This window comes from Heterocephalus glaber, unplaced genomic scaffold, assembly GCF_053883595.1.
Source record: "Heterocephalus glaber isolate CG9 unplaced genomic scaffold, H.glaber_assembly_v1.0 deba00001457, whole genome shotgun sequence".
In the NCBI taxonomy this organism is placed as follows: Eukaryota; Metazoa; Chordata; class Mammalia; order Rodentia; family Bathyergidae; genus Heterocephalus; species Heterocephalus glaber.
In genome coordinates, this window is record NW_028258305.1 from 31,022,032 (window position 1) to 31,147,067 (window position 125,036).

At 38.8% G+C, this 125,036-nt stretch overlaps 1 protein-coding gene and 1 pseudogene across 2 annotated transcripts; one reads left to right on the plus strand and one right to left on the minus strand.

Annotated features, from left to right (window-relative positions):
- Positions 1-60,063: 60,063 nt before the first annotated feature.
- Positions 60,064-60,802, plus strand: LOC101698164 (rRNA-processing protein FCF1 homolog pseudogene; annotated as a pseudogene).
- A 15,031-nt stretch (positions 60,803-75,833) lies between these two features.
- Positions 75,834-118,524, minus strand: Qpct (glutaminyl-peptide cyclotransferase). Of its 2 annotated transcripts, none has more exons than XM_004839459.3 (7): positions 118,109-118,524; positions 102,429-102,575; positions 96,243-96,521; positions 89,022-89,198; positions 87,000-87,099; positions 83,216-83,332; positions 75,834-81,028 (listed from the first exon to the last, which is right to left on the minus strand). In XM_004839459.3, exons 1-7 carry the CDS (start codon positions 118,208-118,210, stop codon positions 80,883-80,885), a joined length of 1,068 nt encoding a protein of 355 aa, XP_004839516.2. In that variant the 5' UTR covers positions 118,211-118,524; the 3' UTR covers positions 75,834-80,882. The 2 variants fall into 2 exon arrangements, with proteins under 2 accessions (XP_004839516.2, XP_087072605.1); XM_087216479.1 differs by lacking the exon at positions 118,109-118,524 and adding an exon at positions 104,204-104,223.
- Positions 118,525-125,036: the final 6,512 nt, after the last annotated feature.

A 125,036-nucleotide genomic window follows, 5' to 3' on the forward strand; every position in this document is an offset into this window, starting at 1 on the left:
AAATGAAATCAGAAATAATTTCTTGCATGACAGCAAAGATTGTGCCCATAGTGCAAGATATGATTAATAAATCTAGAGAGACACAGATAAAAAAAAATAGAGGAGCTGAGGAACATGATAGAATGCCAACATAGGAAACAAATGGAATCCATAAAACAAATGCAAACAGATTTCCAGAAGATTAAAAACTCCATTGAAAGTCTATGCAGCAGAATGAGCAAATGTGAAGACAGAATTTCAGATACAGAAGATAAGATTGCAATTAGTGACCAGGAAAAGAAAAAAATTCTTTAAAATTGTAAGGGACCACAAAAAATCAATCCAGCAGCTGCTAGACGATGCAAAGAAAAATAACATAAGACTGATTGGAGTCAATGAAGAAACAGGAGAGAGTGCAGATGACATAAAAAAACCTCTTCATAGAAGTAATGGCAGAAAACTGCCCAAGCAGGGGGAAAGAATTTGACATACAGATAAGTGAGGCTTATAGGACTCCAACTAGTCTTGATCAAAAAAAAAATCTACACATAGGCATATAATTGCTAAGATTCCAGAAACTCAACAGAAGAACAAAATTCTACAATTTGTTAGAGAAAAGAAACAAATCACATACAAAGGAAAGCCCATCAGAATCACAACAGACTTCTCAGTGCAAACCCTCAAGGCAAGAAGAGCTTGGAGTGATGTGTTTCAAGCCCTAAAGAAAAACAACTTCCAATCCAGATTGATGTACCCTGCAAAACTGTCTTTCAAAATCGATGGAGAAATAAGATACTTTCATGACAAAGAGCACCTCGGAAACTTCATGAATATCAAACCAGTACTCCAAAAAAATTTAGACAAAATCCTAGGAAAAGACAATGAGGATCACAACCCCAGGAAGCCCAGCAGAATGAATCCACCAGGCACGACAAGAAATTGAAAGCAAAGAGGGAGAATCAAACAAAAATAAAAAGTCATGACAATGATAACTCAATACCTATCAGTTATAATCATCAATGTTAATGGTCTCAATTCACCAATCAAAAGAAATAGACTAGCAGAATGGGTCAAGAAGCAAAATCCAACAATATGCGGCATACAAGAAACACACTTAATTCAAAAAGAAACTAATAGATTGAAAGTTAACGGGTGGAAATAAACACTCAATGCAAGAGGAACCCCAAAAAAAGCAGGAGGAGCTCTCCTCTTTGCAGACCAAGTGTATTTCAAACCCACACTGATTAAGAGAGACAAAGAAGGATACTATATCCTTGTAAATGAAACAATCTAAGAGGAAGAGATGACAATCATAAATATCTATGCACCAAACACTAGTGCACCCAACTATATAAAACAAATACTAATGGACATGAAAAACCATATAAACACTACTACAATAGTAGTGGGGGACCTCAACACCCCAGTCTCACAAATAGATAGATCAACTAGACAAAAAACAAGCAATGAAATACTAGAACTCAATCAAACTATTGAAAATATGAACCTAACAGATGTTTACAGAGTGCTTAAACCCACAAAATCAAAATACACATTCTTTTTGACTGCACATGTGTCATTCTCCAAAATAGACCACATACTTGCTCATAGAAAATATTTAGGTAAGTGCAAAGAAATTGAAGTTATCCCCTGTATATTATAAGACCATAGTGTGATGAAATTGGAGATCAACAGCAAAAGAAACTGCAAAAACTTCATAAACACATGGAAATTGAACAACACACTTCTGAATAACCAATGAGTCACAGAGGAAATTAAAGAAGAAATCAGACAGTTCCTTCAAATAAATGACAATGACAATACAACATATCAGAATCTATGGAACACTATGAAAGCAGTATTATGAGGGAAATTTATGGCAGTGAATAATCATATTAGGAAAACAGAGCATGCCCAATTAAACAACCTGATGCTGAATCTCAAGCTTCTAGAACAAGAAGAGAAGGAGAAACTGAAAGCTCATACAGGGGACGAAATTATAAAGATCAGGGCAGAAATCAATGCAATGGAGACTAAGAGAATGATACAAAAAAAACAATGAAGCCAAGAGTTGCTTCTTCAAAAGAATAAACAAAATTGACAAACCCTTAGCCAACCTTATCAAAAAAAGGAAAGAAAAGTCCCAAATCCATGCAGTCAGGAATCCATGCAGTTAGGTGAAATTACAACAGACCCAGCAGAAATCCAGAGAATCATCATTACCTACTTCCAGAACCTATACACCAAAAACATGGACAACACAGAAGAAATGGACAGATTCCTAGATACATATGAATTACCAAAGTTGTATGAAGAAGACCTAAAAATTCTAAAGAACCCAATATCAATCAATGAAATTGAAAACGTAATTTAAAACTTACCAAACAAGAAAAGCCGAGCTCCTGATGGCTTCACCACAGAATTCTATAAGACATTTAGAGAGGAACTACTGCCATTACTGTTTAAACTCTTCAAAGAAATTGAAAGGGAAGCAATACTCCCAAAATCATTCCTGGAAGCAAACATCACATTGATCGCCAAACCAGAGAAAGACTCAACTGAAAAAGAGAACTATAGGCCTATCTCACTAATGAACATAGATGCAAAAATCCTCAATAAGGTACTGGCAAACAGAATGCAGAAGATCATCAAGAAGATCATACACCCTGACCAAGTGGGATTCATGCCAGGGATGCCAGGATGGTTCAACATATGCAAATCAATCAATGTAATACACTATATTAATAGAGCCAAGGACGAAAACCATATGATCATCTCCATAGATGCAGAAAAAGCATTTGACAAAATCCAACACCCATTTATGATAAAAACCCTACAAAAAATTGGAATAGATCTGATAAAAGCCATCTATGAAAAACCAACAGCCAATATCATACTAAATGGTCAAAAACTGAAATCCTTCACACTCAAATCAGGAACAAGACAAGAATGTCCACTATCACCACTCTTGTTCATTATAGCTTTGGAAACATTAGCCACAGCAATTAGACAAGAGAAAGAAATTAAAGGAATAAAGATAGGAAATGAAGAAGTCAAATTGTCATTATTTGCAGATGACATGATACTCTATACACAAGACCCCAAGAACTCCACCAAAAGTCTTCTAGACTTAATAACCAAATTCAGTCAAGTAGCTGGATACAAGGTCAATGCACAAAAATCAATAGCTTTCCTCTACACCAATGACAGACTCACTGAGAGAGAAATAGGGCAAATAATTCCTTTCACAATAGCATCCAAAAAACTGAAATACCTAGGAATCAACCTAACAAAAGAAATCAAAGACCTCTTCTCTGAAAATTATAGCACTTTGAAAAAAGATATTGAAGGGAATATCAGAAAATGGAAAGACATCCCTTGCTCCTGGGTAGGAAGGATCAATATAGTGAAAATAGCCATACTACCAAAATTGCTATATAGATTCAGTGCAATCCCAATTGAAATCCCAGCAGCATAATTCATGGACCTTGAGAAAACAATCCAAAAATTCATTTGGAACAAGAATAGACCCAGAATAGCAAAAGAAATTCTAGGTAACAAAGACATGGCAGGGGGTATTACAACCCCCAACTTGAAACTATAATACAAAGCTACTGTGATAAAAACAGCATGGTACTGGCAAAGAAACAGACCTGTGGACCAGTGGAACAGATTAAAAGATGCAGAAACAATGCCAGACACACTCAGCCACCTCATCTTTGACAAAGAAGCCAAACACCTGCTCTGTAAAAAAGATAGTCTCTTTATCAAATGGTGCTGGAGAAATTGGGTTTCAACTTGGCAAAGACTAAAACTAGACCTATATCTCTCACTATGCACTAATCTAAAATCGAAATGGATTAAAGATCTAAATATAAAAACAGAAACACTGAACAGGCTGGAACAGAGGTTAGGTAGAACTCTTCAAGACATTGGGGTAGGAAAAGACTTTATGAAAAAAACTCAGTTGCCCATGAACTAGCAAAAACAACAAGTGGGATCTCTTTTTACTAAAAAGCTTCTGCACAGCAAGAGAAACCACCAGCAGTGTGAAGAGACAACCCACAATGTGGGAAAAAATTTTCACCAGCAGTCCCTCAGACAAAGGTCTACTATCTAGAATCTATAAAGAACTTTAAAAAATCAGACCTCCCAAATTTAAAGACCCAATCCAAAAATGAGCATCTGAAATGAACAGACATTTCTCACACAAAGAAGTAGACATGGCAAATAAACATATGAAAAAATGTTCAACATCACTGGTCATTCAAGAGATACAAATGAAAACAATGCTGAGATTCCACCTCACTCCAGAAAGAATGGCTGCCATCATGAAATCAACCAACAACAAATGCTGGTGGGGCTGTGGGGAAAGAAGGAGCCTGCTCCACTGCTGGTGGGAGTGTAGACTGGTGCAAGCACTGTGGAAATCAGTATGGAGTTACCTCAAACAACTAGGACTGGAAGTCCCATTTGACCCAGCTATTCCCCTGCTGGGTATCTTCCCCAAAGAATTAAAAGAATCATACTACAGTGATATATGTGTACCCATGTTCATAGCAGTGCCGTTTGTGATAGCTAAAACTTGGAAACAGCCCAAATGCCCATAAATGGAGACTGGATAAAGAAGATATGGGGGTTTTTTATAAAACGGAGTACTACTCAGCCATCAAAAACAAGAAATTAGAGACATTTATTGCTAAATGGATGCACATTGAGGCATACTCTTAAGTGAAATAAATAGGACACACGTGTGTAAATACCGAATAGTTTCTCTAGTGTGAGAAACTCAAAGTGCAAATAAGGACTAAAAGATATAATAGATAATGTCAAATAGAAGAAAAGGGGCAAAGGGGAGTGGGAAGTGGGAGGGATAGGGGAAAGGAAAGAAGAGAATGGAATTAATGTGAGAAAATGAAAAAATGGAAACAAAGTCTGTGTAAATAGGGAGGGATGGAAGGTTTGAAGTGAGGGCAGGGGAAGGGGGAAAAAATAAGAACCAAGAGAGATTATGTAAAGGTGCAAATTTCCAATGATGAATGTCATTATATTGTACACCTAAAATGTACCAATAAAAAAAATAAAAAATAAAAAAGTGAATTGATGGCTAACATAAGAATGATTTTTTAAAACATGGTTTTAATCATTTCTGATTCTCAGTAAAAAAAAAAAATCTACCTATCTTGGAAGATCCCAGCTAAGAGTCATGACTTTCCTGAACCTTCCAGATCATTCTAGCCCACAACCATCTCCTCTTTTACTGAATTTTTATGCCTTTTTTTGTCTTTTATTTTTTACTCCTGCATATTAGTAATACAGAATGAGATTCATTTCAGTATATTGATATATGCATAAAACATTTTGATTATTTTTATCCTCCTTATTCTGTCTCTTCCCCTTCCCCATAATCCCCTTCCACATCTCTAAAAGTCTACCTGCTAGTCTCCTGTCAGCTCTTTCTTTCTTTTTCTTTCTTCCTTCCTTTCTTTCTTTCTTGTTTCTTTCTTTATCTATAACTTGCTGATATAAGAGAAAATATGTGGTATTTAACTTTCTGTGACTGGCTTATTTCGCTTAACATGACGGTCTCTAGATCCATCCATTTTCCTGCAGATGACACGATTCTATTTGTTTTTATGGCTGAATAATATTCCACTGTGTATATAGGCCACATTTTCTTCCTCTGTTCATCTTTTGATGGACATCTAGGCTGTCTCCACAGCTTAGCTATGGTGAATTGTGCCACTATAAATACAAGTATGCATGTGTCACTATAGTATGATGTTTTAAATTCTTTCAGGAGTGTATCAAGGAATAGTATAGTTGGATTGAATGGTATATTCAATTTTCATTTACATATCCATTTTTAGTTTTTTGAGGACTCTCCATACTGATTTCCATAGTGATTTTACTAGTTTACATTCCCACCAATTAAGTGATTTTCCTCGTTTACATGTCCCAACAGTATACTGCAATGATACAAGCACAAACTTGTTAAGGTGGTATAGCCTGACAGTCCATTAACAAATTCAAAACTCTTTACTGTCCTTCCATGTCTCCACTTTCAGATGTGTAATGTGGGCTTCTGAGTGAATCTTCCCACAAAGATTGCCTACCTTTCCATGGCTACAATCTTCTCACAGCCAGGTGCACCTTTCTTGTCTCCTCCTCTGGTGCACCTCTGGATTCAGCCTCATTTCATAGTTGAAAAACAGACATGGCTATGGCCACGACCATATTCAGGAGCCTGGTTTAAGGTGTCCTCTGGATTGATACAATTTAAACAGCCACTGTGCCCATGCAGAATGGATAACACCCTGAGCACCTCCATGGTATAGAGTCGTCTTGCTGCTACTTGCAGCCTAACCCTGCATCACCTGCCCTCAACAGCTGGCTGGGCTTTCAGCCCTAATGAGGTGCCTGAAGGGAGCTTGGAGTCCTCCCTAGTGCCCAAGATCAGGAGAGATACTCAGAATATTCAACCGGTACAGCATGGGCTTCAATCAGATCCTTCAGGTGTCAGCCCTCAAGTACAGTGAGTCTGTGCTAGTGCCCACCAGCATCCTGGCAGCTAGAACTTTATTAATTTGCACATTGATTGATAACACATAATGCACCAGGCACAGTGCTATGTCTTTTGAATATATTATTTCATGTAATCTTTCTTTTTTTTGATTAAATTCTTTTATTGGTACATTTTAGGTATACAACACAATTACATTTCTCATTGGGAATTGTACCTTTACATAATGCAGCTTGGTTCTTATTTTTTCCCCATTCCTAGCCCTCCCTTCACACCCTCCACCCTTCCCTATTTACAAAGACTTTATTTCCATTTTTTCCATTTCTCAGCATTTTTCCTTTCCCTTCTTTCCTTTCTCCTGCCCCTCCCACTACCCCTACCCCTTTGGAACTTTTCTCCATATTTTACATTATTGATTATTCATTCTAATCATTGGTACATTTTAGGTATACAATATAATGACATTCATCATTGGAAATTTGCACCTTTACATAGTCTCCCTTGGTTCTTATTTTTCACCCTTGCCCAGCCCTCCCTTCAACCCCTCCAGTCCTCCCTATTTACAAAGATTTTGTTCCTATTTTTCCATTTTCTCCTATGAATCCCATTCCCTTCTATCCCTTCCCCTAGCCCTCCCACTTCCTTCCCCTTTGCCCCTTCTCTTCCTATTTCACATTACCTATTATACATTTCGTCCTTATTTACACTTTCAGTTTCTCACACCAGAGAAACTATTCGGTATTTACACATGTGTGTCCTATTTATTTCACTTAAGAGAATTGCTTCAATGTGCATCCACTTAGCTATAAATGTCTCTAATTTCTCATTTTTTATGGCTGAGTAGTACTCCATTTTATTAAAAAACCACATTTTCTTTATCCAGTCTCCAGTTGATGGGCATTTGGGCTGTTTCCAAGTTTTAGCTATCACAAACTGCGCTGCTATGAATGTGGGTGCACATATATCACTGTGGTATGATTCTTTTAATTCTTTGGGGAAGATCCCCAGCAGTGGAATAGCGGAGTCAAATGGGATTTCCAGTCCTAGTTCTTTGAGGTATCTCCATACTGATTTCCACAGTGCTTGCACCAGTCTACACTCCCACCAGCAGTGGAGCAGGGTTCCTCTTTCCCCACAGCCCCACCAGCATTTGTTATTGGTTGATTTCATGATAGCAGCCATTGTTTCTGGAGTGAAGTGGAATCTCAGCATTGTTTTCATTTGCATCTCTTGAATGACCAGGGATGTTGAACATTTTTTCATGTATTTATTTGCTATTTCTACTTGTCTGAGAACTGTCTGTTCATTTCAGATGCCCATTTTTGGACTGGGTCTTTAAATTTGGGAGGTCTGATCTTTTTAAGTTCTTTATAGATTTGAGATAGTAGACCTTTGTCTGAGGAAGAGCAGGTGAAGATTTTTTCCCACATTGTGGGTTGTCTCTTCACACTGCTGGTGGTTTCTCTTGCTGTGCAGAAGCCTTTTAATAAGAAGACATCCCATTTGTTGATTGTTTGTGTCAGTTCACGGGCAACTGAGGTTTTGTTCATAAAATCTTTTCCTACACCGATGTCTTCAAGGGTTCTACCTAACCTCTGTTCCAACTGGTTCAGAGTTTCTATTTTAATATTTAGATCTTTAATCCATTTTGATTTTAGTTTAGTGCATGGTGAGAGATATAGGTCTAGTTTTAATCTTTGGCAAGTTGAAGCCCAATTTTTCCAGCACCATTTATTAAAGAGGCTATCTTTCCTCCAGTGAGGGTGTTTGGCTCCTTTGTCAAAGATGAGATGGCTGAGTGTGTCTGGCGTTGTCTCTGCATCTTCTAATCTGTTCCACTGGTCCTCAAGTCTGTTTCTTTGCCAGTACCATGCTGTTTTTATCACAGTAGCTTTGTAGTAGAATTGCAGGTTGGCCATTGTGATACCCCCTGCCATGTCTCTGTTACCTAGAATTGCTTTTGCTATTCTGGGTCTCTTCTTGTTCCAAATGAATTTTGGGATTGTTTTCTCCAGGTCTGTGAAGTATGCCGCTGGGATCTCAATTAGAATTGCATTGAATCTATAGAGCAGTTTTGGAAGTATGACCATTTTCACTATATTAATCCTTCCTACCCAGGAGCAGGGGATGTCTGTCCATTTTCTGATATCATCTTCAATCTCTCTTTTCAGAGTGTCATAGTTTTCAGAAAAGAGGTCTTTGATTTCTATCGTTAGGATGATTCCTAGCTATTTCAGTTTTTTGGATGCTATTGTGAAAGGAATTATTTGCCCTCTTTCTCTCTCAGTGAGTCTGTCATTCGTGTAGAGGAAAGCTATTGATTTTTGTGTGTTGACCTTGTAACCAGCTACTTGACTGAATTTGGTTATTAAGTCTAGAAGACTTTTGGTGGAGTTCTTGGGGTCTTGTGTATAGAGTATCATGTCATCTGCAAATAATGACAATTTGACTTCTTCATTACCTATCTTTATTCCTTTTATTTCTTTCTCTTGTCTAATTTCCCAGGCTAAAGTTTCCAGAATTATATTGAACAAGAGTGGTGATAGTGGACATCCTTGTCTTGTTCCTGATTTTAGTGTGAAGGATTTCAGTTTTTGACCATTTAGTATGATATTGGCTGTTGGTTTTTCATAGATGGCTTTTATCAGATTGAGGTAGAGACCATCTATTCCAATTTTTTGTAGGATTTTTATCATAAGTGCATGTTGGATTTTGTCAAATGCTTTTTCTGCATCTATGGAGATAATCATATGGTTTTTGTCCTTGGCTCTATTGATATAGTGTATTACATTGATTGATTTTCGTGTATTGAACCATCCCTGCATCCCTGGGATGAATCCCACTTGATCAGGGTGTATGCTCTTCTTGATGATCTTCTGCATTCTATTTGCCAGTATCTTAATAAGGATTTTGGCATCTATGTTCATTAATGAGATTGGCCTATAGTTCTCTTTTTCAGTTGGGTCTTTCTCTGCTTTGGGAATCAAGGTAATACTTGCTTCCAGGAATGAATTTGGAGGCATTCTTCCCTTTCAATTTCATTGAAGGGTTTAAACAGTAGTGGCAGTAGTTCCTCTCTAAATGTCTTGTAGAATTCAGCAGTGAAGCCATCAGGGCCTGGGCTTTTCTTAGTTGATAAGTTTTTAATTACATTTTCAATTTCATTGGTTGATATTGGGTTGTTCAGAATTTTTAGGTCTTCTTCGTTCAACTTTGGTAATTCATATGTATCTAGGAATCTGTCCATTTCTTCTGTGTTGTCCATCTTATTGGTGTACAGGTTCTGGAAGTAGGTATTGATGATCCTCTGGATTTCTGCTGGGTCTGTTGTCATTTCACCCTTTTCATTCCTAATTGCATGGATTTGGGCCTTTTCTTTCCTTTGTCTGACAAGATTGACTAAAGGTTTGTTGATTTTGTTGATTCTTTCAAAGAACCAACTCTTGGCTTCATTGATTTTTTTTGTATCATTCTCTTGGTCTCCATTGCATTCATTGATTTCTCCTCTGATCTTTATAATTTCCTCCCTTGTATGAGCTTTGGGGTTGTCCTGCTCTTCTTTTTCTAGAAGCTGGAGGTGCAGCATCAGGTTGTTTAATTGGGCTTGTTCTGTTTTCCTAATATGCATATTCACTGCTATGAATTTCCCTCATAAGACTGCTTTCATTGTGTCCCATAGATTCCGATATGTTGTATTGTCATTGTCATTTAATTGAAGGAACTGTCTGATTTCTTCTTTAATTTCCTCTGTGACCTATTGGTTATTCAGAAGTGTGTTGTTCAATTTCCACGTGTTTATGAAATTTTTTGAGTTTCTTTTGCTATGGATCTCCAATTTCATCGCACTATGGCCTGATAATATACAGGGGATAACTTCAATTCCTTTGCACTTACTTAAACATGTTCTATGTGTGAGTATGTGGTCTATTTTGGAGAATGACCCATGTGCAGCTGAGAAGAATGTGTATTCTGATTTTGTGGGGTGGGAGACTCTGTAAACATCTGTTAAGTTCATTTGTTCAAGAGTTCGATTGAGTTCCAGTATTTCATTACTTATTTTTAGTCTAGTTGATCTATCTATTTGTGACAGTGGGCTGTTGAGGTCCCCCACTACTATTGTAGTAGTGCATATATGACTTTTCATGTCCGTTAGTATTTTTTTATATAGTTGGGTACACTAGTGTTTGGTGCATAGATATTTATGATTGTCATCTCTTCCTCTTGGATTCTTCCCCTTGCAAGGATGTAGTGTCCTTCTTCGTCTCTCTTAATCACTGTTGGTTTGAAATCTACTTGATCTGCAAAGAGGATAGCTACGCCTGCTTTTTTTCAGGTTCCTGTCACATGCAGTATTGTTTTCCACCCTTTACCTTTCAGTCTATGAGTTTCCTTTTGAATGAAGTGTGTTTCTTGTATGCAGAATATTGTTGGATTTTGCTTCTTGACCCATTCTGCCAGTCTATTTCTTTTGGTTGGTGAATTGAGACCATTAACGTTGATGGGTATAACTGAAACATATTGACTTGTCATTGCCCTGACTTTTTCTTTTTGTTGGGTTCTCCCCCTTTCCATTTAATTTCTTGTCATGCCAGATGGGTTCATTCTGCTTTGCTTCCTGGGGTTGTGATCCTCAATGTCTGTTCCTAGGATATTGTGTAAAATTCTTTGGAGGGCTTGTTTGGTATTCATGAAGTTCCTAAGGTGCTCTTTGTCATGAAAGTGTCTTATTTCTCCATCAATTTTGAAAGATAGTTTTGCAGGGTACATCAATCTGGGTTGGAGGCTGTTTTCTTTTAGGGCTTGGAATATGTCACTCCAAGCTCTTCTTGCCTTGATGGTTTGTGTTGAGAAGTCTGCTCTGATTCTGTTGGGCTTTCCTTTGTATGTGATTTGTTTCTTTTCTCTGACTGCTTGGAGAACTTTGTTCTTCTGTTGTGTTTCTGGAATCTTAACAATTATATGCCTATGTGTAGATTTTTTTTGATCAAGGCTATTTGGAGTCCTCACTTATCTGTATGTCAAGCTCTTTTCCCCTGCTTGGGAAGGTTTCTGCCATTATTTCTGTGAAGAGTTTTTTTAATGTCATTTGCACTCTCTCCTGTTTCTTCATTGACTCCAATCAGTCTTATGTTATTCTTCTTTGCATCATCTAGCAGCTGCTGGATTAATTTCTCATGTTCCCTTATAATTTTGAAGCAATTTTTCTTTTCCTGGTCACTAATTGCAATCTTATCTTCTATATCTGAAATTCTGTCCTCACATTGGCTCATTCTGCTGTGTAGACTTTCAGTGGAGTGTTTCATCTCCTGGAAATCTATTTGCATCTGTTTTATGGATTCCGTTTGTTTCCTATGTTGGGATTCCATCATGCTCCTGAGCTCCTCTCTAGATTTATTAATCATGTCTTGCACTAAGGGCACAATTTCTCCTGTTATCTGAGAAATTATTTCTGATTTCACTTTTTCCAGATCCCCTTTTGTTGCCAGTTCAGTGGGTCCAGGTGGTTGAGTATCAGAGTGTTCCATCTCATTTCCCTTTGGGGTTGCTGTAGGTGATCTGGAAGTCTGGTTTTGAGACTTATTTATGTGTTTTCTCATTTTGACTGGGGTGGGGGTGCTGTTGGTGCCTGCATGGGTTACCTCCTCTGAGCTGGGAGAGGTGGGACAGGGGCCAGGAGCAGCGGTAGGGATGGTGGCCCAAAAGCCCTTTCCTGTGGGCTGGGAGCAGCGGGAGGGATGGTGGCCAGGAAGCCCCTTCCTCTGGACCAGGAGCAGTGGGACAGTGGCTCAGAAGCCCCTGCCTCTGGGCCAGGAGCGGCAGGACAGAAGGTGGCCCAAAAGTCCTTTCCTCTGGGCTGGGAGCAGAGGGAGGGATGGTGGCCAGGAAGCCCCTACCTCTGGGCGGGGAGCGGCAGGACTCAGTACTCTGGACTCTGGTGATCTGGTGTCCTCTGCGTCTTTGTAGTGTGGAACCAGGTGGCTGCCTGTCTGCAGCAGCTCATGTAATCTTTCTTGCAACTCTGATAGTTTATATTCAGATGACCCCCAAGAGCCTTATGCACCCATAGGTGGGGCTTTGGGAAGGTGATTGGGTTATGGGGGCTTCGAGCTGACTTGCTGTTAGGAAGTGGGGTCTGGTTGGAAGAGGTGGGTCATGAGGGCATGGTCTGGAAGGGTCTCTCTCCCTCCCCAGCTCCTCCCTTTGCCCCCTCTTCTTCCTCAAGGCCATGACATGAGAACCTATTCCTCTGCTATGCCCCTCTGCCATGCTGTTCTTCCTTGGAGCCAGCAGTCTCCAAGCTGAAACCTCTACACACTGTGAGCCAAAATAAACCTCTCCTTCTTTAAGTTGTAGGTGTTGAGTATTGTGTCTCAGCAATGAGAAAGTGACCAAGACACCAACCCTTCCTGAGAAACTCAGCCTCAAGGTTATACAATGTGCCCAAGTTCTCACAGCTAATAAATGACACAGTCAGGATTTAAAATCAGCTATTCACTTCCAATCCCCATGCTCTTAATCTCCATGGCAAGTTATAATTTAATCTCTTAAAAAATGTTTTAGTGGTCATAGAGACCAAAGTTCATGACCTGAATTTTTTCCCCTCTTGGTTACTTTTCCTCTGGTTTTCTCTGAACCTTAATTTCTCCATCTGTACAATGAAGATAATGGCACCTTTCCTGTCAAATGTTATAAAGTTTAAATTACTTAATAAAAGTCAAAAACCCACAATTTTGATCACAAAAATTGTTGTTTTACTGCTTGATGCAGGTTCCTACTTTCCATTCCTGACTGCCCAGAATCTCTGTAGTGTGGTTCATGATGTGTGCCTAAGAAGACCCCACCGTTCTCACACATGCATGCCTGCTGTGACCCCAGGCGAGTCTGGAAGAAAGCCCAGGACTGCTTTCTCTCCATCTACCAACCCCACTCATGTGCCAGTGCTTTCCATTCCACAGCGAAACGTACAGGGCCTCACACATAAATACCCCTGGAGAATTAGCATGGAAAATACAATAATCCTACCCTTGAGATTTAAGATATCAAATCTAATCTCTGACGGGAACTTGTCATAGAATTTAAGAGTGCTACCAAGTCAAAGAAAGGAGAAGGGATGGAAACAAATTTTAAAGTTGGGTCCCATCTCAGCTCCATGCCTCACTTCTGTTTTCAGATTGTATGGCTCTAGATGGAGGGGGCTATGTCTGAGAGAAGGCAGAGACATTTGTTGGCTTAATACATTGGAGATGGCCCTCCACATACAAGAGGCCCCTCCATCCCTTCCATAATCTACACACGCGCATGCGCATACACACACACACATAAATACAAGCTCCACAATGGCTTAAATGTTTACTCATTGCTATATCACCAGCACCTAGATTTATGCCTGACATATAGCAAGTACCTAATATTTGCCAAATGAATGAACCAATAGACTACTTGAGGTGGGTACCATACTTCCAAATTGTAGGTAAACATTTGGGAAGAGTTAGTAACCACCTCCAGGTCTGATCAATATGCATGTCCAATGTTCACCTCCAGCATGTTCTTGCTGGCACACCCCTAACACTGGCAGCTGGGGGCATTTTATATACCTCCAAGGTTGTGATCTCAATGAACTCTTGAGGAAAGATTACATTTATACTGCCAAAGCCTGTGAGATACACTATGCCTCAGTCACCACAGGTCTATGGTAGTGCATTTGGGCCTCTGCAGAAGGCATGGTGAATATGCTAACCCCATTTGGGAATGTCACAGTTAGGTGAGCCTAGTCCTGTCAGATCCTCAGTAACCAAGCCTGTCACTGTCATATCTTGCACATCAGTAATGAGTATCTTCTTTCTCTATGTCTCACCAAGACCAGAAAGAAGAAGAGAAGACTGTGCCTTGAGCTTTGTGTGATGCTGGGACTGCGTGGGGTTTGGTTTCACATGCAGGTTTGATGTCCCCATCTTCACACAGTGTACAAACACTAGGGTGATACTGGTAAGAGTGAAGACTCAGCTGCTGAGATTCAGTATTACACTGTCTTCTAGAAGTGGTGTTACCTCCAACCTTAGAAGTCCTCTGCAGTCAGAATTGATGAGATCTTCAGGGGATATGTGTGTTAAACAGAGTTTCACATTCACTTGTCACACAAAGCAGACCTATTTGTTTTTATATATGTCATGGTCATGACCTCCTTGACAACAATTATGTCCGCTTTATCTCTTCTTCCCATGAACCTGGTCCAGTGCTTTGCTCACAAACCTGTTGCACTACACTCAACTGCAGATAGCTCTCAGAAGGAGTCCTGTCCCCTTTTATAAATTAGAAATAATAATCATGTGATATTCTTTGGGCTTATCATTTCTAAATAAGTTACAATAAACAGGGATGATTTTGTATCAAGGAAGAAAAAAGTCACAGCCTTTTTCTTCCACAAGGTCTCCTCTGACAACATGAATCAACCTCTGGTTTTCTTCCTGGTGCAAGAAACAAATGTCATCAGGAATTCAAATTATTTTCTACAGCAAAGGGGCATGTAGTATAGTGGAAGCTAATTACAAAAACAAAATACTAAAATCACAATTTCCTGATAGCTATCTTAACTAAGAGGTTTAAAGTAAGGCTATTCAGAGTGCCTCTCAGGGAATTGTGTGTAATGGCCAAGAGTCAGTCTGGTACTAGCCATCTTGGCTCCAGATTCTGGTCCTGACACTTGTGAGATGAGTTCACTGCATGCATTACTTAACTCCCCGAATCTTGGCTTCTTCATCCCACAAAGGGAGATAACAATGATACCCACCATAGTGGCTGTTATGAAAAGGAAATAAAGTAGTCTCTGTAAAGGACTTACACCAGGCCTGTATCTTATTGGTTTCATTCTTATGTTAATCAGGTCTTCCCACATCCATCCTTCAGTCTTGCCTACATGCCTAGCTCCCATCTGATAATGGAGTGTTACAGTCCTTTATGCCACATCCCAGTTAGAACACTAACATTGCTGCCCTTGTCCCTTCCTTGATCCTGAGGACATACTGGAATGTTACATTTTCTCTCCTGACTTTAAGGGTGACTTCTCCCCTCTTCTTTCTACCTTCAACTCGACTGTAGGTTAATTTATTAGCTCCAGTACAATAGCCCTTGGCTTAGCTTTACCACATTTTTCTTCTCACCTCTTTCTTTTAACTTTATTTATTAGAATGTCATGAGGGAATTTTAAGTTTGTAGAAAATTTAAGCAAGAAGTACAGATAATTTGCATATATCCACTGAACCCCTCTTCCCAGCTTCCCCTATTATTAACCTCTTACATTAGTTTAGTACATCAGCTGTAACTGATGAGCCAGTTTTCATACATTATTATTAACTAAAGCCAGGGTTTCATTAGGGTTCAGTCTTTGTATTGTACATTCTTCTCTCACCTCTTTCTTGTCCATTCTTTCCATGAATCTCCCTACTTCCGGTCCTAGCCCCCCTTTTATTGGAAGGTCCTTCCCTGCTCTACTATTTGCCAAAGCTACATTCAATTCATTAATGCCTTTGGGTAATCCCTTCTCTAGCTTCCATATGTGAACTGTTTTCAAAGCTATTTCCAAATTTTAAATAGCTGAGCCTTCAAGAGTGCATTTAACACAAAATTCTCCTGGCTGGACCTGTACAACCTTCCTTCTTGTAGTGATCCTTCTCTCTGCAGAGCCCCTAGGATTCTAGATTCACAGCCCATGTGTGCTTTTGCACATGTCTAACATAGAGGAGAGTCCAAGGGAGAACAAGACACTGCATGTCTCATCCTTCCCTCTCTACTTATTCCCAGTCACTTCTTTCCTCATCAAACCAAAAGAAACAGAAAATAAGAGTCTGTGACCCCACGTTTTCCTCCCTCCCTCTGTTCCTTCCTTCTCAGAGCCTTCTTGATTAGCTTAACTAAGTAGTTAAAGACAGAACATCTGCAAAACACCCTAAACCTGGAAATAAAGACCCACTGGTGCAAGATGACAGGGTGGTAGTCTTCTTCTCAGAAGGTGACTTTCCTGGTCTTCTCTATTTCCCTGTTATCCATGCCTTTCACATCCCAAGCTCAGAGATGTCCTCTTAGCAACCAACACCCCCTTGGCAACAACACCTTGACTTGGATTAGTTAACAATTCCAACAAAACTAGAAACCTAGTACCCTCCGAGGTCATAATGCTAGGAAGCTGATATCTGAGGATCTCATTTTGCTTTATTAAAGTCTTTCACATCCAATTTGCTGACTATGAGTTTCAGGCCAATGGCACATTTAGGCTACATCAATATAAATCAGTTTGACTGGATTCAGTAAAATGTATATGTATATAATTCAATCAGACAGCTGCATTTTCTTTACTTATGTGATACTAGTGATGAATTTTTCAGTCTTCAGTTGTTGCTTTGGTATAAGTATAGTCCTACATCAAACTACCATTTTGTTTTCTTTCTTCATAGGAGCTGGGCTTAAAAAAATCTTTTGGCACAATTTTTAAATAGTATTTTCAAATCACAGAGGGGATTTACTATTTCCTCATGGGTTAAAATGCCTTTAGGATGTACGTTTAACTGCATTCTCACCCCATCATGGGCTGCACAAAACTTATAAGCCCCAGTGGAGAACTTGGGGCCAATTTTAACATTAAATAAACTCTGGAATGCCCCAGGCAAGGTCATTAACTTGTCTCCCCTACAGACTACCCGTCCAAATAGCCACCTCCCTTCTGTGGGCTCCCACAGGGCTCTGGGTGTGCTCTGTGGCTTGCTCCCTGGCATAAGGGACAATTGAACCATTATATTTGCACCAAGAACAAACAGTCAGCTCAGTTCAGCTCTGTACACAAAGATGAAAAAAGTGGGCACCAAATATAGACCACTGGGACAATTTATTTGTCTTGAGAGTGTTTAAGACACACTAGCAAGCCCCGTCAAGCTATAAATGGTCAGCTTTGTGCAATTACCGCACAAGTCTAAAGAATATTCTATGTGAATAACATGTGGTTACACCATGTAGGGGGCCTAGCGAGAGTCTCTTCACGTCTTGACAATCCACCCCAACGTCTTTCTCTACATTGTGTTTTATATCATGATCTTATTCAAAACATTGATTTGAATTTCCCATTTTTCCTGAAAAATAAAATATTAAAATCAATTTTAAAAATTAATAAGAGTCTTAAAACTTCAAAGTTCTTCTTGTCCAAAGCTCTGATTTTTAGGCTACAAAGGTTTATACACCAGTTAAGCCACAGTTTATTCTAATTCTAGCTGTACTATCAACACACAGTCCAATGTTTTCATCAAAACTGAACTGCAACTGAAACATTACCTGGGTGTCCACAAGCCCATGAGAGAGGGAGGGAGGGAGGAAGGGAGGGAGGGAGGGAGGGAGGGAGGGAGGGAGAGAGGAAGAAGAAGAAGAAGAAGAAGAAGAAGAAGAAGAAGAAGAAGAAGAAGAAGAAGAAGAAGAAGAAGAGGAGGAGGAGGAGGAGGAGGAGGAGGAGGAGGAGGAACAAGAACAAGAAGGAGGAGGAGGAGGGAGGAGGAGGAAGAGGAGGAGGAAGAGGAAAAGATGAAGAGGAGGAAGAAGGGGGGTGGGCACTCTTCGTCAAGACAATGAGGCAAGAGGATTACCACAAATTTGAAGCCATCCTGGGCTACATAGTGAGTTCAAGATCAGCCTGAACAGCATAGTGAGACCTTATTGCAAAAAGAAAGAAGGAAAAAAACAAAGAAGAAAAAGAAGGAAGAGGAGGGGAAGAGGAAGAGGAGAGAGGAGAGGAGAGGAGAGGAGAGAAGAGAAGAGGTAGGGGAGGGAGGGAAGGATAGAATGCAGAGCCTGATTTTCTCATTCACCATTTGTAGTATGCCTTTCTGATAGAAATGCTGGGAAGGATCCCCACCCCCACCCCACCCCCAGAACCCGGTCCTCCATCAGAGAATATCCAGCCATAATTCCTGAGAATTTCAACTACCCCTCACCCTTTCTGGAGAGGTAAATGTGGCACCCCTGCCTGTGATTCATCACTTTGTAATACAGAAGGGGAATCTTAAGGATAAGTCTTAGCCCACAGCAGCGGGAGGTCTCCACTGCTGTTCCAAGCTTTGAAGCCCTGGGTCACTGTGAATGTGAAGTCACCAAGTCAATGCAGCTGCCACAAAGACAGGGAGAGATGGAGTGTGGATAGCATAAAGCCTGCTTGAGTGGCATGTGTGAGCCTCTCTTGAAGACACGCAGTAAATGAATAGAAGGTTAGAAAGAGCAAACAAACACAAACCATCTGAGCACAGGAATGGGATTGTAAAATTAGTCAACTTTGTGTTCCAGTGCTACTATGGATAAAATTAAGTAAGAATGACAGAAAGAAGCTCAAAGAACCTGTGCCCTCCAGGAAGAAGTTGCTGCTACCCACTGACCCAGCAGTTCCAAAGCCAGGATGACTCAAGAGTGTATGGGTCCAAGTGGTCCCATCTGTCTCAGTTGCCTGGACCTAGCCCCAGGATATAGACAATCTTCAGGCAGCCCCACAACCCAAGCTGCTATCAAGGTGGCTGCAGCCTCCAAGGGCCCATGGAGCAGGGTCTGCCACCCAGCAGCCTTCCACTGTTCACTCTATTGATCTCCCCCACCGGTGAGCGCTCCCTCCTCTTTCTCCTCCTCCTTCTGCTACCCTGCGGCCTTCTGTGGATGCTATACCTGCAAGATACAGACAGAAACACTGGACCAGGAAAAGGAACTCCTACCTTAGGCTTCTTCCCTAACCAGCTGAGACACAGGACAAGTCTTTGAACTGTTCTGACCTCTTTGGATGGATCTTTATCTGTCAAGTTGGGATAATAACCAGGAAGCAGAATGGTTACCAGGCTACGTGGCTATCTGTGGGGTCAGAGGCCTTCAGCTTAGGTGGCAGTTCAGCCACCTAGTAGGTGAGTCACAGGATAATGTCCTGGACTTCTCTGTGCTTCAAACTCTGCAAAATGGGGGGAACAGTACGATTGTGTCAGTGAATTGAGAAAATGGTGCATGGTGATTAAATGTTATAAGGTTCAAAGTAAAACATGAGAAAGGTGAACCAGCAGCATTGCCATCATCACATCACCATTCTTACCAATGGATGAGGCATGTTGACATCTCCACGAAAAGAATCATGTGCTATATGGATTATTGTTCTTATCACAGGGAATCTGGTTTGTCGTATCCTTCAGCCTCTGTCACTAGACAAAAAGACAAAGCCATACTTTTTTTCATTTTGAGGAAGCTCCTGGGATCTGACAGACATTTTGCCTTCAATTCTCAATGGATGTAGAACAAAGGAAACCTACAAAGCTGAGTTAAACATGGACCTAAATTCACCAAGTGCTGTTCATAACTTCCTTGAATCTTGTGCGTCTCCTAGTGGTGATCTTCCAAAATGACTGAAATCACATTCATTGGAGTAAAAGAGAAACTGTCATTTACACATTTAGGATAGTCTGGGGCCAACACTTCAAGACACTTCCCTGTTAGAGGGACAGATAGTAAGTTCAATTCTCCCTCAAGAGGCATCAGGGAAATTCAGAGCCAGTGAATTCTCACCCCCAGCCTTCTGACTACAAGAGCCACAAGATGCATTGTTTTGTGTGACCCTGCATTAGTTAGCTTTCCATTACTATAACAAAATACCTCAGCTACTTATAAAGAGGAAAAGTTTATTTTGTCTCACAGTTGTGGAGGCTGTTGGCCCCATAGCAGCACAGTGTACCATAGTAGGAACACACGATAGAGGAAGCCTCTTCCAGGCCATGCCCCCAGTAATCCACCTTCTCCAACTAGGATTCGCCTCCCAGCATCACAGTTAGCTATACACCCATCAGTGGACTAATCCACAGATGTGTATCACACAACTGTGATCAAATCACCTCCCCAAAGCTCCACCTATGAGCACATCAGGCTTTGGGGGTACATTTAGATATAAACCATAACAATTTTCCACAACCCTTTTATAGCACCACTCTGGGGACAAGCCTTTACCGACGGGCCTTTAGTGAACATTCCAGATCCAAACTATAGCTGGCCCCATGCAAAACTGTAAGAAAATGTCATCAACTAGCAATAGTCTCCAGCTGTTGTCCATGCCCTAATCCACCTCCTCCCCAAACCCCAGAAGAGGAAGCAGAAAGCAGGGCTGTATCGATCTTCTACCTTTCAGAATACCAGGACTCCTTGGCCTTTTAAGTGTGTCCCACAGGCATAAAGGTAATAGAACAAAATGAATGTCATGCAAAGAACCTGGACTTTAGAATCAGCCAGACCCCTGTGTGATTCCAGACTCTGCCACTCATTGACTGCTATCTCAAGAAGGTTGTTTAATACAGGTTGAACATCACTAATCCAAAAGTCCACAATCCCAAATGCACACCTGACCTTTTGTGATGGGTCACAGTTAAAACACAGAAACACTAAAAATATTGTACAGAATTACCTTCAGGCTATGTGAATAAGGTATATATGAAACATAAATGAATTTCATGCTTCAATTTGGTTCTCATTCCCAAGATACCTCATTATGCACATGAAAATATTCCAAAAGCTGGAAAAAAAAAAACCCTTAAAACCTTCTGGTCCTAAATATTTAAATTAAGGAATAGTAAGTCTGTATTTCTAAGCCTCAAACCCCTCATCCAAAATGGAGATACTACCCACTTTGTAAAGTGCCTAAGGAATGCACAAGAAAGGTCACGTAAGTACCTAGCCCCATGTCAGGCATACAACAGGCTCTCAGTTAACAGATTCCTTGCCTACTTCCCTTCCCACAAATGATCAGACCCTGCTGAAACATTAACTCTAAAGAACTAAGAGAAACTAGCTTCAACATGAGGGATCCTTGTGAGTGGTATATCCTAGAGGGCACTGTCTCTAGACACAGATGCTTATAGTTCCTTCAAGCTCCATTAACTATCCTGTCCACACTGCACAAGAAGACCTTGTCAGTGTCAACAACTTCATTTGGTTGCAATAGGTTAGTGGTCATGTAAATATGATGGAATACTATCCAGTCATTGAAATTTTTATTTTAATACTTCTTATAACATGGAAAGTATTTATGCTATAACAGAGTTTCAAAAGTTGGGAGGAAAACTTGCATATACAGTACAATCACAACTACGCTAATTCTACAAAGAAAAGAGTCTGTTTGGCAAGAAATGTAAGTTGTGAGCTGTGATCCCCCCCCACCCCGCCCCGGTTAGAAATACTTAGAATAGTTTTTCTTTATGTATTTTCAATTTAAAAATTTTCCCTAATTTCAATATGGTAACTTTATATTAGAAAATGTCAAAGTAAAATTTGTTGGGTTTTAAACCCCTTGCTGAATTAGCAAGACTAATGATTTGGAGGAAAAGGAAGTGGACAGACTTAGTAAACCTTCAGTGGCTATTTGAATGGAAAGAATTCATGCCAATGCCCTACTGAAGAATGCTGTGTGCCCAAGGAGCAGAAGCAGGCAAAGACTGACAGCTGTGCAAGGAACTCAAAGAACCTTCCCTGTTGTGCCAAGTGGTAGAAACCAGGTCTTGGTCAACTTTCACTTTTTCTCTTGGATTTTGTCTAAAGTCCAGATTTAAGTCATGTCAAAGCAGTGTTTCTAAGTAGAAGAAGGTCCACTGGGGAGGCAAGGACAGGGCAGGAACCTGCTCTCAGCTGGCCTCATTCTGGAGTCTCCAAAGCATTGTCATGCTGTCCAGCCTGAGACACCACTGTGGCTGCTTCTCGCAACTGCAAGTCTTCCTGTGCTTCATAGATCTCTCTCTCTCTCTCTCTCTCTCTCTCTCTCTCTCTCTCTCTCTCTCTCCCCTTAAGATTTGTACTCAGTGATTTCTACAAGCATAAAATTTGTTCTCCATTCACTACGTTCAATCACGTTCTACTGAATCCCCCTTCCCTAGATGGCATCTTGACATCCTTTAGCTCTCCAGTTTCTTTGAGATAGTAAAGTTTAGTCCAGTGCTGTTCAGTGGAAAACTTCAACACTCATATCCCATTCAAGGCCTTTCCCTCTCTCCAGCACAGGCCTAACCCTTGGCCAAGGAGTGCTTATTTCAGGGAATTTAAGGAGAGAGCATCATCACAATCCTTTCCTCCATGTGCCTGCTTCTGCCTCTCCACTCTGGGGAGAGAGGAGACAGGCAGCTATATTCTACTTGCCTCTCCTGGAAGCTTTGGCTGGTTGTGCTGTCCCTGACGTCCTTGAGGTACAGATTCCTACTGTGTAAGATGCTCCCCAGCACAGCATCTCTTGGACCCAAGCCCTAGAACCCTCTGGCCTGCATCAGTCCCTCTTGAGTGTGTAATTCATATAAGCTCAAGCTTAGCATCTATTTAGTCTGCAGGAGATTCAAGAAACCTTGATTCAGCAGAGAGTAGTGTATTAGTTATTTTCCAGTCACTGGGACAAAATACCCAACACCTAAAACTTAAAGGTGGTGAGGTTTAGGCTGGGGATTTAGCTCGGTCCCAGCGCCTGCCTTGCATGCGCAAGGTCCTGAGTTTGATCCCCAGTACCAAAAAAAGAAAAAAAAGTAGCAAGGTTTATTTTGGCTCTCAGTTTTAGTGGATTTAACCCATGTTTGGCTTGCTCCAAGGCAAACAGGGTATGGTGGAAGGGCCTGGAAGAAGAAAGTGGCTTGACACATGAAGGTCAGGACACTGAGAGAAAGAGGAGGAGCCGTGGAGAATGAGAAGAAAGATGGAGGAGCCATCTTTCCACATCACACCCACAGTGACTCACCTCCTCAGACCAGGGCCACCTCAGAGTACATGGGACTCTGGTTCTAAACTGTAACAAGTAGGTACTCAGGCTACTCTGCTATAGTTCATCTCTCTTCATCCTACAGTCTCTTCAATTCATCCTCTTTCAGCTCAAAGAGCAGCCAGGTGAAGTGCACCAACACCCTGCCTAAGAGAAATTCACCTTGGAATGCAGTATCAGTCTTGCTTTCTGGAGTGTCTCTCTTAGGGTCACATAGCTTGGGGCTGGGAGGACAAGAAATATGAGAGGAGGAGAAAAAAGTCATGGAGCACTCATTAGGACTACAACCCTCTCTCCAACAAACTCTCCTACTCCACAAACATTTCTTTGAATTTCTAGTCTACACTTTATAACGGCTGCTCGTAAGTGATGGCAAGACCTCAAATCAGGGTTTGCCTACTCATAGAATGTTTTGTGGAGTTAGGTCTAATGGCTTTTTTCCTTTATTACTTATGTTTCCATCTTATGAACTTAACCAAAATGTCATCTAAAAATTCTGTTTTTCCATGAAAAGAGAAGAAACTTAGTTCATGTTAGTCAAGTTCAGATAGTTTTATAGATCACTCTTAGACCACCATCCTCCCATCCCAGCTGCAAGCCCCACTTTTCCAGTCCATCATCTCTCCTATTACTTCTAGTGCTCTTCTAGATGCACATAAAATATTTGTCTGCAGTTGCCCCTTTCTAGACTACAAGAAATGAAAGCTGACTCAAGCCCCCTCTGCTAGACTCCAGAACCAGTTCCACTACAGCTGCATGTGGGAAACTGGCACCTTGTCACCAATCTGTTTTCCCTAAGGATAAGGATATGCATCCCCTTCTGTCTTAGCTCCACTAAATCCATCTGAAGTTCTATTTTTCCCACTTCCAGAATTACACAGCATCTGATATTCTTATTCTTCCAATTTTCATCTCTTTCCCTTAGCTTGGGAAATCCTCATTTAGTTGATAAAATGGGTGGGAATTGAATAAAAATTAAGAAAAACTAGCTCTGATAGAGCACTTTTCCCCCAATCTATCATTTAAGTCCCAACTCCTCAGTTTTTGAAACTGAAAGCTAATAACTGAAGTCCACCTTGTCCACTGCCATCCCTCCCTGGAAGCAATGGTTGTCATCCAATAAATAGAAAAGGATCTGAGATATAGAAGAAGATACACAAAACAAAAAAATCACACTAGATAACAAGTTTCAATACACACTGAGATGGGTCCTAAAACTGTTGGGTCAAGGACTTGGCTACATATTGAGAAGCTGGCAGACTACACTATTTTCAATCTCTTTTGAAACACCAACTTCAACTTATAGCCCATAAGATAATGTCCAAACAATTTACCAAGATGTGTAAGATCTTTCTAAACCTACCCCATTTCCCATCCTGTCTAGCTTCATCTCCTATCAATACTTTTACCATTCCTGGCCATAAATCCAAGTGTCAGAAGCACTGAAACAACCCACATGCCAACCGTTTGTATTAGGCTATAAACATTTATATTTGTACACAATCAAACAGGATTCTCTATCTCCTTAAGTAGCTACTATGGTTTAGATCTAAAGTGTCCCTAAAAGTCTCATGAGATAAGGCTTTTGGAAGGTGATTGGATTTTGGGGACACCATATTCATCAGTGGATTGATCCATTGATGAGTTCATAGTTAAACATGCTGTTAGAAAGTGAGGCCTGGTAGAAGTGTTATGTTACCGAGGATGTGCCTTTGGAAGCTTTTTCCCTGGCTTTTCCCTTTTATCTCTGCTTTCTGGTTGCCTTAGATTGAGCAGTATTCCTCTGCCATACCCTCTGCCATGGACTGAATCCCCCAAAACTGTGAGCCAAATTAAACCTCTCCTCCCATAAGTTGTGAATGTTGAGTATTTTGTCACAGCGTTGGGAAAATTGACTAATATAGATTTTGGTACTAGAGAAATGGGGTTATTTCTATGAATATACCTGACCATGTGGTTTAGAAGCCTTTAGAACTGGTTTGCAGGGGGAGTTTGGAAAGGTTTAGAGATGCCAGCTAATGAAACCTGAGAATGCTGTGAGCAGATTGAAAACAGATTCTGGTCAGAGCTCAAAAGGCCAGAATGCTGATAGGAATGCAGACAGTAAAGGCCAGCCTTGTGAGGTTTCATTTGAGAATGAAGACTCTATTGGAAGCTGGCTTAGAAGCCATGAGTGTTGCATTCTGGTAAAGAATTTGTCTTCACTTTGCCTATCCTCTAAGACTGTGGAAGGCTGAATTTAAAGGTGGTGAACTAATTAACCTGCTGGAGGAAATTTCAAGGCAACTCAACATGCAGGCTGTGGCATGGGTATTTTTACCTTTTACTAGATCTGTAGTGAGAATCAGGAGCAAAAAGCAGAACTGAAAGATGTGACAATTTGCAGTTTTATCACAAAAGAAGCACCTGTAAATTTGGGACAAAAGAGCATGGTTGCTGAAAAAGATTAGCATTTTTGAAAGGAGCCAAGTATTTTGTATCAGCACAATAAAAAATATGCCTTGAAGGCATCTTAGGAAATTACCAGACCCCACCTATTTCAGGTTCAATGGTGTAAAATGGTAAACTCCTTTAAAAGACTTTGCTTTCAGAAGTGAGCCTCAGGATACCCTACTTATTCAGAGCCATTTAGGAAAGTGTTTCCCTGAGTTCAGCCATTGAGGCACACTCAGAGGTCCTGAAGCCATGATCCAAGAGGGTCAGGCTAAAGCTTGACCTGGTGGCAGGCCTTGTGTCATCCTTTTTGAAGGAATCTGACCACCACCATCCTAGTCTAAGCAGAGACCACTTTACATCCTTTCCCCCTGTTATGCTTCTACATGTGCTGTGGCTATATAGTCATGGATCAATAAGACTCAGTAATCAGAGTGTAAGCCCAGCTATACCCTATGATTCCCAATCATTGTTCAGTCCTACTCTTGACAAACAACACACAACTCCTTGTATGTCCTCAAATCCGGTCCCAGGTGGATAGTCACAACTCCTAGTATTGAACTCTCCCCTGAAAAGTTCCACTGTGGTTTTTCCCATCCACAGCCCTCCTTTTTTATGCTCATTACCCTAAAAAGACCTTGTAGCCTATATGAGAGTTATTGGTCTGGTCTCTAGTGCCAGAGCAGTTCCTCTCAGGTTTGTTCTGAAATAAACCTGTCCTGTTTAGCTCATACCCCTGCTTCTTTTTCTTTTTTGTCCTAATACATTTGTTTTTGGTTTTTTTAGGCATGCAGAACACAAGAGTTTGGGATCTGATTTAGTTATTTTTCTCATCACTGAGATCCAGTACCTGGTGCTTCAAAGTTAAAAGAAGAAAGGTTTACTCCAGCTCACATTTTGTAGAGGTTTCAGACCACAGTTGGCTCCAAGGCAGGACAGAATGGTAGAGGGGCCTAGCAGAGGAGAAACAGCCCATGGCAGTGTAGACAGGAGGCATAAGAGCAATGACCACCAAGCCTGCCTTCCTTCTTTTCCCCTATATTCCATCCAGGCTATAGCTCTATTGATTGGTGCCACCCACACCCAGGATGGAGCTTCCCATTATCCACACCCAGACCTATGCTAAACCAATCAGTGGACTAATTTAGTTATCACACATTTTGGTCCATATTGACATGCCCTAGATCCAAGCACCTCAAAAGCCTCATCTATGAGCACATAAGCCTTTGGGGGAACATCTAGATACAACCTACAATAGGGTGACAGAGGCTCCCACTGAGGTTTCAGAAGAACATCTAGAAGGCCAGGGGGAAAAAATGTGTGACAGGGTCACAACCCTGAAAGGAACCCCTAAGAGAGTGATACCTCAAGTTGTGAGAGCAAAGCCAAAGGTTCAGTGGAGAGCCCAGGAAGTTGGAGATGCCAGGAATGTGGGACATCTGCTGAAGAAAACCACAGGCAGTGAGTGGAGCCAGCCCAAGAGAGGCCATGTGTGCTATAATTAACAAGATAACAGGGGCAGGACTGCCTAAGTTATTTGGAGTTCATATCTTACTACAACCTACCCTGAGTGCTGCACCTGGAGCTACAGGATTTAATGTTTGCTCTGCTGGCTTTCAGTTTTGCTTTAGTCAAATTTCTCTCTATTCCCCTATTCCTCTCTTTTGGAATGAAAATATTTGTCCTGTGTCATTGTATTTTGGGATTATGTAACTTTAGGTGTTCACAGTTAAAAGTCTACCTTGAGTCTTGAAGAAAATTTTGGACTTAGATCTAAAATATTCCCCAAAGGAGCCAGGGATTTAGCTGAGTGGTGCTGTTGCCTGCCTTAAAAGTGCAAGATCCTGAGTTCAATCCCTGGTATAAATAAATAAATACATACATACATACATACATACATACATACATACATGCATGCATACATATGCCCCAAATGTCTCAGGAGGTGAAGCTTTTGGAAAATGATTGGGTTGTGGGAGATTTATACTCATCAGTGGCTTGATCCATTGATGAACTCATACCTGTTAGGAGGCAGGGCCTGGTATTCCTGGGGTTGTACTTCTGGAGGGTGTATCTCCCTTCCTATCTCATCCCTTGTCTATGTGCTGCCTGGCTTCCATGGGTTGAACAGCTTTCCTCCACCATTCTCTTTTGCCATGTCATTTCTGCCTTGGAGCCAACTAACCACAGAATGAATCCACCAAAATTGTGAACTAAATTAATCCTTTTCTCCTTTAAATTGTGGGGGTTGACCAAGTTGGATTTATCCCAGGGATGCAAGGATGGTTCAACATTTGTAAATCAATAAATGTAATACACCATATTAACAGAGTCAAGGACAAAAACCATATGATCATCTCAATAGATGCAGAAAAAGCATTCAACAAAATCCAGCACCCATTCATGATAAAAACCCTACAGAAAATTGGAATAGAAGGTCTTTATCTTAACCTGATTAAGGCTATCTATGAAAAACCAACAGCCAAAATCATCCTAAATGGTCAAAAACTGAAAACTTTCATGCTAAAATCAGGAACAAGACAAGGATGCCCACTATCACCACTCCTGTTCAATATTATTCTGGAAACATTAGCCATAGCAATTAGACAAGAGAAAGAAATAAAAGGAATAAAGATAGGAAAGGAAGAAGTGAAACTGTCATTATTTGCTGATGATATGATACTTTACATAGAAGACCCAAAAAACTCAGTCAAAAGTCTTCTAGGCCTAATTGACAGATTCAGTAGAGTAGCTGGATATAAGGTCAACGCTCAAAAAAGAATAGCCTTCTTATAAGCAAGTAGCAGAGCCATTGAGAGAGAAATTTGGGAAATAATTCCTTTTACAATAGCATCTAAAAAAATGAAATATCTAGGAATCAACCTAACAAAGGTAGCAAAAGACCTCTACACTGAAAACTACAGCACTCTGAAGAAGGAGATCAAAGAGGATATAAGAAAATGGAAAGATATCCCTTGTTCCTGGTTAGGAAGAATCAATATAGTGAAAATGACCATACTTCCAAAACTACTATATAGATTTAATACTACTATAAACTACTATAAACTACTATATAAATTACTATACTATTACTAAACTACTATTACTAAACTACTATTAAACTACTATATAGATTTAATGCAATACCGATTGAAATTCCAACAATATACTTCACAGAACTAGAGAAAACAATCCAAAAATTCGTTTGGAAGCAGAAGAAACCTAGAATAGCAAAAGCAATTCTAGGCAACAGAGACATGGCTGGGGGTATCACAATCCTCAACTTGAAACTATACTACAAAACTACTGTGATTAAAACCGCATGGTACTGGCAAAGAAACAGACCCAAGGATCAGTGGAATAGATTAGAAGATGCAGAAACAACTTCAGACATTCTCAGCCACCTCATCTTTGACAAAGGATCCAATCGCCCTCATTGGAGAAAAGATAGCCTGTTCAATAAATGGTGTTGGAAAAACTGGATTTCAACCTGCTAAAGATTAAAACTAGACCCATACCTATCACTGTGCACTAAAGTAAGATCGAAGTGGATTAAAGAGCTAAATATCAAGACAGAAACAGTAAACTTGCTGGAAGATAAGTTAGGTAGACCTTTCAATCACATTGGCATAGAAAAAGACTTTATGAACAAAACTTCAGTAGCATGGGAGCTAACACAAAGAACAAACAACTGGGATCTCATCTTATTAAAAAGCTTCTGCACTGCAAGAGAAACTACCAACAGAGCTAAGAGGACAACCTACAATATGGGAAGAAATTTTTAGCAGCTGTACCTCAGATAAAGGTCTACTATCTAGAATATATGAAGAACTGAAAAAAATCAGACCCCCCAAATTCAAAGACCCAATTCAAAAATGGGCATCTGAAATGAACAGACATTTCTCAGACAAAGAAGTAAAAGCAGCAAATAAATATATGAAAAAATGTTCAACATCACTGGTCATTTGAGAAATGAGGATGAAAACAACACTGAGATTCCACCTCACCCCACAAAGGATGGCTACTATCAAGAAATCAACAAATAACAAATGCTAGCGGGGGTGTGGGGAGAAAGGAACCCTTCTCCATTGTTGGTGGGAATGTAGACTGGTGCAACCACTGTGGAAATCAGTACGGAGATACCTCAAAGAACTACAACTAGAGGTCCCATTTGACCCAGTTATTCCCCTACTGGGTATCTTCCCCAAAGAATTAAAAGAATCATACCACAGCGATATATGTGCACCTATGTTTATAGCGGCACAGTTTGTAATAGCTAAGGTTTGGAAACAGCCCAAGTGCCCATCAACTGGAAACTGGATAAAGAAGATGTGGGTTTTTTATAAAATGGAGTACTACTCAGCCATAAAGAAAGAGAAACTAGAGTCATTTATAGCTAAATAGATGCATATTGAGGCCTTACTCTTAAGTGAAATAAATAGGACACACATGTGTAAATACCAAATAGTATCTCTAGTGTGAGAAACTGAAAGTGTAAATAAAGATGAAAATGATTAAAAGGAATAATTGACAATTTGAAATAGGAAAAGGTCCAAAGGGGTAGGGGTGGCGGGAGGGGAAGGGGAAAGGGAAGAAGGGAAAGGAAAAATTATGAGAAAGAAAAAAAATGGAAACAAAGTCTATGTAAATAGGGAAGGGTGGTAGGGGTGAAGGGTGCATAGGTAATGGGGGAAAAAATAAGAACTAAGATACATCATGTTCAGGTACAAGCACCCAATGATAAATGTAAACGTATTGTATACCTAAAATGTACCAATCAATATATAAATATAAATAAATAAATAAATAAATAAATAAATAAATAAATAAATCATAGCAACATCCTTCCTAAGGAAAAAAAAAAATTGTGGGGGTTGGGTACTTTATCCCAGCTGACCAATAGAAAAGCTGACTAATACAGTGGCCTACTGCCCCTTCACCACTTTTATTTCTGCATCTACTTGGAATACTATTTCTCTCTTCCTAATGCAAGATAAACGTCATCTGTTTTATATCTTCTTGGATTCCTGTAGGCAGCATTAGTCACCACATTTATGGCCCCCATTTGCCTGTGAGCTTTGCAAGGAAAAAGACAATATCTGATCCTTCTTATCCCTGGTATTTAGCAACTAAACTGTAAGAATGGTTAAGAATTTCAGAAGTTTTCATCAAAGGAGAATCCAGACCTCACCAATACCCCAATCTCAGAAGCCTTAGATATCCAGTCTCTCATTCAGATTGATGTATATCACAGTCCTTATCAAATTCAATGTTCTGTGCTATAATAAGGACAGGGGCATTCAACAATATTAATATGCCTTCATGATAGCAGTTGTTTAATTTAGGTCATTGCATTAGGCTTAAGATGCCTGTAAAATACAAGTGCCTTATTAACAATTCTAACATCTCTGGCTCTCACTCTTACTCTTTTACAGGTGTAATTTTAAAATAATTTATATGAACACAGAAGCACAAAGATCTTAGATAAAATTATAATGATAAAAAAATTAAAGCAAGTCAATGAATTTGTATTGCCATTAGAAACTAGGTTAGTTGGCTGCTAACAGATAGGAAAAATAAATGAGAAAATCAAGAATGGCCCATGTTACTTGCCTCTGGCAATGGTATGTATGTTTCTGCCCAAGTACCGGGATGAAACAGCTACATCTTTGTCTGCCAGATGGCCAGGATGGATTGCAAACCAAGAAAATATCCATGAGTTATGGCACTCATCCCAGCTCTCCTGATCCAAAGCTTAGAGGACCCTTGTGAAAAAGAGCAGGCCCAGAATACAATTTCCCAGTAAGAGTACTTAGCTCCATTCCAAGGTGAACTCAACACAAATGTGTCTGGTCCCAAATTTTGCCCATAGCCAAATTCTCTTGACCCCTCCTGTCAAACAGATCATATCTAGATTTAAAACAAATAATGTACAATAAAATACATTTTCTTAATTTTGCTCTCCCCTTGAACTACTTTTATTTCCTTTTACCACCAAAGTTTTCAAAAGTTTGTCTATTTCAGAAGCCATCTTGAATTCTCTCACATATATCAGCTTCATTTAGAGAGAGAAAGGCAAAGTTGAACCTCAGTTATGCTTTTTCTTTCATGGAAGATTTCCCCTCAATCCTAATTTTTGCCTTTTCTCTCCACAGGATGTCACTCACCCCCAGACTCCCTTGGGTTCTTACTTCCCCATGTAACAGCTGCCTGTGATCGCCTTCTTTGTATTTTGAGAACCAAGGTAGTCTTAAAAGTGAAAGTCTATTTCTGAATTAGAAGACACATTTGAAAGTTCTATTCAAACCTCTTAGAAACACATGCCATCCCATATTGGGATACTTATTTGAGGGACCACATCTTAACAAGCCAAATGCTGTGATTCTGCCTGTAATTCTAACACTGACTAATGTTTCTGAAGAGATTTAATCCTATCTCATTTCTACTCATGTTTTATTCAGCATTTCCAGGATACAATTTGGACATATTCTAGTCATGATTTTACAAAATGCAAAACTAAAATATTTAAATAGTAGACATTCACCTATTGTTGGATATAAGTGATACATAAACTTTGGAAAACTTTATTACTAAGGATTAGTTTGTGCATTTATTAACAATATATAAAGCTAGGAGTATTTAAATCTGCAAATCCTTCTGCCAGGGATCTCCAAATTATTTTATTTGCCCATCAGCAAAAAAGTGCATGTTCTTACAGTATATTTATAAAATGTATGTATGCACATTATACATTAAAATACACTAGACTTAGAATTGTAATGATTGAAATTAAAATGTAAGTACTATAATAGTTATTTTGTTTTCACACAGACCACTTTAAGAGCTTCACTTTAGAGACCATAAACCTATGTAATAGTGAATGTAATATAGGTAAAGAGTTAAATCCTGAGTTAGCTTGGAGTTATTTTAAAAGTATCATAAATCTGGGCCATCAGGAATAATTTTCAGGCCCTCTTCCTCTTCTCTCACTTATGCAAAATCACTCCTGCCCCATTGCACACATTAGCACATTTCCAAACTATAGAAATAGACAAAATAGAGCTCTCACCAATAGACCATAAATAGTTTCAACCAGTTAGTGGCTTTTCAACAATCTTAGTTACTCCATTAAATCTTTCTTATTTGGCAAATCAGATAAAGGGGGAAAAGCACTAAACAGTGAGTTGTTCCATTCCTGCTCCTTTGTTCTAATAGCCTCATTATTGGTGTTTGAATGGACTAGATACTGTAAGTCACACTGACTAGGAATGTAGTGAGAGAGACAAAGGAGTAAAGCAAATGGAGAGCACATTAGCATCTCTATTAATAAATGCTATGTTGAATAGTGACAATTTTCCCCCAAAAGGCTCTAAAATGGACCTTAAGAGTTCATCAATTAAATTTATCCCAACAACACTCTTCAACCCCTACCTATTCTATTTTCCTATTCAAATTCACTACTTGTTCCATTTTTTCACTAAAAGTGAGTCAATTCACATTACCCAAAAAATCAACAGTTCTGGAAAAATAACATCACAAAAACATTCCAGTGATAACACATTATATATTCTATGTATATATTTAAGCCTACTCACTATGAGGTCTCTAGAGAGAAGTTAAAGTCCTCTTATAAATTTGTCTTAACAAAAGAAAATCCCAAAGCGATTCAAGTCTACAATCAAATTCCTTTTCCTTTACATGTTAAAAATTGTTTTAAAACTCCCCAAAACTTTTCTTTATGGCAATATAACCACCTAAGCATTACAGAAACCTTATCTCATAAAGGATACTTAATAATGTTTAGCAGCTGAGCTGGCAAGAGAATAACAAAAATCATTCACGATAAAAATTATTTAAAATAAAAATCCAGCAAGGTAACTAAACACTATCATTGACAGCTGCCCCCAGGGACAAATTGATCTCTGGTAGCCAGAACTTGGGTTTCAATGAGTCATGAGCAACAAAGTTGATGTCCTGAGGAGGGCGAGATGCCAGATGAGGACTCCTGATAAGGCCTGGACCCCAAAAGAAAATATCCACAAAGAAAGAAAAAGTAATAGCTCCACAGAGATGAACAGTAAAGAAACTTGACTCTTAGTTATGAATTAAGAAGAAAAAAAGCATATCCTCTGAGAATTTATGACCAATTGAGTCTGGTTCTGGAATTTATAGTATACATATGGCTAGGGAAAAAAAAAACTCCATGTTGAAAATTCGGTTTAAAGTAGTCTCAGGTGGGTAATGCCATGTATCACATAGAAGAATTAAATATAAATTCACTCTGGAAGAATGCAATGTGATCTAGTCTTCAAAGAATTTCCAGGGGAGCATGAGCTCACACTTGAAAACAATTTAAAAATATGATTAAAATGAAATGAAGAAAACAATATGATGAAAAGTCAATATGACTGAGAATTAATAAAACTATAAAACTTTAATCATATCTAGAATTGATATAGGTATTGGAATTATCAGATATGAAATATAAATTGAAAATGTTTCAGGAATATATAAGTTTGAAATTATGATAAAGTAAAAAATAGTTCAGGCAGGCTTAAAAATCAAAATTTCAATTTTTACAAATTAAAAATATAATCCAAATTGGAGATTCATAATTAAACATGAGCTTAACATGTTAAACATAAGCTCGTGATTAACATGAGCTAAACATGATTAAACAGGATTAAACATAAGCTAAAGAGAGAAGTCATGTACTAAAATATCTAAAAGAATGTATAGATAATGAATCACAGAAAAAAAAGAGACATAAAATATAAAAGGTTAAGAAATATGGAGGTTAGCATAAAAAGATCTAAAAGTGCTTGTCAATATTTAATGTTCATAGAATCTCCTGGAGGTCTTGTTTAAGTGAAGATACTGATTTAGTAGTCTAGGATAGGATCTGAGATTCTGTATTTCTAACAAACTGTAAATAAAGTAAATTGTTGCTAGTTCACAGACCACACTTTGAATAGCAGGGTGAAAAAGAAAGGAGGGAAACACAGAATTCATTTAAAAATTCATAAAATATTAACTGAGACATTTTCAAGCTTGACTAAAATTAAAAAGCTTTAGAATGAATGAGGTCAATGCTTAGCAAATAAGAAATCATTAAAACTAAATGCATTAGTATTATTTAAATTCATTAAAGAAAAATCTATACTTAGGTATATTGTAATGAAAAAATAGAAAATCAAAGAAAAAAAAAGATTTTGTTTGTCTGTCTTTGATTTTACTGCGTAGTCCAGGCCCTGAACTCACTAGGTAGCCCAGGCTGACCTGGGACTCAAATCATCCACTCAGCCTCATTGCTCAGATAACAGGCATGCAGCACTGAGCTTAGCTGAGATCTTGAAATCAGACACATTTCTGACAAAGAAATGACTGGGCTTCTCAAGGGAATCTGTGACAATAGAAGCTGAAAGACAATAGAACATATTTTCAAAAGCTGAAAGAACCTAAGTATTTATATCCAGAAAAACTGAATAGAAACATTTTAAAGCAAATGAGTTTTCTACCAACAAATCTAAAGAAATTTCTGAAGGATATACTTCTAAGGAAGGAAAATAATTCCAGGAAGCCAGAGATACAAGAAAAAGTATAGCGAAGAAATTTTTATATAAATAACAAAATCTAAAACTGATTTAATGGGATGCCAAAAATAGCACTCTATTTAGTTTTTTTAAAACTAAGGAGAACTAAAATAGTGAATAAAAATAGCATGTAAGTAAAAATGTGCAAATTAAAAATTCTTTAGCAATTAATAAAATGTTAGAAATAGTCAATAATTTTCTAACATAGGAGAAAGGATCAAAATGGGAATACTTGATTCAAAACAAGAAGACGAGGAAGAGAAATGAATAGCAGAGAAATAGAAGGCGCAAAATTAGATGCTAGAAATAAATTCAAACAGTGAAGTAATCACAGTTTTTTTTTGAAGTTATCACAATTAATGCAAATATCCCACTTAAAAGACAAAGATCATCAGATTGTCAGCAAAAACAAAAGCTCTTTCTTTATATGCTTTTCACTGAAAGCATAGCTCAAAAATGAAGAGGAAAAGAAACTACTGAAAAATTAAAAGTAAATAGGAAACATGAAATAAAAATTGATGAAAGTGAAAAGAAAAGTTAATTCACAGTACTGTGGACAATTTTAGTACACGTCTCTTAGTAATTAATAAGTATACAGATACAAAAGCAGTAGGGTTATAGAAAATCAAGAGCAAAATAAGAGTGATAAAAGGAAACAGGATGATAGATCTTTTACAAATGAAAAGGGACCCAGAGACCGAGATTGGGGGGAGGGGAGGAGGGGAAGATGGAAGGGGATAAGGGTCATGTACATGTACAAATGACCCACAGTGAATGTAATCATTATATGTCACCAACATAAAAAGTATAATGCTAATAGTGAAAATGGGGAAAGGGGATATAGAGATGTAGGAACATGGATAGGAAGGGGAAGAGGAATAAAAAGAATCAAGATATGTTAAGTACATGTACCTCCTCCATCAGATGAATGTAAATATCACGTACTGCAAACATGTACTAATAAAACGACAAAAAAGAAAATTTGAAATGGACAATAGGCAAGCTTGACATAAACAATACACATGATTGAACATCCCTAATCCAAACATCCACAATCTGAAATGCTCCAAAATCTGAAACATGATGCCACAGTGGAAAATTACACACCATGAAACTTCGTTTCATATACAAAATTATTTAAAACATTAAAAAATTACCATCGGTTTGTGTGTAAGAGTTTTATATGGAACATAGATGAAATTCATATTTAGAATTGGATCCCACCCCAAAGATACCTCAAGACAAATATGCAAATATTAAAAAATCCAAAAATACATATGGTACCAAGCATTTCAAATAAAGGATATTCAACTCATATAAAACTTTTCCACCAATAAGCAAAGAATACGTATACAAAAGCATTGCTGAAAATTGATCACATATCATATAAAGCAGGCCTAAACAAATTTCAAAGATTCAGCACATACTCTGTGATTTCAGTATATCAAAATACAATATCATTTTCAAAAAATTTAAAAATATGCTCAGAAAATATAGAATGAACATGTGCTGAAAAGACGGTTTGTAAAATGATGAAGTTAGTTCTAAAAGCATTGGAGAAACTAGGTATTACAAAGTTTTTAAAAGAATGTTACAAGAAAATTGCTAGATTCGATACAAACTCATTAATGACCTACAGGACAATAAAACTATAACTTTATGGGTTTTCTTTCTTCTCTCCACTGGGTAAAAACCTAAAACTAACATGTCATTTCACAAAATCTGTGGTTTGGATCAAGTGGAGAGCAAATTAAATGAAAGTGCATAGTTGTTCCAATGTGATATCAAAAGAATATGCTGCCTTCCCTTTCCCTTATTTCCAAGTTTCAGATAATTTTTCTTAACATGTGTTAGCCTCGTTGGCTTATGTGGGAGTTCTTCTAGGGAAGAGGACTCACAATAGAGGCAGTAAAATTATAACCTTCAGTAAAAAAAAAAAAAAAAAAATCCCTCAGCTCTGTTGTGGTATTGACAGGGCTATATTTTAAGACATTTTCAAACAAACTCCTTTTGAGGATCCTGTCTGCTGAGAAATATACCCCAGGCTTCTGTGACTCTTGATTCATGGAAAGTTATACTATCACTCAAGCCTCTCACCATTACTGCACCCTCAGCCCCACTGACCCAAGTTCTACTTACATCTGGAGCCAGCCCCACTTTAACTAAAGGGTTGCCAGTATTTCCATCCCTTTTTATCATACATTTTTATATCTCCTACAGCACCCCACCTGGGCAGACCAGGTTATCCTCTTGATGCCAGTTATTGTTTTTATGGATGTACTGCTTTACAAGTTGCCTAAGTGTTGAGGGCTATGCTTCAAACCTGTCTTTCCCAAAAGCTAGATTCTTTTAGTGTGCAACTGATGGTATGCAAGGCTTTCAGGAACCTATGTAGCACATTATAGCAGAAATTTTTTAATTTCATAAGGTGCTGGAATTAATAGCATTTTTTAGATTGTGGCATAATTGTGGCCGATGAGGAATACACTTTACAGATTAATTGATACATAATTGTAAATAATTTGTTTACTATTACAAAAAATAAAATTATGTTACTGGTAAGATTATAATATGCAAAGATTGTTTAAAAATATAACTTGGAATGGATTTTCAAACTTTTTATTTGAGTCCATTAGAGTTTAATTTTCAAACTGTGTATAAACATCTCTCTGAAGGAGCCACTGCTAAGAGACAGCAACCTTATTTTTCATATCCTTGTTTTAACATTATTTTGATTTGATGTTATCTTATTCATAAATGCTTCAGTTGCCAAAAACTGAACCCTGATATTCATAAGCATCAATAGTTGCCATTAAATTGTAAATATTATTGAATCCAGGGTATTAAACTCACATTTCCAAAAAAGGTTGTACATCAGGAAGTGCAATCTACTCGTATCTAGTAATCGTTCCTTCAGGAGTGATTGTTGCCATGGGGACATATATTAACATGTTGCTGTTCACTTAAAAATGAAAACAAACTTTCCTGTAAGAAAATAAATTTGTTTGATCAATTTTACACTTATGGCTAGCTTTGCTGCTTAAGTTACATGGCAGGCATTTTCCAAATGTTGAGTGAATTCTGTATGCAGTGCCATGACCTTGACAAAAAAATATTTAAAACATTTTATCAAATTTTTTTACTGGCAAAAGTGTGCTGATACTAGCAATTTTTATATTTTCCCAACCATTTATAAGGGTTTGGGTTAAATAGAGTGAAATATTATAATTTAAAGTCATTTGATAAATCTTGGAAAAGATTTTTTATTACTTCACAGAAATTTAGAAAGTGAATGATCTAAAGATTGGAGATCCATTTGTAAGTCACATAATTTCCAAATTTTTGCTTTCAAAAAAATCAAAAACATTCGGGCTGGGGATGCAGCTCAGTGGTAAAGCAATTGTCTAGCATATACAGAGCCCTAGATTCAGTCCAGAAACCAAAACTTATTAATATTTAACAATATGAAACCCCATATAATTATCTCAATAAATTCAAAAAAAAGCATTTCATAAAATATACTTTCCCATGATTTTTAAAATATTTCATAAACTAGGACTAGAAAATAACTTTCTCAGTCTGATAAAAAGCATATGTGAAAAATCCATAGCCAAATATTTACTTAACAGTGTAACACTGAGTGCTTTTCCCCTAATATTAGTGGAAAAAATAATGTCTGCACTCAAGACTTCTATTCAGCATTGTGCTGAAGATTACAGCCAGGACAATTAGACCAAAAAATAAATCTATATTGCTAAAGAAGAAGTAAAACTATATATTGAAAATCCTGAAGGATCCTTTTTTGGGTTTTTTTTGGTTTTTTTGGTACCAGGGATCAAACTCGGACCTTGCGCTTGCAAGGTAGGCAGCAGAATCACTGGGCTAAATCCCCAGCCCTGGATCCACTTTTAAAATACATCTCATGAACAAGTTCATCGAAGTTGCAAGATACAAGATCAGTATACAAAAATCAGTTGTATACGCTAGCAGTAAATAATGCAAAAATGAAATTAAGAAAAAATTTCATTTCAAATAGCATCAAAAAAGAATAAAATATTCAGGGATAAATTTAGCAACATTGAAAATTAAAAAACATTCCTCAAAAAAATTCAGAAGTCCTAACAAATAGAAAGACATTTCATACTTATGGATTGGAAGACTTAGCATTGTAAAATTACAATAGTCTCCCTAATTGCAGTACAATTTCAACATACTCAAATCAAAATTTCATCAGGCTCTTTCATAGAAAGTTGCAATCTGATCCTAAAATTCATATGGAAATCTTAGGGAACCAGAACAGCCAAAAAATTTTTTTAAAAGAACAAAGTCAGATCACATACATCCTGATTTCAAAATTTACTACAAAGGTACAACAAACAAGCCAGTATAGTACTAGCATAAGGAGAGACATAAGGTCAGTGGAACAGAATTAAAAGTCCAGAAATAAACCCTCATATCATGGTCAATTGATTTTCCACATGGATTCCCAGACAATTCAATAGGGAAAGTCTTTTTTCAAAAAATGGTACTGTACAACTGAATATCCACATTAAAAAAGTGAAGCTAACCCCCTCAACTTTACACCATAGGCAAAAATTAATTCATTAAAAACTTAATTGTAAGAGCTAAAATAATGAAACTCTTAGAAGTAAAGAGGAGTAAATTTTCACGACTTTTGATTTGGCAATTGCTTCTTAGCTATAATACCAAAATTATAAACAACAAAAACAGTAGATAAAATGAACTCCATTTTAGAAACTTTTTTATTTGAAAGGATACTATGAATAAAATGAAATGACAATTGATGGGTCTCACCCAGATCATGCAGGCTGCCACGAGGGGATCCAGATGCAAGTCGCAGAGGTGCCTGGGGCCAGAAAGGCCATCATTATAAGGTCAAGAAGATAGTGCAGTGGTGAGCAGCACAGAGAGGGCCCGAGGCTTGTTGTTGAAAGTTGAAGCCCACAGGGAGAGTGAAGAGAGTCACTGTAATAAAGCTGCAGTGGTCTATAGCAGTTGGAGTTGGTGGAATCAGCACCTTCTACTGGAACCCAGACTCACTGCAGGGGAAGGGTGGCTTGAACCTGCAGTAGAACCATGCAGAGTTCAAACACGCAGGAGGTCAGGGAGCTCAATTCCAGCATCAAAGCCAGAAACCAGCCTGAATCTCAGTAGACTATGGCTGGCTTGCTGAGATTAATCAAACTGGATCTGCACACTGCTGCTCATGTTGTCTATGGGTGACAGCAGAGGCATGCCTTGAAGGGGACCATTTTTTTTCTTCTCTCTTCTTCTTCTCCTCCTCCTCCTCTTCCTCCTCCTCCTCCTTCTTCATTTCTGTCCTTTCTTTTTCCTATTTTTCTTTGTCTCAATTGTTCTTATTTTTATAGGAGAGTTTCTAGCTTTCCTGTTGCTGTTAGGTTGTTCTGTTCTTGTTTTTGTTCCTTCTTTTGCTCTTTTCCTCCTATCTTCCCAGTTTCCCAAAGTTTGCATGATCTTCCTGTGTTCTCTAGCCCTATATCTAACCTCTCCCTCTCCTTCTATCTCTCTATTCAACCCCCACCCAACTCCTTCTAAGTCTTCTTCCCATAGGGTAAATATTCTATACTGAAGGGTTTATTTACTGTAAACATATTTCTGGTTGGTCCTTGATTTTGATATATAACCACAAATCTAGTTCATGCACTTAAAGGTGTCAGATTAATAGTTACTACAATTTATCATTTTCTAAGCTCTGATTAATGTTATTGTTGCTGCTTGATTGTATTACTCTGGCCAAGGTGATATGATTGTTCTAGTCAGTTGTCCTTCCTGCTATACAAAGACTGAGATTGCCTAAGGGCCATCACAGACTCAAAACCCAAAGGTCAACTATACCTGAAAGACATCTGAGAAGTAGCCATTCCCTAAGGGTTCTAAATACTAGCAATAAAGATACTCACAATAAGCAATATACAAACAGCAACCCAGGGATTAAAACAAAAACATCAACAACCAAAGAAAATAGAAATGAGAAGACACCTAAACAAGATGCAAACCCAGACTTCTAGATCACTAAAGGCAAATCCAGGGGCCAATGAGATGGAACAATCTGAAACTCAACTACCTGGCTCCCTGAATTGGTTAGAAGGGAAGTAACAAAACACATGAACAAGGCTCTGGAAAGAATGAAATCAGAAATAATTTCTCAGATAACAACAGAGATGGTGACCACAATGAAAGACATGATTAATAACTCTAGAACAGACACAGATAAAAAAATAGAAGAGCTCGGGAATATGATGGAAACCACGAACACCCAGTATAGCAAAGAAATGGAATCCATGAAACAGATTCAAACAGATATCCAGGAGATTAAAAATTCCATTGAAAGTCTATGCAGCAGAATGAGCCAGTATGAAGACAGAGTATCAGATATAAAAGACAGGATTGTGGTTAGTGACCATGAAAAAAAAGATTTCTTAAAAATAGCAAGGGACCACAAGAAATCAATCCAGCAGCAAAGAATAACATAAGACTGACTGAAGTTTATGAAAAAGTAAGAGATAGTGCAAATGACAAAAAAGAAACTTCACAGGAGTAATGGCAGAAAAAATCCAAAGCAGGGGAAAATAATTTGACATACCAAAACGTAAAACATATAGGACTCCAACTACACATGATCAAAAAAAATCTGCATCTAGGCATATAATAGGATTCCAGAAACCCAACAGAACAAAATATTAAAAGCAGTTAAATAAAAGAAACAAATCACATAAAAAGGAAAGATCATCAGAATCACAGCAGACTTCTCAACACAAACCTCCAAGTCAAAGAGAGCCTGGAGTGAGGTATTTCAAGGCCTAAAAGAAAACAACCTTCAGTCCAGATTGATGTAACCTGTAAAACTATCTTTCAGAATCAGTGGAGAAATAAGATACTTTCACAACAAAGAACACCTGACAAACTTCATGAATACCAAACCAGCACTCCAAAAAATTCTAAACAATATCCTAGAAAAAGAAAATGAGGGTGACAACTCCATGAAGCCCAACAGAATGAAGTCATCAAGCAAGGCAAGAAATTAAATGGAAAGGGGGAAAAATTAAAAATAGAAGAACCAACAATAGGAAAATACCATGACAAGGACAAATCAATGCATACCAGCTATAACCATCAATGTCAGTGTCCTCAATTCATCAATCAAATGAAAAAAACTGAAAGAATGGATCAAGAAGCCAGATCCTACAATATGCAGGATCCAAGAAACACACTTATTCAAAAAGAAATCCACAGACTGAAAATCAAAGAATGGAAAGCAATACTCCATGTGACAGGAACCCAGAAAAAAAGCAGCAGTAGCTGTCCTATTTGCAGACAACTGGATTTCAAACCAAAACTAATTAAGAGATACTAAGAAGACCACTACATCCTTGTAAAGAGAACAATCTAAAAATAAAAGAACAATCTAAGAGGAAGAAATGATAATCATAAATACATATGTACCAAATACAAATTTTGTATATAAAACAAATATTAACAGACATGAAAAATCAAATAAGCACTAATACAATAGTAGTGGGGGACCTCAATACCCCACTATCACAGATAGACAGATCAACTAGACAAAAAAATCAATTGAACCAAACTTTGAATAAATGTAGTTAATAGATGTCTACAGAGTGTTCAACCCCACAACATCAGAATACACATTCTTCTCAGCTGCATAAAGGTTATTCTCCAGAATAGATCACATGATAGCTCATAGAACATGCTTCAGTAAATGCAAATTTACTTAAATGGAAATTGTCAGGCCATAGCACAATGAAATTGGAGATCAATAGCAAAACAAACCACAAGAACTTCACAAACACATGCAAATTGAATAACATCCTCCTGAACAACCAATGGGTCACAAAGAAAATTAAAGAAGAAATTAGACAGTTTCTACAATTAAATGATAATGCCAATACAAAATACTGGAATACATGAGACACAATGAAAGCAGTCCTACAAGGAAAATTCATAGCAGTAAATGCCCATATTAGGAAAACAGAATGAGCTCAAATAAGCAACCTAATGCTTAATCTCAACCTCTTAGAAAAAAGAGAGCAAGAAAAACCCAAAGCTTGTACAAGGGAGGAAATTATAAAGGTCAGAGCAGAAATCAATGCAATGGAGACTAAGAGAATGATACAAAAAATCGAATTGAAGAATTGGTTCTTCAAAAGAATAAATGAAATTGACAAACTCTTAACCAACCTTATCAAAAGAAAGGAAATGAAAAGCTCAAATCTGTGAAATTAGGCATGAAAAGGGTGAAATTATACCAGACCCAGCAGAAATCCAGAGGATCGGAGGAGCTGCACAGGCACGTGGGCTCCTGCCGGAGGCCTGCCATTCCATTGGTGGGTGTGTGCAGATCGCGGGGAGCAGCAGTGTGGCCAGACTAGTGTGGCTGCAGGAGGATCCCAGCCAGGGGTCCACCCTAACACCAGAGGCTCAGGAACAACCCCCCCCTCCCCAGGCCAGGAGCCTGCCCAGGGAGGAGCTGCATGGGCACAGGGGCTCCTCCTGAGGCCCGCTATTCCATCCCTATGTGCAGGGAGATCCCAGGGAGCAGATGTGTGGCCCAGATCAGCACAGCTGTGGGTGGGTCCCAGCTGGGGGCCTGCCCCAAACCCAGAGGCTCTGGCACACATGTCCAAGTCAAAGGCCTGCCCAGAAAGAGGCTGCACAGGCTCACAGGCTTCAGCCAGAGGCTCACCATACCATCAGCCACAGCCAGGGACCCACCTGGAGAAGAGCTGTACAGGAACACAAGCAATACCCAGAGGCTTGCCCCGATACCATTGATAAGTGCTATGAGACCCTAGCCAAAGCCTGTGCAGACAACAGAAACTGGGGTGCACAGCCTCCAGCTAAAGGCTCTCCCAGACAATAGCTACATAGGGGCCCCAATGAGAGGTACAGCTAGATACCACACCAAGTTTGCTCAGACCCTAGCCAGAAGCCCTCCCAGGCCTCCCAGGTCAGCTCAGGGATCTAGAAGGCCACCACTCTGAACCCAGGAGTTGGTGTACTGGTGAGCATCAGAGTAAAGCCTCCTCGGTGGCTTGCTGAGAATTCAAGACCACTGGGTGAGCAAAAAGTTGCCTCAAAAAAGATACCGCAGACTCCATCTGTTGAAATGAGAAGACACATAAATAAGTCCCAAAACCAGACTTCGAGATCATCTAAGGGAACCCCAAAGGGCAATGAGATGGAACAACCTGATACTCAACTGCCTGGACTCCCTGAACTGGCAAAAAAAGGGGACATGGAAAAAATGAAAATAGAAATAATTTCTCAGATAACAGCAAAGATTGTGTCAATAGTACAAGACATGATTAATAAATCTAGAGCAGACACAGATTTAAAAAAAATAAAGGAGCTGAGGATTATGAAAACATAGAAAACCCTAAGAACTCCACCAAAAGTCTTCTAGACTTAATAACCAAATTCAATAAAGTAGCTGGATACAAAGTCAATACACAAAAATCAATAGCTTTTATGTACACAAAAAACAGACCTGGGCCAGGGATTTAGCTCAGTGGTCCTGCCACCTGACTTTCAAGCGCAAGTCCCAAATTCAATCCCCAGTACCAAAAAAAAAAAAAAGACCCACTGAGAGAGGAATGGGGCAATCGATTCCTTTCACAATACCATCAAAAAATTTAAATACCTAGGAATCAACCTAACAAAAGAAATCAAAGACCTCTTCTCTGAAAACTATAGCACTCTGAAAAAACAGATTGAAGAGGATATCAGAAAATGGAAAGACATCCCTTGCTCCTGGGTAGGAAGGATCAATATAGTGAAAATGGTCATACTTCCAAAACTGCTATATAGATTCAGTGCAATTCCAATTGAAATCCCAGCAGCATACTTCACAGACCTGGAGAAAACAATCCAAAAATTCATTTGGAACAAGAAGAGACCCAGAATAGCAAAAGCAATTCTAGGTAACAGAGACATGGCAGGGGGTATTACAACCCCCAACTTGAAACTATAATACAAAGCTACTGTGATAACAACAGCATGGTACTGGCAAAGAAACAGACCTGTGGACCAGTGGAACAGATTAGAAGATGCAGAAACAATGCCAGACACACTCAGCCACCTCATCTTTGACAAAGGAGCCAAACACCTGCTCGGTAGAAAAGATAGTCTCTTTAATAAATGGTGCTGGAGAAATTGGGTTTCAACTTGGCAAAGACTAAAACTAGACCTATATCTCTCACCATGCACTAATCTAAAATCGAAATGGATTAAAGATCTAAATATAAAAACAGAAACACTGAACAGGCTGGAACAGAGGTTAGGTAGAACTCTTCAAGACATTGGGGTAGGAAAAGACTTTATGAACAAAACCTCAGTTGCCCATGAACTAGCACAAACAATCAACAAGTGGGACCTCTTCTTACTAAAAAGCTTCTGCACAGCAAGAGAAATCACCAACAGTGTGAAGAGACAACCCACAATGTGGGAAAAAATTTTCACCTGCTCTCCCTCAGACAAAGGTCTACTATCTAGAATCTATAAAGAACTTAAAAGAATCAGGCCTCTCAAATTTAAACACACAATCCAAAAATGGGCATCTGAAATGAACACACATTTCTCAGAGGAAGAAGTAGAAATAGCAAATCAACATGTGAGAAAATGTTCAACATCACTGGTCATTCTAGAGATGCAAATAAAAACAACACTGAGATTCCACCTCACCCCAGAAGGAATGGCTGCCATCATGAAATCAACCAATAACAAATGTTGGCAGGGCTATGGGGAAAGAGGAAGCCTGCTCCACTGCTGGTGGGAGTGTAGACTGGTGCAATCACTGTGGAAATCAGTATGGAGATACCTCAAAGAACTAGGACTGCAAGTCTCATTTGACCCAGCTATTTCTCTGCTGGGTATCTTCCCCAAAGAATTAAAAGAATCATACCACATGATATATGAGCACCCATGTTCATAGCAGCAAAACTCATGATAGATAAAACTTGGAAACAACCCAATTGACCATCAACTGGAGATTGGATAAAGAAAATGTGGTTTTTATATAAAATGGAGTATTACTCACCAATAAAGAAAGACAAACTAGAGACATTTATAGCTAAATGGATGCACATTGAGGTGATACTCCTAAGTGAAATAAATAGGACACACATGTGTAAGTACCAAATAGTTCCCCTAGTGTGAGAATCTGAAAGTGTAAATAAGGACTAAAAGGTGTAATAGATAATGTGAAATAGGAGGAAAAGGTGCAAAGGGGAAGGGGAAATGGGAGGGGTAGGGGAAAGGAAAGAAGGGAATAGAATTAATATGAGAAAAAGAAAAAATGGAAACAAAGTCTTTATAGATAGGGAAGGGTGAAGGTGTTGAAGGAAGGGCAGGGGAATGGGGAAAAAGTAAGAACAAAGATGCATTATGTAAAGGTGCAAATTTCTAATGATGAATGTCATTATATTGTATACCTTAAATGTACCAATAAAATTAATTAAAAAATAAAAAGAAACACAGAGGATCATTAATACCTACTTTGAGAACCTGTATTCCAATAAGATGGAACACACAGAAGAAATGGACAGATTCCTAGGTACATATTAATTACCTAAGTTGAACCAAGAAGATATAAAAATTCTAAAAACCCTGATATCAATCAATGAAATCAAACACATAATTAAAAACTCACCAACAAAGAAAAGCACAGGTCTTGGTGGTTTCAATGCTGAATTTTACAAGAAATTTAGAAAAGAGCTAATGCCTCTACTTCTCAAACTCTTTAATGAAATTGAATGGGAAGCAACACTTCCAAATTCATTCCTGGAAGCAAGCATTACCTTGATTCTGAAAGCAGAGAAGGTCCCAACCAAAAAAGAGAACTATAGGCCAATCTCCCTAATGAATATAGATGCAAAAATAATCAATAAGATACTGACAAACAGAATACAGAAGATCATCAAGAAGATCATACACCCAGACCAAGTGGGAATCATCCCAGGATACAAGAATGGTTCAACATGCATAAATCAATAAATGTAATGCACTATATTAACAAAGTCAAGGACAAAAATCATATGATCATCTCAATTCAGATAAAAACATTTGAAAAAATCTAACACCCATTCATGATAAAAACCCTACAGAAAATTGCAATAGATGGTCTTTATCTCAACCTGATAAAAGCTATCTATGAAAAACCAGCAACCAACATCACACTAGAAGCCCTAAACTGAAATCTTCATGATAAAATCAAGAACAAGACAAGGATATCCACTATCACCACTCCTGTGCAATATAGTTTTGGAAACATTAGCCACATCAAATAGACAAGATGAAAAAAATAAAAGAAATAAAGATAGGAAAGGAAGAAGTTAAACTTTCAGTATTTGTGGAAGATATGATATTCTATACAGAAAACCCCAAAAACTTCACCAAAAGACTTCTATACTTAATAACCAAATGCAGTAGGGTAGCTGGATACAAGACAACACTCAAAAATCAATAGCCTTATTATACATGGATAACAGACTCATTGAGGGAGAAATTGGGGAAACAATTCCTTTAACAATAGCATCCAAAAAAAATGAAATATCTAGGAATCAATCTAACAAAGGAAGTAAAAGACCTCCTCTTTGAAAACTACAACACTTTGAAAAGAAAGAGGTCAAACAGGATATTATACGCACTGCCTAAGTGAGCACAGGTTGAAGAGGATATTAAAAAAAATGGAACAACAACCCATGTTCTTGAGTAGGAAGAACCAATATAGGGAAAATGGCCATAATTCCAAAACTGCTATACAGAGTCAATGCAATCCCAATTGAAATCCCAACAGCATATTTGACAGAACTAGAGAAAACAATCCAAAAATTCTTTGGATCCAGAAGAGACCTCGAACAACAACAGCAATTCTAGGCAACAAAGACAAGGCAGGGGCTATTACAATCACCAATTTGAAACTATACTACAAAGACCACTCCCAGCCCAGAGGAAGGGACTTCCTGGCCACCATTCCATCACTCCCAGCCCAAATGTAGGGGCTTCCAGGCTGCCATTCCACCTCTCCCAGCATAGAGGAGGTGAGCTGTGCAAGAGTCAATAGCACCACCACCACCACCACCCCCCGCATTGAAATGAGAAGACAAGTAAACAAGTCTCAAAACCAGACTTCCAGATCACCTAAACCAACCCCAACGGGAAACGAGATGGAACACTCTGATACTCAACACCCTGGACTCCCTGAACTGGCAACAAAAGAGGATCTGGAAAAAATAAAATCAGAAATAATTGCTCAGGAATCTGGACTAGATAAACTTGTTATGGTTTATATCTAGATGTCCTCCCAAAGCCTCATGCACTCATAGGTGGGGCTTTTGGGGATGACTGGATTATGGGGATGTGATACACAGCAACAGGTTAGTTTACTGATGAGTTTGTAGCTAAACATGATTTGAGAGATGGCATCTTGTTGAAGGAGGTGGGCCATAGGGGAAGTGTCCTGGAAGGGTCTCTCTCTTTCTTCCTTTGATCCCTTTCTCTGCTTGTATGCTATAAGCAAACCTCCACTGACACTCTGTCATGCTGCTCTGCCTAGGAGCCCATGGACTATGTCTGAAGCCTCCAAAAAATGTGAACCAGAATAAACCTTACCTCCTTGAAAAAAAATTGCTCAGATAACAGCAGAGACTGTGCCCATAGTGCAATACATGATTAATAAATCTAGAGAGGACATAGATTAAAAAAATAGAGGAGCTGAGGAACATGATGGAATCCCAACACAGGAAACAAATGGAATCCATAAAACAGATGCAAAAAGATTTCCAGGAGGTTAAAAACTCCATTGAAAGTTTATGCAGCAGAATGAGCCAATGAGAGGATAGAATATCTGTTTTTTTTGTTTTGTTTTGTTTTTGGTACCGGGGATCAAACTCAGGTCCGCAGCAAGTGGCAAAACCACTGAGCTAAATCCCCAGCCCCAAGAGGATAGAATTTCACATAAAGAAGATAGGATTGCAATTAGTGACCAAGAAAAAAAAAATTTCTTTAAAATACTAATGGACCATGAGAACTAAATCCAGCAGCTGCTAGAAAATCCAAAGCAGAATACCATCAGAATGATTGGACTCAAGGAAGAAACAGGAGAGAGTGCAGATGACATAAAAAAATCTGTTCATAGAAGTACTGGCAGAAAACTTCCTAAGCAAGGGAAAAGAACTTGACATAGAGATAAGTGAGGCATATAGGACTCCAACTAGTTGTGATCAAAACAAACTACATACAGGCATATAATAGTTAAGATTCCAGAAACCCAACAGAAGAACAAAATTCCACAAGTAGTTAGAGAAAAGAAACAAATCACATAATGGTGGAAAATAAATCAGAATCACAGCAGATTTCTCAACACAAACCCACAAGGCAAGATGAGCATGCAACAACATATTTCAAGCCCTAAAGGAAAACAGCCTCCAACCCAGATTGATGTACCCTGCAAAACTATCTTTCAAAACTGATGGAGAAATAAGATACATTCATAACAAAGAGCACCTTAGAAACTTCATGAATACCAAACCAGCACTCGAAAAAATTTTAAACAGTATCTTAGGAAAAGACAATAAAGATCACAAACCCAAGAAGCCCTGCAGAATGAACCCAGAGGGCATGACAAGAAATTAAAGGCAAAGGGGGGAGAATCCAACAAAAGGAAAATGTCATAACAAGGATAAGTCAATACATATCAATTATAACAATCAATTTTAATGGTCTCAACTCACCAATCAAAAGAAATAGACTGGCAGAATGGGTCAAGAAGCAAAATCCAACAATATGCTGCATACAAGAAACACATTTAATTCAAAAACAAACTCATAGATTGAAAGTTAAAGGGTGGAAAACAATACTCCATGTGACAGGAACCCGAAAAAAAACAGGAGTAGCTACCCTCTTTGCAGATCAAGTAGATTTCAAACCAACACTGATTAAGAGAGACAAAGAAGGACACTTCATCTTTGTAAAGGGAACAATCCAACAGGAAGAGATGACAATCATTAATATATATGCACCAAACACTGGTGCACCCAACTATATAAAACAAATACTAACAGACATCAAAAATCATATAAGCACTAATACAATAGTAGTGGGGGACCTCAACACCCCACTGTCACAAATAGATCAATCAACTAGACAAAAAACAATCAACAAAATACTAGAACTCAATCAAACTCTTGAACAAATGAACTTAACAGATGTTTACACGGTGCTTCAACCCACAAAATCAGAATAAACATTGTTTTCAGATGCACATGGGACCTTCTCTTAAAAAGACAACATACTCATTCATAGACCATGTTAAAGTAAGTGCAAAGGAATTGAAGATATTCCCTGTAGCTTGTAAGACCATACTGTGATGAAATTAGAGATCAATAGCAAAAGAAACCACAAGAATTTCATAAACACATGGAAACTGCACAACACACTTTTGAATAACCAATGGGTCACAAAGGAAATTAAAAAAGAAATCAGTCAGTTCCTAAAACTAAATGACAATGCCAATACAACATATCAGAATCTATGGGACACAATGAAAGCAGTCTTATGAGGGAAATTCATAGCAGTGAATACTCATGTTAGGAAAACAGAGAGAGCTCAATTACACAACCTGATGCTGAACCTCAAGCTTCTAGAAAAAGAAGAAGAAGACAAACCCAAAGCCCATAGAAGGGAGGAAATTATAAAGATCAGGGCAGAAATCAATGCAATGAAGACTAAGAGAACAATACAAAAAGTCAATGAAGCCAGGAGTTGGTTCTTTGAAAGAATAAACAAAATTGACAAACCCTTAGCCAACTTTATCAAAAAAAGGAAAAAGAAGTCCCAAATCCATGCAATTAGGAATGAAAAGGATGAAATTACAATGGACCCAGCAGAAATCCAGAGGATCATCAATACGTACTGTGAGAACTGATATGCCAATAAGATGGAAAATACAGAAGAAATGGACAGATTCCTAGATACATGTAAATTACCCAAGTAGAACGAAGATTACCTAAAAATTCTAAATGACCAAATATCAATCAATTAAATTGAAAATACAATTTAAAACTTACCAACTAAGAAAAGCCCAGGTCCTCATGGCTTCACTGCCAAATTCTACCAGACATTTAGAGAGGAACTACTGCCACTACTGTTTAAACCCTTCAAAGAAATTGAAAGGGAAGAATGCCTCCAAATTCATTCCTGGAAGCAAGTATTGCCTTGATTCCCAAAGCAGAGAAAGACCCAACTGAAAAAGAGAACTATAGGCAAATCTCACTAATGAACATAAATGCAAAAATCCTTAATAAGATAATGGCAAATAGAATGCAGAAGATCATCAAGGAGATCATACACCCTGATCAAGTGGGATTCAGCCCAGGGATGCAGGGATGGTTCAACATATGCAAATCCATCAATGTAATACACTATATTAATAGAGCCAAGGACAAAAACCATATGATCATCTCCATAGATGCAGAAAAAGCATTTGACAAAATCCAACATGCATTTATGATAAAAACCCTACAAAAAATTGGAATAGATAGTCTCTATCTCAAACTGATAGAAGCCATCTAGGAAAAACCAACAGCCAATATCATACTAAATGGTCAAAAACTGAAATCCTTCACACTAAAATCAGGAACAAGACAAGGATGTCCACTATCATCACTCTTGTTCAATATAGTTCTGGAAACATTAGCCATGGCAATTAGACAAGAGAAAGAAATAAAAGGAATAAAGATAGGTAATGAAGAAGTCAAATTGTCATTATTTGCAGATGACATGATACTCTATATAGAAGACCCCAAGAACTCCACCAAAAGTCTTCCAGACTTAATAACCAAATTCAGTCAAGTAGCTGGTTACAAGGTCAACACACAAAAATCAATAGCTTTCCTCTACATGAATGACAGACTCACTGAGAGAGAAATAGTGCAAATAATTCCTTTCACAATAGCATCCAAAAAACTGAAATACCTAGGAATCAACCTAACAAAAGAAATCAAAGACCTCTTCTCTGAAAACTATGGCACTCAGAAAAGAGAGATTGAATATGATTATCAGAAAATGGACAGACATCCCCTGCTCCTGGGTAGGAAGGATTAATATAGTGAAAATGGTCATACTTCCAAAACTGCTATATAGATTCAATGCAATTCTAATTGAGATCCCAGTGGCATACTTCACAGACCTCGAGAAAACAATCCAAAAATTCATTTGGAACAAGAAGAGACCCAGAATAGCAAAAGCAATTCTAGGTAACAGAGACATGGCAGGGGGTATCACCATCCCTACAAACTCTACTACAAAGCTACTGTGATAACAACAGCATGGCACTGGCAAAGAAACAGACCTGAAGACCAGTGGAACAGATTAGAAGATGGAGAAACAATGCCAGACACACTCGGCCATCTCATCTTCAATAAAGGAGCCAAACACCCTCACTGGAGGAAAGATAGCCTCTTTAATAAATGGTGCTGGAAAAATTGGGTTTCAACTTGTCAGAGATTAAAACTAGACCTATATCTCTCACCATACACTAAACTAAAATCAAAATGGATTAAAGATCTAAGTATTAAAATAGAAACACTGAACCAGTTGGAACAGAGGTTAGGTAGAACACTTGAAGACATTGGTGTAGGAAAAGATTTTATGAACAAAACCTCAGGTGCCCGTGAACTAGCACAAACAATCAACAAGGGGGATCTCTTCTTATTAAAAAGCTTCTGCATAGCAAGAGAAACCACCAGCAGTGTGAAGAGACAACCCACAATGTGGGAAAAAATCTTCACCTACTCTTCCTCAGACAAAGGTCTACTATCTCGAATCTATAAAGAACTTAAAAGGATCAGACCTCCCAAATTTAAAGACCCAATCCGAAAATGGGCATCTGAAATGGACAGACATTACTCAGACAAAGAAGTAGAAATAGCAAATAAATACATGAAAAAATGTTCAACATCACTGGTCATTCCAGAGATGCAAATGAAAACAACACTGAGATTCCGCCTCACCCCAGAAAGAATGGCTGCTATCACAAAATCAACCAATAACAAATGCTGGTGGGGCTGTGGGGAAAGAAGAACCCTTCTCCACTGCTGGTGGGAATGTAGACTGGTCCAACCACTGTTGAAATCAATATGGGGATACCTCAAAGAATTAGGACTGGAAGTCCCATTTGACCCTGCTATTCCACTGTTGGGTATCTTCCCCAAAGAATTAAAAGAATCATACCACAGTGATATATGTGCGCTCATGTTCATTGAAGCACAGTTTGTGATAGCTAAAACTTGGAAACAGCCCAAATGCCCATCAACTGGAGACTGGATAAAGAAAATGTGGCTTTTTTTATAAAATGGAGTACTACTCAGCCATAAAAAATGAGAAATTAGAGACATTTATAGCTAAGTGGATGCACATTGAGGCCATACTCTTAAGTGAAATAAATAGGACACACATGTATAAATACCAAATAGTTTCTCTGGTGTGAGAAACTGAAAGTGTAAATAAAGACTAAAATGTATAATAGGTAATGTGAAATAGGAAGAAAAGGGGCAAAAGGGAAGGAAGTGGGAGGGGTAGGGGAAAGGAAAGAAGGGTATGGAATTAATATGAGAAAATGGAAAAATAGGAACAAAATCTTTGTAAATAGGGAGGAATGGAGGGGTTGAAGGGAGGGCTGGGCAAAGGTGAAAAATAAGAACCAAGAGAGATTATGGATAGGTGCAAATTTCCAATGATAAATGTCATTATATTGTTTACCTAAAATGTACCGATGATTACAATGAATAATCGATAATGCAAAATAGAAAGAAAAGGTCCAAAGGGGTAGGGATAGTGGGAGGGGCAGGGGAAAAGAAAGAAGAGAAAGGAAAAATTCTGAGAAATGGAAAAAATGGAAATAAAGTCTTTGTAAATAAGGAAGGGTGGAGGGGGTGAAGGGAGGGCTAGGAATGGGGAAACAATAAGAACCAAGATGCATCATGTAAAGGTACAAGTTCCCAATGAGAAATGTAATTGTGTTGTATACCTAAAATGTACCAATAAAAGAATTTCACAAAGAACTTAAAAAAAATCAGACCTCCCAAATTTAAAGACCCAATCCAAAAATTGGCATCTGAAATGAACAGACATTTCTCAGAGAAAGAAGTAGAAATAAGAAATCAACATGTGAAAAAGTGTTCAACAAAACTGGTCTTTCAAGAGATGCAAACGAAAACAACACTGAGATTCCACCTCACTCCAGAAAGAATGGCTGCCACCATGAAATCAACCAATAACAAATGCTGGTGGGGCTGTGGGGAAAGAGGAGCCCTGCTCCACTGCTGGTGGGAGTGTAGACTGGTGCAAGCACTGTGGAAATCAGTATGGAGATACCTCAAACAACTAGGACTGGAAGTCCCATTTGATCCTGCTATTCCACTGCTGGGGATCTTTCCCAAAGAATTAAAAGAATCATACCACAATGATATATGTGCACCCATGTTCATAACAGCATAGTTTGTGATAGCTAAAACTTGGAAACAGCTCAAATGCCCATCAACTGGAGACTGGATAAAGAAAATGTGGCTTTTTTTATAAAATGGAGTACTACTCAGCCATAAAAAATGAGAAATTAGAGACATTTATAGCTAAGTGGATGCATATTTGCCATACTCTTAAGTGAAATAAATAGGACACACATGTAAATACTAGATAGTTTCTCTAGTGTGAGAAAATGAAACTGTAAATAAGGACTAAATGGTATAATAGATAATGTGAAATAGAGAGAAAAAGGGCAAAGGGGAAGGGGAAGTGGGAGGGCTAGGGGAAAGGAAAGAAGGGAATGGAATTAATATGAGAAAATGAAAAAAGGAAACAAAGTCTTTGTAAATAGAGAGGGATGGAGGGGGTTGAAGGGAGGGCAGGGGAAGGGGGAAAAATAAGGTGCAAATTTCCAATGATGAATGTCATTATATTGTACACCTAAATTGTACCAATAAAATAAAAATTTTTTAAAAGAAACCATACTACAAAGCTACTATGATAAAAAGAGCATGGCATTAGCAAAGAAACAGGTCTGATGATCAATGGAACAGATTACAAGATCTACAAACAACTCCTGACATACTCAGTCACCTCATCTTTGACAAAGGAGCCAGACAACCTCATGGGAGGAAAGATAGCTTCTTTAATAAGTGGTGCTGGAAAAACTGGGTTTCAACTTGCCAAAGATTATAACTAGACCCATATCTTTCACCATGCACTAAACTAAAATTGAAATAGATTAAAATCTAAATATTGTGGGCCAGGGATTTAGCTCAGTGGTTCCAGTTCCTACCTCACAAGTGCAAGGTGTCAAGTTCGATCCCCCGTACCAAAAACAAAAAAAGATATAAATATTAAAACAGAAACACTAAACCTGCTGGAAGATAAATTAAGTAGAACTCTTGAAGACATTGACATAGGAAAAGACTTTATGAACAAAACCTCAGTAGCACAGGAACGAGCACAAAGAATCAACACCTGGGATCTCATCCTATTGAAAATCTTCTGCACAGCAAAAGAAACCACCAAGAGAAACAAACAGAGCTAAGAGACAACCTACAATATAGGAAAAAAATTTTACCAGCTATTCTTCAAAGGACTATTATCTAGAATATATAAAGAATTTTTATATTAAAAAATGTTTAAAAATCAGACCCTCCAAATTTAAAGACCCAATCCAAAAATGGACATCTGAAATGAATAGACATTCTTAGATGAAGAAGTAGAAGCAGCAGATAAACATATGAAAAAATGTTCATCACTGATCATTTGAGAGATTCAGATGTAAATAATACTGAGATTCTATCTCACCCCAGAAAGAATGGCTGCTATAAGAAATCAACCAATAACAAATGCTGGCAGCGCTGTGGGGAGAAAGGAACCCTTCTCCACTGTTGGTGGGAGTGTAGACTGGTGGAACCACTGTGGAAATCAGTGCAGAGATTTCTCAAAATACTAGGATTAGCTGTCTCATTTTACCCAGCTATTCCCCCACTTCTTCCCCAAAGAATTGAAAACATCATACCACAGAAATAATGCATACCCATGTTTATAATGGCACAATTTGTAATAGCTAAAGCTTGGAAACAGCCCAAATGTCCATCAACTGGTGATTGGATAAAGATGTGGGGTTTTTTTTTATAAAATGGAGTACTGCTCAGCCATAAAGAAAGACAAACTAGAGACATTTATATCTAAATGGATGCACCTTGAGCCCATACTCTTAAGTGAAATAAATAGGACATACATGTGTAAATACTGAGTTGTTTCTCTGGTGTGAGAAACTGAAAGTGAAAATGAAGCTGGGCATGGTGGCACACACCTGTAATCCCAGCACTCAGGAGGCTGAGGCAGAAGGATCACCATGAGTTCAAGACCAGCCTGGGCTACATAGTGAGACCCTGGCTCAAAAAAAAAAGAGTGAAAGTAAGTACCAAAATGCATAATAGATATTGTGAAATAGGAAGAAAATCTTCATAATGGAAGGGGAACTCAGGAGAGGGTATGGGGGAAAGGACAGGGAAAAGAAAAACAGGGAAGAAAAGGAAAAATGGAAACAAGGCATATGTAAATGGAAGGAATGGAGTTGTTGAAGGAAGGGCAGGGGAATGGGAAAAAAAATACGAACCAAGATATGTCATATACAGGTACAAATTCCCAATGATGAATGCAATCATAATGTATAACTAAACTATACCAATTAACTCAATAAAAAAGAAATGACAACTGAGGAATGGAAGGAAATATTCACAAATAATTTATCAGTTTAAAATATATACTCAGAATAATAAGGAACTTGTAAACCTCAATAATAAATAGAAACATACCATAATTAAAAAGTGGGAAAAAGAGCTGAATAAACATTTTTCAAAGAAAAATCACATGAAGATGCTCAACACTATTAGTCAATAGTAAAATTTCAGTGAAAAATCACAATGAGATCCTATTTCTCACCTACAAAATGGCTATCATCAAAAAGGCAGATTATAATAAATCTAATACAAATGCTGATCAGTTGGAACCCTCATATACCTCTGGTGGGAATTTAAAATGATGCAGCTACTTTGAAAAACAGTTTGGTAGTTTATTTTAAATTACATGTATATACTATACCACTCAGTAATTCTTCTAGGTATATACCCAAGAGAACTGAAAACACATGCCCACACAGAAACTTGGCCTGAATTTTCATAACAGCATGGTTTATAACAGACAAAAACTAGAAACAATCCAATGTTCATGAACTCATGGACAGATAAACAAAGGTGCTATACCCATACAGTGGAATATTATTCAGCAACAAAAAGGAAAGAACTACTGTTACATGCTACAATATCATGAGCCTCAAAAACACTGTTTAGTAAAGAAGCCAGCCATTAAAAATTGCATGTTTTATTATCCCACTTATATGACATGTACAGAAATGGAACATCTAGAGAGATCAAAAACAGAGCCATGGATTTCCAGGTGGGAGTATACGATGGCTGACTGAAAATAGGCAGAAGAAACCCTTTGAGGTAAAGACAATGTACTAAAACTGGATGGAGTCAGTGGTTGTGCAACTCAATAGACATGCTAAAGATCACTCATCTGTATACTTGCAATGGATGGACTTCACAGTTTTATGTCTCTAGACTTCAATAAAGCAGTTTTTAAATAGCTAGGAAGAAAGATATTTAGAAGGCTTAAAATAACATTTCCCCTGTTCTTTAACCAAATAGTTATTTTTTTCTGTAATTTCCTAAATGCCTACTTCAGACAGGTACTTTTGCTGCTAGTATCTTACATATTCACCCTATCCCAGTGAAGTAGATGTAGTTGCACCCATTTTTCAGAGGCAGATACTGAGACAGAACATAAGCAGTCAGGACCAGAGAGATGGCAGGTAGCCGAGCTGGAGTTCAACTCTAAGTAAAGCACAGGCCTGAGCTCTAAACCACACTGCTACTCGGCTAAAGAATGAAAAGAGTTTCATGAGATATTTCTCCAGCAAAAGAAAGGAGAGTAATTGCCCAGCAACAAAGCTTTCAATTTCAAAACATATCACATGCTGTCTGCAAAGCCAATCCTCAAATATTTCAAGAGTTTGTTGCTGACACAAAATGGAGACAGGACTTGAAAACAGACCCCCAACATCCACCCAGACTCTCTAATCTTGACTTCTCATTGGTTGTCGCAGAACTGACAAAACTGGGGTGTGCATTTAGTGTACACACACACACACACACACACGCACGCACGCATACACACACATCTCCCTAATGGGTGTTGTAAATACAAATTTTAAGACCCTGTGCCCAAAGGTTCAATAGACCCAGGGCAGGCCCTTAAAATTTACATTTTGAATGAATAGGAAAATTGTTAAAACCACAGGTTTCAAAGATAAATACACCTGAGTCCAGATACTATGTTCAGGCATTAACTACATGTAGCACCTTGGCAAGGTAGCATCTCTGAGCCTGTTTCCTTATTTAGAAAAGAGTGCTGATGATAACTATCTCTTGAAATGGTTATGAAGCCAGATGTCGTGACAGACGCCTACAATCCCAGCCCTTGAGAGGCTAAAGCAGAAGGAGCACAAATTCAAGTGGACTATACAATGAGACCTTGTCTCAAAAAAGAGTTATAAATTTTTAGTTACTAGATGCTTTTTAAAAAGCACTCAATAATCAGGAGTTTTCTTTACATGTGTGTTTTTCCTAGAGAGTCTGAAAGGATGGAGTCTTGCCAGAGCCTAGATTGACCACTTTTTCTTAGAAATAAGGTCAGCAGGACACATGCTTCTGAGTTCAACAAAATCCTCCTAAGAGAGAAAGCAAAATAACCAGAAAGATAACTGCTGATTTGTGTTGCTTATAAGAGACTTTAATATTTGGAGCTGAACTCTATTGACTCACAAATTTATTCTATTTCCAGCCTTCAAAATGATCTTGAGAAAAACAGGTAAGAAACCATGAGGAGTAAACCATGAGGCAAACATGACACCTACTGGCAGCCTGAGGCCCCTTGCAAAAGGCGTCCCTCCCATTGCTTAGTTTCCTCAACCTGGATTAACCTTTGAGAAGCACCATCTGGTTGCCTCTTACATATGAAATGCTGTTTACGAGGAAATAATCAAAGACGTGGGAAAAAGTTTATATGCAAAATTTTCAAGTATTATTTATAAAAGTCAAATATTGGGAAGGGTAGTCAACTGAAAAATGGGTTTAAATTTTGATACATTCACACAATGGGCTATCAAGCAGCCAATAAAAGCTATGTTTTGTGGGAGCATAAGGGAGGAAGGTGGAGGGATGGATATGATCAAAATATGTTATGTGCATGTATAAAATGCCATAATGAAACTCAGTATTTCATTAAATTAATACGCACTAAAATATATTTTAAAAGCAGTATTTTCAAATCATTTTAATAACCTGAAGAAATACTCATACTAAAATAAATAGAAAAGACAGGTTATATGACAAAACGTAAATAGGATAACCACTAAGTAAAAAATGATATATGTGCATGCTCATAGAAAGAAGTCTAAAATGAAATATAGAAAGTGTTAATAATGGTCATCTCTAAGAGTAATGTTTTCTTCCTTATATATTTCTATACTTTTCAACTTTTCTCCAATAAGCAATAGAAAGTAAAGGAATAAATATTAAATTCTGAAAGAAAAAAAAAAAGAAAGAAGAAATAGGAGTGTGGTGTGAACATGGGGAAACAAAAGAAAGCAAGGAAGTATGCGACCATGAAGCGAATGCTTAGTCTCAGAGATGAGAGGCTCAAAGAAAAGGATAGATTAAAGCCTAAAAAGAAAGAAAAGAAAGATCCTAGTGCTCTGAAGGAAAGAGAAGTCCCCCAACATCCTACTGGCTTATTCTTCCACTATAATACACAGCTGGGCCCACCTTAGCACATCCTGGTTGACATCAATTTTATCAACTTTTCCATCAAAGCCAAATTGGACTTAGTACAGTAGATGATGGACTGTCTGTATGCCAAGTATGTCCTGTATAACTGATTGCGTAACAGCTGAAATTGAGAAATTGGGTCAAAAGTATCATGTGGCTCCAAAGATTGCCAAGGATCCAGGATCTGAATGATTTACCTTGCACACATAAAGGGACCTCCACAGATGACTGCTTACTCCAGAGAGTAACTCAGCACAAGGGTTACACAGTGGGATCTTAAATGCAGAATACAGAAATCCCTGGAGTTCCTATCATGTACATTTCTAACCACAGATACAACATTGAGTGGATGCCAGATGATTATGGAGCCCCTCGGTTCTAATTATTACAAGACAAAGTTCCTCTGCCTCCTCCGATCAATGTTCTGTTTTCAGTTCATTGAACATGCTATCGCATGAATTATTATTCACTCATTTGCTCTATTATCAGCTGAATATGGCTAAACACATTCACTTTTGATGCTTTTTGAAAATGGTAATTTGTGTAGTTTAAAACTGTTGCATATTTTTATAAATCAGATGTTCCAGTGGTTGTTTACATAATTTGATTTGCTCAACAAACATCTATTAAGTTTGTGCTAGGTATTTATTAAGGTATGTTCCTGTCCTCAAGACACTTATATAGAAGATCAAAACATATAAATGAATAAATACCATAAAATAAGCCAGGAGTGGTAGTGCACACCTGTAATGCCAGCAATTGGGAGGATCACCACAAGATCTAGGCCAGCCTGGGCTACAGAGTGAGGTCAAGGCCAGCCTGAATTACATAGTGAGACTCTGTCTCAAAAAAAAAAAAAGATAAAGATGTGGCCTTTCCTTTACAGGGATAACCCAGAAGGATGTGTGGATCATTTTCACTCTTAGCCCATTGGCTATAATTTCTAGCTGCAAGAGAGGTTGGGAAAGTCTCTAGTCCAAGGGCTCAGCTAGAAACATGGATGTTCTATTACTGTAGAAAAGGGAGGCGAGGCATGAATGCTCCAGGGTGTTTGTTTGCATGGAGACATAAAGTCACATGGCGTGAATGTACTTGACCTGTTCATGTGACTGCCAGGACATTTTTATGACTAGAACATAGGAGAACTCATGGGAGATAGGGCCTCTACCCACATCTGAGAGAGGGCCTCATAGGGCATTTCAAAGGATTTGGACTTGATCCTGAGTATTCTAAAAATAACAGGCAGAGTATAAATACTATAAAAAGATTGATAAGTTTGAATGTATTAAAATTATAGATTTCTGTGCAAGTTACTTTTCTCCCTCAAATGATAAGCAATTGATCAGAAGATTTTTCAGCACATGCATTCAAGTGTGTGGGGAAATGGGTACTCGTGGGGTTTTAAAAATTTTTTAACTTATTTTTTAATTAATTGTTTTTTGGGGGGTACCGGGGGATCGAACTTGAGACCTTGCGCTTGTGAGGCAGGCACTGAACCATTGAGCTAAATCCCCAGCCCTAAGGCGCTAATTAATACATATTTGTCATACATATTGATCACATTCATCATAGGGAATTTGGTTTTTTTAACATAATATATCTTAATTCTTCTTTCCTTTTCCTATTCCCCTCGCCTCCCTTCAGCCCTTCTTCCCCTGCCCATTTACACAAGCTTTGTTTCCATTTTTTTCCTTCCATTTTCTGTGGGTACTCATGTTGACAATGAGTGCAAACAGGCATAACTATTTTAGACTGCTGTTTGACCAGACCCATTAAAATAAAAACTTCTGCTATCCTGTGAAAAAAAGAATTTCAGTGACATTTTAAAAGGGAACAGGAGCCATAAAACAAATAGTGATAGCATAGTGAAAGTCAGAGGTGGGCAGATCTAAGAAGCATGATTGGAGAGGGTGATGGAGGGTCTGAGCCTCACGCAGGCATTAGCAGCATCAGATCAGACTTCATATAGCAGGACACTGAGAATAAATAAAAGAGGCTAAGTCATTTCTAAGGAGAAAGTGTTTTACTTGGCCTGGCAAATTCATCAGATGTTTACAACTACCTGTCCTATTGTATTATCTCAGAGAATTTTCTTATATAAATAATCATGATTAAAAAGTCTGCACCCCAGGACTTCAGCCGCGAGGAGCTGGGGCTGCTGCCCCCCCACCCCACCCCTCAGAGCAACTAGCGGAGCCTAGCAGGCGCCTCAGCACCCAGCCCCCCACCCCCACCCCTGCCTCTGGCCTTCTGGCTGTGCCTGTACCTGGTTCCACATTGCAGAGGCACAGGGGGACATAAAGGCCATTGTCCTGAGCTCCAGAAAATAGAGCAGAAGTAAAAAACAGAAAGAGGGCCTCTCTCAGGCTCCTTGAAAATTGAAGCCCTCTGGAAAAGCGAAGAGAGTCTCTGCAATAAAGGCACACCAGACCACCATAGTTGGTAACTTGGAGGGATCATCACCTCCCATCGGAACCTGGACTATCTTCAGGGGTAGGGCAGCTGGAACCCGCAGTAGAACCTTGCAGAGTTCAACCCTGCAGGAGGGCAGGGAGCTCAACTTGGGCCTTGCAGCCAGAAATCAGCCCAAATCTCACGTGTCTGCTACTGGCTTGCTGAGACTAATTGATTTATACCTGCATACTGATGTCCACATTGTCTATTGTGACAGCAGAGACATACCCTGAAGGAGGCCCTTCATCTTTACTCTTTATTTGTTATTCTCAAAATTATTATTTTCTCTTATTTTTAATTTTTTTCTCACTCTTTTCAATTTTTTCTTTTTTTCTCTTTCTTTTTTCTTTTTTCTTTTCTTTTCTTTCTCTCTATCTCTCTTGCTCTCTCACTCTCCCACATTGTTCTTCATCTCCTGTTTTGTTCCTGTTCTGGCCCTAATTCAGATTTCTTCTTTTTCTTTTCTTCTCTTTTTCCTTCTCTGAATTATCATTAGTTTTAAAGGAAAGTAAATACAGCTTCTAGCCTCCCTATTGCTGTTGGATTGTTCTGTTCTCATCTTTGTTCTTTCATTCTGTCTTTTCTTCTTGTCTTCAACACTTTCCTAGAGTTTGCATGATCTTCCTCTGTCCTCTGGCCTCACTACTTACCTTTCCCTATCCTTCTACCTATCTATCCCTCCTTCTCCAACTCCTTCTAAGTCCCCATCCTGAAGGGTAAAGCTGCTATATTGAAGAGTTTATTCACTATAAGCATATTTTGTGCTGGTCCCGGATTTTTATTTAATTCACACAGTTAAAGGTGATAGATTAGTTACTACCACAAATTATTATTTTCTAAGCTGTGCTTGATGCTATTGGGTTGCTGATTGTAACACTTGGGCTAAGGTGTTGTGATTGATCTGATCAGTTGTCCTTCCTGGTACAATGAAAATGAGATAGCTTCAGAGTCATTAGAGACTCAAATCCTAAAGACCAGCTATATTTGAGAGACACCTCTGAGAAGCAATCATTCTGTAAGTGTTTTAAATACAAGCAACAAAGATACTTAAATAAGCAATATCAAAGTATCAACCCAGGAATTAAACCAAGGACAGTATCAACAACAAAATAGAAACAAGAAGACATTTAAGGAAGGCACAAACACAGAGTTCCACCCCACTAAAGGCAAATTCTGGGAGAAATGAGGTGGAAAAGTTTGATAATCAACCACCTGAACACCCTGAACTGATAGCACAGGAAGTAACAAAATAGATGAATGAGGCTCTAGAAAAATTCAAAACAAAAATAATCTACCAGATAACTTCAGGAATGGTGAGCAGAATGAAAGACGTGATTAGAAACTCTAGAACAGAAACAGATAAAAAAAAAAAATAGATGACTTCAGGACCATGATGGAAACCACGAATGCCCAACATAGGAAAGAAATAGAATCCATGAAACAGATTCAAACAGATATCCAGGAGATTAAAAACTCTATTGAAAGCATACACACCAGACTGAGCCAATCTGAAGACAGAATATCAGATATAGAAGACAGGATGGTGGTCAGTGACCATGAAAACAGAGATCACTTTAAAATAGTAAGGGAGGGCTGGGGACTTAGCTTAGTGGTTTCGCTGCCTGCTGCACAAGCACAAGGACCTGAGTTCGATCCCCGGTACCAAAAAAAAAAAAAATAGTAAGGGACCATGAGAAATCAATCCAACAGCTCCTAGATGATGCAAAGAAGAATAAGACTGATGGGAGTCCATGAAAAAGCAAGAGAAAGTACAAATGACATAAAAAACTGTTCACAGAATTAATGACAGAAAACTTCCCAAACAGAGCAAAAGAATTTGACATAGAGATAACTGAGGCATACAGGACTCCAACTAGCCATGATCAAAAAAAATCTACATCTAGACATATAATAATCAAGATCCCAGGAACCCAACAGAAGAACAAAATAATACAAGCAGAGAAAAGAAATGAAGGAAAGCCCATCAGAATCACAGCACACTTCAACACAAACCCTCAAGTCAAGGAGAGCCTGGAGTGAGGTATTTCAAGTCCTAAAAGAAAACAACCTCCAATCTAGATTGATGGATCCTGCGAAACTATCTTTCAAAATTGATGGGGAAGTAAGATACTTCCATGACAAGAACACTGGAGAAACTTCATGAATACCAAACCAGCACTCCAAACAATTCTAAACAATATTCTAGAAAAAGACAACAAAGGTCACAACTCCATGAGGCCCAACACAGCAAATTCATCAGGCAAGGCAAGAAATTAAAGGGAGAGGGAGAAAAATAAAAAAGAACCGGCAACAGGAAAATAACATGACAATGATAAGTCAATACATATCAGTTATAACCATCAATGTTAATGGCCTCAATTCACTAATCAAAAGAAATAGACTGGCAGAATGGATTAAGAAGCAAAATCCAACAATATGCTGTATACAAGAAATGCACCTAGTTCTAAAAGAAACTCATAGGGCCAGGAATTTACCTCAGTGGTTCTGCCACCTGCCTTGCAAACGCAAAGTCCCAAGTTTGATCAAAAAAGACAAAAGAAAAAAAAACTCAAAGAGAAACTCATAGACTGAAAGTAAAAAGGTGGAAAACAGTTCTCCATGTGACAAGAACCCGGAAAAAAGCAGGGGTAGCTATCTATTTACAGACAAAGTAAATATCAAACCAAAACTAATTAAGAGAGACAAAGAAGGTCACTACATCCTTGTAAAGGGAACAATCCAAGAGGAAGAGATGACAATCATAAATATATATGCACCAAATACTAATGCCCCCAATTATACAAAACAAGTATTAGGGGACATGAAAAAACAAATAAGCACTAATACAATTGTAGTGGGGGACCTCAATATCCCACTGTCACAAAGAGACAGATCATCTAGACAAAAAATCAACAACAAAATACTAGAACTGAGCCAAGCTTTTGAACAAATGGACTTAATAGACATCTACAGAGTGTTCCACCTCACAAAATCAGAATATACATTCTTTTCACCTGCACATGGGTCATTCTCCAAAAAAGACCACATACTAGCTCATAAAACATGTTTAGGTACATGCAAAGGAATTGAAGTTATCCCATGTATATTATCAGACCATAGTGCAATTAAATTGGAGATCAATAACGTAAGAAACCACAAGAACTTCACAAACACATACAAATTGAATAGCACTCTCCTGAGTAACCAATGGGTCACAGAGGAAATTAAAGAAGAAATTAGACAGTTTTTACAATTAAATGATAATGCCAATGCAACATACAGGAATACATGGGACAAAATGAAAGCAGTCCTACAAGGGAAATTCATAGCAATGAATGCCCACACTAGGGCAGCAGAGCAAGCTCAAATAAACAACCTAATGCTGAATCTTGAGCTCCTAGAAAAAGAAGAGCAAGACAAACCCAAAGCTCATATAAGGGAGGAAAATATAAAGATCAGAGCAGAAATCAATGCAATGGAGACTAAGAGAATGATACAAAAAAAAAATGAATCAAAGAGTTGGTTTTTCAAAAGAATAAATAAAATCAATAAACCCTTAGCCAACCTAATGAAAAAAAGGAAAGAAATGGCTCAAATACATGCAATTAGAAGTGAAAAAGGTGAAGTCACAACAGTTCCAGCAGAAATCCAGAGGATCATCAATACCTGCTTTCAAGAAACTGTACTCTAATAAAATGGAAAACACAGAAGAAATGGACAGATTTCTAGATACATATGAATTACCAAAGTTGAATGAAGAAGAGACAAAAATTTCTAAATATCCCAATTACAATCAGTGAAATTGAAAACATAATTAAAAATGTACCAACAAAGAAAAGCCCAGGTCCTGATGGCTTCACTGCTGAATTCCACAAAACATTTAGAGAAGAACTATTGCCACTACTCTTTAAACTTTTCAATGAAATTGAAAAGGAAGCAATACTTAGAAATTCATTCCTGGAAGAAAGTATTACTCTGATTCCAAAACCAGGGGAAGACTCAACCAAAAAAGAGAACTACAGGCCAATCTCCCTAATGAACACAGATGCAAAAATCCTCAATAAGATACTGGCAAACAGAATACAGAGGGTCATCAAGAAGATCATACACCCTGACCAAGTTGGATTGATCCTAGGGATCCAAGGATGGTTCAACATACGTAAATCAATAAATGTAATACACTATATTAACAGAGTCAAGGACAAAAACCACATGATCATGTCAATAGATGCAGAAAAAGCGTTTGATAAAATTCAGCACCTATTCATGATGAAAACACTGCAGAAAATGGGAATAGAGGGTCTTTATCTCAACTTGATAAAGGCTATGAAAAACCAACAGCCAACATCATACTAAATGGTCAGAAACTGAAAACTTTCACACTAAAATCAGGAACAAGACAAGGATATCCACTATCATCACTCCTGTTCAATATAGTTTTGGGAACATTAGCCACAACAATTAGACAAGAGAAAGAAATAAAAGGAATAAAGATAGGAAATGAAGAAGTTAAACTGTCATTATTTGCTGATGATGTGATACTTTACATAGAAGACCCAAAAATCTCTACCAAAAGACTTCTAGACTTAATTGACAGATTCAGTAGAGTAGCAGGATACAAGGTAAACATTCAAAAATCAATAGCCTTCTCATACACAAATAACAGACTCACTGAAAGAGAAATTAGGGAAACAATCCCTTTCACAATAGCATCCAAAAAAATGAAATATTTAGGAATCAGTCTAACAAAGGAAGCAAAAGACCTCTACATTGAGAAGTACAGCACTCTGAAAAAAGAAATTGAAGAGGATATAAGAAAATGGAAAGACATCCCTTGTTCCTGGGTAGGAAGAACCAATATAGTGAAAATGGCCATACTTCCAAAACTTCTATACAGATTCAATGCAATCCTGATTGATATCCCAACAGCATATTTCACAGAACTAGAAAAAACAATCCAAAAGTTCATCTGGAACCAGAAGAGACCTAGAATAGCAAAAGCAATTCTAGGCAACATAGTCATGGCAGGGGGTATCACAATTCCCAACTTGAAACTGTATTACAAAGCCACTGTGATAAAAACAGCATGGTACTGGCAAAGAAATAGACCAGAGGATCAGTGGAATAGATTAGACGATGCAGAAACAACTCCAGACATACTCAGCTACGTCATCTTTGACAAAGGAGCCAACCATCCTCACTGGAGGAAAGATAGCCTATTTAATAAACGGTGTTAGAAAAACTGGATTTCAACTTGCCAAAGATTAAAACTAGACCCATATCTTTCACCATGCACTAAACTAAAATCAAACTGGATTAAAGATCTAAATATTAAAACAGAAACACTAAACTTGCTAGAAGAGAAGTTAGGTAGAACTCTCAAAGACATTGGCATAGGAAAGTACTTCATGAACAAATCCACAGGAGCATGGGAAACTAGCACAAAGAATCAACAACTGGGATCTCATCTTATTAAAAATCTTCAGCACTGCAAGAGAAACCACCAACAGAGCTAAGAGACAACCTACAATATGGGAAAAAAATTTTTACCAGCTATTCCTCAGATGAAGGTCTACTATCTAGATGTATAAAGAATTTCAAAAACTCAGACCCCCCAAATATAAAGACCCAATTCAAAAATGGGCATCTGGAGTCAATCCCAAGCTCCTAGGGAAGAGAAGCTGAACTGGTCCCAGCACCCGGAAGGAAGTTCCCCCACCACTATCCCAAGCCCCTAGGGCAGAGAAGGTGAGCCGGTCCCAGCAACCAGAAGGAAGCTGCCCTGCCGTCATCCCATGCTCCTAGGGCAGAGAAGCTGAGCTGGTCCCAGCACCTGGAAGGAAGCTCCCCCGCTGCCATCCCAAGCTCCTACAGCAGAGAAGGTGAGCCACGTGGGTGCCAGAAGCACACAGCCCCCCCCCCATGGAAATGAGAAGACACATAAACAAGCCTCAAAAACAGACTTCTGGATCACCTACAGCAACCCCAAAGGGAAATGAGATGGAACAATCTGATAGTCAACCACCTGGACTCTCTGAACTGGCAACAAAAGAGGACCTGCAAAAAATGAAATCAGAAATAATTACTCAGATAACAGCAAAGATTGTGCTCATAGTGCAAGACATGATTAATAAATCTAGAGAGGACACAGATAAAAAAAATAGAGGATCTGAGGAACATGATGGAATCCCAACATAGGAATCAAATGGAATCCATAAAACAGATGCAAACAGATTTCCAAGAGATTAAAAACTCCATCGAAAGTCTGCACAGCAGAATGAACCAATGCAAGGATAGAATTTCAGATATAGAAGAAAAGATCGCAATTAGTGACCAGGAAAAAAAAAATTGCTTTAAAATTGTAAAGGAACACAAGAAATCAATCCAGCAGCTGCTAGACGATGCAAAGAAGAATAACATAAGACTGATTGGAGTCAATGAAGAAAGAGGAGAGAGTGCAGATGACATAATAAAGAACTGTTCACAGAATTGATGGCAGAAAACTTCCTAAGGAGGGGGAAAGAACTTGACATACAGATAAATGAAGCATATAGGACTCCAGCCAGCCTTGATCAAAAAAAATCTACACATAGGCATATAATAATTAGGATTCCAGAAATCCAACAGAAGAACAAAATTCTACAAGCAGTGAGAGAAAAGAAACAAATCAAATACAAAGGAAAGCCCATCAGAATCACAGCAGACTTCTCAATGCAAACCCTGAAGGCAAGAAGAGCTTGGAGTGATGTATTTCAAGCCCTAAAGGAAAACAGCCTCCAACCCAGATTGATGTACCCTGCAAAACTATCTTTCAAAATTGATGGAGAAATAAGATACTTTCATGATAAAGAGCACCTCAGGAACTTCATGAATATCAAACCAGCACTCCAAAAAATTGTAGACAATACCCTAGGAAAAGACAATGAGGATCACAACCCCAGGAAACCCAGCAGAAGGAATCCATTGGGCGTGACAAATTAAATGCAAAGGAGGAGTCTCCAACAAAAAGAAAAGTCATGACAAGGCTTTTAAAACTTTTAACTTCATCTCCCTAATGAGTGTATAATTTAATCTTGTTATGTACTAATTAGTATTTTTCTGATTCTAGAGTTGCACACCTTTCCTTGTGCTATACTGGCTATTTATCATCTTCTTTTGTCTACTTTTTAATTGGGTTGTCTGTTAATGAGCTCTAAAAATTCTTTATATATTCTGGTTATAGGTTATATGCATTGTAAATATGGTCTGTTTAAGGACTACTTTTCATTTTAATGATGTCATTTAAAGTTCTAAATTTTGATGGAATCTCATTTATCAATTTTTTTCTTTTATACATCATGTCTTTTGTATCCTAGGTAGTTCTCGTCTACCCTGAATTCATAAACATTTTCCCTTATAAAAAAAAAAAAGGAGAACTAAACCCTATGGCTCTTCAACATTAACAAGTCTGGAAATGAAGAACTAGTAAAAGAGACAGAAAAATAGCCAAGAATGAGTTGGAAGTGAGATAGGAGAATGAAGAAAGATTGAAGCAGAAAAATTGTAGGGACCCCAGACAGATAACTCTTTAGCATTAAGATAGGAGCAAAAAGCAGCTTTTAATCATGCCAGCAGCTCAGCAAGTGACTCCTGTCAGTCTTGAGTCTCTAAATAGAATTTTGTGCTTCCTTATATACCTCTTTTTACATCTATGAAGCTTAATTTCATTGGAATTTTCCTAGGAATATAGCAAGCAGGATTTACACAAAGCAGAGCAGTGGAGAGGGGAAGAGTAAAGAGTTCTGGAAGGACTTTCTGAGTCCATTATGCTCTTCTGGTGACAGGTTACAGAAGTTGACATGGCTACTCAGGTACATTCTACAAAGAGCATAGTTACCTAGTTAACCCATAATTGCCTAATAACACAATTAACCCATAGTTGCCCAGTTTTACATGGAGGTGTGATCTCCTCTCTCAAGATGAACATTTCAATGGGCACACGGGCCAGGGACATTCTATTCTTCAGTAGCTTTTGTCTTTGTCTAATCAAAGCAGATCAAGTCCGAACCTCTAAGTGCTTTTCCTTCTGTACTTCACAGCCATTTCAAGCCCTCTTCCATCATTGCTGTGTATGTCTAGTGGCAGCTAGAGCAGGAGCCCTGACATCAGAAAATAACTGAGTTGGGTAATCTGTCTGTGGCTTTGATATACCCCAGGTCCATAGAGAGAACTGTAAATCAAAACAGAAGGCACAGATTGTGCCCTACACAAGACACATAATGACAGGATGCTCTGTCACACTGTCTGTGGCAAACTATCAGGGTGGCAAGCAGCATGTAGAATATGGTGTACTGGACCTAAGGAAAAGGACAAATACATTGGGGAGATCAGAGCATCCTACAACATGAGATGTGTAGCCTATTGCCCCTGTATGAGTCCTACCCTATATCCTTGTGGGCTATATGCTAAAGTTACCCTAAGGAAGAGCCAATATCTAGAAATTAATTTCTGTGGCTCTGAAAACACAGAAATATCTTTAAAGCTTCACAATCTGAATTATACCCTGAATTTCACCATTATCAGAGGGTAATATCTTGATTTAAACATATTTTTAATAAGATTTGCTGGCCCTCAACTCAGCTCCAAATAGAAACAAAGAGCTCTGTAGAAAGGAACAGGAAGGGAAAGGCATGGATGATGAGGATGGAGAAAGCCCCCTCCATTCCCACTCCACTTCCCAGAAAGGAAAATGGTCCAGAACAGAGAGGCAGAAATGTGATCTCCTCCTCTAGAGTCTCCTTCATGGCAGATGTAGGAGAGAGTTACAGGGATGAGTCAGAAACTCTCTGATTGAGGCTATAGAGATGCCAATGCAAATTTTCTTTAGCCTTCTTTACTATTGGAGGTGCTTTCAACTCCACTGAAGTTCAATCCAATCCTGGCCTCTGCTTATGGGGTTAGGGCCTGAATTGTTCAGTCTACAAGACTCTCGGTTTCTCTTGCTGGCCTGAACTTAGCTCCCTGACCCTGGACATCTCCTGTGGTTGTCTTTCACCCAGTCACTCTGGGATTTCAACACTGGGAGCCAACCCAGGGTTGCTCCGAGTTCTGGGTTCAGTTGGCTCCCTCCCTAATATGGTTCTTGGTCAAGCTCCCTCTCCAAGGGACACAATGGGGCTTCAGCTGAGGGAGAGGGAGAGAGTGGTATAATATTGAGTGAAACTTGTAGGCCACAATACAGAGTTCATATTAAATGTTAGTGCAGTGAAATTCAGGCAGCATGGTGGCAAAATCTGATACATATGTTTAAAATGTCTCTTATTGCATGGAGTCTAGACTCAGGAAGGGCAAAGTGGCTTCAGAAAGTCTGACTGGGAGGCTGCTGCATTACTTCAGGTGAGAGATGAGGGAACAAGAAACAAAATCAAAGGCATATTAAAAGCCAGAGTGTTTAGGCAATTCTTATGAATGAGAACAGAGCTTCATTTGCCCTGACCACATGACTTACAAGTAGATCATCCTGGCTAAAGTTCCAGGATTAGGAAAGACAAGTTTCTTCATTGAATTTCTGTGAAATACATTTGGCAAATATTTAATATGATTCTACTATGTGCCAAGCGCTGGGATCACTGAGGTTATATAGTAGTAAATGAAACAAAATCATTGCTTTGGGGGGGGGGAGTCATGTTTGAGAAGAGAGAGAGAGAGAAGCCACAAGTAAGCAAACAGACAATAGTTATAAGTACAATTTTAAAAGAGAGAGAAAAGGAACTGGCTAACACAGGATTGGGTTCCCTAGGAACCAGAGCCTGAGCCAGAAGCTCATGCCTTTTACTTTATGGAGAGAGTGCAATTTCAGGGAAGTAAAAGTGAAGGAAAGTAGGAAGTGAGGCAGGGAAGGAAGAAAAGCAAATACAATGGGTGTGTTACCAAGACAGCGAGTTTTGCAGCAAATGCAACTGCTTCCTCCATCTCTGACTCTTCCAGAGATAGTTCTATGAAACCACTGCATCTCCCACGGTCCACTGTAGAGAAGAAGGGCGAGCAATTAGGCTTGAGTCTGTTCCTATATACCACATCTCATTTATTTAAGTCCATTCCGCAGGGCATTAGCTGCTATATATTTCCAGGTGGTGACACTTGGCCTATCTACACAGCTACTGGGGAGGCCAGAGCCTTCCTGGATCCAATTGGGTCAAACCTGAATGTCAGAGCCTATACAGCTTTTGCCAAAGTAGGTGCAATGAAAGACATTCCTAAATTCAAGTTGTAACTCTTAGGCAAACAAGAGACAGGAGCTGGTGACATTAGTGGATGAAGGGATGGTAGTAGCTTCACAAATTAAATTGTCACAAAGGCCCCTAGGCCCAGGGGATAGGATGAAGGGGATTAGGGAAGGGCATTTCAAATCAATTATCAGTTGAACAGAGACCCAAATGAAATACAGGCAAAAGCCATGTGAATACTTGGGGGAAAACATTACAGACCAAAGAAAAGGAGGTAATAAAGGCCTTAGCCCAGGAACATCCTCAGCTTGTTTGGGAAAATCCAGGAGGCTAGTATGACCAGAATGAGTTTAATGAGGAAATATATGATAGAAAAAGAGATCTGAAAGGTCAGAAAGTGGCCTGATCAGGTGGGGGCTGTGTCAGCCATGGTAATGCCACTGAATCCTCTTCTGGAGAAATAAGATTCACTGGGAGGTCTTGAGGAAACCAGTGATATGGCCTGATTGTAACTGAAAACACTTGGTCTGGATCCTGTGTAGAGAGGAGACTAAGAATGCAAGGATGGAGCAGAGAGGCCAGGAGAGATGAAGTGACTTGGCCCAGAGCGGGAGCAGTGATTCAAAGTGGACAGATGCAGGATATAGTACAAAGGAGCCAGTCAGATTTGCTAACGTCCTCACTGAGAGAAAACAGTCAGTACTGGGTCAACAAACTTCTGTTTACTGAGATCTGTTTACAGAGATGGAAAGGACAAGAGTTGAAGGAATGTATGGAGTCATGCATTCAGCCTTGTTGTTCTCCATTTGCAATGCCTTTGGCACACACCAATAGAGAAGTTTGGACTTGGAAAGACAGAGACTAACCTACAAATCTGGAAGTCATCTGCAGATGATTTTAGAGCTGTGGGCTTGAATGAAATCACCTGGGAAATTAGTATAGCTGGAAAAGACGTCTGAAAACCAAGTAAAAGGGGACTGGAACTGAATCAGAGTTCCGAGGTATGTTCTGCAGAGCCTCAGGTTTTGTGGAGGTGCTGCGGAGACCGTGTGAGAGTTGGTGGGGTGAGTGTGTTAGGGGCTTGGCTAAGGCTGCGTCAGAAACTTCAAGGTTCTCTCTCTTCTTTGAACAGACCACTTGGCTTTTGTCTTTGGGATTTCTATATGAGATTTCCTGGGGAGAAAAAGGAGTTCTACTGCTTGAAGCACAAACCTTAGAAAACTATTGAAGCACATTCCACCACTGGGAAAGCTTGCAAGAATGTGGAGAGGGACATTATCTGCAGTGCTGTGGCCAAGCTAAGTCTAAAGCTGAGGATGAAAATCAGAGAACCGATCGTTTCTAAGGCTTGATTTGGCTCCAAAGTGCTGGATTCTACTCTCTTGGTCCCAATTCTTGGGACCAGACTCTACCTGTGTGGTGGTCGGAAAATGACACTGAGGGAGACTTGTGACCTGGCTAGCGACCCCTGGTAATATTTATGAGCCTCTGAGGAGTGGTGTAAAAAGCACATATTTTGTGGTGTAAGAAACCAATTGCTGCCTTGAACTCTGATTTTGAAAAGAACTGCAGAATTGAAACATTCATAGTGAGTAAGCAAGCTCTTTCCTCTTCAGTCAACCCCATCTTCATGAGCTACAGCCTGTCTAGGCTCAGGCAGTGTTTAATCAAGATCTCACTCATGACTCCCAACTCCTAGTGCAGAGAAATTTACCTTTTGTGGTCTGTTCCCCAGTGTCCTACATTTTTCTTAGTTTCTCACATTCTGTAATCTCTGCCTTTTGTCAAGATGAAATGTTAACAAGTTGAAACTTTAGATGAAACTTTCTAAGCTCCTTCAACTTGCAAGTAAGTCTGAGGAAGAAATACAATGAACTTGAAGAAAAATCTGAGCTTAGTTAAAACAACTCTGTTTTCTTCTGACAAACTCCTTTCATTGCAGGAAATGAAAAGTGAGTAGTTGAATTTAGGAGTCTCTAATCCGGGCTTTTAAAGCCTGGGGCATAGTGTGCTTTATAATTCCTGTGGTCTTCTTCCAAGGCTTTGACTCTATGTTTTTTGAGCTTTGATGAAGGATCAAAGGATCAAGTACATCTCCATTCTAAGAAATAATAATGCCACATGGTTTGTAAAATAAGAAAAGGGTAGTGTGATACCATGCCCTAGGATTTGCACAAGTCACCCAACTCCTTTGCCTACTGTAATGGACATATGTTGCTCTTGATTGTACAGCATCCTTTCTCTAGACTTTCCTTTGGGGGAAACAACCTTCCTGTCTATGATTTTGTGGGGATGTAGGGGCGGGGATGAGTCACAAGCCAAAGTCAATCAGTGCTGACCAAAGGTCCCAGAACCCACCTGGGCTAATGTCAATCAGGCCTAGGACTCTGTGGGACTGTTGCACAGAGGACAGGTATTTTCTTTTCCTGGAACTGGACTCATGAATTATGAACCTGGGGCTATTGGCATCTGTCTTACCCCCAAGATGAAGTGCTTACTTTGGTTTAGAACCTACTCAGAGGAGAGCAGAGCAGATGGATAAGGAAAGATCAGGTTCTGGATTCAAAGCTAAACATATGAAATAAGTTTCCTTTTTTGCTGAGGTAAGTTTGAATCGGTATTTTTGTCACTTGCAATCAAAAAAATCTTTTTTACTCATGTATGTTTGCAATAGATAATAGTTATGTTTGTTTGGGAGAATTAGTACATGTATACAGCATATCTGGATCATTTTTATCTCTTTACCCCCTTGCAAAACCTCCCCTCCCACCCTGATTCCCTTCCTCATCTCTAAAGGATACATATTCTCTGTATCTTCGTATCTGAACCTCTAAAATGAAGGATTTTGAAAAATGGCCCATGTTTCTCAATGAGGGTACAACTTGCACTGTATTAGGACAATTCTTTATTGTACAAATGGTCCTGAACATTTGTTTTTGTCCCTTCCCGTCAAATGTGAGACACACTCTATCTTTATGACTATTAAGTATCCACCACAATCCACTATACATACACACACACACACACACACACACACACACGCACACACCTACCTAAATGCCGCCTACCAAAGTGGTACTACTCCCAGCTAAAAACTGATAAAGTAGAAAATCTCTAATACCCCTTACAGCTGTGCTGAAATTAGTCCAGTCATGTATCAGAAGTTAAATCCCCTAGAGTCTACTCTTAGCATTGACTGAGAATAAATTAATTTCTGTGTTCATTTCTTTGAAAAATGAGAATTCTAACAGTAGTAAACCTATAAAAGGATTATCACAATAAATTACTTGAGATAAAATAACTCTAGCATAAACTAAAATGGAATACCATTGTTGCATATAATTTGCCCCATTAAAAAGACAAAAAATAAGCAAATTTTAAGTGATCTTTTCATACTCTTAATTCTTCTACCAATAAAGGATTAAAATCACTACCCTCTGCAGCCCTTAATTTTCCAAACTTCTTCACTTACATCTCCAGCAAAGTTGGTCTAGGGTACATGAATTGGGGGGTGGGGGGGTTCATTTATAGAAGGAAATGAACCCAAGCATTCCTGCAAGGATAAAGACAGAACAGCAGTGAAACTGATGGCCAGACTCGGTTATACACTCATTTACTTCTCCGTGCTGAGCCCTTCAAACACATGAATTTACTACATGTCATTCTTTGCTAGCCAAAACCACAAATATCAAATCCATGAAGGTCAGGGACCTCCAGGACTACACAGTGCTAAATAAACGTAAGAGAATAAAGTTTCCAGTACTATATCAGTTTTTAAACCTACTTTTATGTTACTTTTGTCATCTTTGTGAATGTGGGTATTCTATTTTTGCTTTAAGCCATTACTTTTTCTTCTTGGCAACTGTGTGCTCTTAATATTAATTCTCAAAGAAATGATCTAAACTCTCCCCTGGCAAGTCTGGATCTGTCTGTCAAGAGAATGGGCTCCATTCCACGCATTGCCTTTGAAATGTGAGCAGCTCTGTAAGATGACTTCATATTGCGTGAACACACCAACCAAATGCAGGCTGAAGGATACAGTCACGACACAAACAGTCCTTTCTTCCCAGCCCTCTTCAAAATGTCATAAATTATTGCTGCGGGATGTCTTGCCAGGAGTCTGGGGGCAATTCTGATGTGGAGGAGGATTTGAGGGGGATTCTACACCACCCTACCAGCTCAACTAGCTAACCACCACTGCTTTCCACCTCAGCCCTTCCATGAAACGCAGCAGGGGCTTTCCGCAGTGACATCTGCCCCTTGCAACAAAGCAGTAAATGCTCTTTGAAGGCTGAAAAAGATGTACCTTAGGCATCTTAGACAGAAGGGGGAAGTAAGGGGAGGAAGTCAAACCACTTCAAAACTACTTTCAGAGTATCAGGCTGCATAGAAAGTGATCCTGAAACTCAGAGTGAAACCTCAATCTTTCCTACATTCATCTTTGAAACCAAAAGTTGATAGGAAGTCCGGCTTTGAAGAGCAGCCCATATCTTCATGAATAGCAGATTTAAGTATTTTCTTCAAGCTTCCTGCATTAGCTTTGCTTAAATAACAGGGGCTGCTCTGAACAGTCTCCCTCATCTCCTCTGTACTTCCTTTACCTCCACATCTTCATTCCTCAGACTTAAGTCTTGCAAAGGAACTGAGAGGTGATGTTCAGCAGAATAGACCAAGACCAAACCTCATGCAGGGCTGTGTATGTAATAAAGAAATGAAGTGGAGTCTTGTCTGTCCTTCTTTATGCAAAGTAATCATCTCCAGCTGGGCCAAGCTAATGGAGCAAATATTCACTTTTCACATGATTTTACTGCAGCGCCATAATGAATGTATTTCTTTGATGGAAGAAAGAAGCTTCATGAAGTAAACTGTTTGAAGATTTGGAGTCAGAGCTGGAAACACGGGCTGCTTTGTTCTTAACGACAACTGCTTCACTATCTAAAACATTTCTCCATGTTTGAAGGATCTGTCTTTTCTCTTCTAGCCACAGCCCTCAAGCTACAATAACAGGCTCGTGATTTTTTTTGGATGCCAAGGTTATGAATACTCTCTTATGAATAGTTTCCTTTGAACTCACTTCTCTTGAAGAAGAAAAATGGCCCTGTATATTTGGAGGGTTGACAGTAATAGGTGAAACATACAAATTATTCTCTTAGGAGCTATAAAATGCTCCAAAATGCACATAGAAAAATTCCAAATGCAACATAATGTTTATGGAGCACTTCACAGCTATAATTTTCAAAAAGTAATATTTTTGACTGACATGAATTATACAAAACATATTTCACAGATTAATATCAAAGTTAATACCTTAAAATGCCTCCCTTTATGACATCATGATTGTTTTTCTCATATTAACGCAAACTCTACTGAAGAGAATTTTAGGATGTGCCATTTCAAAGCAAGGAAACCTTCATTGGATTAAGCTGCTTATGTTTTTACTTTTCCCTTTATCCCATTTAAACATATCCTCCAACCTCCTCTAAAAAAAATAATTCAACAAATGCCAACTCAACAGATTATAGTATATCTCCTATTAATTCTGCCTTAAAAGGAGCTTATCATTGTTGCTTAAAATTATATGTGCAGCACTGTCAACTAATGTTTAGGATCCTTTAAAATTTTCATGCTGTTTATCATCAGTTAAACCATTTATCACATCATATCATAAGCTAAAGCACTTCTTTCCTAATGCTACAAAAAAGTGTTTTTCCTGAACTCCTTTAATTTTCTCACATCCAAAAAGTCAATTGTGAAAACTCAGCTCCCTTTAATCCTGCTTTGTAGCTTAGATTCTTTAGCCCTGGAACCACTTGTATTGATTTCTGTTATGTCCATAGTAATGCAAAAATAGTCTTTGCTCTTGTAGAGAAATAATTCTTCACAGAGATGATGTGCCTTTGATGTCTAAGTGGATCATGTCAGGTGAATAATGGCAACAAGGATTCAAGACTGCTTCCCCAGACTTAGAGAATGACCTATAAAATTTTCAGAATACAACTGTTGCTTTGCATTTGACATTAAGAATATTCTGCAAGTTTTTTACAGAGGCAATACTTTATAGTGGTCCAGATCATTACTGCTTGAATTCAAATCCCACTGTTTCCACATTTTAGCTACATGATCTTGAAGAACACATTTAAGCATCATAAAATGAGGTTAATAATACCACCTACCTTGTAGGATTGGCATGTGGATAAAGTTGGTAAAAACATAAAGCACTCAATTCTGGCACAGAATTAGTGCTCAGTAAGTGTTAGAGTTTAAAGTTATTAACTTAAAAAGGCACAACATTCATTACAAAGCTTTAGAAGGTTTTGTAAAATAAAAAATCCTAGAAAAATCTAATTCTGTAAAATATATCAACATGAAACTACAGATAATGTTTTATATGTATATATAAAATTCAGGCTATATTTTTGCATATAATTGGATGCAGTCATAAAAATAAAAGTAAATGTACTTTTAATAAATATCCTTTAGTATACTTTTAGTAAATATCCTTTTCTTACCTGGAAAGTATGTTTTAGCAAGTAAATTACTTCCTAGTGACTTCCACTGTCATTGAACTTAAAGCTGGCTTTGCTATCCCATTCAGTGGATCTGTATCACTCTCTACAGAGCCTGGACAGAATAATTCAATGTGAATTTTCTCAATGTCTGCTCTGTAGAGGGAATAACTAACATCACCTATAGGGCAGGATCAATTTCATGATTGTTCAGTTGGTCAAATTTATATTTTTAGATAATTGTTTCCTATCACTAAAGACATCCCATCATGCTTATGAATTACCAGAAAGAAGTACACTGTAAGTAACCAAACATGGATACAATACAATTTACAAACACTGTCTTAACTAGCTACTACTGTGTTACCTGAACGTTGACTCTAGAGGTCACAATCGATGGTCTTTTTCTGACTTTGTCTCAATCCAAGACCAAAACAGCAAATATATGGTAATTATACAGTTTGTGGAGGGAGAAGTTTTTAAAAATTATACGTACAATTTTATTACTCCCATGTATAAAATGTGAGAAAATTAACTGGGTATTGTGATGCACAGCTGTAATCCCAGCACTCCAGAGGCGGAGGTAGGAGAATGGCTGCAAGTTCGAGCCCAACCTGGGCTACGTAGTGAGTTCAAGGCCAGGCTGGAATATATAGTAAGACTTTATCTCAAAAATAAATAAAATAGGGCCAGGGATTTAGCTCAGTGGTTCCGGCCCCTGCCTCACAAGTGCAAGGTCCCAAGTTCTATCCCAGGTAGCAAAAAAATTAAAAATAAAAATAAATAAATAAAATATGAGAAAAATATAGAGGCAATGAATATTCTGTTAATACAATGCAATTGCACTTTTCTCATTATCCATTTTTTAATGATTTTTTTATTTACTAAACTGTTTTCACAATAAAATGCTAAAGTTGTAAAACTAAAACTTGGACTAGGCATTAAATACTTTTTCATCTATACATATGTATATGAAAAGAAATTCACAACATGGCATTTAATTCTGATTTTAATTTCCTTAAAATTAACCCTACGAAGATTTCTCAAAGAAGGCTGAAAGCCTTCAAAGCACATCTCCATTTTGTATTGTATAATAGATTCCCAAGTATGAAAAAAATCATAAAACTAAGGCTATATATTGCACACCATCATCATATTTAGTACTGTTTGAAAGTCTATGGTATTGAATAAGTGAATCTGGTTTCATTTTGTAGTCTTTATCTAAATGAGTTTTCAAAAGATATTTGTTTTGTTTTCTTTACATGTTCCCTTTTTATCTCTAGATAAAAATTAATGAGCAATTGAAAATATATAATTCTATGACTCATTGATCACATATTCAAAGACACTTACAGATCAGATTATTTTAAATGATGTTTTGACTTTTGAATTTGATATAGAGGCAATTACAATGAACTAAATCAAAATATTACAAATGAAGATATTCCAACACAAACACTTGTATGATTTTGTTTAGATTGTCAATGGTCGACTCATCCAGATTTTCTTCATTGTCATCCATGGTGTGCCAGACTTCAGGGAAAGGAGATGGTATCAGATGCAGAATTGGAACACCTAGTAAGAAGGAACTGACTTGTAATTTGGTGCATGTTTCCAATGAATAAACTAGAAATTAACATTTTGCAAACAGAGGGAGCTCTGTACTGTATAAAGACACTTGATGATTCATTATCTCCTGTGCACTTCTTCTTTTTCTTTCTTTCTTTCTTTTTTTTTTTTTTTTGGTACCAGGGATCGAACTCGGGACTTTGCACTTGCGAAGCAGGCAGCGGCACCACTGAGCTAAATCCCCAGCCCTCCTGTGCACTTCTTGTATTTTACCTTGCTTCTCCAAAAGTATTCACTCATTAAACAAATGGTAATTCATTCAGCAAATAATTACATAGCACCTACTACCTACCAGGTCTGGTTCTAGGAATTGAAGTTTCATTAGTGTAAAGGCAAAGCTCTGCCCATACAGAGCTTAAATTCCAAGGGAGAAAGCAGCAAGTAAACATATAAAACATAATTTTGGGAAGTGATGAAGCTAATTAGGAATAATAAAACAAGGTGAGGGAATAAACAATGGGGGACAGGCTGTAGGGCTGAGAGAGGGGTATTTAATGTCACAGAAGTCATCCTTGAGAAGCCAATATTTAAATGGAGACACACACCAATGGGGAAGGAAGCCATGCAAAGATCTAGTGATGAGCATGGCAGGCACCAGTATTACCAACTGCAAAGGTCCTGAGGCAAAAGTGTGCTTGTCCTCCTTGGAGACCAGCAAGGTAGCCAGTATGGCTGGACCAGGGCAACAGTTAGAAAGAGAAGTAGGAGGTACTACTCAGAACAGAGGCAGAAATGGAGGCCACTGTAGGCCATAGTAAAGACTTTCCATCTTGTTCTACCAGATGGCAAACAATCAGAATTTTAAAATAGTAAGTAACATAATTTGATTTATATTTTTAAGATAACTCTATCTCCTCTACAACAAATAGAGTAGCAAGAACAAAATCTGGAGACCAGTAGGAAAGCTATGGCAAGAGTCCTTGGGTTGATTTAGACTTCCACCATCTCATTACAAGGATATTGCTTCCCTATTGACCAGACAACATCAGAGTTACACAACATACAAGAATACAATCTAACTCCATAAAAAAGGATGGCAGGATGTCAATGAGATATGGACTTTAATAGATATACTAAGTGCAATATAATAGATATACTAAGTGAAAAAAAATACATGTGTCCTCAAAGATTTGGAACGATTTCCATGAGAAAATAGAAACAATGAGATGGCATGATGCTTAAAGTTATCAATTAACTCAATTTAATGGTTCCTCAAATTCATAGATTTATAGATTGCTATAAATCAAGGGGAGTAGGAACTAGTAAGAGGGTCCAGGACTATATCTCAGTATTATATTTAGACATCTCCTAAGACCTAAAAATGAATGTGTGTGAGATACGGACATGGACCGGGGAAAAAGGCCCAAGTGAGGACTGCTCTCAGGAGTCTGACATGAAGAAAAGGCTAAATTGAAACTGTCCCCTGAGAAGGGCAGGACTGGGAAAAGAGCAGTTACTTTCAGGCTGGTCATTCCTCCACACCAAAGAGCAATGGCAGATTCTGTCCCTTGGTAAGGTAACTGCAAGGGAATAAGGGGGTGTGAAAGCTTTTGTAAATGTAAAGATACATTTCATATCTGAATCATACCTGGGATGAATAAAGATCAGGTGAGGGAATATCTAATCTTCTTCCCTCTCCTTTAATTTGGTTCAGTCGTCTGGCTTCTATCTTACAGGCACATAATCAGAAGACACATATTGGTCAAAGCTTAATTATAGCATAACATATATACTTCCTTTTTAATGATTGGTTCACATTCAAATTAACTTTGCCTATTTTTAGATCATTTAAAAATACTTTTGGATTGGTTCAAATTATTAGCATGTTATTTTAATGTAGTCAATCTTTAAGGAAGGATGGTCTTAGTAATTCAGGATGCACCAATTATTATTCATGTTCAGTTTGCTTCTCAAATGTACGCAGCAATTAGAGATCTGGAAAATTTCACTGCTACAGGAATCTGATGACAGGAAGCGAAATAAGGTTTGGGAATGAGGAATAGCTGAAAATATTGATCTTGGTCTACTTTAAGGTGAATAAGTGTTGTGCAGTCCTGAAATTTCAAAATGAATATAAAATCTAATAGGTAAAAAATGCACATGAACACGCATAGGTACATACATACATATTACCTTTTCTTAAAAATGGAATATGGTCATCTTGAATAATACCTCCAGAACCAAAATTCTGGAAATACTTCCTCTCCAAAGAATGATCCTTGAGCAAACCCAGTTCATGGAGTTCATGTTCTGCAGATGACAATTAGATAGTAGATGAACATCTATTTTTTTTATCTGATCAAGACTCAGAATGCATCCTCAATTAAGGAGTTAGAAATCTTAGCACACGCTGGCATCACTTTTAAAATATTATGCACTAATAAGTTTGTCCATGCTTGTGACAATAAACATCTGAACTGAAGTTGGTATGTACATTTTGGAGTAGAAAGAAAGAAGATTCACATGTGGCTCTTGAATTATGGTGACAACTCCACAGAAGGAGAAACTCAACAGAACAATGGAGAGATAAAAAATGAGCAATGAAGTGGGGAGAAGAGGTTCAGCTGTAGATGTTTATAGGACCAGATGCTGTGTGAAGAATGCTTAATGGGACATGTGGGGCTTAAGTGGAATACTCAAACAGAATAGGATGAAGTATATCATGTGACCATTCTATGGGAAAAGGGGTACTACTGAGACCTACATCAGTGCTTCTCAAAGTGAGGTTCTTGATCTGCAGCCTAAAAGCACCATCTGGGAACTAGTTGGAGATGCAAATTATCTGGCCCCAACTCAGACCTACCACATCAAAAATTTGGGGTAGAAATCAGTGATTTTAGACCTCTAGGAAATTCAGATGCACAGTGAAGTTTAAGAATCACAATCCTGCATTCCATCACTCTTGTCATCTTGCACCATATAACCCATATGTTATATGTAATCTAAGTGTTCTATGTTACAAGATGATACAAGATTAGAATAGCTGTTTTTTGTTTTGTTGTGATTTTTTTTATTTTGTTTAGTTATGTTTTATTGCTATACTGGGGCTTGAACCCAGGGTTTCATGCATACTAGGCAAGCACTCTACCACTAAGCTATACAAGTATACACAGACCTGAATTTTTATATATACCTTGTGTTTTCTAATCCTGCTAAATTCAAATACAAGTTCTAGGGGCTCCTAGAGATTTCTTAGTATTTTCTCGGTAGATGATCATTTCATCTACATATAAAGATTTTGCTTCTGCTGTGCCAATGCTATCCTAGTTGTGTCATTTTATTACTAGACTATTTTGGTTTAGACCTATGTTTCAAAGTCTAATGGACAGATGAAGAGTAGGCATATATGCCCTTGTTCCCCACTTTAGGGAGAATGCATTGTATCGTCTCCATTCATAGAAGGAGTTTTTGTTGGAAGTATGGAGTACATGTCTTTGATCTGTTGAGAACGTTCTGTTCTACTTCTAGTCTCCTGATAGCTTTTACCATGAACAGCTGTAGAATTTAGTCCAATACTCTTTCTCCAACTAGTGACAGGATCATATGGCTTTCTTCTTTCCTCTGTTAAAATGATGACTTTTGGGGGTGGATCTTCCAATGCTGAACCAACACTGCCATCCCTATAACAAAACCACTTTCTACATACTGCCAGATCTGACTTCTAAGAGTTTGTTTTGTTAAACAAATTTCTATCTAAGTTCATACCTTTTTCTTCTATTATCTTTATCCAGTTTTAGGATTAGCACAATGTTGAGTTCCTAAAATGAGGGGAGAAGTGTTCCTTCTTTTTTCTGCTTTAAATGTTTGATATAATTTATCAGTTAAAATGTTTATGAGCCTGCTGTTGTCATATAAGTAGGTTTTCAAGCTAGGAATATACTTTCTTTAATAGGTGCTATTCAAATTTTATATTTCCTCCAGAGTTAGTTTCATTAATTTGTCTTCTAAGTTACTTCTTAGAAGTTGTCAAATTTATTTCAAAAAAGATTTTTGTAATATGCTTTCTATATCCTTTTAAATTCTGTAAAATCTGTGGTAATGTCTCCTAGATCTTAATATTGTAATTTAAAAAATGTATAACTGATATTGTGTAACAGGAAGAAAAGGTCTAAAAGAGCAGGGTAATTGGGAGGGGTAGGGGAAGGGATAAAAGGGAAAGGAAAAAATATGAGAAGAGGAAAAAAATGGAAACAAGGTCTTTGCAAATAGGGAAGGGTGGAGGTGGTGAAGGGAGGGCAAAGGAAGGTGAAAAAAATAAGAACCAAGATACTCATGTAAAGGTACAAGATCCCAATGATGAATGTAACTGTATTTTATACCTAAAATGTACCAATAAAGTTAATGGGGGAAAAAATAAAATAAAATAAAATAAAATAAAATAAGCTATATCCCCAGTCTGCAATTATTTTTGAATTGCTAAATCTAAAAGTGAAAACTAGATTATTTAGTAAACAAGCATATGCAATAGGTTTTTAGGAATATTGGAAGGTTGTAACCACCACCAAGACAATATTCCTATCTGTTTATTGATATCTGTAATTTTTATCATAGGATACAGTTTTGCCTTGTACATTAGAGATATCATTTGAAGTGTAAATACTATGAGGAAGGGAAGCACAATGTGTTAAAATCGCAGTAAACTGGGCCGGGGATTTAGTTCAGTGGTTTTGCTGCTTGCTGTGCAAGCACAAGGACCCAAGTTCAATCCCAGGTACCAAAAAAAAAAAAATTGCAGTAAACTATAAGTTATTGATATATGCCCATTTTGGTACAAAACAATAAGAAAAGTGCACAAAGCCCTTGAAAGAAGGCAAACTCAATTTCTGGAGTCCACCATCAAAAGTAAGGAAAACATGGTACAAGAAAGAGGCCCAAAAAGTTTATATCAACAATGCCATCATAGTAATTATTTTAAACTAGGAATTGAAATTTGCCAAAAATGAGCATCGGAAGTTCAAGCCAAAGTTTCTCCCACATTAATTTAGATTTGGATATTGGCAGATTCTTAGTTCATGGCAAAAGTGTAAGCTAAGATGCCACAGCATTTCCCATTGCTCAGAATACAACTCTGTCTTGCTCTGAGAAGTGCATGTGTGTCATATAGGGAATTTCTAGTATGGAGTTCTTGCCTCAAAAGCACCCTTATGATCTAGCTTCTACAAATAAAGATTCATCTCATTCTCTTCTTTCCTTCATAACTCTGTGGTTTGTTTTATGTCCCATTTTGCTTTGTTTTGGGAGGATGGGAACATGAGAGGAAGAAACCATTCTCCTTTTCCTTCTTCAGGCCCCATGCCTCTCTCTGGAACCATAGCTACCTATGTTTCTTGGCCTGGCCCAGCCTAGTCTGTCCTAGCCCACTCTTATCTGTTTAACTCTAAATCTTCTTCCAAGTGGCTCTGGACAGCTCTTTCTCTTGCCTCCTGATCGCTTTTTTTTTTTTGAAAAACTACCAGAGGTGGTAATTTTGCATTGAAAAGAAAATAATGCCTGGATAAGACAGAAAGTAGATGATAAAAGATGGAAAAGAATAAAAACTTAAAGAATAGCTTTTGGTGTCAGTGGGACATAACATTTATCATTAGTTAACATGCTTTGCTGGGTAGTTTTCTCTAGAAATGCATTCTATGTGTATCACACAGGACTCTGGGAAAAATATTTGCAAGCTATTCCTAAGGATATGCAAAGGTAAAATGTAATACTGTATGTTTCCATTTCAAACTACAGTTTTATGCAGGAAAATAAACTGGACCTATTAAAAGAGATGAATAATAAGCTAGTCAATAGACCAAGAAAAAAGCTAGTAGTATATTTCATATTTAAATCACACATGCAAAAAATAATTTTGTATTTTAAAATGTAGTGTTTGTCAGCAGGAAGAAGCCACATTTTATTCTCTACTGGCAGAGGCACTTACCAATTGCCTGAAGTCTATTAAACCATCGGGCAGTGTTTGGGAAAAAATTGGGAAATGTTGGATTTGGAGCTCCAAGTAAATCCAACAAGACCAATAAATCCTAAGAGAGAAAGATACTGTTTAATCACAGTCACCAAGACATGTTTCATATTCATCAACAGTGAAGAACAGTCAGTTAAAGCTAATTACATCTTATTAATTGAGAATAATTTGAGGAGTTGTATAAAAAAACAAAAAATCTGACAACCTTGTATGCTAATTACTTTAGAGAACTTTTAAAATCTTCTTTAGACAATGTGAACAAATGGCAAAGTGGTGATTATTTGTGTATATACCCCCAGAAACACTGAGGATAAATTAGAAGGGGGACATTTGGAAACATAATTCACAGATTTAAAAAGAATGCTTTATTTTAAGATGGGAATCCAAGCCTGTCTGACTTTCTATTCCATTCTGATTAGCCATTTTCTCCTTAATATGTAATGATACAAATGTCTATGGGAGAGCAATTGGAAAGTAGCTATTGGTCAAGCCCCAGATCAGAAAAATCCCTTGCAAATAGGATATATAATATTGTGTCTCTGGATCTCCAGTTTATAGTATATCAGATGAAGAGCTCAAACTAGCTAAGAGAGACTTATAGACTCTCTTCTGGTTATAAACCTTCAAATGAAACCAGAATACCTTAACTTACCTGAGCCATAAAACAGCAGCAAGCTCGAGAACTCCCTGTAGACTATTCTCTAGATTAAAGCCTCCTGATTTATGTTAGTAAAATTATGTGTGGATAAATGTCTACAAATGATATCAACACAGAGGAGATAAATATTCTCAGGATCTGTGATTTTTTAAAGATAGTTCATAAATTCATGAATGATAATTAGAGACATGCAGTGTGAAAAAAAATGAGATTGTTTCAACAAGGTTGAACAGGCTATTAAGATTCCCTCTGCCCCTGGGGGGAAATGGTTTTTGCCATCACTGTGGATTCATATATTTGAACTGATAAATAACTAACTTTGCTCCTACTACTGACCAACCAGGTCTCTCCTTCCCTGAACCCTTATATCAACTTGGGTACAGGTGAATGAATGAAGTGTTGATTCTATTGCTCGACCTATTCTGAGGTGCTAATGGACATAGGGGATAAACTGCTAACGAAAAATATGCCAGATAAAGACATAAAGGACATCAAATGTGGCCAGTCTGACTTACATGGTGAAGGTCAGTAATAGGGAAAAGGTCATAGATGAGAAGGAGAGTGGAGGGGTTAGGACTAGGTTTTGGTTTACAGATGGGGTGAGGGTCAGGGATGGATGAACACTGGGAAGAATGAAGTTTTGAGGGTACAGGAAGTTAACAGCTGGAGTTAGTGAGGGTAACTGGACTGAAGGACAGGGTAAAAATCAAATATGGGATGATATTCAGAGTGAGTAGAGGGTTCAAGGGCAGGGTGAGGGAATCAGGATGGAGCGTAGGTCCAGGAATGAGGATGAAAATGAGGCCGTGTGCTGCACCCATTACTCAGTAGCAGGGTTTTAAGGCAGCATCAAAATACCCCCATACTCATGTCAAAAATTCCACATCGAACCAGCAGATCAAAATATCATGCACACACTGGAGCCACTGTAATACTTTAAAGACAATGAGAAAATGCCTCAGCTCCCATCCCATTCTTTCTCCATTTCCAGGACCCTAGCCTCCTCTCTTTAAAGGCTTCAAAGAAGGGATCTGCTCTCTCTACCCCTATACAGTACTTAGGGAATGTGCTTCCAACAAACCAAACCATTAGTTCCTTGATCTGATTTTTTTTTACATCATTTCAATTCAACTCAGCCAAACATGGCTTCTAACCCAGAATTATTCTTTGTAGCTCTGGGATTCCTCAAAAGCCTAATGCCTGCCAAGGAATGTTCTATTATAAACACTCTGCTCCAAGGATTTTGTGGCACCTCTAGGTCTGTACTTGGCTTTGGTAGCCTCTGCTTTGGAGGTAGCACCATGGAAACTTCCCACACTAACCATGCCATGAAGTTGGTTCCTGCCTCTCGCTCCAGGTGGGTGCGGGGTTGATGCCATCTTCAGAGCTAAGTGTCGAGACCCATACAGAGAATCTTGAGGAGACCAGTGAAAGAATGCCTCTTCCCCATCAAAGAAAATTAGCTGGAGTGACAGACTTGGCTCGGAATCTGAGACATTCTGGTAAAACAAAAATAAAAAACAAAACCCAAAATAATAAAAAAGAGCAAAACCGTTGTGATGATTTAAAAAACAGCATTCTTTCCTACTAACTGGGCAAAAAGACAGATGTGTCATAAAGAAAGGAAGATACCATAACAAGCAAGTGAAACTATGCCAAAATTTATTTCACACCACTTCCTCTCTGAAACTTGCCACACCTCCCACAGTCTTCACTCATAGAAATCTCACCCTTTTCCCACTTCCTCTGAAAATAGAAGTCTTTATTTGTTCTTACTCCCCAGAAAATTTTGAAACAATGGAACTGCTGTGATGAACACTGTAATATGCCACCTAGTTCCCTTTCAGGAGGATGTGTTGCCCCAGCTGCTGGGACAGCTGTCAGCCACTGCAGAACAGCCTCAGCTGCCCCTCCAGCTGTCCTACATCCTATGTTTGACCTACACAGGTGCTGAGGATCTCTAAAAGGCCACTGCGTCTCCAGAGCTCCTCAGAAGTTAGCTGAGACTGTCATTGAACCTGCACTACAGCTTGACTTCTCTCTCTGCCTTATTTCATTTCCTTTTCCTGCCTGCCATCAGCTCTGATCCAAAGACACTCCCTATGAAATTACCTGACTGCTAACCTCCACATCAAAATCTACTTCCTGGGAAGCCCAACCTGAAACATCTGCACATCTTTCTTATCTCTCACCTTATTTAAATCTGAAAGTTTTTTGAGTCTAGGAACAAGAATCTGACCTAAGAATGCTACAGATTGGATGTAAACAAGAATATTTAGAGCTTTTTCCTTGAATGACCTTACACTCATTAGTGGAAGATAAAACAAATATATATATATATAGTTCACTGGAAATTGGATGGAATGAGAGGTGAAGTCCTTGAGGAATCAAGGAAGGCTTTATGGAAGAGATACTATTTGAGCAGAACTGAGAAGGAATCAGATTCTAATTAATTTCACACTTTCCACTGTCTGGTAACAGCTCTCATCTTTCAGATGCCTCCTTGTGATACTGAAATTCCTCAGTCCTTCAACCACATTAGATTCCTAGTCTATTAAATCTTCCACCTTTTCACAGTTTTTGATCCTCCACGATGTCCTTGTTTCACTCCATCTTCAGCTTAAATTCCGGTCAATCATTCTAATTGCTCCTGTGCATACACCCTCAACTCTCTTGCCTCTCTCTGTCTGATCAAATTCTCATGGCAAAAACATAAGAATACGTACAGTTCTCTACCTACTTTGTGTCTGCACTCTCGGAGTTGAATCAGGCTAGAAAAAAGTACACAACCACACTGTTTGGTCTTTCTTAAAATTCATGACCACAAACATCAAGTTGGTCTTTCCTGTTAACTGGCAGTCACACCATATTTTCTATATTCATTTTCTCTTCACACTCTTCTAGTATCTCACATTTTCTCCTCACCCGAACCTGCAGCACCTCACCCATCCTCACTTCCAACTGCTGACCCTGATTTCTTTTTCCCATGCTCATCTTAGTTGCCAGTCCCTCCACAGACGCACTAAATCCTATCCCTCTCAACTGCTCAAACACATCACTCTAGAAAATACCATTTCTCTTCTACATCATCAATTTTTCCATCTCTGCTGGATAATTCCTATCAGCCTACAGACATGCTATTGCTTCTCTCATCTTAAAATGTTTGAACCTACTACCTCCACCAAATACTCCTCATTTTTAAAATGCCATGTATAGAAAAATCCCTTAGAAAAGCTACCTCAAACCTATCCCAACTGGGCTTCATTTGACTGAGGTAAACCTGCCCTGACCAGGCCTCATCTCCTCTACCTACTGAAATTGTTCCAATCAAGGACATCTATGACCTCTGTGTTGCTAAGTCCAAAAGCCAACTCTGAGTATTCATCTTTCTTGACTTACTGGCAGCATTTGAGAGTTGATGACTCCTTCTTGGATACACTTTCTTCATTTGGCTATGAGGACACCATATTCCCTCTCCCTTCAATAGTACTGATGGCTCCCTTCATTACTTGTCCCTCTTATTCTAGAGAGCTCCAGGGCTTGCTCTTTGGTTCTCTTCTCTATCCACATTCATTTCTTTGATATTTATTCTTGAGTCTTAAAATATATATATATACATATATATATATATATATATATAGAGAGAGAGAGAGAGAGAGAGAGAGAGAGAGAGAGAGAGAGAGAAAGGAGATATATCCTTGACCTCACTCCTGATCTCCAAACCTATATATTCAATTGTTAAATGACATCTCCACACAGATATTTAATAGACTACCCAAACATAAAGTACTAAAACTCAGCCTTTGATGCTTCTTCTGAAATCTGTATTAACAACAGGATTGCCTAGATAAATTGACGGCAGTATCACCCTTGCAGTTACTTAGACCTAAGTCCACTGGGAGGCTCATATGCCTCTCCATACCCCCATACAGATACACACCCTGCTCTAGTTCATCTTGTCTCTGCAAGCCTATTCCCTACCTTTCCTCATCACATGCCACTTTTTGATTTGCTTCTCTTTCTTTGAACTTAAAATATCTCTACACTCTTATGATCAAACTTTTCAGATACGGTAGCTCTTGTGTTTTTCATGTGTTTAGTGGGTTTTGTTTTGTACAGAAGTCCCCCTCCAGAGGTCCTCTCCCTCTGCTTGCTCCACCCAAGGCCAGCTGCTCACTAGGCCCGCTCCCCTTCTGCCATCTCAGGTCTCCTTTCACTATGACCCTATGGGTTCCCTCTGCCTATGTGGGATTCCCAGTGACCAGAACCCATGACTTTCCTCTTCCTTGGAGCAACTTCTAAACTGAAATAGCATCCAAGGGAGTGGGAGCTATCCAAACTTCACATCTGAAAATATTTTCACTCAGTTTCTTATTTTATTTGGCTGAGTATGCAGATTCTGGGTTGCAAATTATTTTTATTTAAAATATTTAAGGCACAATTTCATTGTTTTCTAGATCCCAGCGTTTCTGTAGAGAAGTCCAATGCCATTCTCATGCTCAATACTTTTCTTATGGCCTATTAGAATTCCTGAAATGATCCTCCAGAAGTAATCACCATCTCTTTTCTTACTGCTGTTCCTCTTTCTACTACTTTAGGATATTTCTTCTACTTCAGGATCCAACTCTTTTACTGATTTTTAATTTTTTTAATAGTATTTTTAATTTCTAATTCCCAAGAGCCTTTTCTTGTCCTGTGATTGTTCTGTAATTGAACATTCCATTTTTGCTTCATAGAAACATCTTTTAGTCTTATCTCTCCAAGGATATTTTTAAAGTATCAAGTTATCTTCTGCTCCTTGTAATACTCTATTTCCTCCAGCTTCATTTTTCAATCTGTATTATTTATTTTGCTTCTTTTTTCATGATGGAGACTGTTCTCATATGTCTGGTCAACTTTTGTGCTCATATTAAAGAATAAGGTGCTAAAACACTGGTTTGAAACACAAACTTCCTGGCTTCACCAAAGGGCAATCTTGTATTTTCACTGAGGATCCCCAGCGTCCCTCTCTGTAACCTTTCCTGTGAGGTGATCCACATTCTCTAGAAAAGAAACTCTGGATTCCTGCCTAATTGGGTATAAGCTGGTTGCTGGTCTTCTGCTGGAAATGGGGGAAAGGCTAAAGATCTGACTGTTCAATGTGTAGACTTTGACTTCATCTCCCTGACTTCCCTGAGATATCTTGTTGCTGCCCTTCTTATATCTGGTATCCTCAAGTTCAGAACCTCATTGATTCAATTTCTCTAGAAAAATATTCTCTTATCTTCTGCAGAGGTATCAGTGGAGTTCTCTCATACCTAACTGGTGAGGATTAGGAATCTACATAAGTGCTCCTTATACAGATTTCTTAACACTCTGTGGAAGCTCCCAGCCTCACCTCTGCCTTCCTGTTATATCATACCTCTAATACCTGAGTCCTTCCAGGATTTTATCAGGAGATACGCTGTCTTCTTCCAGTTCCCACCCCACTTCACCAGGGAATATGACTCCATTCCACTCTGATATGTCATTTTCTATGTCTCCATCCACGTCTGTCTTCCTATAGTGGTGCCTGCTAAAATGTGTATCCTACTTTCTTAAAAAATAGAGTTTTTCCAATTGTTTTAGGGTGATCTCGATAATAATGGAAAAAAAAGTCTTTATTCTCTGAAAACTTATGTAATTTTTGTATGCTAAACATTTCAATTATCTTAATATTGCTCCTCAATTATACCACTGGAAAAGACATCTTATTTTACTTTTAATTCTTCATAACTCTTGAGAGCATTAAGCAAAGGATGTACAGTATCTGGGAAATATACATGCACTCCAGGTTCGATAAGCATTAAGCAGCTGAGTAGATTTTTCTTATTGGGAAGAGCTATAAGGCGCAGACTTCAGTGGAGACATTCTAAACTTCCAGTTGTTTAAACAGCCCTTAGTGTTTACAAAGTTCTACCTCCAGGTCAAACAGCATGACCACAAAACAAAAGCAGAATGGTACAGCTTGGGATAAGAGGCATTCTGTCCGTACCCAGAGCGGAGCCAAAAGAGGGCAGTTTGCATCTTCTTCGGGCTTGAAGGTTAGGGTGCCTCACTGAATTTTCAAATCTGGGTGACTCCAATAATCAGTGCAATGAGTTACTTTAATTCTTTTCTCTTAGCATCAATTCGTTTAGATGGGGGGGAGACTGCTATGAGCACTAACCCTGAGTCCCATGAGGCAACGTGCTTTTTTTTTTTGCTTCTTTTCAGGATTGACAGGAAAATAACCGTGGCTTTCAATTTCTAGTAGCTCAGGCTTGCACCTTGTAGTTAGAAGAATTTGCATGACTTGATTTGTGAAGGTCTTCATGGTAATGTTATAAATGCCTAGCTATCAAAGCTCGTACAGTCAATGAGTTACCTGCAGTCTTTCTCGACCCAAGACTGTACAGCTTAGCTAATACCCCAAACTCAGTGGCTTAAAACAATACTTATACATGTTAGTGGGATGCATAACCTCTGTGAGTCACCTGGGGAGCGACTGGCATAGCTAGGTTTGTCCGCAGCAGCTCTGCTTCGAGCAGCCGTCAGCAAGGTTGGCTCTGCTTCACATGTCTCTTATCCTCCCCCTGGGACTGGCAGGCCAGCTACAGCATGCCTTTCTCGAGGTGATGGCAAAGATACAGACAGCAAGCTCATTTCCAACCTCCTGTCACATCCAATGACATTCCATTGACCAAATCAAATAAGCAAATCCAGAGTCAAAGACGAGGAAGTGCAACTGGCTACACTGAGAGGACACAGCAAAGTTACAAGCCAGACGTGGGTGTGTAATTATAGTCTTATTATTGGAGAGAGGAAGGGCTGCAAAGAGTTGGAACAATAATATAGTCTACTCTCCAGCCCTCTCCCAGGTCACTTCCCACCCACCACCACCTTCCCAATCCACAATAGCTGAAGAACTTATAATAAATCCTTAATACAAAATTAATTAAAATATGCACAGAATAGGGCCGGGGATTTAGCTCAGTGGTTCCAGCGCCTGCCTCTCAAGCGCAAGGTCCCAAGTTCAATCCCCAGTACAGAAAAAGAAAAAAAAAAATACACCTAGAAGAATAAGTCTGATACTCTCCAATTCTGCATTCAAGAATAGCCCTTTTTAAAAATCTGTCCACATCATCCTTTACCTCTAGAAAAAAAGGTAGGTAAGGGAATGTACATGTTGAGTCAAATTTTTTTTTTTTTTTTTTTATACCAGCGATCAACCTTGGGACCTTGTGCTTGCAAGGCAGGTGGTGTAACCACTGAGCTAAATCCCCGGCCCTTTACTCAAATTTTTTAATGGGATTCCCCACCAAACAATTCATTCAGCCCTTTCTATTTCTGATCACCAAAAGCAAGAGTAAACTATATGGGGAAAGGTAAAATAGTTTACCAAAAGAAAACACACTCACTACACAAAACCATGCCTTTAAATCATACTTCATTTCACTGCATGTCCTTATATTAGAAATGCAAATATGAAAAATTAAGTTTCATATCAACTTTCAAACTCCCTCTTCCAATTGCCAGGGAAAGATGCATGTTAAAAGCAGGGTATGGATGGGACAAAGGCATTATGAGAGATTCAGAAAACAAAACAAAATGAAAAAACTGTGAAAAGTATACTGAGAGCATATAAACAATTCTTGCTTTCTTCAAGCTCAAAATATCCAGCAAAAATAGAATCAAATATCTCTATTCCTTTCATTACAAGATAAACCTTTTACTGTTTCACCACATTGTATCAAAAGTTGGACCCTTCATAAAGCTCTAAGGGGAAAAAAAGGCATTTGTTACCTGTGAACAAAGTTTCTGTTTTTGCTTTGTTGTGTTTACTTGATTAGGAGTGATATCAGAACAAAATGTCTTCATCTAGTTTAGCACTTTTTTTCAATAGACCCTTAAGAACATAGAGACTGAAATAACATCTGAGAGTCCCAGAAGTATTTTGAGTTGAGAGCATAACAAAAGCTCTGCTATGCTACATAAAATTGAGCCGAGATCCACAGATAATAACAATAATGCATTTTTGCTTCATGCTTTTCATCTTGATGTGTCTGAATTACCCACTCTCTCTTTAGAACCACTTTCCTGCATCTCCCTCCCCCCAACTCAAGAGCCACCTCTCAGATCAGAAGATTGTAATGCTTTGTGCTGCATAAAGGAGAAAGAAATAAACATAGTTCATTCTAAAACATAATTTTCCTACTTAAACCTATACCAACCTTCCTTCTTTTTCATTATTTGCCAAGAAATGTCACATTTAATTTAATACATATCCAAGGCTGAGAAATTAGGTCCCAATTAATGAATGTAACGTCATATATTAGGTGTATAGCCCCCAGTTGACATTTTAAATCATGTGAGCTTCCAATTAATATTCCTTCAAATTCATATCATTTTGTAAAAATTATAAAAATGTATCCAAAGGTCTCCATTTCCAAGTGGCATTCTCATTCCCCCAAGGATTTTAGAATTCACTTTGAGTTGCTGCTAATGTATTTTATTCTAGGAATCAACAAAAGGAGAGTAGATACCTTCAAGGAAAGGAGTTGCTTGTCTAAGGCACGAGCAAGTTCCAACATCATTGCACAGGGCACAGCTGAGTCAGTGGCTCCCACAAATATCTGGTTGTCCCAATGGGGAAAATATTTGGAGTCATAGTGGCAGGCGAGAACCAAGTGTCGTTTGGCAGTGGGGTTAAGAGTGCTGATGATATTTGAAAAAGACCGGAACCCATAGGGTGTCTTGCTCAAGAATGTATCTACTTCCAAGACCCAGTCAGCCTGAAGTCTCTGAATCCGCTGCATGATGTGCTGATTAAAACAAAAACCAAAATTTCATATATAAATAGTTTTTATTTGTTAACTATGTATTTAAAATTATACATAAAGTCTTTCAAATTAAAGTTGTAATGCATGCTTATTATACCTATTAATAGGAATAATATTGTTATTAATTGCTATTATAATTAATAGCAATTTTCCTATTTAAAGGAAAGATAATCTTTTCCCTCTCCCCTAACTTCCTCCTACTAATCAATCCCAGCTAATTGTTAAACATCAACCAATACTAATAGTTGGATGTAGATCCAACACGTATCTTCTCCTTGTTTGTACAAGCCTATACTAATATATAAACACACATATTTAGCAAAGGAATATAGTTTTTTAAAGAAAAGAATCTTACTTTACATGTTATTCTGCCTCTTACTTTTCTTACTGAACAATGCATCGTGGACATACCCAGAAGTCAAGTGACATAGAAATCCAGGTCAGTAGTATTAAAATCTACTTTTAATATTTTTAGGAGCCCAAGAAAGCCTGCTTGAGAAGTCAGAGTTCTACACATGTCTAGTCTAAGCTCTTCAAAGCTAATAATTGCAAAATGTAGATCTTTTTGCCCCAAATGCACAGCAAGTGTCCCCAAGTTCAGCGAATGCTTCATATGTTATGAACACTGACAGAAGATATTGACACCACCAGCCAAGGATAATGAAGAAACATCCTATGGGCTAACAAAAGAATGGATAGGGGATGTTTGAAGTCCTTATCCATTATGAGAATCAACAACAACTCTGAACCATAGTACATATAAAAAGCTTCCTATCTGTATGTAAGCAGGTCCAGATCCACTGATAATGCTGATAAAAATATAAAAGAATCTTTTTTGCAATCTTTCCTGGCCACTCGGGTTTTATGGGAAACACAATGGCTAAGGGAAGGGGAACAGTAGGTGGAAAAGGACTTCAAGGACTGGAAGTATCTTCCCTAAGAACCTAAAATTTGAGTCAAGTAAGGTAGCACATGCTGTAATCCCAGCACTCAGGTAGCTGAGGCAGGCTTCCCAGTTAGAGGCCAGACTGGGCTAAGTAGCAAGACTGTCTTGAAAAACAAAAACAAAAACAAAACAGAAGAAGGAAAAGGAGAAAGGAGGAAGGAGATGGAGAAGAAGTTATGAGTTCACTGCTGTTTTATTTATTCTTTTCAATCCTTTTTTCCCTTGGCCCCATTTTTCTCACTCTATCCCCCCAGATATTGTATATATATATATGTATTTGTAAGTTGCCTTAATTAAAAAACCCAAGAAACAAACTAACCCTCAGAATAACTGACAATTTGTCCCACAATTAACATCCAGTAGGGATGGACCTTGAGATGATGAACAAATAACTTACAATAACTGGAAACAAATGGGAGATTTTTTTTCCTCCAAGGAAACACAGGATTTTCTGTCCTAGCCAAGACTGCCATGGCCTGCTGCTCGCTAATGTGACATGACACGTAGGCAAGGACCTTGGAAAAACTATAGCAGGAAGCTTCCAGGGAGAGGAAAACCTGGGGGTGGGGGTAGAACTGATTCTACAGTCAGCCCTGATGAAGCCAAATAAACAGATGATTCTCCAGCTCTTCATTCATTCTTTGCTTTGGGCTTTTTTTTTAATGTTTATTAGTACATGTTTGCAGTGTATAATGGTTATATTCATTGTGGGGAATTGGAATATATATAAGAAACATCTTAATTCTTTTTACTTCCCTTGTCCTCCCCTTCCTCTTCACCCCTCCATCTCAGTTCCCCTTCCTATCTGTCATTCTTTGCTTTTGGTAGAGAGTGGACTTTGACCTGCAAAGCACTGTGTGTGCTTATACCTTATCTTTTCTATTACAACCTTATATGTTGTCTTTTCATGTCATCAAAAGAAATGTTTATAACCTTTTACAAAATCAGGATTCGTATCTCACCTATTATGTTATTCTCCACAATTCTTAGCACAGTGCTTGGCTCACAGCAGGCTTTCAGTAAATATGGGTTGATTGTAACAGTAAGTATGGGTTGATGCAGTAAGATATATAAAATTCTATGACATGGAACATTAGTTGCTTGAACAGAGAGAAATGACTGTGCATCTAAGATAAGCTTTCCCAAAGAATATGAAAATGCATCTCCAGTCTGGTTTCCTTAATTGTGGGCTCTCAAAGTCCCTACACATTATTTTAAAAATCCATAAAAGGGGTAATCTTTTTTAAAAAGCATATACTCCAGAACATCTGGTGGCCAGATGGTGAACTGCTCCATAAAATGCCTTCTTCAACAACAGTAGTAGCCTACAAATAAACTCACATTTTTAAAAAGTGTGTCTGTTAGCACTGCCCAGAAGTGTTACACACAAACTCATTCCCCAACTACTAACCAGCTCTTTACCATTATTTCTGATGTCCACATGGACACGAAACTCCACACACAAAAATCAACAAGTGCTGCCAAAAGGATTCTCCCTGGAGTGACCTTTTTGTATTCGGTATGAGAGCTGTATTTTTATTTATCTTAGCAACTAAGATAAATAATCATTACAAACAATTAAATTGGCTTCAAAGTCTAATTAGGTCACCAATACTCCTCGTTTTGTTTTTGGCTTTCAGACTTAGTCTGTGAGTTTCCACTACAAGTCTCTACAGGAAGTTCCCCAAACCACTTCTTTCACTGCTAGAAAACCCCTAAGGTCGAATGCAACTGTGCTCCCCTAGCCCAAAGGACGGAAAGCCAGGCCCTTCAGGCTTAATAAAGATAGAGATGAGGACACCTTTATATGACATTCTACTTCCCAGTGGGGTAGGGTGAGAGAGATTTATTCTAGGTAAACAGTACTGGGTGATGCCGGCTCTAACTTAATTGAAATCCTAATTTCTAGATTCAGAGAAGCAGTGACATCAATAGACCATAGTTGTTTGGGGGAAGTAGATTCCCTAGTATTTGCACAAAACCTGCAGGATGCTGAGCCCTACCACATGGACTTCTGGTACATCTTCTTGGACGTACCATAGCAAGAAGGGGCTCCAAGCTGAGGGCACCCCACACATGTACCCTGGAACACATGCATCTCTCACTGAACAAGTCCCCTTTCGGGTCCTCAATGCACTTTGTAGACAAAGGATGTTGTTTGTCCCATCAAAAGACTTTGTCATGCTGAGTTTTAAATTTTTTTTTTGGTACTGGGGATCAAACTCAGGACCTTGCACTTGTGAGGCACCATTTAAATTTATTTTTTATTCCTGTCATAGAAATCACTGAAATACTTCCAAAATGAAATGCTTTCAAATTACTTATTTTATGAATTATAATCTCAAATAAAAATATTTTAGTAATCTAATAGTAATTCTGATTGTGAGGTATGATTCCCCCCAAATGTCCCTTTTCTAAAGAAGAATTCATAGGAATGAGCACCTTTATGGCAAAAGTTAACTCCTTTAACAATTTTATCAAATCCACAGTATTTTTAGAATTGAGAGTCTCATCTAGTTATAATCCTGTCACTTTAAGAATTATAGAACATTTGATCCAGTCTCAAAAACGCCTCAGGAGAATAACTGTTATCATTCTTGCTTAAATTCAGTTCTGAGTAAAAGGCTCAGAACTGTTAGTCAAAGGAAGTCTATTAGTGTACTTCCCTCACAATAACTGTCATCCACCTCATTTTCAAAAGAGGAAGTCCTTTGTCTTCCCCAACGTAGGGGACCGATCTCTAAATCTTAACAGTGATTTTCTTTCAAATGTACAAAAATGGGGGCCGGGGATTTAGCTCAGTGGTTTCGCCACCTGCTGCGCAAGCGCAAGGACCTGAGTTTGATCCCTGGTACCAAAAAAAAAAAAAAATGTACAAAAATGTATAAGCATGGTGACACATGCCTGTAATCCTAGCACTCGGGAGCCTGAGGCAGAAGGATCAACATGAGTTTGAGGCCAACCTGGGCTACATAGTGAGTTCAAGGCCAGCCTGGAATAGCAAGCCCCTATCTTAAAAAAATAAAAATTAAATTAAAAAACCACAAAAAATGTACCAATCTGAATCTCTTTAATGACATTCCTGACACAACCATCCTGTTCTGATGTACCGCTACGTCAGCCTGACCATGAAGAGGTAGCCCAGCCTAGCTCCCATCACAATCTAAAATACTGTCATTAATTTCTCCTTTGTTTCTAGCTCTACAGAACAACAGAAAATGTTATTGTGGATTCAGTAACACTTTTACATTAATGTGTATCTTTTTAATCACAACAGTACCTCTGTGTACTATTGGTGCTATATGTTCTATTGAAGCTAGAGCTTTAACACTGTTTCTTGGGTTTATGGATTCACGAGGTCACAATTAAGGAAGTCAGGCTGAAGCTGCATATATATTTCTGCTTATAGATGGCCCTCTGAGCAGATGGTATGGGAAAATGAAAATGGCTGAGCCTCATGGACCTAGATTTTTCAAAAAATGAAGAATTGAGAATTTTGGAAAGTGCCAATAAAAGCTATGACCCTCATTTAAGAAAATGTTTGGAAGATAAGGCCCCAAGAACACTGACAAAATGCATGTTACACACCTCACTTGAGGCACAGAAACCAATGTGGGCATAAGAAGACCCAGAGCTGGGGCTATGTGAGTGTGCTGGTTCCCCCAAGCTCTCGAGCAATAGGACAAGAAATCATATACATTTGGATTTGGGTCCAAAGCTGGCCTCATCACTACTATTCACATACCCTTGAGTAAATAAAATCTGACACCTAAACCTCAGGTTTGTTGTTTTTTTTTTTTAAATTCATGGCATTGGGATAATAGCACACACACGGTAACATTGTTATGAAGGCTGAATGAGATGTAAAAGTGGTCTATAAAAATCAGCCATCATCATTATTGCTTTAGTCTACCTAAAGGTTAAAAAGAACTACGGTCCTCTTAGTCACAGAAACCAGAAGTTAGGCAAAAAAGAGAAGCCCAAGAGCTAGTTAGATAGGTGGGCCTAGCAGGTCTCTCTGGGCACAACAGTGGATGCCAAGAATTTTTGCCTGAAAAGCTGAGCAGATGGAGTGGTCTCAGAGAAGGGTTTGAGGTACCAGCTGATTCCTTCCCAAGCTGTCCTTTGATGGGCTAGTTTGATAAAGCAGAAATTCAGAGGTGGCATTTCAGGTTGCTCAGAAAGACCTGACACTAAGGACTCAAAGAGAAATTCAAAGTCATGCCCAGCTTATGCATCATTCTACCCTCTACCAGCAGTGTCTTCCAAATGGCAGTGTTAAAATCGGTAGGTCTTGAAATCAATTTAGGGGGTCATGACTGGCATTTTTAAAAACTAGCAAAATAGAATTAACAACATTGAAGTAAACTACGGGTAATAAGAATGAAACTCTTTCATAAAATTTTTGTTTCAGTTAAATGTATTTGTATGCCTGTGTGCATAAAACTATATTTTTATTATGAGTCACAGTCAGAAATTTGAGGAGCTCTGCTCTCCAGAAATACTTTATCCCTGGCTCATTAGGAGAGAAAACAACTTCTTTCCAGGAATGAAGAGTGACAGTACAGTGACTCACTCTTAGTCCAGAACTGTCAGCAAGAACTATCAGAAACTGTTGAGGTCAGGCTTTTAGGATCCAAGAAGCTAGATTAAGAGATATAGTGGTATGTTGTTGAAATGGTCAAAAGATGAGGACTTAGTACCTTCTCCAATGTTGTACCTCAGACAGAGATTCCACACATAAACCTGTTTAGATCAACAGATATCATTTAACTCAGGACATTTCTTCTCCGTCATTTGACTTTCTTCATTGTTTATGATGGCAAATAATAAGATGACTGATCAAGATAGTAGACAACTCAGAACTTCGGCCATAACATTACCCCTTGTGGGAAAGCAAAGTATTGATCGAACGCCCTTTAGATTGGTTGCTGTGTTCTCACCTGACGAGCAGCATAGCTTCCAGGGGATCCTGGATACCGTTCTATCAGCAAAGGTTGTAAGTCATTTTGCCACATTTCGGAAATATAGGTGCCTTCCGCAATTTCCCGAAGAGAAGATGAATTCAGAATGGCTGGTTGGTGATGAGTCTAAGGATTAAAGAAAATTATTTAACTATCTATAATTTCATATGGTTAGGACTTATCCTGAAACATCTGTATTAATAGCTTTAAACCACAAAGTAAAAGGGTAACTTTTATGTCCTATGAGGTAAATTAAACTGCCCGGCTGTAAAATTGGCTCCTTCCATCTAGAAAGTTAAACAAATAATTTATCAGCTTATTTTAGAAACAAAATTAACAGAATGCTTTCAGCCTGGAATTAGTATTTCACATACCTGTGTTACTTTTAGTGATTTTTCTGAACAATTGCTTTGTATAACTAAGGTTTAATAATATTAATTATGGGTCTCTAGTCTTAAGAAAACCAAATTTTTAAAAAACTGCAACCAAGAAAACACTATACTTTGTTAACATAACTGCTATTAAAAGACATTGTGGTATTAGAGAGTAAGCGTTGTCAGGGAATCTGAGAAGCTGGCTTCAAAGCTCTGGCCGCCAGTTTCAAGGTGGGTCACCCTGGCCAGGTCTCTTAGCATCTCATTCCCCCAGAAAAACTAAGTAATGAATTTGATCTACACTATCCAATGCAGTAGCCACTAGCGACACATGACTATCAAGGGTTTGAAATGTAATTAGTCAAGCTAAAGTATGCATCAAGCGTTAATACACGCACTGAATTTTGAAGACAGTATTAAAAAAAAACCTCATTCATAATTTTTACAATGATTACATGTTGAAATAACTCTTTGATATACTAACTTATATAAATATATTATTAAAATTAATTCCACCTTTTAATTTTTTTAATGTAGCTAATAAAAAATCTAAAATGACATATGTATATCTCCTTTTCTATTTGTATTGGACAGGCCTGATTCAGATGATTGTTGCCATTCCTTTCAACTTGACCTTGATGATTCTTTAACCTGCTGAATAGTAAACTCTTTAAAAATCTTCAGGTAAATATTATTTTAATATTCTATTAATGCTCACACTCTCAAGTAAACATATATTAAACTGAAACTTAAAAAGCTAAACAAGCTTAACATTAAAATTTGTTTCTTCAGCTGGGTGTGATGATCCATGCAATTCCAGCACATAGGAAGCTCAGGCAAGAGGACCTCAAGTTCAAGGCCAGTCCAGGCTATATAGCAAGTTCAAGGCCAGCCAAGGACTATATGATAAAACCCAGTCTCAAAATAAAAATTGTATTTTGGATATGACTTTTTACAAAGTGCTGTACTTTCTTACAATGTAGGTAAGGATGAAACATTCATTCATTACATGTGTATTGAGGCACTCAGAGACAGAATGTGTTACTTCTCAAAGGGGAGTGAGTAGCTATCTGGTGACTTCTTCCCTAAGGAGAATGAGGAGGATGACATAAGGAGTTTGAGTTCTTTGGAATACAAAACAGAGCATAAGGGTGCTTTATCTATCTTACAATCCCTTCTGAGCTCAGTGTTGGTTGGATACATTTAATCAAGAAGATTAGTTTCATTCCATATCAATGACTCCTTGTGACTGGTGAGAAACTGTGAAATTAGAGAATGCTTATTGCCTAATTATTTATATTCCCGGGCACTTTGAGATGGCCCAATGCTACCCTTCAGAGTCAATCATGCTAGGAGTACTGGCTGTTGGATCAGACATACCTTCTCTGCTCAACTTCTACTCAGCACTAGCTGTAATTCAGGCCAGGTTCCTTAACCTTCTTAAGGCTCCATTTCCTCATCCATAAAACAGAGGTGATGACACCTACATCCTAGGGTAATCAGAATTAAGTAAGCTAATACATGTGAACTTCCAAGTAAATATTTAATGTTTTAGTTCTATTATTTTTTAAATCAAACACTAGTAGGTTCTAAGGAGGTATAGAATGGTAGAGCTGGAAAAGCTACTTAAAATGTGCTCAACCTCCTTTATATATCTCAGTGGAAACTGAGGCTCATAGAAAGTAGCTGGTTTCCCAAAGCTGTACAGAGTTACGTAAGTCCATAAAAAGACCCCTAGTCTATGGGTCCCAATCCCATGCTCTGCTTATTCATTCACTTCCTATGTACTACTGAATACTGATGCTGTGCCTGAATATTTTATTTTTTTACTCATTAAGCTTCTTGGTACATTTTAGGTACACAATATGATGACATCCATCATTGAAAATTTGTACCTTCACATGATGTATCTTGGTTCTTATTCTTTTCCCATCCCCCTGCCCTCCCTTCAACCCCTTCACCCCTCCCTATTTGTATAAGCTTGGTTTCTATTTTTTCCCTCTTTCTTCATTTTTTTTCTTTCCCTTCTTTCCTTTCCCTGCCTCCCCTCCCTAGTTGCCCTTCCCCTTTGAACCTTTTTTTCCTATTTCTCAATATTTATTATGCATTTTAGTCTTCATTTACACTTTCAGTTTCTCACACCAGAGAAACAATTCAGTATTTACACATGTATGTCCTATTTATTTCACTTAAAAGTATGGCCTCAAGGTGCATCCATTTAGCTATAAATGTCTCTAGGTTGTCTTTCTTTATGGCTGAGTAGTACTCCATTTTTTTTTTTTTTTAAAAACTACATCTTCTTTATCCAATCACCAGTTGACAGGCATTTGGGCTGTTTCCAAGATTTAACTATTACAAACTGTGCCGCTATACACATGGGTGTGCAAATATTGCTGTGGTAAGATTCTTTTAATTCTTTTGGAAACATACCCAGCAGGGGAATAGCTGGGTCCAATGGGACCTCTAATTCTAGTTTTTTGAGGAATCTCCACACTGATTTTCACAATGGTTGTAAGAGTGTACACTCCCACCAACAGTGGAGAAGGGTTTGCCTGAATATTTTAAAGTTTCTGCTTCTTTACTGGTAACACATTTTAAAGTATATGTCCTTATAGATTTGTCACTATAGCCTTTAAATTTCTTGGTACCTCCAGGGTCTAAATCTTCATTTAGGTCTCAAACAGCATTTGAGGAAGAAATCTGAAGCTAAAAGACGAAACAATGGAAATGTGAGATGGGAAAAGAAGAAAATGGACTCAAGAGGTCAGAGGACTTCCACAGTTAATTATTACTTAACCACCCAACAGGAGCCTGTCTTCTCCCTTACTGGCTCACAAGCTTCGTGCAGTGCCACTGCCCCTGCTCACCATGCTTTGGTCACCCTGGCATCCATCCATGCCCTAAAGCACTCTGAAGCCTCACCCTTTGGAATCAACAGTGCCTTCTACCTTACAAGTCATTTCTTTTCCTCTCCACCTGGCTAACTCCAGCCTATTTCTGGTTGCAGCTTGGAGGCTACTTCTTGCATGTTTACTTATTTAATGTCTGTATTTTATATGAGCTGCCAGGTGCATGACAGCTAGAACTCTCTCTCTCTCCCTGAGCCACACAAGCCCTGACTCATATTAAGCATTTAATAAAAATTGGGCAGATTCATCAAATAAGGAACCAATAGATGAGTTATCTTTCTAATATCTTAGCTAAGACTGTCTACATAATAATAAAACAAAATTTGCACCTTTGCAGTCATAAATACCAAACCAATTAAATGCATAAGCAAGTATAAAGATAGAAGAGACAGGTGGCTCCCTGCAGCAAGGGGCCAGGAAGTGGCATAGTTCAATGTTAGTGAGCTTTGTTCTTTGTGAATCTCTGACAGTCAATGCTTCTGATAATTGAAGCTGGGCTGGCCCAGGACAGTCATCACGACAATCAAAAACTGTGGGTCAAAGACTGTTTGACCAGTGAATCCTTTCTACTTACAATCTACTATTCTGTCTCAGAGCCTGCCTGGTCACTGTGGACAGGGTCCTTCATTTCATATCCACGGTAAAATGAAATCAAGTTCATGTTAAATTAGTGATTTATAGAGACTCAAAAAAAGTTCTTAAGAGATTTACCAAAAGCCATGAACAATATAAATATCTCCCCAACACTTCTAACTATAAGAGATATTGCTGATGAAACTTGGTGGGCAAACAGCGTCATGAAAATGCTTAATGGATGATAATAAGTTCAGCAAATAGTCCCATGAATATAGAGAATTAATTTCATTTATTTTTTATTGTTGATATTTTTGCAGTGCTGGTGATTGAACTCAGGGGCCTCCTTCATGTGAGTCAAATGCTCTAACACTGAGCTTCACCCCCAACCCCATATATGTGCTGCTCCTCAACTGGGTACAACCATTTCATTAATATAAAATACTTCTGTACTTCAATAAAAGCCTTCTTGCTCCTTGCTTCTCTAGAAGCAAGGGTGTCCCTGCAAAATTACAGAGATATAAACCTTCCAGGGCAGTGAAGGAGAGAGAGGGCAAAACAACCACATTCAGTTAATTACTTAAACCCTGCTATTTATTAAAGCATGGTATGGGAAAGCATTTAACTTTCCTAACCTAAATTACATGCATTAAATTATTAATGAGTCTTACTCTCAGAATCAATCAATATTAAAAAAAAGAGATAAGAAGGAGTAAGAGGAGAAACCTAGGGAGAAAAGCTGGGCTCAACAAGAGGACAGTAACTGAGGGGAAAACAGTGTTGCATCCAAAGGGAAACGCAAACCCCAAGCTAGTCTAGGTTTATTTCAGTTAAAAGGAACTTCGTCCACTTCTATTGGTGCAGGTGTTCTCAGAGGAATGAGGCTCTGTTTCAGTCCCCAGCCTTGTCTTTTCATCCAGGCAGAAAGGACAATAAGTCTGCTCTGAATGACCAGAATCTTTTAGCTAAAAAAGTGTGAAGTAGAAATCCTGAAAAACATCTCCTCTTGGCAAATCACATGGTGCCAGGTGAGAGAGGGGTTTAATTAACATAATTTGTAGAGTTGGCCCAGCTTGCAGAGGGAGTTGAGGTTCCAAACCACTGAATTAAAGAGAGATCGTTGCAGAAGTGCAGCCAATTCAAGTTCCGCTCCCACGTGAGAGTTCCAGACAGCCCTCAGATTAGCACTTCTGTCTACCTGCAAATTCAGCTTAGCCAGCATGTATGGAATTCCTTCTGAGTTAGATGCTGCTGACATTACAAATGCATCTGGAGAACTGAATAAGACTGGAGAACTGAAAAAGATAACATCTGCCTTTTTAAAATCCAAGCAGCCCTTCTTAAAATCAAAGCCGAGAAGTCTTTAAACAACAATTTAGGGCCAAATCCCAGTTCCCTGGTCTACTAGCTATATCTTAGAAAATATTCCTAATGTGTGAAATGCGTGACATAGCTCATACTCACCAGATAGTACACGTTCCAAAATGACACGTTTTGTGTTTTTCTATCAACACCAGGCGTACCACTGATTTCTGTTCCTGCCTTGGAGTCTCCATCTTTGCTTCCAGAAGAATCATCAGGCAAGAGTGGATAACTAAGGATTTGGAGCCATGGAGGAAGGAAGCCCTAAAGATTTTCAGAATATGTTCGGCTCTGGAAGCCAAAGAATGTGAAACACTGAAGACAGCAGCTGATCGCTGCTAGAGCCCATTCTGAAAAAGGCTCCTAGGTGAAGCCAGCCCTCCTTCATTTGTTTCCCCTCTTCAAAAACTTTGCCCCTCCACCCCTATATGACTTGAATATTTTTATTTCAACTTTATTACAATAAAGGAAAATTCTACCAACTAAAATATACTGGATCCCAGCTTTATCATACAGGCTGCTTGCAAACAACTTAAATATTCAAGACTAAAGAAATAGTTGAATTATAGAATGGCATCAAATGATGCTTTCAATATATTTTATTGGCTTAGGACAATATACTATTAAGCTCCTTGTCAAGATATAAAATTGTACTTGCAGTCCATTCTGCAGGATGAAATAAATATTCATGTATCCCTATTTTAATACAATTAAAATGTATTGAACGGGGCCGGGGATTTAGCTCAGTGGTTCCACCGCCTGCCTTGCAAGTGCAAGGACCTGAGTTCAATCCTTGGTACCAAAAAAAAAAAATGTATTGAGCCTTTATCTTAAGCCAGCCACTGTGCATTTTACATAGATTAACTCATCCATTCTTCACAAAACCCCTGCGATTTCTATAAGAGAGAGAGAGTGTGTGTGTGTGTGTTTCTGTGTGTGTGTGTATGTGACACAGAAAGATCCAGAGAGAGACTAGCAACAAAAACACAGGAAGGTTAACAGCAGTTATGTCTCAAGCATGGACTTATGGGTGAAATTTGCTTTCTTTTTAAATATACTTTTCTAAAATGAACATGTTAACTTTATAATTAGGAGATTCCAAGAGAAGCCATTCTTTTTAGTTTATTGGAGCTAATAACCTTTTAAAAACATAGGAAGCCCTTTCAACAGCTCAAAGTCTTTCACACCTAAGGCTGAGTTGAGTAATGAGAATCCTTTCAACAGGTGGTGGATAATGTACTCAAAGAATGGTCCTGTACCAAAGGAATGTGGTTGAGGTTTGGGGTGGGGGCAAGACTGAAGAGAAATCATTTGGATATATGGATCAACCCCCAGAATAACGGAGACCAAACATCACGAGTCACGCGGAATGCGCCAAATCAGCCCGTGCCCCAGCAGCAATCCACTGAACAACCCCGCCCGCCCGCCCCCCCCCCCCGCCTCGCTCCTCTGTACAGCCGCCTGGTTCCACACTACAAAGACGCAGAGGACACCGGACAACCAGACCACTGTCCTGGGTAAGTTGGAGTCATCTTCTCCTCCCATCAGGACCGGGACTGTCTTCAGGGGAAGGGCAGCTGGAACCTGTAATACAACTCTGCAGAGTGCAACCCTGCAGGAGGACAGGGAGCTCAACTTGGGACTTGCAGCCAGAAATCTGCCTGAATCTCATGGGTCTGTGACTCTCTTGCTGAAACTCACTGACTTACATCTGCACACTGCAACCCATGTTGTCTATTGTGACGGCAGAGACATACCCTGAAAGAGGCCCTTCATCTTCATGGTCATTTTTTATTCCCAAAATTAGTTTTATTAGTTTGGTTTTTTTCTCTTTTCTTTTGCTCTTCTTATCTTTAACTTTTTTTCCCTACTCTTTGCAAATACTTGTTTTTCTCTCCTTTTTTTTCTTTTCTTTTCTTCTTTCTTTTCTCTTTCCTTTTCTTCTTTCTTTTCTCTTTCCTTTCTCTCTCTCTCACACTCACTCTCTTGCTCTCCCACATTGTTCGTCTTCCCTTTTTGTCCCTGTTTTGGTCCTCATTTGGAGTTCTTCTTTATTTTCCTATTATTCTCTTTTCCCTTCTCACCTGTGTCCTCTGGCCGTACTGCTAACCTTCCCCTATCCTTCTTCCCATCTGTCCCTCCCTCCCCAACCCCTTCCAACTCCCCATCCCAAAGGGTAAAGTTGTTGTATTGAAGAGTTTATTAAATATATGTTGGGTTGGTCCTCTATCTTGATTTAAGTCACACAGTTAAAGGTGATAGATTAATAACTACCACAAATTGTCATTCTTTAAGAGCTATTTGATGCTATGGTGTTGCTGATTGTATGACTTGGGCTAAGGTGTTGTGATTGATCCAAACAGTTTTCCTTCCTGGTATAATGAAAATGAGACAGCCTCAGAGTCATTAGAGACTGAAAACCTAAAGACTAGCTATATCTGGAAGACACCTCTGAGAAGCAATCATCCCATGAGGGTTTTTAATAGATCAACAAAGATACTTACGATACAACTTCGTGATATCAACCCAGGAACTAAACCAGGGACAGTACCAAAAACAAAAATGAGAAGGCATTTAAGGAAGACACAAACCCAGACTTCCACCCCACAAAAGGCAATTTCTGGGGGAAATGAGCTGCAAAAGTCTGATAATCAACCACCTGGACACCCTGAACTGATAGCACAGGAAGTAACAAAACAGATCAATGAGGCTCTAGAAAAATTCAAAGCAGAAATAATCTCCCAGATATCCACAGAGATAGTGAGCAGAGTGAAAGACATGATTAGAGGATCTAGAACAGAAACAGATAAAAAAAATAGATGAGCTCAGAAACATGCTGGAAGCCATGAATGCCCGGCATAAGAAAGAAATAGAAACCATGATTGCCCAACATAAGAAAGAAATGGAATCCATGAAACGGATTCAAGCAGATATTCAGGAGATCAAAAACTCCACTGAAAGTATCCACAGCAGATTAAGGGAATCTGAAGATAGATTATCAGATATAGAGGACAGGATCATGGTTAGAGACCATGAAAATAGAGATTTCTTAAAAATAGTAAGGGACCGCGAGAAATCAATCCAACAACTGCTAGACGATGCAAAGAGGAATAACATGAGACTGATAGGAGTCCATGAAAAAACAGGAGAAAGCACAATTGACATAAAAAAACTGTTCACAGAAGTAATAGTGGAAAACTTCCCAGATAGAGGTAGAGAATTGGACATACAGATAAGTGAGGCATATAGAACTCCAACTAGCCATGATCAAAAAAATCTACATCTAGACATACAATAGTCAAAATCCCAGAAACCCAACAGAAAAACAAAATCCTACAAGCAGTTAGAGAAAAGAAACAAATCACCTACAAAGGAAAGCCCATCAAAATCACAGCAGACTTCTCAACACAAACCCTCAACTCAAGGAGAGCCTGGAGTGAAGTATTTCAAGCCCTAAAAGAAAATAACTTCCAACCTAGACTGTTGTATCCTGCAAAATTATCGTTCAGAATCGATGGGAAAATTAGATATGACAAAGAACACCTGAGAAATTTCATGAACACCAAACCAGCACTCCAAGCAATTCTAAACAATATCCTAGAAAAAAACAATGAAGGTCACAACTCCATGAGGCCCAACAGAGGGAAGCCACCATGCAAGGTAAGACACTAAAGGGAAAGGGGGAAAACTAAAAAATAAAAGAGCCAACAAAAGTAAAACGTAATGACAAGGATAAATCAATATCTATTAATTATAACCATCAATGTCAATGGCCTCAATTCACCAATCAAAAGAAATAGACTGGCAGAATGGTTTTAAAAGGAAAATGCAACAATATGCTGTATAAAAGAAACACACCTAACTCAAAAAGAAACTCATAGACTGAAAGTAAAAGGATGGAAAAAAGTTCTCCATGCCACAGAAATCCAGAAGAAAGCAGGGGTAGCAATCTTATTTGCAGACAAAGTAGATTTCAAACCAAAAATAATTAAGAGAGACAAAGATGGTCACTACATCCTTGTGAAGGGAACAATCCAAGAGGAAGAGATGACAGTCCTAAATATATATGCACCAAATACAAATGCCCCAACTATACAAAACAAATATTAATAGACATGAAAAACCAAATAAACACTAACACAATTGTAGTGGGGAACCTCAATACCCCACTATCACAAATAGACAGATCATCTAGACAAAAAGTTAACAAGGAAATTCTAGAACAGAACTGAACCAAGCTATTGAACAAATGGACTTAATAGATATTTACAGAGTGTTCCACCCCACAAAATCGGAATACACATTCTTTTCGGCTGCACACGGGTCATTCTCCAGAATAGACCACATGCTAGCTCATAGGACATATCTAAGTAAAGGTAAAAGAATTGAAGTTACCCTCTGTATATTATCAGACCATAGTGCAATAAAATTGGAAATCAATAACATAAGAAACCGCAAAACCCCAACAAACACATGGAAACTGAATAACACCCTCTTGAACAACCAATGGGTCACAGAAGTAATTAAAGAAGAAATTAAGGGCCAGGGATTTAGCTCAGCAGTTTTGCCGCCTGCTGCGCAAGCGCAAGGACCCAAGTTCCATCCCCGGTACCAAAAAAAAAAAGAAGAAATTAAACAGTTTCTACAAGTAAATGAAAATGCTAGTATAACACACAGGAATCTATGGGACACAATGAAAGCAGTTCTACACGGGAAATTCATACCAGTGAATGCCCATATTAGGAAAACAGAGAAAACTCAGATAAATAACCTAATGTAGAACCTCAAGTTCCTAGAAAAAGAAGAGCATAACAAATCCAAAGCTTCTACAAGAGAAGAAATTATAAAGATTAGGCCAGAAATCAATGCAATGGAGACTAAGAGAACAATACAAAAAAATCAATGAATCAAAGAGTTGGTTTTTTGAAAGAATAAATAAAGTCGATAAACCTTTAGCCAACCTTTTCAAAAAAAGGAAAGAAAAGGCACAAATACATGCAATTAAGAATGAAAAAGTTGAAGTTACAACAGATCCAACAGAAATCCAGAGGATCATCAATACCTACTTCGAGAACCTCTACTCCAATAAAATGGAAAACGCAGAAGAAATGGGCAGATTCCTAGATATATATGAATTGCCAAAGTTAAATGAAGAAGATATAGAAATTCTAAACACCCCAATTACAGCCAGTGAAATTGAAAATGTAATAAAATATTTACCAACAAAGAAAACCCCAGGTCTGGATGGCTTCACTGTTGAATTTTACAAGACATTTAAAGAAGAACTAATGCCATTACTCTTTAAATTCATCAAGGAAATTGAAAGGGAAGGAATACTTCCAAATTCATTCCTGGAAGCAAGTGTTACTTTGATTCCAAAACCAGGGAAAGACCCAACTCAAAAAGAGAACTAAAGGCCAATCTCCCTAATGAACATAGATGCAAAAATCCTCAACAAGATACTGGCAAACAGAATACAGAGGGTCATCAAGAAGATCATATACCCTGACCAAGTCAGATTTATCCCAGGGATGCAAGGATGGTTCAACATTCATAAGTCAATAAATGTAATACACCATATTAACAGAGTCAAGGACAAAAACCATATGATCATCTCAATAGATGCAGAAAAAGCATTCAACAAAATCCAGCACCCATTCATGATAAAAACCCTACAGAAAATTGGAATAGAAGGTCTTTATCTTAACCTGATTAAGGCTATCTATGAAAAACCAACAGCCAAAATCATCCTAAATGGTCAAAAACTGAAAACTTTCATGCTAAAATCAGGAACAAGACAAGGATGCCCACTATCACCACTCCTGTTCAATATTATTCTGGAAACATTAGCCATAGCAATTAGACAAGAGAAAGAAATAAAAGGAATAAAGATAGGAAAGGAAGAAGTGAAACTGTCATTATTTGCTGATGATATGATACTTTACATAGAAGACCCAAAAAACTCAGTCAAAAGTCTTCTAGGCCTAATTGACAGATTCAGTAGAGTAGCTGGATATAAGGTCAACGCTCAAAAAAGAATAGCCTTCTTATAAGCAAGTAGCAGAGCCATTGAGAGAGAAATTTGGGAAATAATTCCTTTTACAATAGCATCTAAAAAAATGAAATATCTAGGAATCAACCTAACAAAGGTAGCAAAAGACCTCTACACTGAAAACTACAGCACTCTGAAGAAGGAGATCAAAGAGGATATAAGAAAATGGAAAGATATCCCTTGTTCCTGGTTAGGAAGAATCAATATAGTGAAAATGACCATACTTCCAAAACTACTATATAGATTCAATGCAATGCCAATTGAAATTCCAACAATATACTTCACAGAACTAGAGAAAACAATCCAAAAATTCATTTGGATCCATAAGAGACCTAGAATAGCTAAAGCAATTCTAAGCAACAGAGACATGGCTGGGGGTATCACAATCCCCAACTTGAAACTATGCTACAAATCTACTGTGATAAAATCAGCATGGTACTGGCAAAGGAACAGACCTGAGGATCAGTGGAATAGATTAGAAGATGCAGAAACAACTCCAGACATGCTCAGCCACCTCATCTTTGACAAAGGAGACAACCACCATCATTGGAGGAAAGATAGCCTATTTAATAAATGGTGTTGGAAAAACTGGATTTCAGCCTGCCAAAGATTGAAACTAGACCCATACCTATCACCATGCACTAAACTAAGATCAAAGTGGATTAAAGATCTAAATATTAAGACAGAAACACTAAACTTGCTGGAAGATAAGTTAGGTAGAACTCTTGAAGACATTGGCATAGGAGAAGACTTCATGAACAAAACCCCAGCAGCACGGGAACTAGCAGAAAGACTCAATAACTGGGATATCATCTTATTAAAAAGCTTCTGCACTGCAAGAGAAACCACCAACAGAGCTAACAGACAACCTACAATATGGGAAAAAAATTTTAGCAGCTGTACCTCAGACAAAGGACTACTATCTAGAATATATAAAGAATTGAAAAACATCAGACCCCCCAAATTCAAAGACCCAATTCAAAAATGGGCATCTGAAATGAACAGACATTTCTCAGACAAGGAAGTAAAAGCAGCAAACAAATATATGAAAAAATGTTCAACATCACTGGTCATTCGAGAGATGGAAATGAAAACAACACTGAGATTCCACCTCACCCCAGAAAGAATGGCTGCTATCAAAAAATCAACAAATAACAAATGCTGGCGGGGTTGTGGGAAGAAAGGAACCCTTCTCCATTGCTCGTGGGAGTGCAGACTGGTGCAACCACTGTGGAAGTCAGTATGGAGATACCTCAAATAACTAGGACTAGAGGTCCCATTTGACCCAGCTATTCCTCTGCTAGGTATCTTCCCCAAAGAATTAAAAGAATCATACCACAGTGATATATGTGCACCCATGTTCATAGCAGCACAGTTTGTAATAGCTGAAGCTTGGAAGCAGCCCAAGTGCCCATCAACTGGAAATTGGATAAAGAAAATGTGGTTTTTTTATAAAGTGGAGTACTACTTAGCCATAAAGAACGAAAAACTAGAGAGTCATTTATAGTTAAATGGATGCATATTGAGGCCATACTCTTAAGTGAAATAAATAGGACACACGTGTGAATACCGAATAGTTTCTCTAGTGTGAGAAACCGATAGTGTAAACAAGGGTTAAAATGATTTAAAGGAATAATTGATAATTTGAAATAGGAAAAAAGGTCCAAAGACGAAGAAGTGAAGGGAGGGGAAGGGGAAAGGAAAAGAGGGAATGGAAAAACTATGAGAAAAGAAAAAAAAATGGAAATGAAAACTATGTAAATAGGGAAGGGCAGAGGGGGTGAAGGGTGCAAAGGTAATGGGAAAAGAAATAAGAACCAAGATACAACATGCACAGGTACAAACACCCAATGATAAATGTAAACAAATTGTATACCTAAAATGTACCAATAAAAGAACTAAAAAAAAGAAAGAAAGAAAGAATAATGGTGACCTTTAAGCTGGATAAGGGAAGTCAAGCAAAGGGAAAATGGGAGAAGGGGATGAGAGAAGAGACAGTACCAAAAACAAAGTTCCTGTTTTAGTATACCACCTAGTGTCCACCCTGACCCAGAAGAGAAGGGGAGCTTTCCCTCTTGCCCTCCAAAATACACACTGGCACCACACTCCTGCACTAGCTGGGCATTGTTCTTTGTCTATCAGCTAAGACTTACCACCTTAGAGAAGGCAGTGAAGAGGAAAGAGAGCTTAAGTCAAATCCTGGCTCTTCAACTCGATGGTATTGTTCCAATTATAGTATATGTGCTGCCGAAGCGAGCACTCAACTCAATGGTATAATGAGGTCATGTTTCCTCATCTATCAGCCGAAGATAACTATACTCCCTCGAAGGGTACTATGGAGTTCAAGTGAAATGAATAGATATATGACACCTGATACCCAGAACTAATACCCCTAAAATATATGTCTGGGCTCTCCTGGGAATCTAAAAATAAATACTATTGGTTCTAAGGAAAACTTGTTTCCAGGCTTCAAATAAACCAAATCATGATCTTCTAAACATAACCATAGTTAGGATTTGTGTGCTTTTACATATTAGATGCCAATGAAAGAGACACACCTTTATTTCAAAACAAAAGAAATTAATTTCAAAACTGATGCTTTCTTTATCACACCTTGCATGTTGGCAACCAGCGTACCAGGAGCACACCTTACAGGATTAAAATAATCAAACGTCATAAAAAGCAGGAAGACACATATTTCACCATGGACTGAATCAGCTTCCAAGCTTCAAGGTGTAGCTGGTTGCCCAGAAGACTTGATAGAGGCCTGCCAAACATGGGTGGGGAGAGAGACATAGAAATCGGGCTGCCATGGCTCATTGTCATTTACTGATCTCTTTGGCCTCATCTGTTTGCGCCATTTGAAAGTATCCAGTTTCCCAATGGAATGGTGATTGGAAGCTTCTTAAAGTGAATATAACAGAGATTCATGCTTTAAAGTACATGTCTTAAAAGCTAAATTTTCACTAGTTTAAAATATTTTAACAATCATAGCATCTTCTCCCACCCACAAATCCCCCCTGCCTACTCATATCAATACACGACCCCCTTAGAGCACCTCCTTCTGACCGTTTCCATCTCATTACTTCATGCGCTTAGATGTGTTTTAAAGACACACTTGGTGTAAACACCACATTCTAATTTTCAGTGTCCTCTTTCCCGGTATCTGAGCAGGAAGCTATTCCCCAAGGGTAGAGAACATGTAATTCAGTGTTCTTCTTCATAGGAAATAATCCTAGCGGAGCCTCATGGAAAGTTGTTTCTCTTATGGTAAAGTGATCGGACTTGACTTCCCTCACCCCGTCAGGCTCCCAATAAGGGTGGTTTCTCTGGAAGTGGGTGCCTGTTGTGAGGCCTGGATGTGAAGCTGAGTAAGCCTTATCCGGAGAACTGGAGTGGGGTACACAAGCCTGCGGCTGACCGAGGATTAGTGGACAACAGTGTGTCCTGCAATCCAAACGTTTGGGTAAACACAAGCATACTGAAGTTGTTGAAAGGCAATATGTATATGCACCAACTTCCCGCGATGAACGTCATCGGTACCGCAAATGTATGCTGATAAATTATTTTTAAAATGGAAAGAAAAAATAAGAGCTGCTGAGGAGCTTTGTCAAAGTGTCCCTGGAGTTCACTGCTTTTCGAGGTGTCTTTCAGACATAGCATTTTACTCTAGTATCACGGCCATGTGCACAGTCCTCGGCAATTTCATGATTGCAAAACTCTTACACAAGAAAAATGTGAATCTGTCTACTCATTCCACAAAGAGGATCTTGCGAGTTGTTTTCATTCTAAGTTCCTTATATGACATTTCCACTACAGCTCAGAGGCATTTCTCTCGAAACAACACGCACTCTCTTTAGTGGAGGGAGGGGGAAAAAAAGATCTCAAAATAAAGTAGGACTACATTCATGCTTAAGGGCTACGTTCCCAGTTGCTGTTTAAAAAGCCAAAGTAAACAACACAGTACGGAGCGGACGCGGAACATAACGGCCAGCGCGCATCCTGGGGCTCGGCCTCGGCCTCGGGGCTGCAGCGGGAACGCCCCGGGCGCACCCCGCTTCCCGCCGGCCTCGCGGATCCCGAGGGGGCGGCGGCGCCCAGATGCGCCCTCACCTCCCGGCGGGGCCGCGCGGCGAGACACACTTCCTGTGCCCATCAGCCCCCCATCCACCGCGACCAGGGGAGGCTGGCGACATCGCCCAGCCCGCTGGCGCCCTCAGCGCCGCCGGGAGCTCTGCCGAGGAACCTGGCCAGGAGCCGAGCCCGGCTCCCCGGGCGCTGGGTGGGGCCGCGGGGCCCTGGGCCGGGGACCCAGCCCCACCCGCCTCCCGCTCTGCCCAGGCGGGGCTCCCCGGCAGGGGGTCCCTGCGCAGGTGTCAGGACCCTCACCTTCTCCTCCGTCCAGGCAGTGGCACTCCGACTCAGCCCCCAGGCCACCAGGAGCAGCAGGTGGAGGCTGCCCGCGACGCCCACGTCCCCGCCGCCTGCCATCTCTGCCAGCGAGGCCGTGTGGGCTCCCGCTCCTGGGCCGCCAGCGGTCACGAGCCCGGGAACGCGCGTCCGTCGTCTTCCCTCTTCTCCACCCTTGGGTCCGCTGCGCCCGCCTCCCCATCTCCCGGGTCGCCTCTGCCAAGCCTCGAGCTGCAGCCCCAGCCTCCTCCCCCTGACCAAGGCAAGCCGGGGGCCCGCTGCTGGAAGTGACTTCTCCACTTCCTTGTCTTGGAGAGGAAGGGAAGAAGGAAGGAGGAAGGATGGAAGGGAGGAAGGACAGGCAGACAAGCCCTGTGACGTGCCGTATCTCCAGTGCCCAAACAGGGAACAGAAAGGAGACGAAGGGCTCATCAGGCCCTGGAAGCTAAGAAGTGATTTTTCTACAGCTGTGTAAGAAGAGCGGGACGGGAGTCAACACTTAGTGAATCATCTGCGCAAGACCCTATTCCCCCACCACCACCCTTTTATGCTCCCTTATTTCAGTTACTAATCGCATTTGACAAAGGAGAAAACTAAGACCCTGGTTTTTTTGAGACAGGGCCTCACTATGTAATTCAGGCTGGCCTCGAACTCAGGGCAGCCCTCCTGCCTCAGCCTCCCAAGTGCTGGGATTAACACTCGTGCACCATAAAACCCTCTTGAGAAAGCTGGGAACCCCCAAGGAAAAGTCTTTCCTCTGTGATACTGATACAGGGGAAAATATGACTACCAACCTGCTAGATGTCAGATATGCAGAGTTCCTGTCCCCTGAAATTGAAGAATGAATTCCAAAGGACAATGGAGATTAAGAGTAGCAAAAGTTGGTTGGGGGATAGGAATAGCTCCTGAGAGACAGGAGGGCACCCAGAAAGTTGCCAACGACTCCACTTCACTAAGAATGTTTTATGGAGTAAAATCACAATGTAGGTTCAAAATCACCAGGGAGGTACAACATGGATCAAACTATGATCAACCAATAAGATTACAAGTATAGCCGCTTAAGTAATATTGATCTAATAGAGAAGCAGATCAAGCAGCAAGGGTACATGGAAAGAGCAAAGACATTTTTAGAAAGGGATGGGTCCAGAGGTTCTGGTCACCCACCTGAGTGACTGATGTCTATCTAGACTTTATTGGACAGGATGATATCAATGGTAGTATAATCTTCAATTTATTGCTTATCCCTCAGAGAGGCATGTAGGCCTGGTCATTCCATCTTTATCTTGAGGCCTGGCCTTCGACAGATGAGCCTCCAGCCACAATTCTGATGTCTTCATTTCTTCTGCTGACTTTCTTGACAGCCCAGACCCTTTCTGACTGTATTAATTTCCATCTAATTTATCTGCCTATAGTAATAGGACATCTGTATCCTTTTTCACAGGTATTTGCCTTATTTGCCTTATAAGAGACAGCTCATCTTGCCCTCAAGCTGAGAAGTATGGTGGAAGTAATGATCTGAAACAAATGAGGTCTAGAATATTACAGTGGCTCTGATGCATGTTTCCAAAAGGAAAAGCCAGAAACAATTTTCTTTACAGTTGGCCCTCTACTTCCCCAAGTTCTGCACCCTGGAATTCAGCCAACTACAAATTGAAAATATACGGTTGTGTCTGCACTGAACATGTACAGACTCTTGTGTCACTATTCCCATTGTTCCTGTTACATAGTATAACAAATATTTAAGTAGAATTTGCATTGACTTGGTTATTGTAAGTCATCTATAGATGATTTAAAGTATACAGGAGGATGTGCAGAAGTTATGTGCATGTGGTATGACTCTTTTTATATGAAGGACTCGAACATGCGTGGATTTTGGTATGGGGAGGGTGGTCCTGGAAATAATGATGTACAGATACTGAGGAAAGTCTGTACTTTGTAATATCAAAGATCATTGCTATCGAGATAATACTATTTTTAAAATAAACAAAACAGGGTTGAAGCTATAGTTCAGTGGTAGAGCCCTTGACTAGGATGTGCAAGGCCCTAGGTTCAATCCTTAGCACCACAAAAAGGAAAAAAAAAATTAAGTTTTGTGTGCAGGGTTTCGGTGTAAATTGTCAAGACAATTACATCATATCCTCTTTTTCTTCCACAGTGAGGATCAGGGTTTGATCTATCTTGCGTCATCTTTCAGTAACACCGAATTCCCAGGAAAGCTAGAACAAGGGTACTGAAACAGAACTATTTCCTGGGGATCCGAGTTTGAAGGTAATGAAGCCTAGCAGAGCCCCACCCCCCCTTCCCAGGCTTGGTTACCTGGTGAGTTTCTAGAAAGAGCTTGTCTGGGAATACCCCGTTCTGCCCTCCTCTGGAGCTTCAAGGGAAGACAGGATGTTTCTCCTTGCCTGAGGTTCAAAATTGCTAACCCTGTTCATGTCTGAGAGTTTGGAGTGACAGTTTAAATATCTGGGCTTAAATAATATTGAATAGCTTCTTTATTACAACCTGGGGCAATTCTGATGGTCGGAAACTTCAGAACTTTCCATTGGTTCAATATTCAGAGCAAAACCACTATCATATGTCCCAATGTGTTACCTCTCTTGCTACCTGAGCCAACCTTTAAATAGTGGATTTCCTGAGTGTCTGTGTAATAAAGAATCCTATTACCTGTTACTCTACTACCTTCTTATATTTTCACAACACGATTCTTGTAAGAGGTAAAAATGGCAAATCTTATGAAACGAAATGTGAGCCATAATATTGTGCTAAGTATGTACAATTCAAAATAAGAAATAAGAGAACAATCAAGCTAAAATGTTAATACATATTTTGACAGCAATTTTCTATTCCTTAGAGTTCTCCGATTTTGGTCATGTTTAAATCAGTACGAAGCTGTTGCAGTTTGGGATCCACAGAAAGCTCACTCTGAGGCAGCTTAGTAAGCAGGGTGTGTCTTAGGGAGTGCCCTTGGGACAAAGCTCTATGGGAGGAAGGAGGAACAAGACGGGGCAGATGGAGGAGTTCCAGTGAAGTGAACCCCACAGCCTCACACACCCCCATAGGGAGCCTGAGAGCTGACTGGCCTGTCCGTGTTATCCTGTGGGGGACCAGAATGCCTGGGCTTTATCTCCCCACCTCAGTGAAGGGACTTCCTGCAAGTGGCTGCACTGCAAAGAAAGCTTCCCTTCACTCATTCCGTGCCCACTGCCTTCATTCTAGAAACTTCTACAAATCCTTTATATCTGCTGGCTGTTTTGTCCCTACTGCAACTTTTCCTTTCTTCAAACTCTCCCTATAGAAGATAACCATTCCTTTTATATTTTAATTAAAGTTTCAGGCCCCGTTTTCTTATCATGAAAAAAAAAGTCGGTTTTATACCCAGTGATAACACTGTTCACAAGAAGAGCAGTTATCATCTTCGGCATTGTACAGATTCTATACTGTGATTTACAGGACATATCAAAGAAAAGATCCACACAAAGTGTACACCTAGTCCTACCTTGAAAGTGAAGTCACTGGACTAAAACGAAAGCAGCAGTTCTCAAAGTGTGGCTGTGAATCCCTGGAGAGTCCAGAGAACCTTTTGGATATCTCCAAAGTCAACTTAGTTTTAACTTTTTACTGCTTTGACTTTGCACTAATGTTGCAAAAGAAAAGGTGGGTAAAACTAGCACTTATCAAGACAGGACACAAAATTTAATATTGAAAGAAAAATATACTTGTAGCCATTATATATATATACATTGCCATGCACACAGAAAAAAAAAGTAGAAAAAGACTCAGTCCCACTTAAGAATTCATTAATGAAGCAATAAAATTAGTTGTTTTATTAAATCTCAACCCCTGAGCACATACCTTTTTAAGTTTTATTGAGATATAATTGTAAAACATTAAGTTATACATAAAGTATCCAGTGTGATGATTTTTAACACAGGTATATACCTGTGAAACCACAATCAAGAGAATGAACATACCACCTCAGAGCTTCTTCCTTTTCCTTTTTAATCCACCCCTTTACTATCCAAGCCCAATCCTATCAGCCACAGTGTCTTCCAAAATCCTTATACAATTTTGCACTAGTACAAGTAATACATGAAAATTTCAGTCCCACCACAGGCTCACCAACATTTCATACTCTTACTCTTTAATTTTAACCATTAGAATAGATGACTGATGGCACACACCTGTGATCCCAGAACTCAAGAGGCTGAGGCAGGAAGACACCATGAGTCAAGGCTATCCTGGGCTACACAAGTTCAAGTCCAGCCTAAAATACATAGCAAGACTCTGTCTCAACAACAACAACAAAAAAACAGCAACAGAGAAAGAGTATTGAGATGTGTTACGTATATGCACCAACTCTCCACAAGGAATATGATCATCATGTAATGCAAACATGTACTAATAAAAAAATAAAAACTGAAAAAAGGATAATTGATTTCATTTTCTATTTTATTTCATTAATTTCTGACTTGATCTTTATTAATTCCTTTTTTCTGCTTACTGTGGGTTTACTTTGAAACTCTCCCCTCCCATTCTATTAATGTTTCCAAAAAATGGAAACGTAAAGTCATTGTCTTTCTCATTGCTGAGACAAAATACCTGACACCCAAAGTTAAAGGAGGAAAGGTTTATTTAGCTCACAGTTTGTAGAGGTTCCAAGGCAGGTTGCATCCTAGAGGAGAAAAACTTCATGGCAGGCAGAAGGTAGCAAAGCAACAAGGGCCGACCACAGCTCTTTCTATCCCTTACATCATATCCAAGCTACTTAGGGCAGGTAGCACTCACACCCTCAATCCTTGTGCCCTTGGATCCTAGCACTGCACCATGAATCAATCCCAGCATCACACACTCTAGATCCTAACCTAACCCACCTCTGACAAAGTCCCACCTGTGATGGCATGAGGCTTTGGGGGTGCATCTAGACACCAGCCATAACATTCCACCTCTGGCCCCCCAGACTCATGTGCATCCCTTTATGAAAAGGCATTTAGTCCATCTGTAAGAGTTGACAAAGTCCTAACTGTTTCAGCATTGCTGCAAAGTCCAAGTCCAAAATCTCCTCTGAGATTTAAGGCAAACTCTTAGCTGCAAGCCCTTGTACAAAGGAAAAGAAAGTTAAACACGTCCAACATTCAATAGCATAAGATACACATTTCCATTCCAAAAGTTACAAACGGGGATAGCAAGGAATGGGAACAAAGCAAGACCCAAACCCAGCAGGGCAAACATTAAATCCCACAGTTCCACTTCCAGCATCCCTGGCAATCTGTGGCAAGTTGTGAACTCCAAAGGGCATGGGTGGCTTTGTCCCTATGACACTTCTGGTGGTTGTAGCTCCCATGACTTCTCTCTGCTCCCCGTTTGCAGTTTTCCTCGGATGATCCATGTTCCTGCCTTCTCCAAACTTCTGGAGTCTCCACTGCACCTTTAGCTTTGAACTCACAGCTTCACACACTGCCTTCTCAGGGGCACAGTGCCTGGCCTCCCAGGCCTTCTTCTGAAATTTGGGTGGAAGCCTTCCTGACCCCACAACTCTTGCATTCTGCATGTACTTGAGACCAGCACCATGCGGATGATGCCAAGGTCTGCTGTCACTGGAGCAGTGGCCAGGCTTCCTTCTCTCTTGGCTATAGGGCTTGAGAGTCTATCAACCAAATCCCAAGGAATGACTTCCCTAAGCTGCTGCCATTCTGGAACATGATGCTCTCAGGCTCTCTTCTCAAAGCAAAATCTTTCACCTTTGCAACTCTGAGGCTGCAAAGGCTGCAGTCCTGCTGGTTCTTGTGATACCTTCAGGCCATCTTTTCTGTTGTCTTCTGAAATACTTGGCTTTTTCTTGGTAGTCTTTTCAGCGACCACTTTCTCCTTAGTTCCATCTTTGCAGGCCACAACTTTACTGGAGCTTCCTTTCTGGCCAAAATCTAAACATTTTAAATCATTGTGCTGGGCTCTTAGCTCTTGATTCTCAACATAAATCTGGCTAAAAGCCCCCAACAGTAACCATGCCACTGCTTCAACATTAGACTGCCTTGAAATTTCTTCTGCCAGATTAATTAGTCCACCGCCCTCAATTTCATACTCAGGCAAAGTCTCTGGACATGAGCAAAATGCAGACAAACTTCCTGCCAAGGCATAATGCATTGCCTAGAGTCCAACAGCCAATGCAGTCCTTCCCAACAGAAACTTCCCGTGCCTGGTCTTTATCAGCAGAATTTCTATCAACATTCTGTACAGCCTAAGGCATTCCAGCTCTATTTTTTTTCAGCCACATCTCAGACCATTTCCAAACTCTTCCCACAAGCCAAACCCAAAGGCTCCTGAACCACAGGTTAGGTATAGTCACAGCAATTACCCCAATCCTGGTACCAAATTCTGTCTTATTTACTTTTCTTGTTGCTGAGACAAAATACCCAACATCCAAAGTTAAAAGAGGAAAGGTTTATTTAGCTCACAGTTTGTAGAGGTTGCAGTCCATAATCTGCTGACTCCAAGGCAGGATGGCATCCTAGAGGAGAAACAGTTCATGGCAGGCAGAAGGTAGCAAAACAACAAGGGCCAACCACAGCTCTTTCTATCCCTTATATCTTATCCAGGCTACATAGGATAGCAGGTAGCACTCACACCCTTAGTCCTAGTGCCCTTGATCCTAACATTGCACCGTTACTCAATCCCAGCATCACACATTGTAGATCTACCACCTTCTGAAAAAGCCTCACCTGTAACTCCATGAGGCATTAGGGGAACATCTAGATACAAGCTGTAATGGTCATTAATGTGCAACAATTCATTTTTTCTAGTAAAAAGCTTTTAGGCACTGTAATTCCCCTTTTAAATGCTACTTCAGATGGGTTACACATATTTTAGTATGTTGACTTTTTGGTTAAAATCAGTTTAAAATATTTTC

Bases quoted from the DNA above. Each gene is read 5' to 3' on its own strand.
- Qpct (XM_004839459.3), bottom strand. From the start codon at position 118,210: ATGGCAGGCGGCGGGGACGTGGGCGTCGCGGGCAGCCTCCACCTGCTG. The intron at 89,199-96,242 runs GTATCTACTCTC...TTGTTTTACCAG, and splicing joins AGCAACTCCTTTCCTTGAAG to AATGTCTCAGATTCCGAGCC. The intron at 87,100-89,021 runs GTTAGTGTGGGA...TTTCTCTCTTAG, and splicing joins GGAACCAACTTCATGGCATG to GATTTATTGGTCTTGTTGGA.